We start from the raw sequence: 144,179 nt of genomic DNA on the forward strand, positions 1-144,179 counted from the left end.
TTTCCTCTTCTTCTTTGAATTCCTTCTATACTCCTTTTTTCTTTCATTTTTTTTTTCCTGTTTTGAGTGTTCTTATTTGGCCTTTTGGAAGTCCTCTGCTTGTCTTTATAAAAAGGGATGAGATGTCGAAACCAATTTAAGATGGTAGTGGAATATAGTTCAAGTTCATGACTCTTATTGAGTAGCTTTCTTGATTAATTTCTTCATTGTTGACTTGGGCAACGTGGTAAATCAAACTAATGTCCTTGTTAACATAATTCCGTTTCTAATTTGTATTCTCAACTGTTCTTGAAGAAGATGACATGGGAAACATTTCAAAGTGGAAAGAGTCTTTGATGGAAAGGACTGTCTCGAGACAAAACACAAATCTTATGCAACTTGTATATGGGAAAGCTACATCAACACCAACTACAACTCTTAATGAATTACAAGATAGCAGTGACGATGAGGAAAGTGATGGAGACGACTTCTTTAAGCCAAAAGGAGAAGGGAAAAAGGTTTTTCCTTGATACACACCCATTTACTTCTAATATCTTAGATGTTTCTCATTGCTCTTTAAAATAGATATAAATGCCTAACCCTTCATATCTGGAGTATATGCTGTGTTCACTCAATTTCATGATGGTCTGTTCATTGCAGAATCTGGGAGAAGGATTTGATGAAGGAAATGTCAATGCTGAGGACTGTTCCAAATTCACAAATCTGGAAAATCTAAAAAACTGGAAAGATGAAGAGCTTATTCAGAGTATTCATGACCGTTTTGTAACTGGTGATTGGCAAAAAGCTAAAAGTAGAAATAAGGTCCTGGGGTCCAATTCTGAAGAAGAAGATGATGACGATGCTGTCTATGGCGATTTTGAAGATTTAGAAGCCGAGTACACTAGGCATCAGACCAATGATATTGGCAATGGTGCAATTCAAAAGGAAAACGACACGGCAGCTGAGGAGCGAAGGCTTAAGAAGCTGGCTCTTCGAGCAAAGTTTGATGCGCAATATCCTTTTAACTTGATACGTTTCATACTGTTTTCTCCCAAACCCAAATCCCAATCCAAGGGTCATGATAATTTTTATTTTCCATTTTTAAATTCCTTATGTGGCATAGAAGACAAGTGTTTTTACTATCATTGATGTAGGTGAACAATCTTATTTCTGTTTTGTCGTGAATGCAGTCTTATATGTAGAAAAGCATTATGAATTTTCTCTGTGACCTTAATTATTATGCACATTTAACGGATCTGAATCACCAGATGAAGAAGTTGATAAAAAGGATGGAGCCAAGTTTCATCGTGGTCAAGCTAATGAAAGTAGTTATTTTGACAAGGTAGATCTTTTGGATTATTCGTGGGCATAGTTTGCTACACTTAAAATTTATTGAGAATTAAATCGTGCTTGTTTTGTGCAGTTGAAGGAGGAGATTGAAATTCGTAAACAGATGAATATATCTGAACTCAATGATCTTGATGAGCCCACCAGAATAGAGATAGAGGGCTTTCGGACAGGGACTTACCTGAGATTGGAGGTTCATGATGTTCCTTTTGAGATGGTTGAATATTTCGATCCATGCCATCCAATTTTGGTTGGCGGAGTTGGTCTTGGGGAGGAAAATGTCGGATACATGCAGGTAGAATGCACTAATGACTTCATTTTTTCTTGCTCCAATGCCAAAAAAATAGTATCGTTTTTCCTTCTGCTATTTCCTGGGCTGTTATGTCACTCCTTTCTACCCAGTTAGCATACCACTTAGTTACTCATGAATGCAACCATATTATGTCCTGTGAAACTGGAGCTTTTTCCAAGACCTTTTTTGCTGGTCAGCAGAGTGGCTCTATTGACTGGGGGGAATTGTTTTGTTGAATTACGCCTCGTTTGTTTTCGCAAATGAGATGAGATGAGTTGATATTAAAGTTAAAAAGTTGAATAAAATATTGTTCAAATATATTTTTTTAATATTATTTTTATTTTGAGATTTGAAAAAGTTGAATGATTTTATTATTATTATTTTTTGTATGGGAATTTGGAAAAGTTATAATGATTAGATGAGATGAGTTGAGAAGTTTCCTGAAAATAAATGAGCCCTCAGGTTAGGTTTGGATAGTGAGTTGAGATGAGATGAGTTTAGATGAAAGTTGAATAAAATGTTGTTAGAATATTATTTTTTAATATTATTATTATTATTTTGTGATTTGAAAAAGTTGAATTGTTTATTATATTTTGTGTGGAGATTTGTGAAAGTTGTAGTGATGAAATGAGATGAAATGAGTTGAGAGCCCCTCTTAATCCAAACTGAGCGAATTCGATTATAATGGAAGTGACTTGTTATTTACTTGTAGCTTCCCTATGTCATTAAGAATTCAACAAGAATCTACCTCCCTGTCAAGGCTGACATGTCACATATCAGGACTCAGCCAGGCAAATTTAGTATAAAATGATTATTATTAATATAATCAAACAATCTAAAGAAAAGAAGGGTTATTTGTTATTACACTTGTAACTCAACTAATTAGATAGTTTTTTTCTTTATAATAAATCGGGTTGGTTTATACCAGTAAGATTTGTATTGGTGCTAATTGAGTTTAATAAATATTTAACCCCTGGCACAATTTTGTAACATTAGCAAAAAAATTTCATTTATTACACACTCACTCATTCTGTATCATTGATGATTAGCTTTCTTATTTTAACCTCTTACTTGGCAAATCTTGATGTCATAAGATGTTTGCTTTCTTTTCTTCCAGGCCAGGTTGAAGCGGCACAGATGGCACAAGAAGTTACTGAAGAATAGAGATCCCATAATTGTTTCAATTGGATGGAGACGTTACCAAACTATACCTGTTTACGCCACTGAGGATCAAAATGGAAGGCATCGCATGCTTAAGTATACTCACGAACACATGCATTGCCTTGCCACATTCTGGGGTCCTCTTGCCCCTCCCAATACTGGTGTCGTTGCTGTTCAGAATGTATCCAACAATCAGGTCTTTTTTCTTTTTACTTCTAGAGGGGCCACTTTGCTCTAATCCCATTCTACTGGTTATCCTGTGTGAAACTTAAAGCTGTATTTTCTTGTGCTTTGTCAGAATGACCAGGATTTTGGTCCATTATGATTGTACCATTTGTCTTGCTTTGGTTGGATTTTGATTCCTCATTTGTTCTGTTGCTTGCTGTAGTACCTGGTTTTAGGCAGTTATCGGAAGTATTAGGTGACTAAAAAGTAATTTACTGTTAGAGCCTACAAAAATCAGTCAAAAAGCACTTTTCACACAAACAGCAGCTTAGAACTTTTCAATTTGGGTGCCATTCTGTACTTTGTGATAATTGTCAACAATCTGGCTCATAAGTGTTGCATAATTGTCAACTCAGATTTGCTGTTTCTTTCTTTTTTTTTTTTTTTTTGGCACCAGGTTTCTTTTAGATGCACCAAACTACAGTTCTGAGTTTTTCTCTCATATTAGCACATGAAACTTTTTATGGTTTTTACTTTCATATTTTCCCTAGCCCCTAAGTGGCTTCTGTTTGATCTGTCAGGCTACATTTAGGATTACTGCTACTGCAGTTGTGCTTGAGTTCAATCATGCGGCTCGAATAGTGAAGAAAATCAAGATGGTTGGTTACCCCTGCAAGATCTTCAAGAAGACAGCACTTATCAAGGATATGTTTACTTCAGATCTTGAAGTTGCTCGGTTTGAAGGTGCAGCTATTCAAACCGTCAGTGGGATTCGGGGCCAGGTTAAGAAGGTAATGTGAAACTTGTATATGTATTGTTCATTCTGACTTTGTCTCCTTAGATTACTTACTAAAAGGAAAAAGATTTTTCCCCTTAGATCTTGCCGGTTGCATCTGCTTGTTACTATGTGTTTGCCTTTTAGTTTTAGATCAGATGCTTCAAATTCAGCATTACCAAGCTTTATTTGATTTCTAGTGGGAAGTATGTTATGCCATCAATGTATGCACATTATCGTATGGATGGAACCCTCCTAGTTGACACTCTATGCATGGAAACGTGTGGAAACGAGAAATCTCTTCTCTACCCTGAAAGCCTGATTTTATGACTTTAATATGTGCAGGCTGCAAAAGAAGAGATGGGCAACGAACCAAAAAAGAAGGGAGGACAGCCTAGAGAAGGGATTGCAAGGTGTACCTTTGAGGATAAGATCAAGATGAGTGACATTGTTTTCTTGCGTGCATGGACTCAAGTCGAAGTTCCTTGCTTTTACAACCCATTGTCAACAGCCTTGCAACCTCGCGAGCAGACCTGGCAAGGAATGAAAACTGTAGCTGAATTGAGGAGAGAATACAATCTTCCCATTCCTCTTAACAAGGATTCACTCTACAAGGTAAGTTCTGACATAAGGTGGTGATTACCAAAAGCATTGTTTTGTTAGTGCTCTTTTCGCTATTATTAATCATCTTTTTGTATCAACAGCCAATTGAAAGGAAGCCAAAGAAGTTCAACCCATTGGTGATACCGAAGAACTTGCAGGCAGCTCTCCCATTTGCATCAAAGCCCAAGGACATTCCTAGTCGGAAACGACCACTTCTTGAAAAGAGAAGACCGGCTGTGGTCATGGAGCCTCATGAGCGAAAAGTTCATGCTCTTGTTCAACATCTTCAATTGATTAGAAATGAGAAGGTTTGCAATCTTACTGAATTACTGTATTTCATGACATTTTAACCTACTTATTAAAAAATATATATGTTAAATCTGCTGGAAATCCAATTTGTCTTTGATTGAAAATCCAGTTTTTAGGGGTATCAGAACTATCATTTAGCCAATAAGTACAGAGAGAAGTAAAGATTGGGGGTGGGAGGAGGGAGTTTAAACTTTAGGTTTCAAAATTAAACTGCTTTGTCGATTCTCAGCATTTTCACTGTAAGCAACTGAACTGCTTATTGATTCATGATTTAAAAGTGGTACTTTTTGTCTCTTCCAGACAAATTCTGTACGCTATTATATTGTCCTATTTTCAATACTTCTTCCTCTTTGCTGTAATGGTGAAGACTGTACAAATCCTTTAAGGCTTTGAGAACACGGGAGTTTTTCTAAGAACTGTTCTCTGTTGAAAACTTGGGGGTGTGGAGAGAGAGACAGATAGAGAGAGAGACTGTTAGGGAATGTTTCCACTTATTCACCTTAATGGTAAATGTTCTTGTGTACAAGTTTGTTGAAGAAATGATGACAACTGTTAAGAGACCTGATAGTTTTTCTTGTAACAGTGAATGATGCTGCTATTTGAAAGTTTTCCTCGCTCACCTCATAACTTTGCCTTTTTGCAGATGAAGAAGCGAAAGCTTAAGGAAGACAAGAGGAAGAAAGAACTCGAGGTAGAGAGAACCAAAGATGAGCAGTTGTCGAGAAAGCGTCAGAGAGAAGAAAGACGGGAGAGATATCGGGAGCAAGATAAACTGAAGAAGAAGAAAATTCGGAGAAATGCATAGGCCCGAAGCTCTCATTGTAGAATTGCTTTATATAACGTTTTGTTGGGGTGCAGGCAAACCAGGGTTATGTTGTCCCAAAGGACTAGATCAGCATGATGCATCTGATGTGACAATTTTTCTCAAGCCAACCTTGGCATCTGTCACACACGGAACTTGGTGCCTCACAAGTGATGCTCTTGATTAGCAATTTTGCCGGCCCAAATGCAATGATATCGAGCAGGTCGGGAGTGACTATTGCTGCGGTGGTGGTTTCGCTCCCGCACTTTGCATTCTTTAAGTATTCGTGATGTTAATAGTGTGTTTCAAGCATCTAAGTTAACATTGTAGAGTATTAATTCCTAACACTACCAATCAGTTTTGTCCGTGGCACAGGTTTCTCTGGTGAGCTATATAAGAGTTATATGCACTTTAGCTAGGACTTGTGAACAACTTTTTGAACATTATTATAAAAATTGAGCAGATTTACAAAATTACTGTTCGTAATTTCCTCCTTTTATCTTGTGCATTAGTGTTGATTTCTTGTTAGAGTCATAAACTCAAAGAGCAAATGTATTTTTGTGATTCGTGAATGGCTGAAGCATATGATATAACTTGACCCTTCAAAATAGTAATTTAAAAAAAAAAAATCTAAAACAGACATTTCAAAATGTTTTTTTTATATAATTATTTTGGGACTTATTCAGGCTCAAAGTGTCGTCTTAATAGACAGGTGTGTATGAGATATCTATGATCTGCGGAAACAAAAAAGAGTTGTAGGATGAGTTTATGCATCCCATGGGAAGAAGTTAGAACTAGTTAGAAATGCCATCTTTAAACACTGCGATACAAAAAATTAATTCGAAATTGGAGATGTCATATTTTTTACATGATTACCTTGGGAGATGAAATTTAGATATCTCGTTTGGTTACGCAGTTCAGATGAGATGAAATGAGATGTTTAGTTGAAAGTAGAATAAAATATTATTATAATATTATTTTTGTTTTGGATTTTGAAAAAGTTGAATTGTTATTATATTCTGTTTGAGAGTTTAAAAAAATTGTAATGATTATATAAGATGAGATGATATGAGATGAGATAGTCATGTATTTTTGTTACTAATAGGCTCACCTATCCACATCGTATATATGTTAATCTCACTAGAGGCTGAGAGCATCTGGTAGAGATGAAGTCCTCTATATAGGAGTAGTAGTAGTGTTCATCTGCTCGTGGTGGTGATGTTTTTGGTAAAGGATGTTGCAAAGAAGGTTGATGATAGTATTATTTATGGTTGCGATCAGAGACAAGATATGAGGGATATATGAACGCACATATGCAAACACATAGCCTCCCTGTTTTATGTCTTGAAACCATGTTCTCCTTGATAATGCATCAACACCGATGGTAGTATTGCGGCCGCAGCCAGGGCTTGTTCTTTAAGTTTATGCCATAGATAGTGTAATAGACTACATTAAGAAACAAAATTAAAGAGACAAAACATGGGAATAATTGGCAATTGTATTCCGTAGAAAATGATAGCAAAGACTCTCTTTGAGAGGAGCTCCTCCAAACAGTCAAACAGTGGAAAATGATCAAGGTTCCAGATGATTCTTCAGGTTGTTACCAAGCTAGATATACTAGTAATAAGAAAAGACTAAAGTGCCCCTTAGTACAACTATTACAAAGAAAATAACAAAAATAGTAACACTACTTCTTGGGCCAAGCCCTAAGCCCTTTTCATTGTCCACCGCTTCTTCCTTCATTTCTTAGGCCCATCACGATCCTTCATTAGGCCCACATGCACTGACCCTTAAGCCCCTTTTTCCTTAAGTTTTCTGCATTCCCTCACATTTGTTTAAATCTTCAGAAGAACCTTAGAGTTGTTGTCGTGTTCCTCTCTACCTTTCATGCTGCCGCCTGGTTCTTCCTCTCGTGTCACAACTCTCCCCCCATCAGAACACCATGCTCACAAGGTGTGGGTAGGGGTGCAAAATTGCATGTATAGCTCCCATGAGGCTTCCTCGGGGCCCTGATCTGACCAGCGAACCAGAAGGTCCATGACGGGCATGTTCTTCACTTTCCTCAGCCTGCAAGTAAGAACTTCCTCAGGTTCCAGTTTCAAGATTCCATTTTTATCGATGGGTGGAAGTGTGGGAAATGGTACTGATGTGTTGCCCTAATTTCTTTTTTATTTGTGAGACGTGGAAAATGTCATGGATCTGAGTTGATGCCGGTAGTTGAAGGTGATATGCCACTTCGTCGACTCTCTGGACCACTTGAAAAGGTCCATAAAATCATGGCGAAAGTTTCATACTCTGGTGGTGTTGAAGTGAAGATTGTTTGTAAGGTTGGAGCATTAGGTAAGCCTAGTCACCAATCTGAAATTGTTGTTCCTTTCATCCTTTGTCTGCATAGCGTTTCATTATTTCCTGAGATCTGGCTAAATTGTGTTTCAACAAAACCGAAAGTTGCGCTAGGTATTTTCTACTTCCTTCAGTCTTGCAGTGCTTGTTGTGTAGCTAGATAGTTTAGGGGGCTTGTAGCTATAAAGGGCTTGGAAGGGTGTAAGTTTGCTTGAGGCATGCTGACTTGAGTTGTAGCACCATTCTGCTAGTGCCACCCATTTAGACCATTCCTTTGGTCTATCACTGACATAGGATCTCAAATAGTTCTCTGCCCATTTAGTAATAGCTTCGATTTGATCATCTGTCTGAAGATGGTAAGCTGTGCTGAATGCCAACTTGACCCCTTGTAGGGTTAGGAGTTCCTGCCAAAATCTATTGATAAATGTTGGGTCTCTGTCAGATATGATGGAATTAGGCATACCATGGAGTTTAAAAATATGTTTGAGGAAAAGTTGGGCTATGGTCTTAGTAGTGTATGGATGGGTTATAGGAATGAAGTGAGAGTATTTGGTAAACCTATCAACAACTACCCATAAGGCATTAAAGCCACTAGAGTTAGGTAAGCCCTCAACAAAGTCCATGGTTATGTCAGTCCAGTGTTGAGGGTACTGGAAGTGGTTGGAGCAGCCCACTGGGAAGGGTGTTATCCAGCTTGACAGTCTGGCAAATGTCACAGCCCTTTAGAAAGTTTCTCACATCAGATTTCTAGCCAGCCAATAGAAATCCATTTTTATTCTATATAAGGGTTTTTCAAAACCCAAGTGGCTCCTAGGGGACTGTCATGCAGTAAATCTAGCAATTTCTGAATGAAGGTGGAATTGGCAGGAATGTAAACTCTACCCTTGTAGAATAGTATCCCAATTTTGACTACATAGGGGGATGGTAACTACCCTTGTTTGTGCTTCTCCCAAAGATCCTTGATCATGCCATCTGTAGCATATAATGCCTTGATCTCTATCAGCCAATCCCAATTTGGGATAGAAACTAAAGACACCATCATTTCAGATTTAACTCCTTGTCTAGATAAAGCATTAGCCACTAAGTTCTCTTTACCCTTCTTGTACTCGACTATGAAGTCATAGCCCATGAGTTTGGAGATCCATTTTTGCTGCATGACAGTTCCTATCCTTTGGTCTAGTAAGAATTTGAGGCTATGATGATCTGTTTTAATAACAAAAGGTTGGCCTAAGAGGTAATGGCGCCATTTTTGAACTGCAGACACAAGGGCCAGAAATTCCTTTTCATAGGTAGAAAGCCTTAAGACCCTCCCCTTCAAGGCTTGACTAAAAAATGCTAGGAGCCTTCTTGCTTGCATAAATACTGCCCCAATAGCTTTCCCAGAAGCATCACATTCAATGACAAATGACTTTTGAAAATTTGGTAGAGATAGGACTGAGGTTCAGTCATTGATGTTTTAAACTTGTCAAAGGCCTCCTAAGCTTCCTCATCCCAAGCAAAACTGTCATTTTTAAACAAACAAGTCAACTTAGCAGCTATAGCTCTATACCCTTTCACAAACATTTTGTAGTAGTCTGTGAGGCCTACAAACCTCTTAGGGCTTTGAGAGACTTTGGTGGTAGCCAACTCAACATGGCTTTAATGATCTCAGGATTAGTTTTAACTCCATGGCCAGAAATCAAGTGGCCCAAATAGGCAATTTCAGTGTAGCCAAATTGCATTTACTCAGCTTAACAAAGAGCTGGTTTCCCCTTAGGATTTCAAAAGTCAGCTGCAGGAGGTGTACATGGGTCTCCTCATCCCTACTATAGATCAAAATATCATAAAAAAAAAAAACAAAAAAAAAAAAACAAAAATTAACTTCCTTAGGTAAGGTTTAAAAATCTGGTTCATTAAACTCCGAAATGTTGAAGGGGCATTAGTGAGGCCGAAAGACATAACTTGAAATTCATAGTACCTCTTGTGTGTTCTGAATGCAGTTTTGGGAATGTTTTCAGGTTTGACTCTAATTTAATGATATCCCAACCTTAGGTCGAGTTTAGATAATACATTGACCCCATGTAGCTCATCCATTAATTCCTCTACTATGGGAATAGGGTACTTGTCCTTCACTGTGACATTGTTTAAGGCACGGTAATCAATACACAAACGCCATGTGCCATTAGCCTTCCTCACCAACAAAATAGGTGAGGACTAAGGGCTTTGACTGGGTCTAATTACACCTGATTCTAGCAACTCCTTTATGGGATCTCATTGGTGGAAGGCCAAAGGGAAGGGCAAATAGGTCAGGGTAATTATCAAGAAGTTGTTATATGGGTTTAGAGGTTATGGCTTGTGGACTGGTTGTAGGGTTATGTTCTATTAGCTAAAGTAGGACCCATTTATTTTCTAGCTTATTTGCTCTGTTGATTGCCCTATCTTCCATCAATGTACTATCTCTCAACCCCTTAAGATAACAACATTCTGGTTGTAAGTAAACTGCATGGTGAGTTTATGAAAATTCCATAAAATAGACCCTAGCCCTTGTAACCATTGCACCCCGAGCACTACATCACAACCTACCAGCACCAACAAGTACATGTCCACAGTGAACTTAGTGTCCTGGACAGTCACTTGTAAGTCTTTAATTTTTCCTTCACTTTGAACCTGGTCCCTATTAGCCACTTTCACATTAGTCAACACCTTAAGTGAAATCTTGGATAGTATTGTCGGATTCAGGAAGTTGTGAGTACCCCCTGAATCAATAAGAATAGTGACTGTTTGGTTGCCTATTTTTCCCACCACTCTCATAGTTTTAGGGTTCAAGGATCCTATAATAGCATACAAAGAAATTTTTGGATCATCTCCAAAAATAAACTTCTGTTTAGGGCAGATCCGGTCCTCTTCCTGACTAGTGTCAACCCCTAATGCCACCACTTCATCCTCTATTTCTTCAATCAAATACAGCTTTGGACTTTGGCATCTGTGACTAGGGGCCCATTTGGAGTCACAGTGATAGTAGAGACCTTTATCTCTACACTCTTTCAATTGACTTTGGCTAATTTTTTGGACTGGTACTATGGCTTTGGGTTGGTTTTTTTGGTTATCTGTTGTCTGAGAAAGTTGGGAAAATTTAAGGTATGTTGGTTCAGGGTGATGGGAAGATGGATATCTGTATGGTAGTTTTTTATGGAGGGACACATTCTCTTCTCGAATTTTTACAAGCCCATAAGCTATGATCAGATTAGGGGGATTGAACATCATCGTTGTCAACCTTATATCATCCCTAAGGCCACTAAGAAAACAGCTTAGCTTGTATGTCTCAGATAGCCCACGCAACCTATTAGACAAGACTTCAAAATTAGCTTTGTATTCCTCAACACTGCCCAACTGTCATAACTTAGTCAGTTGTTCCATTGGATCATCATAGTTACTAGGACCAAATTTGACTAACAAAGCTTGAACAAATTCATCCCACCTCGATATGCCCCCAGATTCATTTAGGTCTTGAAACAAACTAATGTTTTCCCTTCCATGTGAAATGACACCAAACAGAGTCTGTGTTGTGGAAGAGTATTATGAAATGTGAAAAACTGGTTTACCTTGTATAGCCATCCATGAGAATCATCCCCTTGGAACATAGGAAACTCCAATATGATGGATTTTGGTTGGATCTCGCCATTGTGAGGTATGACTTGTTGCCTGTTATTGTCATTATGACTAAAAGATTCGCCTGACAGGGCTTTGTTAACATTGTGCAGATCTGCTGCCATGGTGGAAAACTGTTGCATCATAGTCTCCATTTGGCGACACAAGGTCAACATCTCTATCCCTATGGTGCTAAACTGACTTTCAATGTTTTTGATATGGTTTTCTGTATTTTTTTTAAGAGACGTGAGACCTTCATGTAAATCCTTCAAACGAGTACCTTCAACCATTTTCAGGGCAGGAAAGGGGCTCTTGATACCACTTGTAATAGACTAGATTAAGAAATGGAATTAAAGAGACAAAACATAGGAATAATTGGCAATTGTATTAAGTAGAAAATGATAGCAAAGACTCTCTTCAAAGGGAGCTCCAAATAGTCAAATAGTGAAAAATGATCAAGGTTCCAAATGATTCTTTAGGTTGTTACCAGGCTAGATATACTAGTAATAAGAAAAGACTAAAGTGTCCCTCAATACATCTATTATAAAGAAAATAACAAAAACAGTATCACTATTTCTTGGGCTAGGCCCTAAGCCCTTTTCGCTGTCCACCGCTTCTTCCTTCCTTTCTTTGGCCCATCACAATCCTTCATTAGGCCCACGTGCACTGACCCGTAAGCTCCTTTTTCTTTAAGTTTTCTGCCTTCCCCCACATTTGTTTAACTCTTTAGAAGAACCCTAGAGTTGTTGTCTTGTTCCTCTCTACCCTTCACGCCGCCGCCTGGTTCTTCATCTCCCGTTTCGGCATGTCAAAATAGGCACGGTAACTCATTGTGAAAAAAAAGCCTCAATTTGGCATTTAACCTACAAAACAAGGATTATGACCCGGCGAGCGACGAAGAGGACGACAGCTTGGATGAACAAAATTGCAGACTGCTTCTGCACATGAGGGTCTCATCTAAAATATGAGGGGTTGAGATGAAAAACGATGTAAGTTAGCAAGGTTGGAAAAAATTAGGGCCGACATATGGATTAAAAATAAAAATCTGACGAGTGTACTCAGTCCGTGCTTGCAGCTTTATTCTTTTAGAGATGAATATCTTTACTTTCTTTGTTTAGGTTTTTTGCCATTCCTCATGTATATCTTATATGTTGTTTTGTTTCCAGTGCGATGCGTTCATATCTAATATATTATATGGCCCACCTTCCCCCTCTCGTCTTGAATTTTTCTTTTAAAATGTATATCCTTATTTTTGAGTAGATATTCACACATTTCCTTAACATGACATACATACATTTTAACATTTTATTTGTATGGGTTTAATATCCCTTGCTTGACACACACACACACACACACACACACACACACATCTAACCTTAAAAAAAAAAGATATATTTGATATTTCTGTTAGCCTAATTCATATTGCATACCATTTTTTATTTGTACGGTTTTAATTGAGAAGAGAGATACTTCAGAATTCTGAGAGAACAGACCACGGTTTTTATCGGCCTCGATACGTGGCAAAATCTGCTTCCAATCACCTTGCTGGGTTAGTCCAACTTTATAGAAGCGCCAGGAGAACGCCAAACCATACAATCAATAAAATCTCTTATTTGCTTAAACCCGCATTAACATTCACCTGAATTTCAAGTTTCCTCAAGATGAGAGAGGCAAGGAAGAAGGACTGCTCACTCAGCACTCTAATTTGTTCAAAGTTTAGCTCCAAACAGGTTTTACCAGTGTAACAAATACATACTCCTAAACAAAAAGGACCATTGTTCGGATGCGGGTGGGGAGGGGGAAGTAAAAGTTTAGGATACGGTTAAGAACACACTACCTCAGAACCCCAAACATCTGATACTCAGCTCCACAAATCCTTCATTCTAATATCCATTTGAAAACAGAGACCGTCATCAGGGGAGTATTTTGCGTCGGCGGCGGGGAGTCTCTCGCTTTACATACATTTTCTCCATTTCATTGAGAGGTCGGCTGGAACCATCAGGCAAGCTGACAAATTTCCAGCCGCCACCACCTCCACGCTTCCCTCGCGGTCCCAGTTTCTCTACTGTGAAATTCCACCCCTCCGATGGGCGCCGCCGGCTGTACTTGTGGCATTTTACCTCTCCTGCCATCTGTACATGAGCAAAATACATCATTTGAAAGGTTCCAAACAGCATTAATGAAATACATGTGACATGTATTGTCCAAATTGGGATCTGCAGTACATTGTAAAAGACAAAAACTGAGAAGAGGGGGAGGGGGAACCGCACAGAGACCAAACAAAGTGGGAGAGGGGAGGACTGGGAAAGCAAACAGGGTGAGCAGAAATAACTTACCTTCTTTTTGTTGAAGTTCATCCTCTGGACAAATTCTTGATAAAGCATTTCATCTTCTTTCTGGGAAATCTCATAATGGACTTCATCCAGATCTTTGGTTGTACCGTCCCAACCCTCCGGCATAACTTTGAAGTCAGGTTTGTAAGCAAGGGAAGCCACATGGAATTCCCTGTCGTGAGAATTAAAAAACCTGCAGGATGAAAGGACAGAAGTATAAGAAATCAAGTTGTGTATTAGAATTGAAAAAAAAAAAAAAAAAAACTGGAAGCAACGAGTGTATATTCACTGGAAGCAACGAGTGTATATTCACTCATATCAAGAAAATGCCTATAACTACTGAATGGAAGTAAATAGACATTTCTCAAACTTGATGTGGCTTTCTCTCAGAGAGTCCTGCTTATTTCAGCAAAAGTTACCGTTTTTCATTTCAGAGAAGTATGTATCTAAATTAGAATCAACGGATTAATGACCAACTAGAATAGCTCATGATGGGTCAAGGCAGCTAACATGGACTTCAGCGGGCTCAACTGGGGTTTTAATGTAGCTAGGTTAACAATGGGCTGGTTAGACATGATTCCACAAAATATGGCCGTAAACAAGAAAACACAAATCAACAGTATCAACAGTCCGTATTTTAAAATTAAAAATTAAAACAGTAAATAAGCACATTAGTTTGCTTATACAAGAATAAACGGTTTGATTCATATCTCACAGTGATTGCAACTAATTCTTCTCGCCAAGCTTCATGTAAACAAGCACGTAACCAATGTAAATCACAGAAGAAGCACAACTACAATCAGTGAGTATCATTTCTCATACCATTCAGATATGCATAATAACAAACATAAATGCCACTTAAGATAAACCTAGTAATGTTTAGAACTGATAACTTACTCGGGACAAGTATCAAGCAAGAGCTCCACAGAATCGTCCAAAGGATGCCCAAGCCTTTTCTCCTCTTCCTCCTCAAGCTCCTTTAACCAAAGAATGGCATGCACTCTTTGCCTCATTATCCTAAAATCCTTTGCTAGCCTCTCAACAGTGTAAACCTCAGGATTCTGCTTGTGTAAGCGATACATCTCAGCTTTCTCAGAGTCCTTCAGATATGATCCTCTTGCACCAGGCTCTCTCACTTGTTTCAACAACACACTTGTCTCTTGCATCCTCTCACCCCATCCATCCACAAACGCCTTACTTTTGCGATTCTCCGAGTCCAGTTCCCTCAACTTATCATCAATCTCTTGCAATCCAGATATCACTGAAGAATGTGAGGAGTCCCCTCTGCTAGGTGGGGCCTCACCATCAAAATGCTCCTTGGTCAGTCCAGTTGACCAAGACGACACAGAATCCCATCCCAAATCACCCGATGCCATACCATCAAATGATCCCTCCACAGTCTTGTCCCATTCATCTTTACCATCATTTTCACCAGATTTTGCAGAGAATCCCCTCAAGCTGATTGCATCTTTTCTCAACTTGGTGTTGGTTCTCTCTGTCAAAACTCTGGCTTTAGTCGTGCTTGAGCCTAGTGAAGCGGAAGAAAAACGGGATATAATACGATGCAGATTTTGCATTCTTGAAGCAATTTCCCCACGGAGTTGGAATCGTTTTCAGTCTACACTACTAAAAAGCAACCACAAAAAAAGCAGAAACCAAAATATTCCTGTACTTAGCAAAATAGAGAGGCTACAATACAACGAGGATAACAGATACACATGCACGCACATCAACAGCCATATACACACATAAAAATTAAGATTCATTATACAAATAGATACGAGCGCACCCACAATAAAGAAAATCTGTGTGTAGTATACCGTATTACCGATAACTATGATTTAGTAGCCCAAGTATCTATGTGTTAGCTGAGAAACGTAAGCGAAAGAAAATGATACAATTGAAAGAAAAACCATCAAATGCATCCCAAGATGAACCAAAAAATCGCAAACTTGAAGGCTTTTCCCTGGGGTTTCGGCCTCATCCAACACAAATCCTGCCAAAAATGGCATGAACCGCTTCGAATGCTCAGAAAAGTTTTTGAACACGTAAACACTCAAAAATCACAGTTCAAGAACAAAAACGAAACCTCCATGAATATTTAAAATAGTGGGTTTCGGCCTACAATCCCCCCCCCCCCTCCCCGGGCGGGAAATCCACTCCTTCAAATGGAGATAAAAAAAACTTTAATTCTCTACTGCTATGAAATTACCTTGCCACGAATGCTAGCTCCGATTAGCTCGCCGGGAAATTTCCTCCAGGTAAAAGTTGAGGTGGCCGACGGCGGTGATGGTGGCTAGCGATCGAAGGGTATGCTGCTATGGTTGTGACTCTGCGTATTGTTGCTGTGTAGGCGTGACGAATAGAGAAGGGAAGAGGAGGTTTGCAAAAAAAATGGAGAGGAAAGAGCATGACCGTAAAACGATGTCGTCTTTAGGTTTATTCTGGGTGGAAAAGACGAAACTGCTCAGTGCTCTGCTCTATTATGTATATTGGTAAGATTTAAGTTAACTTTTCTGTTTATTTTATATACGAAATTAATAATATGTTTACAAAAAATAAAACACATATCTTCCAACAAAATGAAGAGATGAAGATGAATTTCGAAGACCGTGCAAATACAACATGTCTTTGACTCAATGTTTCCTAATTCCCTTCACATAGATCAAGTAAATTTTTTATTTTTCACCAATGAAATGTGGTCTCTATAATTATTTATATTTAAGAATTTGAATTTTAGATTTGTCTCGATTATTTTCACAACTTCTTTCAATTCATCTCATCTAACCATTACAACTTTTTTAAATTTTCATACAAAATAAAATAAACAATTCAATTTTTTTAAATTTCAAAATAAAAATAATATTAAAAAAAATATATTATAATAATATTTTATTTAATTTTTAATTTTAATCTCAACTAATCTTTTTTCATTTGCGAAAACAAACGAGACAATATTTTTGATTGTATGCGAGGAACTATACCACCAATGTCAACTAATATTTTTAAGTGTTACATTATATATTATAGACATTTATTTGGGAATCGGTAATTAAATATTTGACATAATTTGAATGAATATTGTCACGATGACCAATTTTGAAACCACCAGACCAACCTTAAATTTATAGTTTTTTTCATGTTCTAATTCTCTAAGTTAGAGTTAAGGACAACACGGTAAATAATAATAGAGCGACGATCATTTGGATAAAAAGACTTTTAATTTTAAGATATAATTTACAAATAAAAAATATATTATCTTAAATTCAAAATAACTATTTTTCAATATGGTATATACAATTATACATGTCTTTAATGGGATACAAACTTAGCCTCAAAAGCGAAATTAAGATTACATGTGATGCTACGTACATCACTCGTATCCATCTTTTATTGTATTATATATGAAAAAATCTACACGACCTCTTATTATTCACACAACTTCTATACACTACATTTTTTTTAATTTTTATTATTTTTTTCTTTTATAAAAAAAATAATATATGAATATTAAATAGAAGAATTGAATTAATTTAAAAAGAATAAACTAAAAAAAAATTAAAAAAATTTTAAAAATTTTAAAAAATGTGGTGTGTGGAGGTTAGGAGGTTGTGTAGTATTCCTCATTATATAAAGAGTTTTAGTACTTATCATCTCTACACAACATATACAACACTTATCTTATTTATTTTATTTTTATTTTTTGTTTTGTTTTATTTTTCTTAAACTAATTGATTTCTTTTACTTATCATCTATACACAACATATTTGATAAGAGAAAAAAAAAAATTATTTGTGATATGTGGTGTGAGGATGATAAATATATTTTTTTCTTATAGAAGATGCGACGGTTTTATTGTGTTTGATTCATCCTTCGTTTTTTTTAAGTAAAATTAAACGGATGATGAACAATGTTATTTCATCATAGTAAAATGGTAGTTAAATGTAAGTGTGATACGTCAAATTTTTCATAAAGTGTATAGAATTCAAAGAAGAAGAATGTTACTCTTCATCATTAGGAAAACTAGATGTATACAAGAGAAAACACCTAGTTGGGATGCATGTCAATAGGTGTAGCCAAGTACCCATTTATTCATGTCAATAGGTGTAGCAAAGTACACTAAATGTATACAAAAGAAAACACCTAATTGGGATGCAAAATAAACAAATAAATAAAAAATAAACCCATATGGAAAAATGAATCTAACAAAGCCCTAGCCTAAGCCTAAAGATGCGCCTGGCCCAAACCACCACCGATTCACCAAGCCTATCCCACCACCAATTTCCCAACACACTCCTCAATACTTGTAAGCTAGCCTACTAAAAATATACAATTGGTTTTGTCTCCCCTCTAGTCCTCCATCGACTTGAACTACCTTGCTGATCGTCATATTTGATTGTCCAAGTAAGACGCTTTAACTTTCTCCTCTTCTTAGATCTTTATTTTGCGCCAAGTACATGATCTGCTTTTATTGCGATGAGTAGTGTTGTGAATAGTCCTTGAATCCTTCGCAAGTAGTCTCCACACACTGTTGTATCTCATTTACTTTGTCCAAAACCCAATCCGATAATGAATCAGTTATATTGTTAATTGATAGGAGAGATATCAGAGGGACAACATCTTCTACAGTCTTCGCTCCAAACTGTGGACCAGGCCTTGAAAACTCCCCCTCGCAAGGAACCAATGACAGCCTCATCCCTTCCTCCACACCAATTCCTAAAACTCGCATCTCCTCCGCAATGCTATTGATGATGTCACCACCTTAGCTAAAGTTATGTGTCTACCCACAAGATGCATAAAAAGGTACACCAATTACCTCCGACATGAGTGGTGGAACCATGGTCATTATTTGAATTTTGGGATTAGAAAAAACTCCCCCAAAACTCGGCAATACCATAGATTTCGTCACGGGTGCCACCGATTTGACGAAAAGAGCATTGATTGTGCAAGTCGTTAGCGATTTCCGAGTCACCATTGCTGAGGGGCAGTTCGTTTCATTCGTCTCCACGCCAATACCCGACGTTGAACCATCTTCAAATGTAGATGACCCGCTTCTCCTTTTGACCCTCCACACTTGCCTGGGTTTAGATATTGAAACTGGTCCAAACCCAACTTCTTTTAGCCCTTCAATTTTGCTGATAACATAACAATTGCTGCCTTCAACTCAGTAAACCGGTGTTGCATCCATTTTAATGTACAATTACTATTGGGAAGACCCAAACCATCCATTTCGAACCCCTTTTGACTTGGAATATTTCCATGTACAATCTCTAGAGGCTGCATACCCCTTTCACTGCTTCCCTTCTTGCTCCTATAGCAAACTGATTCACCGAAGCTGGACCTGTATTCAGAGCTTATGCATATGATTGCCTCACCACTGTGCCTGGACTCAGGTCTTTTTGTTTCAGACCCATATTGTTGTTCTCATGAGCAGATAAATTTTGTTTACTTTTTGCCAATGACCCATCTCCATGATTGTGAGGAAAGATCAACGAACTTCTGCAACTCGACATCAAATTTCTCCCAACCCATGCCTTTATATCCTTATAGAATGACTAGAATCCCCCTCCGACCTCCTTCACTATATTCAGTTACAAATAAGAATCCACCGTGTATGTTGGAGCATCGTTGAGCCACGAAAGCTCTATTTCCTCCACGCACGTGCTTGATGAATTCCAATTGTCTTTCCACCTGAAACATAGATTCCACTATATCCACCAACCACCCTATACCTGTACATCCCCTAACTAGAGACTTGCAAGCCCTTCTACTCTTCTCCATAATTTTTATTGAGGACCTCCATTTCTCTAGTGAAAATTCGAGAGTCTTGGATTCCACCCAAAAGCGTACAAACTGACCCATAATGACGTGAACACAGTGAAATAGAGAACTATTTCAGACAATCATCATCTTAATAGTCATTTGTGCACTCATTTCACTGGAGCAACGAACCATTGGAACAACCTTGTAGGTTTTAGATTCCTAGCGATCTACTCCCAACGACTATTAGAGAGCTTTGATTAAGTGAGACTGTAGATATACTCCAATGATGCAAGAAACACCAAATCTAAGATTTTTCTCCTCCAAATATGTGCTAACGAAGCCAAATGGAAGGCTTTCTGATAAAATCCCTCTCGCCAGAGGGAGGGCTGTCGCTGGAGTGTCCTTAAAGGTGTCGCTGGAGCTCGTCGGCCTTGTTTGTGATGGAAGCATAAGCTCACACAAGATATGCATCGACGAAACCAAATGGAAGGCTTCCTAAGAGGATCCCAATCGCCAGAGCTTGTCAGTCTTTTCTGTGGCGATGGCAGAGCCACAGGTTTGACAGCACCTAGCAGATCTCGTTTCTCTCTCTCATCATTAATTTTGTCATTTTTAATCATACTTACTAAGATATCGTTTTAAACAATTGTTTATTTGAGTGATTAATATATAAAACCACCTATATAATGCAACACGTATGCAATGTTATAACATCAAAAATAAAACATAGATTTATTATATTATCAAGCTGGTCTAATATCACTTAAATGATAAGATTTTATTTATAAGTATAGAGTATATTATTTATATCATTTAAATGATAAGATTTTAATTATAAAATTTATTTTTTAAATCAAATTATATTATATTAACAACTTAGATGTCCTCTACATACGAATTTGAAAATAATATTTTTATTAAAAGTATCATTTCTCTGCGGACAAATATTACGGATGGTGAAAATCTCGGGCCACTTTCATTTCGGGTCCAAATTGAAAGGTAAAGTTTTTCTAGTCTCACTTTATCCACCGGCTGCAGTGAAAACGCAACTTCCCCCAATACCTACTACCTACCGCCTTAGATTGCAACGACACAGAAAAAGAAAGAGAAGTGAGTGAGAGAGATAGAGAGCGACCGGGAGAGTGGGAGACAGTTCCACCAAGGCTGTCTTGAGTGAGAGCCAGCTCTGAGTTTTGGGGTTTCCCAATATTTCCCAACTTGGACTTGCCACAATCCGATCGACATTGGGCAAAAATGTGCGTTTTCTCCGATTCTTAATCCCAAACCTTAAAAACCTTCGATTTTAGCCCCGCGCTTCTTCATGGCTCCGAAATCTTCAGGCATGTTTCTTCGACCCTCTATTTCTCCGTCTGATTAGCTTCTTTTTTCACTAGCTTATGTATGTCTGATTTTCTGGTTGGTATCCGAGAAACTGCGGGAGAGGGCAGGGGTAATCTTAATACGAGTTTCAGGTTTTCTTTTTATTTAACTGATTTTATGTTTTTCTCGTTTACTGGAGCGCAATCCGACTATTTGGGTTTGTTGATATGTATTTTTTCTTTCAGTTTTTGAGGTGTTCTGAAATTGTTGGGTTTCTTGGCGTTTTCTTTTATTTTCCTTCGTTTTATTGACTACCAAACGCAGCGTGAATGTAATGTGAACCGCACATGCATTGGTCAGCTTCGTCTTTTTCCATGCTCTTTGCGTTATGCTTTCCGAACACGACCATTTAAGTCGTGTTAGTTTTCCTCGCTATGGAGTTTTTCTTAAGCTGATACTCTATTTTGTCAGTATATTTCTCATGCTTTCTGATTCGTTTCCTGGAAAATATAACTTATATATCATATTCTATGCTGATTTGTTTGAATAGAAAAGCTTACCTAGAATCGTCTTGTTAGACCTCAATATTGGGTGCTTGTTTTGATGTGTTTTGAACTTTTGATTGTGGATGTGTATTTATATTCACCGTTCAATAAGCTTAGTATTAAAAGGAACAAATGGAAACTGGCATGCATTTGTTTTCCGGTCCAAGTAAGCAAAGATGGTTTTGGAACCCATTTTGGGTTGAATTTGCTCATGCGGTAAAGCTAGTTACATGGAATATTTCCCAAGTTTGGCACACTCCGTCTGTAGCTTGATAATGTGATGATTTTTGAGATAGTTACGCTGTAAATATTTGAGTAGTTCTGTAGCTCTATCTCTTAAGTAAAATGTATGTGACCTCTCTGGAAATTCTTAACCCAACTCCTTAGCGGCCATTGTTAATTATTTGCCTTACTATATTGATTGCATTCCTGATGGTGTGAAATCTAATTTTCTTACATTGGGCCTAATGCAGGTGTTGCTGCATTTGTCTGAGTTATCTCTGGTTTTTAACCAGCTGACTCAGGTTTTTGTCATAGCAAAGGGCTAGTGGAACCATGGACTTTTTCCAGACTTTTGGTCATCTTAAGGGTAAGTTATATTCCGTGATTTGTGCTGTCTTAATAGCCTTGCCTTTTCTTGATAGGATGATGCAAAAGATGTCACTGAAGGTGTTGTCTTGACCCTACAAAAGATGAACTATTCGATGATAATTTTCCTTTTTTGATTGTCTAGAGTTACTCTGTGGTGTGACATTGGTGTTTCATTATTGCAATGCTGTTTGGACCCTGAGACTCTTAGGTATCTATTTAGATTATTCCCTTGCTTTCACCTTTTTCACGAGGACCATCCTTAAGTCTGCAATATCTGGGCAGAGTGTATGTTACTAGCATGTTAACTACTTTGAAAGAGTTATGGCTTTGCAGTTTATGCCTTTTTTCTCATTCCTTTTATTTTCATGTTATCTTTGCTGCTCACAATTGCTGTTCAACTATTTTGAATTTGGAACCTGACCTTACGTAAGTGTGAACTTTCTAAGGTCTATTTTTTAAGCAAGTAATTGTTAGATGTTGAAATTACAACAACGCCGAAGGTCTAATTCTTATCTTCTTGCAAATCTGGAATTTGTAGCACAATTCTCATATGTTGCGATCAAATGTTGTTTAGACAATCTGAAAAGCCTTTTCTTTTGGGTGGAGGGAGGGAGGGAGCAGAGGATATGCATATTAGAAACACATGGAGGGGGTACTAAAATCGCCATGCGCATGAATGATTCCATTTTAGAGAGTGATGATGGGTGTGTGAGTTACGGAGGGAGGGATTTCGGTTCACCCGACCCAAATGCACACATTTTATTCATGCTCTTTTTGCCCCTCGCCAAGAAATTATATTCTATAGGTATGGCTCTTGGACCAGTTTGAATTTGATGTCTATGAAGATCTTAATGTGGTGAGGTCACTATGGGAGTATGGTGTGGAACGCATGGCTGTGAGTATGACACACTGGATTTTTTAAAACTTTTTTTAAGGGAGAAATATTGAAGGTGAAGGGCATGAGAATCGTGGAATGAACTTGAAATATTGTGCTCAGTTGGGTCTGGAGTTGGATAGCTTTTTTTATTTTTATTTGTATATTACATGGAACCTCACCCAGGTAGGATGGGCAGTTTGACAATGAGTTGGAGGGAGTGGCTTGGGGAAAAATGTGAGGAGTAATTCCATCCATTTTTGTTATTCTCACCTTTTTTTCTTGACAATAAAAAAAAAAAAAAAATCTTATTTTGTCAAATTTATAAGTCTAAAATTGCCAATTTACAGATATTCATTGACAGAATCCTTTAATATGGACTGAAGTGTATTTTAAAAATGTGAGGGAGATCAATGGATTTTCGCCTAAATCCAAGGGGTGTATTTTATCCTTGAATCTTGAAATAATAATAACATAAAAAGCAATGAAGAAGCTTCTTGACATGTTTCAACCTATAAGTAGATGAAGGGCATGCTTGGACAAGTTGGACTGGAAATAGATGGCAATATTAGGTTTGAGCATGTGTTTGTTCATTGTCATGTATTATTTTCTTTCACAAAAGAAATTACTTGTTTCATTGCTAAAGGCTGGCTTATATATGGTTGCAGGTTCTTTGCGCAATCAGTTACTATTATTCATCATTTGGTTATACAGTTTTCAAGAATTAGTGGCCTTGCAGATGCTGCTTGCACCTACTCATACTTCTTCCATGTCAGAGCTAGCTAATCCCCCTACTACTGGACTGTTTGATCCCATAGAAATATCTCCCGCTGTCATTCCCCATTACCCAAATCCCAGTGAACCTTTGCCGCCTATGTACCCAACCTTTCCTACCAGATACAAGCCAGTTCTAACAGGAAAATGTCCCGTAAACTTCACTCTTATATCAAGTCTCATGGAAAAAACAGCATCTGATTGTTCTCAACCATTGGCGGCACTTGTAGGAAATGTAATATGTTGTCCACAGTTTAGTAGTTTACTCCACAACTTCCGGGGCTTCTACAGTATCAACTCTGATAAGTTGGTTTTGCAAGATGCTGTTGCTAATAATTGTTTTACAGACATCATTAATATCTTAGCTAGTAGAGGGGCAAGCAGTACGTTACCTACACTTTGCTCCGTTAAATCATCGAGTCTTACAGGAGGGTCTTGTCCAGTGAAGGATCTTTTTTCCTTTGAGAAAACAGTGAACACAAGCAAATTACTGGAGGCCTGCGGCACTATAGATCCTCTTAAAGAATGTTGTAGACCGGTTTGCCAACCTGCAATTATGGATGCTGCTCTTCAGATATCAGGAAGGCAATTGACACTCAATGAGAATAAGAATATAGTGGGTGAGCCTTCTCCAAATGATTCTCTTAATGATTGCAAAGGAGTGGTTTATTCCTATCTTTCAAGGAAACTTCCGTCAGATGCTGCAAATACTGTGTTTCGAATATTATCTGCCTGTAAAGCCAACAAAGGTAGTGAGTTATAGTATTTCCTATGTTTTTTATATATAAATGGCTATGGTGGTTGTCTGTAAGTGTATAGGAACGTTATTAGGTAGCAGATGTATTCGGTTGTCCAGTTCTAACATTGTAAGGCATCCTTCAGGTGAATGAATAACACCAGTCATAAATGTAACGGGAGGAAAGGTGTAGGCATTCTGTTATAAGCTTAGATAGTTTATTGTATCGGTTCACCTTCTTCCTTGCTTGTCACATGGATTCATCATTCTTGAAGATTCTTGTTTCAATTTATTTGTTTGTTTTTTATATCATTTTTTTCCAAATATATCCAGAAGGAAACAATGAATAATGGACAGCCAAAAGATGTAACTATTGAACATCTTATTCATTTTCAGTTTAGCATCTTATTCATTTTCCTCTTAAACAAACGTTGCATATTGGAATTTTATATTTCATTTTATTTTAATCACTATGTTATTATTATTGAATGTTGACTGGTCACTAATGGGAGGTACCCACACTCATGCATATGTAGCTTTTAACCACAATCAAGAACTAGCACGCATGAGATTTAAAACTTCAGGTTGTTGTTTTAGAGCAGAAGCAAATAGTATCAAGATTAATGTTACCTGGCTTTCTGAAAGAAATATGACCAGCTTTTCATTTTTTCATCTCTATTTGTGTGTGTTTGATATAATTCAAATGTAGTATTTGTTTTTGCGGTTGGTTTGCTGTCCCACTATATATATGTTTTATGAATTGTCGGTGCCATTTAACTCCTAAATGAAATTAACATTACTTGTGCAGTGTGTCCTTTAAGTTTTAAGGAGCCTTCCGAGGTTATTGTAGCATGTCGTAATGTAGCTGCTCCCAGTCCTTCCTGCTGTAGCTCATTAAATACTTACATTGCTGGAGTACAAAAGCAAATGTTAATAACAAATAGACAAGCCATAATCTGTGCAACAGTGTTCGGATCCATGTTACGGAAAGGTGGGATTATGGAAAATATTTATGAGCTTTGTGACGTTGACTTGAAAGATTTTAGTATCCAAGGTACATTTCGTGCTTTATTGTTCTTGTTTTCTGCCGTTGGTCATAGCTTTATTTTATCTGGCCCTGAACCATCTGTGTCTGTGGATCTACATGTGCACTGGAGCAGTATATGGACAACAAGGTTTACTACTGTTTCTGCTTCCTTCTTTCAATCTTCATCATTACTGTTGTTGTTCTCTCTTAGTGTTTCATATGAAAAGATTTGCTTTAGCCTTATATTTTTTTATAAGTAAAGGTACCACATTTTATTAAAAGTACTTTGTGTTTGTGGGCTAAGGCTCTTGTACTGAATGATGATAATTTTCAATATTTGCTTTAGGCTCTTTTTGTTTCTAGTGTGAATTAGGTATTTCCTTTGTATTCGTCATGTGTACTTGAACTTTGCCTATTCATAGTAATAAAATTTTCTTATTAACTATCAAAAATTAAAAGTACTAGGGTGCAACCCAAGCAAGCCTATTTTAAGGAAGGTTTGGGTAGCAAGAACTACTAAAATTGACAAAAGATGCAAATCGGGCATTGTTGTGGGGACCATAGCCCATTCCTAGAAAGGTTTAAGCATGGCTGTTTTCAACTCTGGCAGCGTTCTCTCACAGTCTTTAAAGTTATGGGCATTAAGCTCCTTTTACTTAATGTGGAGCATTTGCTTTAGCATTATGGGCATTGTGTCAAGATATATTTGAATGCCTGATGATCAGAGCACATCGCTGGGAATTGGGTTATGTAGTAAATGCTAGCTTCCAATTTTCGTGGCTTTTCATGAAATAACATTTATCTGGTTGCTTTGTCAAACTTCTTGTTGCGATGTCAAAATGGTAATAAGTATGTTGGATGATATTGACCATCTGAGGTGGGTTAGGGAAATTTCCTGGTACACTCTAAAGTTTTAGGCTAGGTTTTTGTGTTTGGTTGGATGAATAATTGGATGGTGATAAAAATAGAGTTAGTATTCCTGGATGTTCAATAATTGATGATTATGTTTTTTCACTTATAAAAAAAAAAAAAAAAAGGATTTTTACTTACTTTTTTTTATAAGTTTTTTTTTTTAAGTTTAAAAAAGGATAATTATGATTTTCATTGGAATGCAGGGTGTCTACTTCGGAGCTTGCCTGCAGATGTCTTATTTGACAATGCAACAGGCATCAGCTTTACATGTGACTTGAGTGATAACATTGCCGCTCCATGGCCTTCGTCGTCCTCAATTTCATCCGTGTCTCTTTGTGCACCTGGTAAGTTAATGAAAATATCATTTTTACCTGTTGTTTCTACTCGCAGTTCTAGAAGATTAATATAACCAATGTTAAAATTCTGAGATTAGCATATTTGGAGTTTGTTCTAGTGTGTCCATATCCTTATTGATGTTATTGAATTTTGCAGAGATGTCATTGCATACACTACCGACATCAGAGGCTTTAAAAAATTCTGGTGTGTGCATTGCTTTGTGCAATTTCCAGCTCTCTTAAATTTAGTATATCATTGGTTTTCACATGCACAAAATGTGATGAAAATAAAATGATGCATAAAAAAAACATTTTGCCTCATGTATGCAAGATGTTTGAGTTGCGACTTCTGCACTTATCAGTAAAGATTTATTACTTAAAAGAAAAGGATGTGCGATGTTGATTATTTATGAAAATGGAAGTATTGGTGGTGTCTAGCGTGGTGGAATTCAAATTTGGCACCGATTAAAAGTAACATCATTTACATTTACATTATTAGTTTTTTTCAGTTCCCACGTACCATTACAAATACAAAATGTTAATTGAAACACATGCACGCACACACCAACATGTTAAACAAGTTTTCATCAGATGAGCATTTTGGTATACCCATAGTTCACTTTTACCTTTTATGCTTGCAAAATATGAAGATGCTTGAAGATTATGAACTGTCTCATATGTAAAATGTTGATATGTCACTTCGTTTTATATTGTCTGGGATTCTGGGGAAATGTCATATTTGAGATTTTCGTACTTGAATGGTGAGATAGATGAAAAGCTTCAATCCCATTTAGAGGACCAAGATCTTTCCTACAGAACTGTTTGCCAAGATGTTGCTTTCATTTGATGAATAGAAGACCATTGCACTATAAAACCAATAATTTGATTAGTTTTTTTTTTTTTTTATCCTCCGAAACTTATTTATTGTCCAAGAGGAAATGACATGTGATTACAATGCTATAATGCAGGTTGTGGTGGTGGTGAGTTAGAATTGCTGGTACCCATTATTTCATTGTTTATTTTCAGTACATTGTTGTACTGAAGGAGATTTTGCTTGGGTTGAGCTGGCTTGAGGTTGGAAATTGGTTGTGGATTTTTTGCATGTATATTTTGAATGGCCTCCATGTATAGCAGCCTTGCTTTGTTTTATCCGCTCGTCTGGCATCTGCCCATTCCTTTTTAAGCTGTTACTCTCTACTCCATGCATTAGGTTGCCAATCCATCGAGTATACATATGCTTATGCTGCACAACAGGGTAAGCCATACGCAAATTTTTTCTGTACTTAATATAAAAATAAATATTTTTTCCTGTTTTCCAATTAAATACAAATTACACGAGCTAAGCCCGGTATACATGATGAGAAATGATTTTGCTACAAATAGATGTTATAAAAGTAAACTTACAAATTAACTTAACTTGATGTGGTACGTTAGATTGTAAAGTCACTTATATTGTAAAATAGATTCAACGAATCATGTGAAGTTAGGTAAGTTTGTAAATTTATTTTTATGAAATCTTTTTGTGGTTGTTGTACTTCCTATATACAATATATATGAACCTCGCGAATAAAAAACAAAGCAATAAAAACAGACTATTTGTAAAGATAAAGAAAAAAATATTGTCCTGCTACCTGTATCAATAAAGGGTATAGATAGTTTGGACCGATCACTGTAATTGAGGTTTTTTTTCTTCCTTCATATATTTTTTAAATATCTTTAAATATCTATATATGTATATATATAAATTTACTAATAATCACTTCTTTAAAAAAAAAAAAAAGAAAGAAGGGAAAAAGACAAACAAACATGTAACGGATGTTATGGAGTGGGAAGGAGAAAGGGTTGGCAATTGGGGGACGATCATTCCAAAGTCATGGACTCAGAAATAGGAAAAAGACAGTCTGTTGGATAGCTTTTAACGGTGTTTGCTAACGTTTTTTTCCAAGTGATGTGTTGTTTATCATTTTTTTTAAATATATTTTTTCTGTGTACTTTGTGTATTAAGAGTGTCTTTCTGTACATTTTAAAGAATGCATTGCGCTGTAGGCTGGTTTGTGATACAAAATAAAATACAAAATTCTCATATTATCTTATCTCATTATTATACATTTTTCAAATCTTTATATAAAATATAATAAATAATTTAATTTTTTCAAATCTCAAAATAATAATAATATTAAAATATAATATTTTAACAATTCTGCTATACATAGTCGTCTCATGTAGACGTTGTGCAGTTGGCTGACGTGGCATCATGCTACACTAGCTAATATTTAAAAAAAAAAGGCTAAAAGGAAAACGAATACGGAAACAAAAATGATGCAGATTGAAATCCAGAACAAAACTCCTGCTTCTCTTTGCGTGCGAGACGAGACCCAAATCCCATATGAGGGTGCACGAGAAAGCCTCATCGGTCCAACCAACTCCCCTTCTTCATCGTGTGGAACCCAGAAGATTGGGTGGGCATCTTTGTTGGGTGGGTCGGTCAACGCAAGGCGTTGGTGTGGGTCAAGCCCGAGTGTTTCGGTCAGTTTGGTGGGCTTGGTTTGGGTCAAGTTTGTGGGCCAGCAACTCGGGTCAGCGACGTGGGTCAGTTTCATGGGTTAGGTTTTCGTGGGTCATCCTGTCGCCACCAATACGTATGCTTATTTTTGCTTCAATCTGCAATTTCGCTCACTGATAAACAATCGTGATTTAGTTTTTTTTTCCTACAAAGCATCTTGTGATTTAGTTATTGTTAACAAGATTTTTGCATTGCATAGAGTTAGATAACTAAAAATTTCTTGGCTGAAAATACATTGCATAGAGTTAGAATACATTGCATAGAGTTAGATATGTAGAAATTTCTTGGCTAATTTTTTTTTGGTTAAATATTGTGGTTTAATTATTGTGGTTTAATTATTGTGGTTTAGTTGTTGTTAAATATATGTTTCTAGTTGCATAAACAGAGGATTGCATGTGGATAGTTGGTTTAGTCATTGCTATTGATGGGTTTAGTACATGTCTGGCATGTGTAAATAAAATTTGATGCTAATCAAATTTTGATATTTTTTTTATTTTCTTGGAATTATATATAATATTAGGTTTCACTCTTGGTCGATTAAATTAACTTTCCTGAAAACTTATCAAAGACTGACTTTGGATATTGAACAACTTATATAGGACATGAGAAAGGGGTAAGAACACTCATCTCCGCTAACACCATCTATCTCAAATCCCCAAAACTCATTATTTTATTTCATAATTAAAAAATTTATTGTAACTCAATGTTTAGCATCCTAATTATTTACTTAAAAAAGCATCCTAATTATTATTATTATTTTTATGTTAGGACATCCCACAAACTGGTTTACTAAACTATCCAAATTATATGCACGGTTACTTTGGACCAGTGCCTGCATGGTCACCAGCTTTCCTGCCATATCGAGATGACAACAAAAATCCAAGTAACATTTAGGTGGTTTTTCAACTTCGTTCTTGGCTTTTGGTTATTAGTTATTTATTTTTGAAGCAGTTTAAATGTTTTCATTTTTTTGTTTTAAGTAAAACGTTGGTTACTCATTTCAATATGGGATGAGACCTCCAAGGCCATTTATCGCTACAAGCTCTGCAACGAGTGCAAGAGTTTGTCAAGAAAATTCACCCAATTGTCTGGAAATTGAAGCACCATCTACTTCTATTTGAGTTGATGAAGAAATTCTATTGGATAGACCAGATGAACGGGAAACTAATGATGGCACTACCGGTACACCACAAGTAGTGCCATCGTTGGATGGTGATGATATCATTGAAGAGCCAAAGTCAGGGATAGAGTTCAATTCGTTTGAAAATTTATTGAGCTATTATAAACATTATGCTAAAAAATAAGGGTTTAGGGTGATGACACAAAGGAGTGAGAAGTCAGAGGATCAAAGTGTCAGATATATCACATTTGGTTGTGTACGGGGAGGGAAGGCCCAGAATAGGAGTTCTAATGTCGCCAACCCACTACCGATGGGAAAGACGGATTGTAAGGCACAAATTAATGCCTTAAGAGTCGAGGGAAAGATGCGGTTGACAATAGACCATAATACACATAATCACGGCCTCAACCTTAAGAAATTCCGCTTCTTTCGATGTAACAGAGAAGTGAGTGAGACCATTAAAAGAGTTCTAGACACAAACGACTTACCTAGCATCCGATTGAATAAGAGTTATGGATCTCTTGTTGTTGGCTCAGGTGGCTTTGAGAACCTCTCATTTTTAGAAAATGATTGTCGCAATTACATTAACAAAGCACGACATTTACGACTTGGTGCGGGTGGTGCTGGAGCACTTCGAGATTATTTTATGAGGATACAATATAAGAATGACGGGTTTTTTGTATTGATGGATTTAGACGATGACAGGAGGTTAAAGGATGTTTTTTGGGCAGGTCCACGTAGTCTGGTAGCCTACTAGTATTTTGGTGATGTGGTCACATTTGACACCACATACCTGACGAATAGGTATGTGATGCCCTTTGCACCATTTGTTGGTGTAAATCACCATGGGCAGTCGATTCTTTTGGGAGTTGAGATGATTTCCAAAGAGGACACGGTGACCTTTACATGGTTGTTCCAAACCTGGTTGCAGTGTAAAGACGGTATAGCTCTAAATGCTATTATTATTGATCAAGACAGATCAATGAAAAATGCAATGACTATTGTCTTTCTTGAAACTCGACATAAATTATGCCTGTGGCATATACTGAAGAAAGTCCTTGAGAAACTTGGGTCATATGCTACCTACAGAAGTGAGCTGAAAATTCAACTGATGAAATGTGTGTACGACACACAAACAATTAAGGAGTTTGAGGAATGTTGGGCCGGGTTTATTAACACATACGACTTACATGAGAATGTGTGGTTGAAGAGTTTATATGTGGAGTGTGAGCATTGGGTACCGGTATGAGTACAACCCAGCACAGTGAGAGTATGAATGCTTTTTTTGACGGTTATGTTCATTCAAAGACAAACTTGAAGGCGTTTGTCGACCAGTTTGACAATGCACTGATGAAGAAAATTGAGAATAAAAATCATGCGAAATTCCAGTCATTTAGCCAAACCATTCCCTGTGTATCTAGATCCTTAATTGAATAGAAATTCCAAGAGATGTATACTAACGCTAAATTTAGGGAATTTCAGCAGCAAGTAATAGGTGTGCTCAATTTGGATCTATCTCTACTTACATCGGATGGTGTATTGAAGAGTTATTTGGTAGAAGATGAAATTCGTATTGAGGAGTTCAATAAACTAGTTAAAAATTCAGTGGACTTTAATGACGAAGATTGCAATGCTAAGTGTTCATGTAGTTATTTCAAATGAGGGGGATATTGTGTAGGCATATTTTGGTCTTATTTAAAGCTAACGGTATAAAATCATTGCCAGACTGGTACATTCTAGACCGATGGAGGAAAGACATCAAGATGAGATACACGTTAATCCGTAGTAGTTATGACGCAGAGGATCAGAGGCCAAATGGATATAGATATTCAATTCTGTTGAATATATGTTATGAGATGATAACTTATGCGGTGAATTCTAATAAGCAATTTGAAGATGCAAAGAAGATGATACATGAGATGACTGAATGTTATCGTGACCAGACATGCAACTTATCTTTGACCCAAACAGGTTCTTACTGGACGAATTTTATTGTCTATTAAAATGGTTTACTTCTTTAATAGCTACTTATTTTCTATAATTATATGTGTCCTATTTATCAGTTCTTTGCCCATAACAGGTTCAAATGCTAGTTTTATGGCACTGGACACAATTGCAGTTGGTAGTTCACAACAAGTCAAGAGTCCACTTGTTGTCAGAGGGAAAGGAAAACCCCCATCTCTGAGGAGAGCATCTAGGATGGAGACAGAGTTGCAGAAAGTTAAAGCCAAAAAGAAGAAAGCACCCAAAGTCAGAGGGAAACTCAAAAAGGTGTATGTTTTAATATTGGGAGAATTAAAAATAAACATGTTCATGTGTAATTATTTTTATAATGTCAACTTAGAGCACTGAGTATTTTTACTTGTTACTTTATTATATGATGCCTTAGCGCGATGAAGGAGATACACCAGAAGGAGATACACCAGCATGGACACGCATAGGAATTTATTTGGGCCATCAGAAGTAGATATCACAAATTCTGATCTAGACAGTTCAGTTTTTTACAGTAGTGGAACCCAACACCGAGAAACATTGATTGGTAGCCAAGAAAGTGTAACATTTCTAAATTTTGCACAATTTAATTGTCAAATTTACATGGATTAATATTTGCATATTAATCCTAGCAGATTTTTTTGGGTTGGATGGCGCACAACCGGACCTTCTTGGGTTGTGATGGATCACAACCGGTGCAAAAAGGATGAAGACCCCCCATTTTTCCTAGGATTCCCAAGTTTTAAGGTTTTGTAATTATTTTTGTAATAAGAAAGGTTGGGTTGGGTTATAGGTTTTGTAATTATGTTTGTGGGAAGCAAGCTTGGCAAGTTTTAAGGTCTTGTAATTATTTTTGTAAGAAAAAAGGTTGGGTTGGGTTATAGGTTTTGTAATTATTTTTGTAAGAGTAAAGTTTGGTGGTTATAGTTTTTGTAATTATTTTTGTTGGAAGAAGAAATATTGGTGGTGAAGGTATTTATAAGAAGAGGTTTTTCCAATTAATTTTGGAAGAAGACAGATTTTGTATGGCTATTTTATATTCCTAGTGAAAGTATTTATAAGAAGAAATTTTTCATCACATTTATTTTGGAAGAAGGCAGATTTTGTATGGTCATTTCATTTCATATTCCTAGTGATGCAATTATGCAGGAGTATTGATGAATGTGTGGTTTGAGTAGTCGCAATTATGCATTGCCAGGAGTATAATTGGTTGGATGGCAAATTTTCAACAAACAATGAACTGCACGTGACCGTGTTGATGCAATCCATTCAGCATTACATTTTTGTTCTTCCAGCGGTACGATGAGTGCATTACAATTTAGACTTAAATATTATAATTATTCGGGTAGTCATCTTAACAGAGTACAATAAACTTGCACGTGCCCTTCACAATACGATCAAAGTAAAACAAAAGAGATCCATCAAGGCTATTTTTCCTGGTATAAGTGACGTGAATCTACATTGGTAGTCAAGCAAAAAAATAACCTGTGCAACAATTAAAGATCAAACCGCAAACTGAATCTATTTTTCTTGGAAGAAGTTGGTTCTACATACATTTTAATTATACAAATATCTCTACATAAATTGAATCTACATTTAGACTAAACTACAAATCAATTCTCTAAATAACTTATAACACTTAATTATACAAATCTAATAACTAAATAACTTATAACATTTAAAACTACAAGTTCAGACTAAGATGTTACATAAATCACTACAATTTCACTAAATAACAAAAAAGGAGAACTACAAAACCCAATAAACCTTCGACAGCGTGCGTGAATTATTTAGGACAACTTCTCTCTCAAGAAGCACCAACTCTCTCTTATCGATCTCATTCGCTCTCTTACGGAGCTCAATCTCCATCTTCTTGACATTGCTGAGTCTTTTCTCAAGCTCTTTCTCATTTCTTAAGAGTTCAATTTGTCTTTCTTGCACATCTAGCTCTATGTATGGATTACAAGTAATAGCCCAGTTGAAATACTTGCAGTTTGGTAATCCCTCATATTTTGCACACATATAAAAAATGTTAGATGAACGGCACCAATCAAAATATTAAACATGTTACATTACGAGTCATGCATTTACTCATTGTGTTAAACTTTAGACATCTAAAGAAGGGGCGTCCTGGATTTCTTTTAGTATTTGATTATCTCAATGTAGTTTTAACCCCAAAAAAGCACAATGGTTGACCCAAAGTATATTTCGCAAAGGATGAAGAAGATAGTGATGACGATGACATTCTAACATGAACCACTTCTACTAGAGTGGAAAGGCACACATATCAAAAGCATAAAATTATTCATTTGAGAGTAGCAAAATTGAGAGGGTTACACTGCTTATAAGCATCGTGGCAGACAAATCTAAATATCAAAATTTGACTGAAGCAAGAGAGAACAAACAATGAGTAAGCTGCACTAAAAATGTTAAACAAGCTTGATTAGCCTTGAATATAAAGCTGTATTGAATGCCACAGTTTTATCATTGCACGTATACCATAGGCACATCTCATTCACTAGTCATGCTTATGTTACTACATATTTCAAAAATGCAAGTGCAATAATGTAATGCTTATGTTATGGTTGTCAATGTTAAATGGATTGGGTTATGGTTGGGTTATGGTTGTCAACATTGCATAATTTATCACAAGATTGAAATGTGATAAATTATGTCACTACATATTTCAAAAATGCAAGTGCAATAATGTAATGCTTATGTTATGATTGTCAATGTTAAATGGGTTGGGTTATGGTTGTCAATGTTACAATCCAAACTCAATTCTTGAAGAGAAATAACCCTAGCATGCGTCATATACAACACAACATGAGTATGAAACTTATAACAAAATAATCAACCAACGACACCGACCAATCCTTTTTTTTTTTTTTTCACAAATACAAGTCTACTCATTATGCAATTCAGGCAAACTTGTAACAAAATAATCAACCTACGGCACTAAACAATCCATTTTTTTTTTCACAAATACAGGTTTACTTTGCAACATGAGTATGAAACTTATAATAAAATAATCAACTTACGGCACCAAACAATCCATTTGTTTTTCACAAATACAGAGAGGGAGGGAAATGGAAGGGATGTCGTCTTCGAGGGAGGGAAACGTAGAGAGGGAAGGAAATGGAAGGGAGTTCGTCTTCGAGGGAAAACATAGAGAATGAGGGATTTGAAAGGGAGGTCGTCTTCGAGGGAGAGAAAGGCAGAGAGGAAGGGAAATGGAAGAGAGTAAAAACCTTCGAGGGAGAACACAGAGAGGGGTCGTCTTTGAGGGAGAATACAGAGAGGGAGGGATTTGGAGGTCGTCTTCCAGTTTGAACACAGAGAGGAACTGAAAATCGAAGGAGGTAGACGAAATCGAAAGAGGTAGGGTAGAGCTTCTGCTCCGACGAAACGGTGCGTTTTTGTTTTTATTGATCTGGTCAAAAGCGAAATAGTGCGTTTTTGGTTTTTATTTTTGGCCACGTCAGACCCGTTTGCACGGTGGCTGCACGAGGTGACTGCAGTAAGCATTTTTCATATTTTAAACTTTCAAACAAAACACAAAATTCTCATCTCACCCTCTAAACCTGCTTAGTTTATAGGAAAATTCTATACTTTGTATTAAAATTTCTATTAAGAGAACACTTTCTTTTACCATATATGCCTGGCCAATAACTGGTTTTTAGAGAAAATGTGCGTTGAATCAAAATTTAAAAGAAAATTTAAATTTAAGACTAATTTCTTAGATAAAAAAATGTAAGATATAAAACAAATCATGAATTTAAATTTAATTAAATTCAAAAATTAATTTTAAGTTCATTCTTTATATGAGAGAATGACAAAATTCTCGCATTTTTAGATGCGGTTTAAATAATGAGATAAGATGAGATGATTTTAGATGAAAGTTAAAAGTTGAATAAAATATTGTTAGAATATTATTTTTTAATATTATTGTTATTTTGAAATTTGAAAAAGTTAAATTGTTTATTATATTTTATGTAGAAATTTGAAAAAATTGTAATGATGAGATGAGATGAAATTAAACATTTTCACTTTCTAAACGTAGCCAGTTGATACATAATTTTTAAATAATATGTACCCGAAATACGTATTTACTAAATTCTTTTTGTATCGAAATATCTAATTTAATCGAGTAAGTTGGTCTCATTCAATCAAAAGTTAGAAAACTTTTATATAGATTTTGAAAAAATATTTTAAAAGTACCATGTGGATTCAATGGCCCTTAAAACCAGGCGGATCTTAAATTATTAAAAATGCATATTAATTTATATAGATAATTGTCCAAAAAAAAAAAAGGAAAAATAAGTTTATGTTATTCAGGATTTTCTTTCTACAAAAAATTCTCAAACCCCTCGTTTCCTTTCTGTATTTAAAACGTTTTTATTCATAAAATTACAAGTAGTTAAAATGAAGTACGTACGGTTCTGCTTCTAAAACCCCTCAACTAAAACCCTAGCCCGCTTTCTCTCTGGCTCTGTGCAACCACCAGAATCGTTCGATATGGCGAATGCAGAGTTTTTCCAAACGGATTGCGAGTCGATTTTGTCACAAATTAAGCATCAAGAGAAGCAGATGAGACTCAAAAGAAGGTCAGTTTTTTTTGTTTCTTTTTAATATCCTTTTTGGCATTTAAATTTCCTTTTCCTTCTATATATGATTGTGCTTGTTAAGAATGTGTTTCTTTTATAATCTTGTTCCGGATTTTCCGCGATCAAAATTTCCTTTTTTTTATTATGTTTGTATTCGTAAAAAATGAGAAGTTATGTTTTCCTCCACAAAGGAAAAAATAAATAAATCGAAGGCACTTTCAAATGTATCGGTTCTTCTGATTGAAGTTTACTTTTCCAGCATTACTCCAAAGACTTTGAGTAATAATGTGAATTTGAACGAGTCAGGGACGTGGGTTCATTGTATCTTATGCGAATACTTGTCTACAATTGATTAGTCTGCTGCTTTCTCTTTAAATTGTGCATATGCCATTGTTTGTTGGGACATAATATTTCATGTATGAGCTTATCAAGCCAAATTTATCATATGAATTTGATGTAGATGGTTGATGGGGCTTCCTACATCCAAATCTGACAGAAAGCGTTTTGAAGAACCTGAGTTTTTGAAACAGAGGTGAGTGCGACAATTTTATATCTTATAACTCTGTTTGTTTCTTTTGATTATTGGCTGAAGCCCATTTTTTACATATTAGACTAATGGTTTTCATGTTGTCTCAACAGGACTTTACCCGAGTCTTTGCTTAGGGAAGATGATGTAAGTTTTCTGTGGTAGAAATCGCTTTTATACTTAACGGGTGTTCTTGATGGATAAATAAACTATGCATGTAAAGCACCATGGCATGGTGCGTTTAGAAATCGCCTTTATACATTGTTGGATCTTCATTTTGAGGCAGTTGTTAAATAAATACTATGAACGGCCATATCTTATTATTGAGTCAGTTCAATAATGTGGTTGGTCATTATGATATCTTGCTTGTAAGGTTTTGGAGGCTTAATAACATGATTCTCCATTGTTGGGTCCCTGCTATCTGTCGAATTTTGCGTTTTACGTTTTGGGATACACAATATTCCCTCCTGTAAGCTGATGATTTCTTTACTATCTTATTTTCAGATATTCTACGAGACCATAAGAATGCGTATAGAAGAGGCCTTCGGAGCATGTAATGCTGAAGGATGGCACAGTGTTAACGAAGATCATATGGTATTGTCTGGCACTCGCAGTATAACAAGAAAAATTATGTCACACCTTGATGATTTGACCAATAAGGGGCTATATCTTGTTGCCACGGTTCTTACAAGAGGCTCTCGCGAGTTTGAGAAAACTCGTTGGAAGATGAAGAAGGTAATTAAAGATCTTCTTCCAAAAGTTTTGGGAAGCAGAAATCACAGCCATCAAATTAGCATATGCAGACAGCTATCTCAACTTCTCAGTGACCCAAAAAATTTCCAAGAGAAAGGTGTGACATTTTTTATGTCTAGATCCCAATCCCATCATGCTGCTGTGAAAAAGGTCCTATCTGGACTAAAAAACTTGCCTTGCGAGATCCTGATTGCGATGTACAGGAAGCTTAAAGGTTCCCAAGCAGGCATGCCTCAATTATTGCCTCGCAGACATGGATGGGGTCGAGATTATTTAATTAAACAAGTGAGGAAATATAGCGAAAGGATGCTTTCAGAACTTGGTGAAGGGGACGAGTTACAAGAGCCACTAGCCAAAGCAATGTCAGTACCTGGCTTGCTGCTAAAGCTAACACCAGGTTTTCAAAATTCCTCTGTGATAGAGTTTTACCCATTCTCTTCAGAAGTAGAAAGCCTGCAGAATGAGATAGCAAAGGCTATTTTGTTACTGAAAACAAAGGTTAGGTTACCGGTGCTGAAAAACTTGCAACTTTTATTAGACCCGAATGCCAAAATATCAAATCGGTCTTTACGGACAGCAATTAGGAAAATGTTGACTGAATATCTCTTTGAGTGCAGTGAAATGGATGCCATTCCAAAGTCTATATTGGAAACTCTTGCTATTATCAATAGTACTTGTAAAAAAAAAATCAATAGTAATTCTCAAAGTACACTACTTGGATGCTTTAGTAAGGATAAAGTTGAAGAAGAAGTAGAATGTATATTGAGTGTGAGTGCTCTGACAAAGCAGATTGTGTTGGATTTGCTGCCTGACCATGACTTTGATCAAGAATTTACCGATGCATATATGGAGGAATTAGAAGAAAGTGATGATGGTAATGATGACGATGATGGCTGGCTCCTGGAAGATAGAAGGTGTCGGAGTAGTAGGTCTCGCTATACTGATTCAGTTGATGAAGTAGAAAGTTCTGCAGAGTCAATACCATTCAATGTAAAGCCACCTACATCTACGACCAACGGAAGCATCTCTTCCTCCCCAATTACCCCCAGAAAGACTTAAATGGTGGTTCTGTTGAGGGACTTAAACCTAATGATTTTAGTGGAATAGATTCTATCAATCCTAATAGAATCATTCCTTCCTCTTTATCCTGGAAATCAAGATTTCATAGCAGGATGGTTGACGTGGATATTAACCATAACAAAGTTGAAAGTACTGGCAGATCTTTCATGCCTACAGATAACAATTATATCCCCTCACCTGTTTCAGCAAACCAAAGGTGCGAGGGATGTGAACCTGAATGCAATTCTGGAATAGCTCCAGCAAACACTCCACCTTTCATTTCTTCGAACTTTTCATGTGGGGAACAAACAGCTAATAATGACAAGCAAAGTAAATGTAAGAACCAATACCTTGCCATCCAAGAAGTTTGTGACGAAACTAGTATGGTTGCCTACAACCTCATTGGTCATTTGCTGGAGAAGCTAGCACAAACAGAAGGCTTAGATTTGGACTGGAGAGACCATTTGTATTTACGAGGTGATAATTCTATGGAAGAAGATTCTCTAGGTATCAGAAGTATCGTTTTCCCTTCTTTTCAATTGAGCTCTGTGATTAACACGAACAATCCTCAAGGGGGGATGAATGTCCATCATGACATTTTTTTTTTCTATTATTATTTATATAACATATTGCAATTACATGTAAGAGATTATTTCTCTGTATGTCATCTGCTTTTTTTTTAAAGGATAAAATTGTGACCCAACCTGCCGTGATTGTTGATCCAAGAATTGAAATACAAACATCTAAAAAAAGTTGATGGCATGCATGATATAGGTTGTGGATCTTGCAGGCCTGTTAGATTTCAATTCAAGTTTAGAACTTACTGTGGCAGAGTATTTCATGGACAAGGGATCTGAACAAACATTAGAAAAGCCAAAAAGATTAAAAATTAAAATGGATGTGTAAGAAAAAATAAGGATTTCACCATAGGTGTTATGTGTATATCAGAAGTACATTCTTGTACATGCTTAAAAGTTGAAGGTGTTCAATGGATGGATTTAAACCAATAATATCATGCTATATCATAAGAAAGGCTGAAATGGTCTTTTGATCTTGCGTGGTTCCAAGTTGCCAGCTAATGTTTGTTATCTCTTTCCTTTTCATATTCTAATATGCTTAAAAGGAAAATATTTGATTATGTTTCCCATTTACATTTGCAGTGGGAAAGGAAGAGCAGAATTTATCTGAGGCGTGTGATGGAGGTTCAGTTGTTGTCCGAATAGTTGAAGAGCAAATACCTTCCTTTCCTAAGAGGTATTGTTACTTATACATTAAGATCTGCTTAAGGCAGGATTGGTGTGACCTAGATGAATAAGTGCAATTGTGCGCCCAACAGAAGTAAAACGTACATTTTTTATAATATATAAATAGTTCTAATGGAAAGATTCTTATATATAATTTAAGAAGTTAAACTTTTATTACCCAATTTTACTTATAAATAATATATAATTTAAGAATTTCATATAACAAATTAGTATTTTGGACAGTATATTTTTCAAAAGATTGAAAGAACTCTATTTGGGCTCCTGAAAAGCATAAGAAAAGCATGCCTCATGCATGCATCGGTGAATGCACTTTCACTTAAGGTATCAAAACCACTTTACTCTTGGAACTCTTATGTTCTGCTCTTTAAGAGTGCCTAGTTGTGCTTTTAACAACACCGGGTAGGATGTTTATTCTTTCACTCTCGAGTTAGTCTTAATGCGGTTAATCATTAATATCAAATTTTAACTGTCTTGTTGCAAGTCTGATAATTAGGCTTGATTCAAGTCAAGCATTCCGTTAATGGAGTGAAACTGTTTATTCTACATTTCTAGCTGAGCTAACTTAAAACATTGAAAGGATTTGTTAGATTACTTTGTGGAGTCTTTAAAGAAAGTTATGCAAAATAAAAATACAATTGGAATCATTCTCATCAGTAGGAGTAACCTTTTTGTTCTGCGAGTGCAGTGGAATAGAGAAAGTGAAGAAATTGTTGGGCTTATGATAGCATTCTTTGAGGCTTTGGCGGTTTCAGAGGTCCTGACGGTTGTTTGGAATGCCTTTGCATTCTTTTTCCAGCTTGCCCATACCTTCTGAGTTCTGACATAGAGGTGAGTGTGCTGTTTGTGATCCTCCTTCGAAGTATTGACATCAATAGAGTTCAGTTGTGGCAGTGTGACAGATGACTGTTGCCCTTAATACAGGTCACGTTCTACATCTCATGGGTTTTGAGCTTTATCTCACTTGAATGGAAATCCAAATGAAGAAACCCAGATTTGAATATTGCGGACATTTGAGATGGCAGTGTTCCTACGGTTGCCCAGAACTGGTGTAGGAGTCTGTCTGATAATTGGGTAACCGCAATAGCGCAGTCTTTTAAAATCATCATCATTTTAAAAGCCTGATGACATATGACCCGATTCTCCAAATAGAAAACCTGAGTTCCAAACCCCGTAACCGTTGTATAATTTAAAAAAAAAGAAAATCATCATCATTTCATCATTTCCTAGTATAGCATTATTTGTTAGATGATGATTAAAAAAATTTATTGAGTATCATGTTTAAAGAAGTAATTAAAGAAGAAATTGATGGTTAAGTCTTCGTGTTTAGATCGAATTAATTTACGTTTTTCATTCCGTGTTTGCATGTGGGATTTTCGTGTTGTTGGTTTCATAAATTCATATCAAGAACTGTTTTGCATTAGCTGTAACTCGTTTGGTAAATCAAATCAATTATATATATATATATATATATATATATATATTAAAGCTGTGATAAAAGATAAGAAAATTTTATATACCATACTACTATCTCACTAAATAAGATGTCACATTTATTACTATTGAATGATTATTTATTGTATGCTTTTTTATTATCTAATGATGATGAATGCGTCAGATACTACTTAGTATGATCAAAATAGGAAGAGAATGTGGTGTATAGCATTAGTCTAAAAGATACAGTGAGACGAAATATTTTTGGAGAAAAGACGAGAATTGAGCTGGTTTACAACCCTGGCAATATTTTTACTATAACTTTGAGTATTAGAAACTAGGTAATTATATAAAAGAAAAAAATGATCAATCATGGTCACACTTGTCGTACATACAATTTTTAAAAGACTAAAAAGTATCCAATCAACATTTCGTCAGTGAAATATATTAACAAATTACAAATGCTTAAAATTAATAGAACTAAATTTTATTAAAAAAAGATCAACTTCATTAAAGTTATAAAACTAAAAATAGGCAAAAATAATAATAATAATAAAAAAAAGATAACAAAAACAGGATTTTGTTTTTAAAAAAATAATAATAATATTAAGCTTTTTTTCTACACAGCTTATTATACTCCTATTTTTTCATTTTATTTTTATTTTTTTAAATTTTTTTTCTAACATTATTATTTTTTTCTTTTAAATTTCATAAGTTTGGTTATTGTGTATAAAAAACTGAATGTTTATATATGACACGTGTCTGTATGCTATTACACAATTGCCACATAAATAACTTCATTTAATGAATTAACAGAATTGGGACCGAGAAAAAAATGATCAAATTCTAGGGACCATTGCAGTAATTTTTCTAGTATTTTTAGATCCCCGTTAGTTTAAGCTCAAGAGTACGGCTGTTGCCTGAAGATAGGATTGCGGAACTAACGAAGCTCAAGTTCGAATCGCAAAATTGGTTCGGATCACATGGTTTGTGGGCTAGAGAGATGGGTATGTTGAAGAGCCTGACATGTTAAAAGACTGCAAATTCAAACTGGAGCCACCTCCGAATTGAAGCGCGAGCTAAAAATAACTTATGGCCAACATTTCATTATTTCACTAAAAGATTCATATAGCTGAGATCTTAAGCCTCAGTAGTTTGGACAGCCCATTTATCCCGATGACCCACAACAGCAAGGACTTACAAATGACTTCACACAGTAGAGCGCTTCATCTCAAGCAACCACATTGCAATTGCATCACTTGCCCGCGTCATTTTCCCAAACATTGTCCCAACCACCACTTGGAGCTGCCTTTCCTCCTTCAATGTAGTTCTGGTTTGCGTGGGGATTGTGAGGTCCAGGAAGTGGAAGTCCATTGGGGCCCGGTGGCTGAACCATCTTGTGCTTGGTTCTAATGCCCAGAATCCTCAACACAAATCTAGCTAGCTCTCCGTACAATAAACCAGAGCGATCAAAGAGCTGCAACAAAAGCCCATGTTAATGCTTTGATGGTGCTAATCATACTCGGCTGTCAAAGTAAATGTGGCTGGTTTGGTTACATAAAATCAAACTCTCATCTCATATAATCATTACAACTTTTCTAAACTCCCACACAAAATATAATATATAATTCAATTTTTTCAAATCTCAAAACAAAAATAGTAATAAAAATTTATATTATAACAATATTTTATTCAACTTTTAACAAAACATCTCGTCTCATCTCATCTGAACTGCGTAACCAAACAACGCCTTAGACAACTTACATTCCGAGGATATGATACATGATGAAACTTTCTAGTACTTTTTAGTTTGAAAAGCACTCTCACAAATATCAGTCAAAGAGGCTACAGTAGCTTAAATGGATTATATCTTCTGGATCAGTCTTTTGAATCATAAATGCAATTGAAGAAATGTCTCCTCCTGAAGTCATATCAAGTGGTGCTTACTAAAGGCTTATATTCTGCTAAGTAGAGCTATTACGCAAAAACTTAGGGCAACCCAGAAGCTGACCTAAAAGTCAGCCTTTTCAACTCAAATATTAATGATGACCATAAATTGATACAAACGTCAGGGGTCAGTGCGCAGAAGCTATCACATATTTGCCCAGTGGTAACTAATATGAAGAAGATTAGAGGTGGTTTTACTTTATTTCCATAAAAAAATGCCATAAAGAAAAACAAAAAAATGGATGCCGATTCTACCAGAATTCACAGTATATGGCCAAATGAAAGGAAACGGGATGCAGAAAACACCTGAAGCATTGCAGTCATAAACATATGAAAGGCCTGTGTATTCTGGTCTATGAGAATCGAGATTCTACCAAAAAAGTTTACCACACCCTGCATCTGCAACAAAAGAAAGTCCAATAATAAGTAACAGCATAACCGAAATATTTTTTTTTTGATAAGTAAAAAGGCATAACCGAAATATTCTCACCCAAAAATGAAAAATGAAGGGAAAAGAGAGTATATTACAACAATCATGGGCTAGTATAACTCCTTCTCACAATGTTCAGCATAAAAATGATCTTCATATAAGGTTGATTAATCATTGAAAGCAACGACATAAACAAATAAGAAATCAATTAACAAAGAAGCTAGACACATCTGAAGCAATCCATTAACATCATGGTCAGAACTAAATGCCCTTTTCTAGTAATAAGTAAAATGGCAGATAGAAAAATGTGAACATATGGAGGCAATTTTATATTTGTCTGACACATTGAGTTACCAACTTGAAAGGGTACTAGTCATCTGGAGAGGTTTTAAGAAACCTTTTATCTGGTATAGTCATCTGCCCTTTTTCCTTTCCTTTTTTTTTTTATTTTTTTTGGTAGGATTGACAATGGTAAGATTTGAATTTTAAGATTAATCATAACTCCATCTCAATACCTAGGCCATTGGCCAAACCCAAGGGCAAGTCTGTCAGACTTCATATATAAGGAAAAAAACTACCTATAGGTACTATGTGCACGATGTGCTTGTCATCCTACCTATAGAGAGAATTAAACTAGACAAGTATATGTCTTACCACCCGAAGAGCTGAAATCCAAAACCCTGGAGGAGATGGAGGAGCACCATATGGGTTATTTGGATCTTCAACTCCATTAGGACCACCCATACCCATTCCATAACCACCCATACCCATTCCATAACCACCCACAGAGCCTCCAAAACCACTATTATACATCCCACCTCCATACATGCCGGAAGATCCATAAAGCCCTCCATAACCTCCCCTATTCATGTTGTTACCGTACATACCCCCACCATACATTCCCCCTACACCACCATATGAACCTGAACCATACATTCCAGAACCATAGCCAGAGTTGTAGCCCACATTAGAGCCATAACCTGTAGATTTGGGGGCAGTTTTCAAAAGATCTAGAAACAACCATAAAAAAGGGGAGGGAAAAAGAAAAGGAAAAATATTTCCATTAGAGATCAGTAAGAACCTCCATAGTTGCTAGTTCCATGACTCTGCTCCCAAGGCCTCGTGGGAACAGGCCTGCTAAGGGCGTTTCTGTTAATAGCAGCATTCTGACCAGAAGTAGAAACTATTTCTCCTGGTTTTGCAGTTCCTGAAGCCTCAACTACATCACTTGTGCTGCCCGCTGATGGGGGTTTAAAAGGTGCAGGGCCAGTTGAGCCACCTGCTCGCTCCCAGGGTTTTGGTGGAGGGCTATTAGCTGCAAAATGTAATAACATGACTTTATTTTCAAAGTGTTGCTATTTTTGAAAGAAAGGGTTGACTGATGATCTCATCTTAACCAAGCAAAGCATTCAAAACAAAAAAAATGACCACAACATATTTCCAAATACCATCTGATTGTGTGAACGTTACTAGCATTCAACAATAACCTAAACGTCAGAGCATTGATATAAGTGGGAAAACACTTCCAGGGCAGTAAAGCATCATGTTTTCCAAGCATCTTCAACAGATATTCAAATAGACAGTCAACTCAGGTTTAGTAATATACCATTCAAACATTTATCACAGAATATATAGTTTATATTACTGCCTAATAGAAAGTTGAGGAAAACCGCTACCTTATTAACAGTACCTCTCATGCAACTATTAGAAACTAGGATGCCTGAAGTGAAACTATACCCAAACCTCTTACAAGACAACTTATATCGTTTCACTCCAGTATAAGCCCAAACCAGAATTCACAGATGCATGAATCGAAAGAGCAGCCAACCTAGAAGTCCAACAAAATTCTTATATTTATGCATCTGCATGCGTGGCGTCATGCTACAAACCACTTTCATTCCACTATATAAAATGTGACACTTTTATCACCTTGGATCCTCTATTGTCTTCTAAGAAAAACTCAATGATTGATGGACAATGCCACATCATCAAAGTAGGATGAAATTCGGATGAAAGTTTTTACTTGTCAAACAAAAAACATAAAAGAAGTCGGATGAAAGTGTGGTATATACTATATAGAGTTTTTGAAGTGTCTATTTTCCTGCAAGGAAGCTTTCATTCCGCGTGGGAAAGATTTTCTAAGAGAAAAATTTACCTTGGAAACAGGCGGGGCAATAAAACTACTCGCAGCACGTAGTCAGATGTACGCACATCGATATCAAATCGAATCAAACAAACTGAATCAAACCTTTTTTTTTTTTTTTTTTTAAGGAAAAAAAAAAAACTGAATCAAATCTATTGGCTCTGGAAAGAAAAAAACAAACGAATCAGAAGATGTATTCTTTAGAGAATATGGAAAGCCAAAACCCGATTGTTCAAAACTCTGATTACTTTCGTTTTCCATAATTCTCTCGGCGACCAGACACAGCCTGACTTCAAACCAAAAGTTTTGGAGAAAAATAAATAAAATTCAGCTAATTGAAAGTTAAATCCAATATCAGAGTAACTCATCGGAACCGTCAAAGTAATCAATCACTAATCCAAAAAAAAAAAAAAAAAAAACGTTACGAATACAAAAACCAATAAATTGAATATGAGAGAGAAGAATTAGGGAACTTTACGAACCGGACGGCGGGCGATTGGAGTCCATGGGGATTACAGAGAAGCAGCATAAAGAGATAACGGACGTAGGTTTTTGCTCTCTCTTTCCTTCTATTCACCCAAAGCTCTTTCTTCTCGTCGGTACACGACAATACATGTAGGTTGTTGTTTTGGACGAAGCTGTATCTGGATCGTCCATCTTTTGGACCCCATTCATTTCATATAAAGATTGCGCTCCCCAAGACATTATCATCTCGTTTGTTGTCACAATTCTTTTCGGTTATATCGTTTTATCTTTTTTAATTATTATAATTTTTTTTTAAATTTTTATATAAAATAAAATAAATAATTTAATTTTTTTAAATTATAAAATAAAAATAATATTAAAAAATATATTCTAATAATATTTTATTCAACTTTTAACTATAATCTCAACTCATCTCATATTATCTGTAAAAACGAATGAGGCTTTTGATTTGTTTGGAAAAGTTTTCGTTTCAAAATTTTCATTTCATCTCATTCTCAAACATCACTTAAATACAAATATTTTCAAACTAATCATTATAATTTTTTCAAACTAATTATTACAATTTTTTCAAACTTTCAAACAAAAGATAAAAAACAATTCAACTTTTTCAAAATTTTAAACAAAAATAATATTAAAAAACTATATTATAACAATATTTAAACTTTATAATATTTTTTATTCAACTTTTTCTCTCATTTTCCAAAATCTCATAAAATATTAATTCAAATTATCTATTATTATTTACAAACTATCTTACTACTATTTATAAAATTCCCATTTTATTCCATTTTCCAAACTAAACTTGTCCGACTCCTATACATAAATATTAAAGAGCAATGTTTGGGAAACTACCAGATGCACAATTCTTTTTATTTTTATTTTTATCTTTATTTTTGTAAAAGGAGTTATTTTACAAGTAAGCTCTAATTGCTCCTATTTAATTAATATGTAATTTTTTTATTCTTTTATTTAAATATACATATTTTTAGTATTAAGATATAAAGATAAAAATGATAAATCATATATTAGCTAGACGAATGTATGTAGTGTAAAAGCATTTTCAATAACTTATGTATTATATCAAAAATGTAAATTATTTGAAGAATTGTTTAAAATAGGAGTTTCATCCGATTGTGTAAAATGAAATCTAAAATACAATTTGTCACAGTAACTTGCTACATGTAGTGGATACCGTTTATCCTGTAAATATTTTTTTATATATATTTATATTTCATTACTCTCTCATTTTGTTTTACTTTCATTTTCAACTTGTAAGCAATTTTTTTTTTATTGTTCATCATTTAAAATACCTCTATTTCATTTTCTTCTAAAAAGATATTTTGAAAATATTTTTTATCCAATTTTTTCATATTTTGTTTTTTTTAATTTTTATTTGGCTTACATATTTTTATTTTGTGTGTATAGGACTAAATTATATTACATAGTATATAAAAATATATTGCAAATATATATGGATTTTACAAATTTATTGGTTGAAAGAAAATATTTAAAAAGAATAAAAAAGATTATTTAAATGATATGAAGAAAAATAAATAAGCTGATGTATAATATATTGTAAAAATTAATATGTAAAATAAAAACAAATGAAATTTGATGATATATTTTAAAAGATAAGATAAATGAACTATTGTGAATGCTTACTTCCATTTAAAATTTCTCTTATAAAAAAGTGAATCATGCCAAAAAAAAAAAAAAAAATAGTGAGTTTTTCACATTTTTTTTTGTAACGGGATTCAATTTTTTACAAAATGTCATCAGGCTGCTAGTATATATTATTATTCATAAATAAATTACACCACTTTATCTCAAAATAAATAAATACATAAATTGCCCCACTTGTTCTTATTTTTATTTTCTTTATCTTTTTTCTCTCTCACTCTGAAGTTTGTCCAAGGTTGAAAGATTAATCCAGATAGAATTCTTGTTGGAGAAACTGATCCTATAATATTCTTTTGTCATCGATGAATTTTTTTTAAAACAAGTAAATCTTTAATGAATATTATAGAACTCAATTATTGTGTCTATACCTAGTATATTTGAAATTAAATCATTTTATTTTACTTGAAATGTATAATATCTATTTAATATAAAATATGGGATGTTTAGGCCCCTATATTTTTAAAAGCGTAATATTAAAAAATATCAAAAAATATTTTTAATTAGTGAAGGGGAAGGATCTCTCTTTTGGATCCTTGTCCGTCATTCGCTTGGCCGAAGGCATGTTTTGAAATTAATTTTATCTCATCTAATCTTATTTCTTTTCAAACAATATTTAAATATAAACACTTTCAAATTAATCACTATAATTTTTCCAAACTTTTGAATAAAAAATAAAAAATAATTCAACTTTTTCAAATACCAAAATAAAAATTATATTATAATAATATTTTAATTTTATAATATTTTTTATTTAATTTTTTCTCTTTCATTTGCCAAAACTCCATAAAATATGAACTCAAATTATCTCACTACTACTCACAAAATTCACATCTCATATTATTCCTAAGCATCACTTATTGTATTAATCCAAAACAGAAAAGGAAGGTTATGACTCATGAAAGGGCGAGAAAGAAAGAAAATGAAATTTCGAGAAATTAGAGCCTTTTCGTGCGATTCTTAGGGGAAAATACTTGACCCAAAGTAAATATTTTATATGTAATTAATTGACCTACAGTGCTACACATTCGTTTCACTTGAACAATCATATCTTCAGAACATCAAAAGAAAAATCACCAAAAGAAAGAGATGGACATAAATGACGTTAAAATCCCTTGTCATTGTGTTAACATAATCTCGTACTAATGGTCATGTCCTCTCACACATCTAAAGACTACATCCACCCACAACATAATTTCATTCATATGAGATCAAAATACCTGCTGAACTGCTAACAAGTCAAATGTTTTTTCTTCCTCATGTCCTAAAACACAAAATCAACAGCTCCAAGCCATCTAATTCTCATGTAAAACATATACAGACTGGGATTAGATCTCTGCAGAGCAGTATACCTGGACACTTCTAAAGCTACAGCCTTTATTGCAAATTCTACCATATACAGACCTATATATAAGAAGATACATGGGCAACCCCCAATATGCAAGAGCTCTATCGGTACATTTCAGAGTTGGAGTTTCTTTGAAATATGGCAACAAATTTAACCCACAGTGATGTCCCATCTCATAATTGGAATTTGGCAGTGCAAGAGATGTAAGGAAAAAGCACTAACTTTATGAGACATCGGGCTCATATCTACAGAACCCCTCCTACCTTCTCAGAACTCCATGCATGTGAACTAGAACCACCCGTTGGAGCGTGGAGAGATTGATCAAAATACTACAAAATCCAGACTAGTCAAATACCACTCACTGAGTTGACTATTATCCTCATGCTATGATCCTCCATTCAAGAAACAGTTGCTACCACAAGAGCTGCTTATAGTACAAGGCACATCACGAACTAGGAACTTCACATTGTGTGTGCCGATATCATCCAAAATCTCAAGACATTCTTGAAGATCTGAATCGCTCTCTAGCATCACCCATTCCTCTTCATCATCTAAATACTTTAGCTGGAATATCCCGTTTTGTAACTTGAACCTCTTTGCAACTTCTTCATACAGTTGGAAAAACCCAGCTGAAGGCTCAAACTTGAACCGGATTGTATCTTCTCTATAAGTAGCTTTCACAGTAATTTTGGATCCACCATCAACACAGCTTGTTTTGACTTTAGAATGCTTCTGCTCCTCAAAGCTCTGAGAGCTTGATGAACTACCATGCATCATTGAAAGAGAACCGTCTGATGAGTCTGTCAAACTTGAAGAAGTAGGCTGGTTATGTTCAACAATCCCAGCATCCCCACCAACTCCAGTATGCATTTCGTTGGCAGCAGCCAAGGAGATGGAGCTTTGAGGCGCAAAGTGGGAGTCGGAATCTACTAATTTCAAGCTACCCCTTTTCAGACCCCATTTTTCACCTCTATCCACAAGATAAGAGCCCAAGGTGGCATTTTCTGAAGAAGTCGGAGGAGCAGTTTCAAGGCTAGCCAGCCGGCATGATACAGCATCTATTGCAGCTATGTTTGAATCTTCACTACAATCAAGCCAAGAGACACTGGGTTTATCAAGTTCACCTTCACAAGCATTTATAGCGAGCTCACTTGAGGGCCCTACTTGGTTTCCCATAGAACAGTCATCCACTTCGGGCTTGATTAGAGAACTCACGCCAGGTGTTGAAGGTACTGAAACTGCATTTTCGGTAGCAGGCATGGCATTTTTTACACACATATCTGTGTCCTGGAAGAGGATACCTTTCTGCGAATCAGATTCCTGGGTTGTGGAGCCTGATGCAACAAATTCCCCAGTGGTTGGGTCAAATTTCAATCCTCCCTCCACCCCCTGAACAGAATCAAGCACAGTCTGTATTTTCCTTAATGAACGGTTCACCTTATTTATCTTACGGGAGGGCCATCTTGAAATTCCATGTTGTCTGCATATTCTTTTGAGAGTAGTGGGGCAAACTACACACACAAAGAACAAAGAACCAATGTAAATCTGAAATTAACATTACTAACCAAATCCTAATAAGAGTTGTCCACGTGAACTTTTCAATTCTAAACAAGAGAGACTACTGTTATTGCATTGTTATAACAACATAATGAGCACTAAATAAACTTCTCCAATGCTGGGACTAACTAGATGTTAGCGGGCGTCAGGAAGTGATACGAGAAAGCCCAAAAGGTCACAACTTTATGCGCCCCCCCCCCCCCCCCCCCAACATCATCTACCCTAATTTTCAATAATTTACAAGAAATATACACACATGGACAATTAAGTTTTTTTTTCTTTTTTTTTTTTGAAAAAGAAAACCATATCTATTTTATTGCCTGTCTTTCTGAAATAAATCCTTTCTTTAATTTGATGATTACTAAAGCTTAATAACTCAGGGTAACTGGATCAGTCTTTAGGAAATGTCCACACTGTTAATAGCAACCTATTAGTTAGGTTTGCCGCAGCCTTTCCAAAATAGGGGTAGCGTGTACAGCTAGGGGATTGAGAGAAAATCTCGGTTGTAATTAGAGGAAAATGCTTTTATATCTTGCTGTATAGTTTCTATATATATGAAAGGTCTCAAGACATGAAGGTCATTCAGACAAATTGACACACACATGGATAACAAATCTCACCGCCTATGCTTTTTGCGGCATCCTTAAGACTCCCAGAGAAGTATTGCTGAAGAACATTTAAGCTCACATTTTTCTCTGCTGTATTTCGCTTTTTCTCCTGCCTTCTTGATCCACTTCTCGCCTGCAAGATGTATAAGAAACAGTTAAAAAACCGATCCCACAAGCTTTTCAAAATCATGCACAAAGAAAACCCAGAATACTTGCTAGAAGTAAGAATAGACGCTTTGAAGTAGGAATCAAATTCTCTCTACAACAAACATGCTTTAAATGCTTTAAAGTAAGAATAGACGCTTTAAATGCTTGATGGATATGCATCATTGTATATGAAAAAGGCAAAACAGAAACCAACAAAAAAATTAACTATATCTACCCAGCATAGGCTCTTGAAAAAAGCTGAGGCACCTTATCAAATACACTTTGAGCTCAGGCCAGGTTTTTGCACCATAGTAACAGATGGTGTATTTGATATATAACCCCTGAAGCATGTTACAGAGATACTTTAACAGATGCTTTCTATATCTAGATATTATAGTAGATAAATAGATAACGAATACAGTAAATAGACTCTTCGTGTACAGTAAATAGACTTAACGTGTAAATAACAGTTAACGTGTATAGTAAGACCAGCAGCAATTAAGCGTTGGAATCAGTACTCGGTTGTAACCCTTTTCTATATAAATGACGGAAAACAATGGAAAGAAGTATTCAGACCAATCTTGACATGGTATCAGAGCTTTTACTCTGATTATCGTTTCTCTGTGGTCTTTATCCTTGAGAGTTTCTGAGTTGCGACAGTAGGAATTATTTTCCTTCTTTGTTTTCGCACGTTGGTAAGTTTCTAAGTTTGTGGTGAGTGTTTTCTCACACGTCTGGTGAGTTTCGACTTGAGGTGTCGTCACCTTGGTGGCTTTGAGGCTGTCAGCAGGTTCTGTGTGGTGGTTTGCCGTGATCCTATTCTGGGCAGTACAGTTTGGTGCTTGTCGGCAGTTTCTGGGTAGTTTCTGGTGGCTGAAGACGTGCGGGTGTCTCCTTTGGTGAGTATCGGCAGCTTCTGTGGAGGTCTTTGGGGTGGTCCGAAAGTTTTTGGGCAGCTGTGAGGCAGTCAACCATTTCTGTGGCAGACGATAATCTCTGTGGTGGTGGGTTCCTTCCGTGTGGTGGCTGTGTGGAGGTTGGTTAGGTCTCGGTGATCTCTGTTTTCAGAAATACTCTGGGCAGCTCTGTGTTTCTTTTGTGTTTTGTGGGTTTTTCACGTGGGCTTCAATTCCTTTGTGTTTTTTTTTTTTTGTTTTACGGGTTGGGCTTCTCCTTATTACGTAGACTTTCTATGTACAGGTGATCTGGTTTACGTGTTTGGGCCTCTTATCATTTGGATTTGGACCTAATTTAAGTTAGGCTTGCCGCTTATTTGATTGACTACTTGAGCATATTTCTCTAAGTGTTTTTCATCATGTCTATTGAAAATACTATCGTTCGCTTTACTGGAAAGAATTTTCCTACATGGGAATTTCAGTTTAAGATGTTTTTGAAAGGAAAATAATTATCAAATCATATTGATAATTCTGCTAAAGTTCCCACTGATGAAAAAGAATTTGCTCAATGGGAGGTCAAGGATGCCAAGGTAATCTCTTGGCTATTGGGGACGATTGAGTCTCACCTTGTGACCAATCTCCGCTGTTTTACTACGGCTCAGGCTATGTGGGATTATCTTCACCGTATTTACCACCAAGATCATAGTGCTCGGAAGTTCCAATTAGAATTGGAAATTAGTACTTATAGTCAAGGCAATTTACCTATCGCACAATTTTATTCTAGTTTTATTAACCTTTGGTGTGAGTATTCTGCCATTGTTCATGCTAAGGTTCCCACTATGGCACTCGCGGCTCGTCAAGCTGTTCATGCTGAGAGTCAACGCGATAAGTTTTTAATGAAGCTTCGACCTGAATTTGAGCCCGTTCGAGCTGGTTTATTGAATCGTAATCCGGTTCCTTCTTTGGATATTTATTTGAGAGATTTGTTGCGTGAAGAACAACGGTTATCCACTCAAATAGGTATGACTTCTGAGAAGGTCTTTTTCTGACACTGTGAATGTAGCCTATGCAGCACAAGGGAGAGGGAGGAACAAGTTGCAATGTTTCAGTTGCAAGGAATTTGGTCATATTGCTCGCAACTGTCCTAAGAAAGTTTGCAACTATTGCAAGAAAGAGGGTCATCTCATCAAAGATTGTCGAGTATGGCCTCAGAATAGCCAATCCCAAGCTTTTCAGGCTGATGTACAGTCTTGTTCTTCATCTTCTGCGCCGCCTATTGTAAGCTCTAATTCATCTGTTCTCACACCAGCAATGGTCCAACAGATGATTGTATTTGCTTTTACGGCTTTAGGCCTGCAAGGTATGGGTACTAACTTAACTTATTGGATTGTTGATTCGGGCGCTTCTAATCATATGACTTGTAATATGACGGGTCTCCATGGTGTTCGTAAGTATAGAGGCGCGCAAAATATTCAGATCGCTTATGGCAGTACTCTTCCTATTATTGCTGTTGGTAATTTGGGCTCTTCATTTCGCGATGTTTTTCTCTCCTGGATTGTCTACCAATTTGATTTCTGTTGGACAATTGGTAGATAATAATTGTGATGTTCACTTTTCTCGTGGTGGTTGTCTTGTGCAGGATCAGGTGTCAGGAACGGTGATCGCGAAGGGGCCTAAAATAGGACGTTTATTTCCCTTACAGTTTTCTATTCCTAATGTTGTTTCCCTTGCTTGTACGGCTGCTGCCAATACTAATGAAGTCTGGCATAAGAAATTAGGTCATCCTAATTCTGTTGTCTCGACTCATCTTATGAAACATGGTTTTTTGGGCAATAAAGATTCATTTTCTTCTTCTCCTGTATCTTTTGATTGTGCTACTTGTCGTCTTGGTAAAAGTAAAATTTTACCTTTTCCTGCGCATGATAGTCGTGCTTCTAACTATTTTGAGATCGTGCATACTGACGTTTGGGGTGTGAGTCCTGTTATTTCTCATGGTCAGTATCGTTATTTTGTGACGTTTATCAATGAGTATAGTCGATTCACCTGGATATATTTTCTCCGTTCTAAAGCTGACGTATTTTCTGTCTTTCAAAAATTTATTGCGCTTGTTGAGACACAGTTCAGTACTTGTATCAAAACTTTACGCTCCGACTCAGGGGGAGAGTACATGTCTCATTCTTTTCAAACTTTTCTTCAGCAAAAGGGGATCATTTCCCAGCGTTCTTGTCCTTATACTCCTCAACAAAATGGAGTCGCTAAGCGTAAAAATCGTCATCTCTTAGATGTCGTCCATACTTTACTGATTGATTCTTCTGTACCTTTTAAGTTCTGGGTAGAAGCTTTATCTACTGCTGTCTATTTGATCAATCGTTTGCCTATTACTACTCTAGATTATGATTCTCCATATTTCCGATTATTTGGCATATCTCCTGAGTATCAATCCTTTCATACATTTGGGTGTGTTTGTTTTGTTCATCTGCCACCTGTTGAGCGTCACAAGCTTGCTGCACAGTCTGTCACATGTGCCTTTATGGGATATAGTCCTACTCAGAAAGGATTTGTTTGTTATGATGCTCATGCAAATAAATCCCGAATCTCACGGAATGTGATTTTCTTTGAAAATCAATATTTCTTTCATTCTCAGGTTATTTTTTATCCTCCTATTACTCTTCTTCCTGCTTTTGATGATATATCTTCTACTATTAAGCGATTTCAACCAGGTATGGTGTATCATCGACGTCTTCCCCCTTCTTTAACGCCCCTTCCCGACACTGATCCGTCATCTGATTCTACGGTTCTTATACCTCGGCAGTCCACCAGGGTTACACATCCACCAGATAGGTATGGTTTTCCTCACATCTCGCTTACTGCCACTCTCGATACTATTTCTGTTCCTCACTCTTATACCCAGACATCCACCCAAGCGTGTTGGCAGCAGGCCATGCAAGAGGAAATCTAAGCTCTTCAAGACAATCACACTTGGGACCTTATAATTTGTCCCTCTGATGTCAAACCTATTGGTTGTAAATGGGTGTACTCAATCAAGTTTCGAGCTAATGGCTCATTGGACAGATATAAGGCTCGTCTTGTGGTTCTTGGGAACCGACAGAAGTATGGTATTGATTATGAAGAAACATTTACACCTGTTGCCAAAATGACTACTGTGCGAACTATCTTGGCACTTGCCGCTTCGCAAGGGTGGTCTCTCCGGCAGATGGATGTGAAGAATACTTTCTACATGGGGATTTGAAGGAAGAAATCTATATGTCCCCACCTCCCTGCATGTTTGCTACACCTTCCTCAAAGGTTTGTAGGCTACGTCGATCCTTGTATGGACTGAAATAGGCTCCGCGTACATGGTTTGACAAATTTCGCTCTAACCTGCTTGCTTTTCATTTTACTCAGAGTCAGTTTGATTCCTCTCTTTTTCTTCGCAAGACTTATGCAGGAATCGTATTACTTCTTGTATATGTCGATGACATTGTGATCACTGGCTCCGATATTGAGTTAATTAAGTAATTACAACAGCATCTCAAGGCCTCTTTTCACATGAAAGATCTTGGTCCCCTGCAGTATTTTCTTGGCCTTGAGGTACAGTTTACTCCAACTGGTACGTTTTTACACCAGCACAAATATACGCAGGACGTTATTTCATTGGGTGGTCTCCAATCGGGTAACTCTGTTGTTACTCCCTTGGAGGTAAATCTTAAGTTGCGTTAGGAAGAAGGGGAGCTTCTATCAGATCCATTCTTGTATCGGCAGCTTGTTAGGAGTTTGAACTATTTGCTGATTACTCGTCCTGACATTTCTTTTGCTGTACAGCAAGTTAGTCAATTTATGTAGGCTCCCCGACATCTTCATTTAGCCGCTGTCTGTCGCATTATCCGATATTTGAAGGGCACCTCTACACAGGTTGTTCTTTCCTAAAGAATCTTCCTTATAGTTGGTAGGATATGTGATGCTGATTGGGCCGGATGTGCAGATACTCGTTGCTCTGTTACTGGCTGGTGCATGTTCTCAGGCAATGCACTCATTTCTTAGAAGAGTAAGAAGCAAGACAGAGTTTCCAAGTCCTCTACTGAGTCTGAGTATCGTGCTATATCTTCCGCATGCTCTGAGATCACATGGCTTTGTGGGTTATTGGGTGAACTTGGTTTTCCTCAACTAGATCCCACTCTTCTTCACATTGATAATACCAGTGCTATTCAGATCGTCGCTAATCCTGTCTTCCATGAGCGTACGAAACATATCGAAGTCGATTGTCATTCTATACGTGAATCATTTGACAAGCATGTGATTACACTCCCTCACATTTCCACTGAACGTCAAACTGCAGACATATTCACTAAAGCTCTTTCTCGGCACCGGCATCAGTTCTTGGTTGACAAATTGATGCTTCTTGATCCACCAGCATCAATTTGAGGGGGGATGTTACAGAGATACTTTTACAGATGCTTTCTATATCTAGATAGTATAGAAGATAAATAGATAATGTATACAGTAATAGACTCTTCGTGTACAGTAAATAGACTTAACGTGTAAATAACAGTTAACGTGTATAGTAAGACCAGCAGCAATTAAGCGTTGGAATCAGTACTTGGTTGTAACCCTTTTCTATATAAATGAAAGAAAACAATGAAAAGAGGTATTCAGACCAATCTTGACAAAGCACCCTCATAATTAATAGTATTCAACCTATATCTGCAATATGTGAGGTCTAATATATTACTCATGTATGCAAAAAAAAACTCATCCCCAGTTCTAACGGTCACATAAATCAGACACCTAACCCGCTTTATAGCACAGTTTCAAAATTTTATGTGCAAAATTAATTATAATGAAACAAAAAAGAGTTTTGTTCCCCCTTTTTTTAATGTCTAGCAATATCGACAGATGCCAGAAGCAAGTCAAGAGGAGGAAAAACACGATGCAGGAATCAAAGGAAGTCAAACCCATAAGACCAGATCATTGAAAATTAGCATAGAAAGCCGAGTTTTAACAAGCTGCTAATATTTTCCCATGAACAGAACTACAAGACAGTGATAGGTGGCCCAAAAGATGGAGGGGTTTGTTAAACTACTTTTACCTTCAAGTGCATAGTTGCTCAAAAGAAAAAACAGAAACTAATTTTTTCCCTTAATTTTCATGTGTTATAGAATGTCAAGTGTCCCATGTTTCCATCTATATCAGATATAACAAAATCAAAGCCCCAGACCACTCAATTCTTACTTCAATATTTCTTGTTTGTGGTCAAGCAATACTTTCTCCTCAATATTTCCACATTAGTTTAAAAGCCACATTAGTTTAAAAGATGAAAGGAACACAAGGCAAGACAAGGAGACAGCTCTCCATATAAAAGCGTCCAAACAAGAACCAATAGAGACAGGAAACACTCAGCGGCATGGTCGAATGCAGTTAATTACTATCTCACAGGTCCCTGATATAAATGTGGAAGATTATGTGCCATGAGTGGTCTTTAAGAATAATTTGATTAGAGTTAGGATGAAAAATACATTATCCAGTTTTACTACATCCCCTACTGCATTCTAGAGTAATCAAGATACTTTTGTTTTCATCATATTCCACATAACATGACAATTTACACCCAATGCAAAGTAAATCAGCCATTCATGTACTCAACAGTTTAATCCCCTACCTGGTTCTCTCCTGTTTTAAGTTTCTTTCCCTAAAGTATCTATTGAGGTTTCCAAATCAACCTTTTACATGAAGAGAGCACCTAAATCATTGAAGCATCCAGCCCAGGATCAAACAAATATAGAACCATCCAGTGCTGCGCTTTTCAAAAGTTATGCAAAACAAAGCTGAACCTACTAATTGCAGCGGTGTTACAGCTATATTACATATAATGTAGATCCTAGTGAGTGTAGAATATGTTTGGCTTTCAATTGACCATCTAGAATGACTGCAGCAAGCACGTAACAAATATACCTCCACTTTTTATCATTCATCAACCAAGTAAACCAGGGGAAACCACATTCCCGAGGCAATTTCAACCAGAAAGATATAATCTAACATCATTGCAATGATGTAGGAACCATACTACCTTAGACAAATTAATGCTTGTAAGTTATGCACCAAACTATCGATTAACCAAACCATGCTCCTTCCATTTTTCAGAGTAAACAGAGAAGAAGAAGAAAAAGAAGAAGGATATCTTACGAACAGTACTTGTTCATGAGGACTATCTGCCTCAATTCCATCATTTCTTGCATCAGATACTTTCTGACGTATCTTCTCAGGTAATTTCTCGGTTGAATTCACATCACTATCTGATGACGTTGCTTGAGAGTTTCTTTTAGACATAGTCATCGGTGTAAACTTCTGGACTGCTCCCATCTGGAATGCAACATTAGAGCTTTCTCCGCCAGCTAATTCCGTATCAGAAACTGTCCTCAAACTCTTACATATTCTCTGCATAGTACCTGAGAGGTTGTTTAACAAGAGTTGCTGCTCCAAACTACCCTTCATACTGACAGGGAGAAAGAACTCCAGTATATAATCAGCATCACCAGTGTAGGTGCTTCTTAGCCTGATCGAGACTGCTGCATTCAACCCAAACTTACGTGCGTGATGGACAAGTGGATACTCACTTATGTCATAAGTCTTCACATCAGGAAAGAAGAAGGGATGATTGGATTGAAGTGCTTTCCCAGCTATACCTTGCCCTTCATCAAGATGATGTTCCAAACATGCATGTACAAAACCTTCCATCATTTGATCATTAACATAGCAAGCTGTCTCCTCAATGCAAAGTATATATTTCTCATCAGAATTTGTTTTACCCTCTCTTACCCGCACTCCTGTAATTTCTTTACCAGCTCTCTCAGTGTAACAGCATGGAATCCATGTTTGAGCTAGTGGCAATCTATGTGCATGACATACAGCACGTAAGACATCAATTATCTCTGCTAAGGCAGCTCTTTGGTTCACCAACAGACACTGCAAATAGCATATTAATTTGATAAGGATGCAGAATTGATCAAGGGAAAGGGGGAGGGGGCCAGTGGCATTAACAGTACCTGAGGATGAAGTCGAGGAGGTGCAGCAGTTGATAAATTCACAGCCTGCAAGGGACCATGGTAAGAATAGATCTTATAATAATATTGGTAAACTTTTTCAATCTAATGCAAATTCATACAAAAGATACTTCTTAAAGAAGAAAAAATTCATTCAAAAGATACAAGATCATGCAGTTTGTAGTACATTATTGGAACTGCATCCACTCAGGCAAAACAAAAAAACTGCACCCTCAAGTAACATTGAGCTGCATCATCCCAACCACTCCTAACATTGATCCACCAGCTCATCCTATTTGAACCTCTAACTACAGCACGAATCCACAATAACCGTGAATAGGCCCAATCCTCTTCAATTGAGAACACATCACCCTTAGTCTCCCAAATAAAAGTGTTCAGATGTATCCCCATCCACAAGAAAACCTCTATTTAACTTTTCTAGTCCATTTGCAGAGGATATTAAGAAAAGAAAAATAATAGGGGATAAACTTACATAACATGCACAAAATAAGAGTAATCTTCCCTCCTTTAGATAAATAATATATCTTCTACCCTACAAGTCTCTTTTCCACCTTTTTGATAATGAGCTTCTGAACACTTCAGGCCTTAAAGAATAATCCCAAAGGCAGACCTGAAGTATGTCATGGGGAAGCACGCAACTTACAACCAAAACTGTTACAATGAGGTCAACTCCATTGCCCATACACAACACCTACCGGTACAACTCATGGATATTTTCCAAAGCCATAAATCAAAACCCTTTCTAAAGCAGTGATTACTTAATATTTATCCAGAAAATACTACATGGTTTTTCCTTTCTGCTGCCGTTTTAATTTATATCATAGCAGAAAAGAATTTAAATTAAGAACAAGCGTATCTTGATTCTCACAAATTAAAAGTGGTTAGGTGCTTGCTTACCCTTATATGTATTCAACTCAAGCATACTTGGAAAGGGAAATTTTTAGAAAAAAATAAATAAATAAAAGAATCCCAACAAATGGAAAAGGGAGGCCAACCCTGAGCGCATTGCAAACAATTTCCATCTCTTTGTCAAAATTGGGCTTCTCTTTGGTAGTGACAAGTTCCAACACAGCACAGCAGGACATCGAATGAGATTCAAAAACTGGCAAGGCAATAGATCCACGGACTTCATGATTAGCTGCATGATCGACTCTCAGGTACTCAATCTTATTGTAGTACCTGACGTTCGAAGTCCATTCTGGAACCTTGGAGATAAACACACGACCAGGAAGCCCAAGGAAAGAATCAGATCCCCTTTCTGCTGAAAACGTAAACAACCTTGAAACTTCACGATACCCTGCAAGCATTTGATCAAGCAAATAGGGTTGCTCACTGGTACTTAAGACGTAATGATCACCGAGCCTCATGGGAACCCAAACTTGTGCCAAAATGCCCCCACCGGATGACTCTTTGAACAGAGACAACGCCCTGAGCATCTTCTCATCAACTGACCAACTAAATGGCCTAGGAATAATATAATTTTCTATATTCAATGCATTATTTTGTTGAAAAGAACCGGTATTTTGTGCAGCTGCTGCGTCATTTGTGTCGTTGGAATCCATTGAGAAGCCGTACCGGGTGTTCATCTGTTGAAACATCGTTTTATCTCCAGAATTGAAAGAATTCTCCATAGGATTGAAATTTCCATGACTTTCGTTCACCGGAAATGCACCGGTGTTCTGTTCTGTGAAATTCAAAGCATCCACCGATGCACCATGAGGCATTGACGCAGACGATGACAATCCATAAGAGGTGAAAATCTGATCGGCTGCACCAGGGCTGATGCACCACCCAGCGTATGTATCAAAATTCATGAGTTCCGTGAAGTTTTCCTCCGAATTAAGGTTCCTTGTTCCGTCAAATGAAAGCAAATTCTCCATCTGAACTTTTGAAGATGCCAAAAATCCAGTCCCTTTTTCTTTAGAAAAAAGGGGGTAATCCATCTTCAGCTCAAAACGAAATTTGAAACTGAAGTTAGGATCCTAGAGACCTATAAATTGACAGTGGCTAGAAAAGTCTTCATTTCCCCGTTATCTTTCCTCGCCGCTACGCCAAAGACCCTCAAAGCTCCTCATGGATTTGTCTTTCGCGGTGAAACACTAGAAACCATTAACCATCCAGACAAGTGCTCAATTTTCCTGTCAAACAAAATCTGCACTGCCCACGATAAAAAACACCCTTCTCGGCAAATAACTACAAAACTTACTGCAACATTAAATTAGCGAAGTTGAGCATATTTAATTTTCTATAAAAGCAACATAAATATACTATATAAAAAACTTTGACTCTGACCTTAATAAGATTCTGATAGAATTCACCTCTACCGCCAACCGCCACAAACTGGTACAGTAAAAGGTCACAGTTCTCAATCAGCAGTAATCCACAAACCCATTTCAGATTCATCCCTAGTGCATAGATGTAAGTCTGTGAATGAGCAGAAAATGACGAAATTAACCAAAAGTTGTTGAAAATCAGACTGGAACCCAGGTAGAGATGAATGGAACATGAAATTCAAGACCAAATTCAGATTTCCCAGATAAAAAACAAAAATAAAAAATCCGACGAAAGCGCCGACCTAAGCATCTCAAACTTGACGATTTCGTGTCTTGGAGTTTTCAAAGCTCGCTCAGCTTTCAGCAAAAGTCCAAGAACCACACAGAAAGAGGGTGAGTGCGTTCCATCCGTGCGTGTGTGAGAGTTGTAAGGGCTACTATAAAGGGAAACCCTAAGGAGTGGGGATAACGGCTTTTGTACGGTTGTCGCAGAGAACCAACCGGTTTACTAAAAAGGAATGTTTTGCGTCTGTCTGTCTGTTTCTGGGAGCTAATAACTATGGGGACTTGACCTGTTAAATTAAAAGAGTGCTGTCTCTGTGTGGGATCCGGAGTTTGTACCAATAACTTTGCGCAGAGATTCGGACAAAGAAAACGAAAGGGGTCTTGAATGTTAAGCTTACACTGTTCTTGGCCTTTCTGTCCCGGTAAAGCAACTCTCCCGCACCAAAAAAAAAAAAAAAAAAAACCCGAAATTTGTGTGTGATTCCCGATATCGTCCTTCGAACCCGAGATTTGATAAGGAAAGACAGATGGGAATTGTCTATGTTGTCTGTCTCTTCTATATTCTTACGTTTCTTCCTTTTCCAATACCTTCTGGTCCAAGAACGAGGAGGGAAAGAAGAACAAATTCATGGAGAAGAGCAATCTTTCCTTTTTTTCCTTTAGGTTTTGTGAAAAAATAGACAAGGGAATAGTAGCAATGGCTTTGATCAAATGCAATTATGATTTTTTAAAAGAACCCCAACAAAAGCATATAATCTGATATTTTTAGCCCAATTGAAACTCAGGGTCAACAAATTTAAGTCATGGTATTATTGACCCTTGTACAAAACAAGGAAAATATATCAAGAACGTGAGTGGCCGAGAAAGGATGGATCGAAAGTTATGCTTTGTCCATTGTTGTGATGTTTTGTGTTTTGATAGAGGAAGAAATAAAGGCAAATGAAGAAACATATTGCCTCATAGGGAATCCTGAAAAATGGGTCCTCAAGTCTCACCCACAAGCGTTAAAAGTAAGTATTTGTTTGGTAACATCTTTCGTTTGGATCATCAACCATCCTAATTCATTTCAACTCATCATTATAATTTTTTCAAATTTCGACACAAAATATAATAAACAATTCAATTTTTTTAAATCTCAAAATAATAATAATATTAAAAAATAATATTTTAACAATTTTTTATAAACTCAACTCAACTCAGTTCAACATCCAAATGTATTATTTATTTCATTCATAAAGGTCATTTAAATATAAACACTTTTTATTTTTAATTTTTTTTATCTAATTATTATAATTTTTTCAAACTTCTAAATAAAACATAAAAACCAATACAACTTTAAAACATAAATAATATTAAAAAATAATATTGTAATAATACTTTAATTTTATAATATTTTTATTCATTTTTCTCTCTTATTTCCCAAAATTCAAAAAAAATGTCTTAACTCAAACCATTAACTACTATTCATAAACTATTTTACTACTTTTTACAAGTTCTAATATCATCTCATTACCGAAACATCTCCTAAATACAGTAAAGTTTGGGCAGAAGATTCCAACAACAATTTCATTATAAAAATAAAATAAACAAACAATAGGTTAAATAAGTTAGACATAAGCCATAGTAACTAAAGAAATGACTATAAAAAAGGAATTTTATAATTAAGTTATTATGTTCTCAAGTTGATGTGTAAATTGCATCATTCACATCATTTAAATAGTAATATTTGATTTGTAAAATTTTAATTTTAATATTTATGTTCCAAATCAAATCATGTCATATAAGTACTTTATAAGTATGTCCTACATATCAGCTTAAGAATATAAATTTTCTTTGTAATCAAATGGTTTAATTTTTATTTTTTGTGGCGTAATCAATTGGTTGATTGGTTTGATGGAGTCGGATTATATTTTTTCCCTTTTGAATTGGGTTGTTATTATTATGGGGCCAATGGTGTTTTATTTGGAGGAAAATGGATGAAAAATCAGAAAAAAAAAACTTATTTTTACCATCATTCGAAGTTTGGAGGACCATCCCCATTGTCCATGATCAGAGGGGATCCTAATCTATTTTTATTTTTATTTTTTTTAATTTACATAGGGAATTATTGTAATTGCTAGATGAAAACGATATAGGATTATTTTTCATATACCTTTTGTGAAAAATGATTTTTTTTTCCTTTTGCATATGCTAATATTTTTTTAGAAGGTTTAAGGAAGTTAAATATTTTTGTTTTAAGAAAAAGTCTTAAGATCAGTCCCTGTTTGGCTGCATCCCAACACACACCTTATGTGTTGTTTTCGCGTTTCCTTCTCTCACAGACTCAGTTCACAACAGACCCATTTGAAATGGATTTGAAATGTGTTTCCTCTCCCCATGTTGCCCAGCTCTCCTCCTTCCCATCGCCATCGCCATCTTCTTCTTCTTCTTCTTCTTTTATTTTATTTTTTATTTTATTTTATTTTTTATAATAATAATTTACTTCTTCATTTACTCTCTATGTTTCAACCCACTAGAAAAAGGGAGAATTTGATCTTCTGTAAATACTTGCGTTGCCTAGCCCTCCTCCCTCCCCGTCGCCATCTTCTTTTATCTTTTATTTCATTTCCTTCCTCATTTGCTCTCTCTATTTCAACTCACTTGAAGAAGGAAGAACTTGATCTTCTGCAACTAGCTCTAGTCAAGCTATATTCTTCTTGATGTTTTTGGATATTTATTAGAGCTTGAAGTTGGAGATTAGTTGAGAATCATATTATCCTCTTTTTGTTGATATTTTTTTGCGACTTCTTGTATTTCTTAGTTTCGACTTTGCAAATTGTAGGAGTTTTTGTGAGCGTTTGATTGACAGTCAATGATTATTCATGATTTTTAGGTATGGCTCTAATTACAAGTATCAAAAGTCCTAATTAAGTCTGTTTGGTTTCCAAGAAAATACAGTATAAAAAAATAATTTGAGTTTCTGAAGCATAAATGATTTACCGTTTAAAACCTGAGAAACTGATAAATTCCTGATTAAACAAAATGCAGCTCTACGATTTATTTTAGCTGAGTTAGTAATTCAAGGTTTGCAGGTGATTTGTGGCCAATCATTTCTCGAAGTCACATTGGGCATGGAGGATGAAATTCTATAACAGCGAAGCATGTTCTCGTTCAGCAACCTCGACAAACATCGGGACCAAAATTTCTGATCAACCTCTATTGGGAATATGCTGTAGCTAAGACTAACTCGAAGTATAGTAGCGGAACTAAACGAAAGAAATTGATGACAATCACACAGAAAGAACACCAAGAATTAAGTGGTTCGACTCAAAATGAGCCTATATCCACTGGTGGGGTCGGTATCGAAGATTTCACTATCAACAGAGATGGAGTACAGATGAATACAACAAAACTTCACAAGAAAGTTATCTCTCAAACTCACTCTAGACTTCTCTCTCAAGAAAACACTTAAAACAAGACAAAAATGAATTCTGAAGTCTCTTGCAAAGAAGTGGGCGCCGTTTGATATTTATAGGAAAAGTGAGAATTCACTTTTGTGAACATTGGCTCGAGCGAACGTCGAGCAAGTGTCGAGCGAGCGTAGATATTCTGCACTTCGCTCAAGCCACAGTTGTGCGAGAGTCGAGCGAAGCTCTCTGCCTGAACTCGCTCGAGCTGGGTGTCGAGCGAGGGTCGAGCGAAGCTCTTTGACTTGGATATTGCTCGAGCTGAATGTCGAGCGATACTTGAGCGAAGCCCTCTGTCTGAATTCGCTTGAGCTGAGTGTCGAGCGAATGTCGAGCGAAGCTCTCTGTCTTGGATATTGCTCGAGCTGAATGTCGAGCGATACTTGAGCGAAGCTCTCTGTCTGAATTCGCTCGAGCTGAGTGTCGAGCGAATGTCGAGCGAAGCTCTCTGTCTGACTTCGCTCGAGCTGAGTGAACCTCCGCTCAAGCGAACCTACGACATATGCACTGTTCAATCTGAATTCAAGCCACCTCTTAACAACCTCCATCTTTCCGTCCAAACCGTAACCCCCGTCATCGTCTTGTGCTTCTTATGCTTCTGCTTCCTCTTCCTTTTCCTCTTCTTCTTTTGCCTCGTTATCGACTTCTACACAGTGGTCACTAGCACTGCAAGGGGGCTTGCAGCAGATCTCAATGATACACTGGAGGACTTGGTCGACGCTTCTCTTGTGGTAGTAGAAAGCTGAGATGGCCATTAGTGAGGTCCCAATTAATGGCGCCATGGCTAGGTGAGAGACGATATATAAGATGAAGACGAGAAATTTTGTTCCAGTTTGACGGGAGGATGTGTGTGGAGAAAATTCGAATGACATGCAAAACGTGCTTTTTGCTTCTGAAAAATAACAATAATAAAAATAAAATTACAGGTCAATAACTCTTGTTTTAAAAAGGGTTGAAATGTGAGAGGATAGGCAATAGGTAAGGAAACTAGGCCAAGGCTACAGTAGTAGAAGAGGGGAGTAGACAGGTGGCAGGAAGAGGAGAGGACAGAAGGTAGGGCCTAGGGGGGCCTTGAAGTCGGCGACTGAATCTTGGGAAGCTGACGCGAGCGTGGAGTATTGATTCCTAAAACCGTAAAACGTAATAGTCGTCCTAAATTTCATAAAAGTACATACACCCTATTTCACGCGGCCACGCCACCACCCAAGCGCACAGCTGTCACTGTAATAAGTTCTTCCTTTTTTACTGGAGTTGAGTTTTTAGACCACCTGGAATCCATTTTCAAACTCCACCTTTCAATTATTTTAATTCTTTTGTCCTTTCTTATTCAATGTTATTTAAAAACTTTTATTTTGCATATTATTTATGTTACATTAAATGATAAATTTTAAATAAAATTATTCTTATTCACGACATGATGGCCGTGAAGTGTGTGGATGGACCACAACTTCTGAGTACGCTTATGTGAATAATAAAATAAAATGAGATAATTTTAGATGAATTGAATAAAATATTATTTTTTAATATTATTATTATTTTAAAATTAGAAAAAATTAAATTATTTATTATATTTTATATGAGAATTTGAAAAAAATTATAATGAAGAGAGATATAAGATAGATGGAGGGTATTTCTGAATAAGACCTTAAACAATTGCTCCGAAATCACACTTGAAAGATATCAATGCAGAGATGATAACAATTGATACAAACTACAATGCTATTTGTAAGAAGAAAAATATTTCCTGCTTGAGAATGGACCAAAAAATTCGGCCCAGTTGCATCTGGGCTCAAAGCCCAAAAATTAGGTCAGCAATGGTTTTGATGTGTTTTGGGCAGCACCAACAATCTTTTTATTCTTCTCAGTCACAACTAAACTACATAGGGTAATAAGCAAACCATCTGTCAAGCATGGCAGCACACTCCTTCTGCTTGTACTCTGCAGCAATGTGACCCCCTCCCTGGCCAGAAAGTGAATCAAAATACAGAAACCATCGTTAGTTTTTTTTTTTTTTTTTTTTTCTTATAACCATTATCATTGAACAGAAGTCATGAGTTTGAGGGGTTTTCTTGCCTTCACGGTCACAAATGTCAGGACAAAGTCATTTTCTGTATACTCCTCCGTGTATCTAAGCGAAACATGTACTGTGTAAGTAACAAAATTCCAAAGTTTGAGAGAACTTGAAAAGGAAATCAAAATCCCAAACCTACCCTGCAACTTGAGCATCGAGGTACCATGGTCGCCAAGCATCCATTAGAGTCATGTTAAATGATCTTATCCATTGCCGTGTGCCAGTGTGGGGAATAGACATGTCATGATCACCACTGTTTGGAATCCAACAACGACATTAGAGGTGTTAAAATTAACTTTGAAACTTTAAAGACTCTGTTTCATGAGCTCTCTTTACTAGCTAGCTCCAAAGATTGGGAGAACATTTTTACCTGTATATCAGAGCTCTTAGTTCAGCTTGAGTAAAATTCTTGTGATAACTAACGACACTTGAGAACTCCTGTGTGTAAGATAAGCTGCTGTTGCACATCTTCCATGTCTCCTTCGTTCCCTAATTAGCATTACAGAGCTATTGTTTGGTCCAATTTTTTTTGGGTAAAAGGGGTAGTATCACTCGTAATTTTCACTTACCTTTCGAATATTAAGAGCTTCTTGGACGCTCTTATCATTTGCCCAGATGCCACACAGCACGTGTCGATAATTCTGAGAAAATAGTAATCCAAATGTTGCTCACACATATATAATATACATACATACATACATACATATATATATATATATATAGAGAGAGAGAGAGAGAGAGAGAGAGAGAGAGAGAGAGAGTTACCCGGCACCAAAATGCAGGGCCTTTAGGATGTGAGAGGAGAAGATCTTGGGACTGCTCTCTTAGGGATCGCCGATCTGAATTCACTGAACTTGGTTCTGGGGATGTCATGGAGCATGAAGGTTCAAGAACATGTTGAAGATTTATCTCAAGGATCAACTGCATGGCCATTACTAACAGGTCAATGATGATCATAATGAGGAGAATAAATGCAATTGTACCAAAAAGAGAGAAGAATAAGAAGAAGAAGGGAGTCAACTCAAGGCAATTATGGCAGTTTGCTAACCTCTTCAATGGTTTGAAGAACCGACTCACATTGTGCATTGCTTGAATCCACATTCACAAAGTCTCCATTGCAGCTTATATAGGCGGTCTAGAATGGCATATATAGATAGAGTAAGGACACAATAATAAAATATTAATGATTCAAAGGCAGTAAAATAAGGAAGCATAACAAGCTGGATAAAACAATGACAAAGCTGATTCTACAACTCACGGTTTTCTTTTGGAAGTAGATGCTAAAATCTACCCACAAACTAAGTTTCTTTCATCACATTTTGGAAACACAAGCTTTCCTTTGAAATTGAAATGATCACTAAAAATGAGATAATCCATTGATAGCTAAAAACTTTCCTTGTTATAAACGGTTTGAGAAGGAAGTACACTGGTTTTTACCAATTGAATGCAGCTTATGAGGCAAAAGCAGTTCCAATTTGAGTCATCCAAATAAAACTTTACAAGTGGAGACTGTATCCGCATTTGGATTCAGAATATATGCAATGTCACTTCCTTCATCTGCCAAAGCTAAACTCCTATCTATGAGACCCGGATGTTGATATGTTTGGTGGATTCCCATAAAAACTTCTAGAGAGAGAGAGAGAGAGAGAGAGAGAGAGAGAGAGCAGTCATCATCTCACCTCATAGAGTTCCTTTGGAATAAGAGCTAGGTGGTAAGCATAAGAATATCTTGAATTATCATCAATTTGAGTATCCGTCTTTGGGTTCCCAAGCACATAACCCTGATTCAATTAAAAGAACATCATGTCCTACAACAATTTTTGTTCTGAAGGAACTGAAAAATAGTTGCTGCATAGCTTGGCAATCCCAATTAACAGAGAGGAAAGCATGCATGTTCAAACTAACTGAAGTAATTAAGGTTCTAGGTAACATACTTTCAGATTCATGCGTGGATATTCTTGAATTTGATTGCCTGAGATCCAAAATCAATATCCAAAACAGAGCTTAATGAGTTTATGTTCCAAATCTAAAAAGGAATTGCTCTGATCTCAAAGAAACTTTATATACTGATTATTTTTGTTTTCATCAGAGTAATTTACCCCCTATTATTTCTTGAACGACCAACGGCACAGTTATCCCTGAATACGAATCACCACCTATGTACAGTTGATTCGACTTGAATTGTGGGTGCTCCATTAGCCACTGCATTACAATTTGAAATTTAAGTGCTGTTTTTCAATCGAGAGTTAGCCCATAAAAATGCAAAATAAATAAATAGGCTTTATGCACCTTCCTTAGAAACTCATAGGTGAGTGCTGCTGTTGCTGTGTCACTACTGTAGTAGCCTTCTGAGGTGGTGGAGTAAGAGAATCCGGTGCCAACGGGTGCATCCACGTATATTATGTTCAGGCCCTGCAAAAGTTGTTTCCACCCTTTGAGTATTTGGTTTTTGTTTTTTCAAGCTTTGGGATGAGAATTTCAAGGTAACATAGAAATATCAGAATAGAGTATGATCTGCTAGCTGCATTTAATTTAATACCTTGGTCCATGTGTATGGGTTCAAATGTAGTGACGGTAAGCTCCCATTGTATTCGGAATAAGTGAAACCCAAAGGTCCTGTACCAAATTTGAAAGATCTCCATGCTTTTAACTTAGGGTACTTGTAAGTTAGTACTTGGAACTTATACAATAATATCACGCCACCCAAGCCATATATTTATTCTCTCTAAAATTAAACTAATTAAGAAAATGTATAAATATTTCCTAATCCAACGGTAGGTTTTGAGTATGAGAAATAAAGTGAGTAATATTTATTTATTGAACATTTAATACTGTTTGAACATCTATAAATATTATAAGATCCATTTCACATATCTATCTCTCTCCATTCTGTTAACTAAAATTTGATTAGATAATCTATAGTAGTCATCCAAATAATCTCTCGGATGCTACTATACCATCCAAGTTTGCTCACTTGTTATGCTTTTAGTGTAAATTGTATTTTTTTTCTTTTTATTTCAAACATTTTTTAAACATGTTTAAATATTTAAAAAAAAAATCAATATATTAATAATTATTTTTTTAACTATTAAGTAAAAAAATATTAAAAATTAAATAAAATATATGATCGGTCAAATCTTGGGGCCAAACTGAGGTTCATTTTTCATAGGACAAGTCGTGCTATAATTGAATAACACGTACGGGCTGTTCAAAAGAATAAAGTTATGGCAAAAAGAGGAAGGGAGAAGTACAGTTGAAGGAAAAGAGGAGAAGTACCACTCTCGTAAAAGAATGCCAAGAGAGTAGAACAGCCGGGGCCACCGGTGAGCCAGAGCACGACAGGGTCCTGTGCAGGGCTTCTCTGAGACTCTACGAAATAATAAAACAGCTGCACATCTTCGGTGTTACCTACGCCAATATATCTGCAATCAAGTAACTCAATCACCCCAAAATTGGGAAAAAAAGAGAGAAGAAATTAAAAGGAATGGGGTGTGGCAGATAAGAGGAGAAACTCACCCAGTTTCAAGCGTAAATGGTAGATCACCAGCAAACCCAGGTAGGGTCTTGACAACTGTGCGTGAGAGAGAAACGCCTGAGAAAATCAGTAGCAAAGTCATGTGCAGACACGCCCCATACAACAACGCTGCTCTGGAGTTAAACATCGTCAAAAATGGGAAGTACTCGTACTAGAATGAGAATATTTTCTCTCCCTCACTTTGCCAGAAAACGAAATACTCTCCGTCGATATTAATATGCACGCCCTACCGAACGTTCATGAAAAAATGCATGGGAAATAGGACTTGTAGAATCAGACTTGTCTCCGTTATTTGAATGTATTTCCTATCAAACTAATTTTGCTTTCCATGTAGTGTTACGACCATTCTCTAAAGTGGAAAAGTGGCTCAAGTTCCCTTGAAATTCGGCTGTGGTTAAATTCGTTCGCATTCCAGTACTTGTCATTCAAATTAGCATCCTCCGGCGGCTTTTGATTATAAAATGTGATGAAATGATAATTAAAAATTAAATAAAATATTATTAGAATATAATTTTTAATCTAATTTTTATTTTAAAATTTTAAAAAATTGAATTGTTTATTATATTTTGTGTAGAAATTTGAGAAAATTATAATAATTAAATGAGATAAAATGAGTTGATTTGTCATTGATTCATCCACAAAAACAGTTGTATTGTATTCTTCTTATTTTTTTTATTTGCTGGGCGAGAGTTAGGAAATGTTTGGGGAATAAAATGAGATGAGAATTTTGTGAATAATAGTGAGATAATTTGAGTTAAATATTAATTGAGTTTTGGGAAAGAAAAAAAATTGAATAAAATAAAATAAGAGGAATGAGATCACATCGCCTTATATTCGGTGACATTTCACTACCAGCCATTGAAACTTGCCTCGAGTTGATAGGTTTTGATGAACTACCGTACGAAAATATAGGAATCATACTCGAGGATTGCCGCAAACAATACTCGACGAATTAAGTATTCATGATCTATTTAAAAAACAAAAAAAAGTTTCATGATCCACTATGGTTATCTCTAGTACTTTAATAAAGGTTTCTTATAATGATTTTACTACACATTATCTTACACTATATATTATACATATTTTAATTTAAATTTAAATTTTATTTTATTTTTTATTAAATTAATTAAATTCTTTTATCCACCATCTCTATGTCACATATTTATTGAAAAAAACACAGCTGTTTATTGACCCAAAAATTGTTGTAACTGTTTTTTTGCTCCTAGAAGTCAACATGAGTAAAAGATGTCGAAGATTTATTCAAAGGAATGATGTACCGGCCGGTGAATTCCTCTAAACCTAGTAATTGGTGTCAAATGCAATGATAAGTGGAATTAATCTGATTCATCAATATTGTAAGATATAATAAACGTCTAATCATTGAATTCCAGAACAATCAATGGTTCAAATTTAAAAAACGTGTGTAATAAACATGCAGACGTCTACCTAATAAACGGCCTCTAATAATTAGTGCACAAAAATCCATATCCGTTTGGTTTGGGGTTTGCGAATGTCTGCCCTTTGCCACTTTTAGGGCTAACTGATTTTTTTTTTTTTAAACAACGGGACACATTGATTTATCTCTGGTTTGTATTTAAAATTTATTTCAATTTATTTCATTTTATCTTATTATTATAATTTTTTTAAATTTTCACATAAAATATAATAAACAATTTAATTTTTTCAAATTTCAAAACAACTTTTTCATATTTCTACACAAAATATAATAAATAATTCAATTTTTATTCTACTATTCACAAATCATCTCAACTCATTTCTAAATTCAAACCACTCCTTATTGGTTGATGTGTAATTTTTTTTTTACCTCACCGGATGGAGACCGATGAAAAATGTATATATAATATTATTTTATATAAGTTAATTATATAATTTTTATCTAAAAATTATTATTGACTATTTATATAATAAAATTATTTAATATTTATTAACTATATAAAAAATGTTAGATTATTTAATTTTAATTTAAAAATTTTAATTAATTTTTCTATCCAAAAAAACAAATTCAAAGACCGACTATTCGGACCAACGGATGGCTAACTATTCGGACCAAACAAAATTTTGGTCAAGAAATGATGCTTCAACAGGAGTCGCAAGATGTGGGAAAGGGTACCATTAGTTGACTATTTGATAGGTGACATCAATTTTAATTTTTTTTTTATGTTTTTGTCTTTTTGCGCCAGCAGCCAATATATTAGACTCGGGTGGGTCCATGTACGCGAACCAATTTAATTTTAAAAAAATTTTGAATCAATCACTATTTATTACTTCACATCCTATATTTTATAAAAAATATTTCATATTCTATAAAAATACTCTATATACTATAAAAAAATATCCTCATATCTTGTAAAAAAGTTATAGACGTGAAGTGCGAAAGTGAATAATAATTAATGCATAATAAATCTTATTTAATTTTATCATTTTGCTATCAATAATATACCTGTACAATTATTTTTATAATATTTTATAAAATTATAATTTAAATTAAGAGTATTTTTATAAAATAATATTCTTTATTTTGTAAAAATACCACTTATTTAAAATATATTTTTAAATGGGTATAGAATTTTGTAAAAATAATTATATTTATATCACTTTCCCTTTTACCCTTAGCAGTAACAGTATAATAAATAACAACTATATTTCTTATTCAAAAAAAAAAAAATTATTGTTCCACCAAATAAAAATTTATGTCCACTTATATATATTTTTTATTATCTACATCACTTTTAAAATCAATATTATTATAGCCGATTAATTCTAGATTACTAATTCTAAAGCACAATTTCATATTTTTGATATTTTGCAAATACCTTAATATACGTTTTATTGCTTGCCAATATTCCTTGCCTAGATTAGATTGAAACTTATTTACCAAACCTATTGCAAGACAAATATCGAGTCTTGTACTTATTTACCAAACCTATTGTAAGACAAATATGGTATGGAGGCTGTGAAATGAGGAAAATTTAAAAAGAAAGAGAACAATTACTCATGACCTAGCCACCTTGAGTTGAAGGGATGGTGCTCTACCACACTCTTGTTCTATGTGGCAGCCCAACTTAGGGCCCAAATTAACCTCCCATCGCATTCATAAAATTGGGCCATTTTTGAACTTGTGTCTTCCTCTCAAGATCCAGACACCCCCTGTAATGTCCGTCCTTATGATGAGACTTTTTATAAAATGTTTTTATAAAGGACGACGAGAATTACCGTTCGATTTAAAACTTTTTTACTTTCTTCCCAGGGTGCAAGCCTCTACGTTTATAAAATAAAAAGTGTTTTTACAATAAAAGAGGTTTACAACAAAAAACATTAATCTTACAATAAAAGGGTCCCTTGTACGATTAAAACTCATGCCTAGATTTCCGTGCTCTTCCCCATGGCCGTGTCTGTCCTGATGCGTATTTCTCATTCTGTCCCTATGAGGGGGGGGAGGGACATGCATAAAAACTAAAATGAGTCGAAAACTCGTAAGTATTACTTCATACAGTTAAAATATAACAATATAGGTTTTCATTCATGCATTCATCATTCATACATACTATATGTGCATGCTTACGTACATACGTGCGTTCTTTTGAAAACGTCACTGGACGGGATTTTTCCTTTGAAAATGGACTTTCTTTTCGTAAAACGTTTCCTCCGTCAGTGCCTTCATTTCTGCAAGAATGCGGTGCATTCTTGTATAAGTGCGTTCATTCGAAAACATTACTGGACTGGATTTTCTTTCAGTAAAACGTTTTCCCCGTCAGTGCTTTCATTTCTTAAAAGTTCGTGCGTTACGTGCGTACATGCATACATACATTCTTTCTTATCACTAATAAAGGCCTCTCTTACAATTTAAAACTCATGCCTAGACTTCCGTGCTCTTTCCCATGGGCCATGTTCGTCTCGACGCGTACTTCATTTCCTTTTTGTGGGGGGAGGGACATGCATAAAAACTAAAATGAGTCGAAAACTCTTAAGCATTACTTCATACAGTTAAAATATAACAACATAGGTTTTCATTCATGCATTCATCATTCATACATACTATACGTGCATGCTTACATACATACGTGCGTTCTTTTGAAAACGTCACTGGACGGGGTTTTCCTTTGAAAATGGACTTTCTTTTCGTAAAACGTTTCCCCCATCAGTGCCTTCATTTCTGCAAGAATGCGGTGCATTCTTGTATAAATGCGTTCATTCGAAAACATCACCAAACGGAGTTTTCTTTCAGTAAAATGTTTCCCCTGTCAGTGCCTTCATTTCTTAAAAGTTCGTGCATTCGTGTGTTACGTGCATATGTGCATACATACATTCTTTCTTATCACTTTCATAGGCCAGTATACACTGTTGCGCCCGGCATGTTGGGGTTAGCGTCTTCCTTTAGACCTGGACTCCGCCTGTGACCACGGGTTGGGAATCCCTTTTCAGTCAGGGGGCAGCACTGGGTGCACTACCAATACTACTTACCCAGCATTGCAATCTGCCAATTCATTGGTACCATTTTCATTCATTCATGTGGTCGTTACGTGTCTTCATACATTTCATGCTTTCATTCATTCATGTCTTTCATGCTTTTCGTTTATTCATTCATGTCAGCTCTAGAGAGTTGGAGTTTTCATTCAGTTCTTTCTTTCCTTTAACAGTCCTTTCATGAGAAAACATTATTTTTCGTGAGAAAACATTTCTTTTCGTGAGAAAACATCGTTAATAGTTCGTTCGTGGAAAACTTCATTTTAAAACGTACATGAGCTTAGACGTCGGCTTTCGGCATCCATAAGCGTCATCTTGAACGTCGTCTCTCACGGCATCCACAAGCATCACCTCATGGCGCGCGTGAGAGCCTCGGCTCGTAGGAGCCGTAAAAGCATCCATCTTCATGCCTTTCGTGCAGTTCGTGGATTTTCTCAGAAAAGACATACAATAAATACAGCGTATAGTCATCCATTCACATGTGTACAATTAATACTTTCGTTGCATAAAAATGGGCTGCCAAGGAGGGGTCGTACATATTTATACCTTTGAACAATTAGCATTTTCTTTCGTAAAACGTCTTTCGTGACTTTTCGTAAGGCATTGTGAGGAAAAGCGTTTCGTTTTCATTTCTTTACATTTTAGAAAGACTCTAGAAGGGTATGAACGTAACACTTACCTGGACTCCATTCTACTTTCATACCATGCAGTCCATTCATGCACATGTTAGCTGGCAACCTACATGCATACATAACCTTAACATCATTCTCTATCTAGTATATAAGCAACTTAACAAGAAATAGAACTACACTTTACTTAGAACACTCTCATTCTATCATGTGCACTTACGTGCCATTCACTATGCTAACCCTTCAGAATCTACTTACGGTCATTATCTCTTCCAAACTCAATGTTCTACTTCGAGTGCTCATTCACTAAGATGAACCCATGATTCACCTTAGGATTAAGACACTAAGACCTTTGTCTTATTCTCTTTATTGAACTCATCTTAATGCATGACTCAGACCAATTAAGTCACGCATCTCATTCCTAGACAATACACCCATCACTACCTCCATGCATCTTAGCCCGTACTAAATCCTCATTTCCATCCATACAAGCTACACGGCTCTAAGCCAACTCTGAGGCTTGAGCACTGTGTAACTGTGCTCAGGACAGATTACCCATTACATATGGTGAATCCGTCTGGCACATGTGTCTAACTAGATTACACATATACCTTATCCCTTTTATCACCTAAGATTAACATATAACATGCTGATTACTTGCTCGAAGGGACAATGGTCATACTCCGATACCAATATTCTCTTAACCCGGCTAGTATGATTCTTCATGCTATCTGTCCCTTTTGACAGTTCATCCCAACACTTAACATGACTAGGCTCCATTCACCATTAAGCCTTATGTCACGTCATATAGCTCGAGACTACACTCGAGCTATACCATGACCTTGTCATGTCACCTGACATCTCGCTACGTCATTCTTACATCAACCCTTAACTCAACACGAGTACGGTTCCTCACGTACTCCTATCACATCGTGACATCTCGTCACGTTCCTGCTACGTCATTTCTACAATAACTCTTCACCCATCATAAGCCTGACTGTCAAGAACCACGTCACTTCATGACGTTGCCCAGTCATGCTTCCGCTGCATACTCTTATACTTGTTCTGCTACTTCACGCATACTCCTAGCCATAAGTCCATCACGGTGACACTTGTCACCTCAGACTACAGGCTGTACCATAACTACTTCGGGACATTATTCCACAATTCTCAACACTATTCACCACGTTCTACGCCCATCAACTGCACAACCATCATTTTCTCTGCGACACGCTACAAGGAGTGTCGCTGCCTTCATCACTTCATACATATTACGACCCATCACCATCATGGCATACTTGCCATATGGTGCATCTTTCCACCACATAGAGTACACTCCACGTGTACTCTCTTCATACACGCCACATCACCATTATGGCATTTCCGCCATATGGCGCATCACTCCACCACATAGAGTACACTCCAAGTGTACTCTCTTCACACACGTTATGCCACACAGAGTACACTCTACGTGTACTCCCTTTTCACATACTACAACCTATCATCAATATGGCATACCTGCCATACGATGCATCACTCCATCACATGAAGTACATTGATACACACTATGACCCATCACCATTATGGCATACTCGCCATATGGTGCATCTCTCCATCACATAAAGTATACTTCTCGTGTACTCTATTCACACACGTTACGCCATATCATCATGATGGCATACCCGCCATATGGTGCGTCACTCCACCACATGGAGTACACTTCACGTGTACTCCATTCACATACCATGCCATACAGAGTACACTCTACGTGTATTTTTCCCATTCCACAATACGCCAGGAGAGTATAACGTGTACTGTTCCCACACTACGCCAGACACAAAGTACACTTAGCGTGTACTGTTCCCACTCTACATGCCACGACACCAATACAACACATACTCCGTAGCCACACTACACCGCACAGTCCACAACACTGCACAACATAATTCCCAACTACGCTCCACACTTCACAGCGCACTACACAGATAAGCCCAACACTTCACTACATAAAATACCTAACACTTCACAACACAACACAACACATCACAAAACGCCCATCACTTCACAGAAACTCCACTAATACTAACAGCACAGTCCACAACCTAATCAACTAATCAATATCTAACATAAATAACGAGAGATAGAGGGTTATACCATTGATAGGATAACCCGTGCGTTGCTCGCTGATCGTCACAGCCGATGACGTCGAAAAGGTCGTACGTGGTGGCTAACCCACGTATGTTGACTGTTTGGGAGTTTAGATAGCTAAGTGTGGTCTTGGAAGGGCTCGTGAAGGCCTTGTGATGGTGGCAAGGAGCGTAACACGGCAGATCTAGCCGTATACAGTGGCGGTCAGTCACGCGTAGTGACTGTCCATCACGTGAAGTGGTTACCCACCACATAAAGTGGTGGTTTGGGACTTAGGGCTGGCTAAGGGAGGTGCGGTGGATCTCATGGTGGTGTCGAGGTGGCGCCACGATGGCTTAGCGCGGCGGATCTGGCAGCATGATGGAGGAGAAGCTGTGGGAGAGTGAGAGAGAGTGTGCATGCATGGGTGCCAGATCGGGGCCATGGGTGGTTGCGTTGGCTTGGTGGTGGCCTGAGGAGGTTGGAGGTGGTGGTTACACGCCGTGGGTGGCAGCTCACAGCGGTGGGGGACATGCAACCCGTGCATTAGAGAGAGGGAGAAGCCCTGCGTGGATGAGAGGCTATGGGCCTTGAGTCATGTGGAGGAGGAAGGGAATGAGCTATGGTGGCCAGGGGAGGCACTTGGTGGCCGTGGGTGCTGCGCACGGTGGCACTAGAGGTCGCGCACGGTGAAGCCGTGCGTGGGTCTCTTGTGCGTGCGTGCTACAGGGAAGGTGGCTGCATGGGAGGGGCTGAGTTCGCTGGAGGGTGATGACCGGTGGTAGAGGAAGCTACTATGGAGGTGGTGGCGCCATTGGTCGGTGCACGGCAGTGTAGTGGCCATCAAGCCCGTTCGGGCTTTGCACTTCCGAAGGGGAGAAAGGGAGAGCGTGAGGTAGAGAGATCGGGCTGGGGAGGCTTGCCGACGTGAGGCGGAGCTGGTGGTGCCGGCGGTGAAGTCTGGCGACGCAGGGCAGCGTCGGGCTGAGCAGTGGAGGCTTCGGCGTGAAGGAGCTGCGTACAACGTACGCCGAATGAGAGAGGGAGGAGAGAGAGAGGGCTGGGGAAAAGTGAGGGAAAAAGATAGGGGTCTGGGTTTTTAATCCAGTCCCTTCGTCTTGGAGTCTACAACGCGATCTAACGACGAAGGATTAAAAATACTGATTTGAAAATGCGTAACGTTAACTTAATTAAAAGCACTTAGAGGAATTAAGGTAGAATATTATTTAAACTAACTTTAGTTTATAAAATAATATTCTTTATCATTAATAAATGATGAAGTCTTGTTTAATATATTTAAAAGGATAAAACCATTTAATTAATTAAAACTTTCAACATAATTTAAATCCCATAATATTTTAAATAACTGAAATCATTTTAATAATAATATTAAAATGATTTCTAACAATTATAATATTTTTGGAGCTCTTCAAGAATATTATAATTGTCGTATTTAAAATCAAACTTAGTTTAATAACACTGGAAATACTCCTTATAAATATTTTCAGTACATTTAAAACACTGGGCGTGCCTTAGAAGTCAAATAATATCTTTTGAAATACGCCATCGTGGATCGGCACGCATGATGAGGCTCGCAGTCGCTAGATGGAAGGGGCAAACTATTCATATAATCTCTGCCCTCGGGATTTGCTTACGTCATAAAGAGGGAACGTACGTTAGAAAGAGAGAAGCGTACATAAGAAAGAAGGAGCAAGGTATTACACCACCCTCCCCCCCCCCCCCCAACCAAAAAAAAAGAGATCGAAGACAAATTAAAGTCAACAATAATTTAGATAAGAGAGAAGATGTAAAGATTAGGTCCTACGTACGTACCCTTCCACTTATTTTGTGATCAGGAATAGATCTTTCAAACCAACAGTACTTTGAAAATTCATTCATTATAATTATATATATATATATATATATATATATATATATAACCCAGGCTCCATCCAAACCAATAGGAGTCGTCGAGGGCAGAGCGACAGCTTTGGTGGCCGCCTCCACAGCGATTATGTCTTTAAGATCTTTCTCAGCCACAAACATAAGGTCATCCAGCGAAAGAGTTGGTGGATCCACAGAGGTGGCCACAACACTCGGTTCCTCCCGAGAAATGGCCAACATGGTACTTCCACCTTCCTAGGAGGTGGGTTTTCTCGGCAACTCCTGAGAAGAACTCAATTTAACATTGTCGACGGCCGGAGGTGATGCCCCACTCCGTTGTTTAGGGGGAGGTACCAATTTTATACCTTCGCTCGGCGCTGAGGGAAGTATAGAACCACTTTTGGATGAAATAGACTCATCCAAACAAGGCGAGATACAAGCATTTTTTACCATTCTTTGCTTTTTCCCGCCTACGCCAAGACGTTTCTTCTTTCTCAAATCGCCCGTCGGCGGTTGGCACCCAAAAACTCACGCCCTAAGACGTGGACCCAAATGGGGACCATCAAGAACTTTTCAATATTAATGGGGGTTAAAAGCACATCCGAGAGGCACAATTTGGGATGAGCTTAAGCCCAGGACTCCACAACTCTAACACGAGCCTCCTCACAAGGAGAGGGAATCACTTTATAGTCATCCCCATCAGGGACAGGGGACCAGCATGCCCTTATAGAAAATTCCTTATTAAGAGCTTCATTAGTGGGGAAATCCTAACCAGAGCTAGTTACAAGGAAAAATCTGTTAGTCCAATCCTTCACATGCGGATATTTACGCTCTAAATCAACCAAGGCCCGATGAGCTTTGAAACTACAAAGATTTTCATCCAAACGCCTAAAACCATGAAGGGAGAAAAATTCATGGGCTGTTAGGTCTGCGTATTCATCTCCCATAGGCTCCAGAACCCGTCGCCACAAAACACAGCAGGCCATCAAAATTCTCCAAGCATTAGGCACGAACTGAGCTGAGCAAGCCCTAGGACATCTAACACGTCGCGAACTCGGCGCACGAAGGGCAATCGAAGCCCCATGGTAAACATAGCAAAATAAAGGGCAACAGAGACAACCATACCTTTGGCATCGATAGCTTTCTGATTGGAAGTAGGAACTTTCAAATCAACAGAATCAGGAATGTTGAAGTTATTTTGGGCATTCTCTAGTTTGTGCGAAGTGATAGTTGAAGACCAGCGAGAACCCACAAAAATGGAAGTTAAGGGAGCAACAATAATTCAAGGAAGGGAGTCGCGGGGTGGAGAAGAGTCTGGAGCAGGAACCACTGCCTTACCCTTGGAAGAAGAGGAAGCCATGGAAGATTGAAGAAAGTTTCGAGAAAAGAAGAAGGCAAGAACTCAGAGAAGAAAAAGGCAAGAACTCGGAGAAGGAGAAGGCAATAAATGAGAACAAGGCAGAAGACCAAAAGAAGAGGGAAAAATGAGCATTAAATAGGAGTTGAAATGAAGTGACAGTTGACGTGCCCAAGGAGGGAAACAGAATGGCACACTGACACAAAAAAAGGGAAACGACACCTAGAATCAAGTCCCATCACGCCATGCATAATGAGACTTCATGGGGTAACTGGAGGGGACATCCTAACCGGTTAGCCCCTAGGTGGGCCTGGGCCCTTACTTGTGACCAAAGCATGTATCATTACTGAGAAGCCCAGCTCAACACCAAGAGAACCCAGTCCATAACCAATACCAACTGGATAACTATCCAGTCGGTGGCAAGGGATAGAAAGGGCTATCATTCAAATCTACTAAGTGATGAATCCTCATATCTAAATTTGAATTCAAATAAAGGATAATCATTATCCGATAAGAGAACAAAGATAACTCATTGAGCTCTATATAAAGGAAAAATCCAGGTAAATAAGGGGATCGAATTGTTTATTATTATTATTAGCTAAAAAGTCATTGACTTAGGTATTGGAGGCGTTCTCTCGAACCTCCAAGCTCTCTGCTCTCTGGTTGCAGGTGATTGTAAGGTGGTGGCGGTAAAACACGTTCACAACATACACAACATATTTTCACTATACATTTCACAACAATGTTGTAAGATGAGAATATTTTTGCAAAAGTAATGTTATTTTTATAAAGTATTTTACAAAATTATTCCTCATTTAACACATTATTGTGAAATGTATTTTGAAAAATATTATGTATAAATTATTTTCCGTTGATTTATTAGTTGGTCTGGAGGTGTAGTTTTTTTTTACTGAACCGGGTGGAGACCAATGGAACGTGTATATATATAATATTATTTTATATAATAATTATATAAGTTAATTATGTAATTTTCATTTAAAGTTCATTGTAAAAAAATATTATGAGTATATAAACATTTCTCTTTAACATTATTATTAATATTTATTTATGTATTTTTTGGGGGTGGGGCTCCCTTATCTATTAGTGTATTGATGGTGCCTCGTGAGGAAATAGTTTGCACATGCACGTCACGTGGATAAACCAGGAAAACAAATATAAGTGGGTGGACCCATTAAATTAATAGAAATAATAGAAACACAAACAAAAATGATAGTTACAGTCGTGGATTCGTGAGTATATGAGTATTGTACAATCATTTTGAAAAAATAAAAATAAATACAAGATCCAGATGAAAAAAGATTAATTTTCTAATAATAGATTCTATTATTTTTCAAAACGATTACACAATACATTTTATAACTTTATGTAGCATTACTCGAATAATATTGCTACATACAGGCAAAAATAGTGCATGTATGTGCACCCCACTTGACGTGACAACACACCATGTCAACGTTTATTTTATTTAAAAAACAAAAAAACAAAAGAGGTCAGAAGGAGGAAGAAAAAGGAAAACACTCCCAGAGTTTTCATTTCTCTCTTGGCTTCATTTCTCTCTTGGTATCGCCTCTCTTGGTTTCGTTTCTATCCCACTCTTATCGTATTTGAGTCTCAGATCGGTGTAGCTCCATCATTGTTGATCAATTGTAGCGACCCACGCCATCCTTAGCTGCTACCCACATCGTCGAACTTGGTAAGAAACTTTTTCTTTTGTTTATCTTTTCTCTAACTTTGGGACTGTGTGAGTGTGTAACACCCGGCCAAATATTAGCCCACACCCATAAAGAAGCTCTGACGCAAAGGAAAAACCACTCGTGTATACTCTTTTTTTATTTATTTATATTTAAATTATTATTTATTATTACTATTATTTTATCTTCTTGGTTCATATTTTTTTTTATTCTTAATTTTTTTTCTCCCTCTCTTCTCTCTTCCGCCAATGGTTTCTCCCTCCCAGTTACCCATGTCCTAATCTCTCTCAACTGCTCTCCCTGATCCCATCCTTTTATCTCTCTCCCTCTTGTGCACAGGCTAGCATAGTTGTCTCTGCCTTCACGCCCTCTCTCTTTATCTATCTAACTTCTCTGCACCAAGTCGCAAGGCACCTAGAAACGCCACCATCCAACCACCACGAGACAGCCTCCACAGCCCAGCACCTTCATGTCCTCATATAGGAACCAATCGTTGCACGCACTTCAACAGTCGGCAACAAGCAGCAAATTTGCATCGTTGGCCTCAACGTCCAGGAAGCAATAGACAAGCCACCTCAACATGCACTCAAGCCTTCATCAGCCCTTCCCACCGCCTCAACCTTGCATCGAGAACCCCACGGCAACGAAGCTCCGTCGCGCCCAACCAACCATCACCAACATTCGTGGGAAGCAGAAATCGAAACTGCTCTAGTTTAAGCCCATAGAACAGAGCAAACCCACAACCTAGAGTCTTCGTGAGCCACCATCACAGGACCTTCACCCCTCTCGACTAGGTCTTCATGCTCTCTTATTCTCTCTGAACTTCACCACTTGCCACGGAGGAGACTACCGTGATTGTTTCTCGCCAACCCAGCCCCTGCACCTTCACGCGTTCCTTGCTCTCCCTCAGTGAGTGTTCTTTTCCTGTTATAACGTGATCTCTCTCTCTCTCTCTCTCTCTCTCTCTCTCTCTCTCACACACACACACACACACACGCACGTCTTTCTCTCATACTTTCTCTTTCTTTGTGCCCTGCCGCCACACCCAGCTGCGCCACTGTCGACATCCACCCATTGTCGCTCCAATCCATTGTCGCAAGTTTTCCCTCACGGTGAGCTTGGGTTCCATCGCATGGTAGGGTTATGTTTTATTCCCAGAAATCTACCCATGCATTTTATCACGTTTCCTAAAATATCCCTGTTATTTGGCAAGTTCTATTTTGGGGTCATTGTCTATCTATTATACTTATTTTGTGAAGGCTGTGTTTTAGTATAAGATCGTATAAAGAAAATGATTTAAATTATATTACGTTAATCCCTTGTCGTATAGCATTTGGAAAGCATGTTGAAGAAATTGTTTTAAGTATAATTATATTACTTTTAATAGTAAATAAAAAGATTTTTTAATTTTATTAAATGAGTTTCCCACTTGTTATATTATTTGAATTTGATATAAGTATATTATTAAGTTGCAAATTAGAAGTATTTAATCTGTTTTTTTTAACACTAAGCCGATTATATGATTCAAGTCCTTGATGGTTTCTAAATTAGATATTATTCAGAATATTTTATGAATTACTGTTGCTTAAGAAATTTATAAATTTCCTACTACATTATATGTTGGCAATATTAAATTATCGTGTTAATAATAGTTTATAGAGATATGAGTTTTAAATATGATTAAGTTAATTTTCGAAATGAATCTAAGTTGTTTTGCCATATTTGATAAAATTATTTTATAATAAGTTAAGACTATTTTTTTTAATGATAATATAGTTATTAGGTTTCTGATAACTAGATAGTTATCAAAACTATTTCTGTAGTATGAATTTAAGTAAACGGAGAGTTTTAGCAAGTCCTTTTAGAAGTTTAGTAACGCTTAGTGTTTTGTATAGGTGACGATTGACATTCATTCAGCATGATTGAGGAAAGATTCAGAATAGTACTTAAGAAGTCCAGGTAAGCAGGGTTCATATACTAGTTTTGCATAAAAAAAAATGAAATGAAGTTGACTTTGAAATAAGCATGTTTGTTTTTGAAAAGAAATCTGAAAACAACCTTAGATGTTTATTCTGCATATGCATAAATTCTATATAAGAGAGAGTATTTTCTATCATGACTGATGTAGACATGAGCTAATTTTGTACACTTTGTTTCGGAACTACGCAAAAGAGCGAATATGAAAATCTAAAAATTTTTGTTATGAATAAATGAAAATATTTTGATTCTGTTTATTTTGAACATGTGAAATGATCTGAAGCTATTCAGTATTTTGTTTTGATATGATGTGTCATCTGAAAACCTTGGCATGAAGTTCTGATTCTATATCTGAATGTGATCTGATTCTGATGATGTTCCGTTCTTTTTTTGTTAAGGTCCAGCCACGGGTATAATGTGGTTTATAACCCTACCACGGGGGAGAAACATGGTATACGGCCCAGCTACGGGTATAATGGTGATTTATAACACTACCACGAGGGTGAAACATGGTATACGGCCCAACCACGGGTATAATGGTGGTTTATAACTCTACTACGGGGGTTAAACATGGTATTTGTCTCAATGTGATGCTATGAGATGATATGAGTATATTGTTTCAGTTTGGATATGCCAAAGGATTTTCTTTTTGGGAACAAGTTTGTTTTGTTTTTCTGAAAATTTCACTCTGATGTTTTGTAACAAGTTTTGTTTATGCATTCTGAGAGAAAATATGTCGTTTCTGCATTCTGAAAGTAAATGTCTTTTTCTGCATACCGAACTTTATAAATGCTCATGTTTACATGCTAGCATAAATTCTCTGCTTACTGAGTTGTTGATAACTCATCCCTTATCTCCACAATATTTTTCAGATGATTTTGGATATTTCAGCTGGGGATCAAGATTTTAAAGCTTTGGGTGAGACGATTTAAGAGTGGTGGATTAAGTATAGAAAGTTTTCGATAAGTATTGACGATTTTTATTAAGAAATGTTATTGTGTTATGATGACTTGGCCTTTTGAAAAATTGGTTATATTAAGTAAATTAGTTTGAATCAAAATTTCTTTATGATATTGAGAATTTGGAGTCTATACTTATATTGATGAAATGTGAGCGTTAGTGACAAGAAGTAACTCTCCGACCCTTGCGGGACCGGGGCGTTAGAGAGTGTGAGTTGTGAAATTTGTCAAACGATTGGGTGGGGAACCATGGGGTAGAGATGTAAGAAATTGGATGCTAAGCATGGAGCTTGAAGCCTACTTCTCCTTTTTTTGTTGTTGAATGCATTCGAGCCCCTGAGAAAAAGCCGATTCATTGCAGGATTTTTATTGATTATATACATATTACAATAAGAGAGAACAAATTCAGCTTCGAAAGGTTTGAAGTGAAAAGAGTGAGAAAATATAAAAGGAGAGAGCTTTTGAGCAAAAAAAAAAAAAAAAAAAAAAAAAGAAGAAGAAGAAGATAAAGACGAATCAGTGTATACATACTGCTTGTACCCAAATTTTATGTCCTCTTAAAAAAATTTATAGCTACATTTCTAGTAATGAATTTGAGGTTTTTTGAAATCTTTTTTTATTGAAAATGATATTAATGAGCTGATCTTGGATATCCTCTCTGTAATATGTTGAAGATAACAATGGAGACGTGGAATTGCGAAAATCGGTTTATATGAGTTAATGAGCTGATCTTCAAGAAAGCTCGAAGGAAATTCATTTGTGATACATTTGGATAGATGGATTGGGAAGGGTTTCATTTGATTTGAGCATTTAAAATCAAAATCTCTCTTTTGGTACGTAAACTAAATAGTGGGTTGGATTTCCAAGCAGGATTTTAATCACTCAAAATCATGGATTTCAAATTCTATTTATGAAAAGGAATTTCAAATCATTCTAAAAAATAAGTTGCATTGAATTTCAAATCCAGTCATTTCTAAAATCCATTCAAACAAAGAATTTTAAAATCAAATAGATTTGGATATACAATTATTTGCCCTGTAGTTTGGTGTTTCTGTTCTTGTATTTGGTTTTTGGGTAGTTTGGAACAGGATGCTGGAGAGAATTATGGTTATAAAATTATTTGTGCCTTTGCAATTAGGTTACCTTGTGTTTTGTTATATGGATGCAGGCGGATGATGCTCACCGCTACAAGTTCAAGACATGTGGAAAAAATTAAGGAGGTCACACCAGATTTGAGAGAAGTTGAATAACTATCTATTTGTGCACTTTGAGTGTCATTCTTGATGCTATGTACTGGTCCTTGTGTTAATTTAGGATACTGTTACTTTCATGTATTTTTGCACTTTGGGTGTCATTCTTGATGCTATGTACAAGGAACTTATGTTAATTTGGGACACTGTTACTTTGATGTAATTGTACACTTTGGGTGTCATTCTTGATGCTATGTACAAGGAACAATGTGTGGATTGTCGTGTAATCTAAGTTAGATATAATTTGAATGCCCCTTGATTTATTTCCAAGTCTTGTGTTTCTGCCTCTTTGTTGGGAAATAAAAGAGCAGGTTGGTGGATGGTGAGGCACATGAATGTTCTTTTCTTGAAGTCACTGGTGCAAGTGTTCATCAGTGGGAGTCTGGGACAAGTGGATCCAGATATGGTAAAACTTGTCAAAGTTGGTAGTAAAAAATGAGGATCCAGATATATAAATACATAATATATTTTAATTTATTCTCTTATTGTACTCTTTACAGGTATAACCTCAATTTGAGGTGTCGGCTTACATGAGTTTTTTCTTTTTTGGGTGGCTTGGCAATCTGAAGTTTATTCTCTTTGAGAAATGGTTCTAGAGTAGTAACAAATAGAAAATCATAAAATAAAGTCTGCATTAGAAACTCAAGCATTCCTGCCAAACATTCGACATTCCAAATTTAACACCAAGTCTATATCAATATACATAAAGTCCCTAACAATGAAGTCTCCAATAATTGGCCCCCATTACAAAACTAGTGTGCGTGAACGCAGCATGTCTACTTCTTGCCTTCTTCGCAGCTCCACTTAATCGTTGTGGAGTTTCAACTCCATTTTCCCAATTCCTTCCTCTCATTTGAAGCTCTTCTTCGTTCCTTAACAATTCAATCTCTCTTTGTCTTCACTATATCCGTCCATTTGAATCAGTAGCTTGACACGATGCAAAAGCTAGATTAGTATTATCCAACACATTTATTAAAACAACAAATACTTTCTTCTGCACATAACTTTCCCGTACAAATTAAGTATCTATGTTCAAGTGCTAGTAGCATGCAGTTCAAGCTAGCTACAGGCCTGCTTGATAATGAAGATTTGAAATGAAGAGGTGAAGCTGCTGAAACTCCTATAGCTTTATTTGTTCTCTTTCTCACAGAAGAAACGAAAGAAAATAGAAACAATAACTAAAAACAGACGTCTCGGCACCCAAAAATAGATCGAAGATGCGCAGTACGTACTGCAATAATATATATATTGCCTTCTGTTTTGCAGCTAGTACTGGAACTTGTCCTTAACCATTTGGGGAGTGCAGGACACATCCTCAACAATGGATTTAACCTCAGTTACTAAATGAGGAGAAAAGATCAAAAGAACCCTTAAAGCTATCTTCTTATTTTATTATATACCATTGTTGAAGATGTGTCCTGCACAACACAAAGCCACCACCTCATAAATCCAGACTTATAAATTGCATTACTTATACCCTTCTTTTGATTCTAAGAAACACAATTTTGAGGTTTGTTTTCTAATCTTACCGATTATTACTATTAACTTGATGAGAATTTAATCTTTAAGCTTTTCTTATGAGTGACAGTAATATCCAAGAGAGCTTAAGACAACATAGATATTAAACATAACCATTTCGACAATTTTGAGGTTTTTTTTAATCTTATCAATTACTATAAATTTTAAGAGAAATTATTTTGAAAATTCTATGCACAAGATAAGGACATGATTTCAGTTTCAACAAATTTCCAAATGATTTTCCGTGGGTTGAGAATGGAAAGTTGTCTACCATAAGGCGTCGCACAGTTGTCCACCAGAAAAAAGGTAGAGAATGGAAATTTACCTAGAATGGCATCGCATAGCAACAATCTGGATTGTGAATCATTTCTTCCTCGGCATCGCACAACTCTCTCGCGTTAGGGTTAGGGTTGTGAGAGAGATCGAGCAGGGGGAGAGACACCAAGAAAGAAAATGTAAAAGGGGAACAAACGATGGAGTCACATCTATTAGAGAACAAAAGAATATAGATCGAGCACGAGGGAGAAAAGAAGAAAGGTTAGAGGTTTAGGGAGAGATGAGATGAGATGAGATGGGATGAGAATTTTATGACTAGTAATAAGATAATTTGTGAATAATAGTGAAATAGTTTGAGTTAAATATTTTTTAGATTTTGGGAAAAGAGAGAGAAAAAATTGAATAAAAAATATAATAAAATTAAAATATTGTAATAATATAGATTTATAATATTAATTTTATCTGAGAATTTGAAAATGTTAAAATTATTTTTCATTTTTTATTTGAGAGTTTGAAAAAATTATAATAATTAGTTTAAAAATTTTATATTTGAATTATGTTTGTGAATAAGATAAGATGATATAAAATAAGATCATATGAAAATTTTATATCTTATTTAAGACCCCAAACCTGTCCGAAATCGTGCATCATTCTCGCAGAGAGAGATGTCCCAAAGTAGCAATAATATGATTTACACATGGATATTGTTGGAAACAATAACAGATAATGCCTTTATATATAATATATATAAAACCGGAATACTCCATCGGTACTTCAACATATAATCTGGCTCACATAATTACCTAAAACACACACTATGACTACAGCAGATTTCAACTATCATAACTGCCCCCTCTCTCTCTCTCTCTCAAATGATCATACAAGCATTTCATTGATATTCGTACAACAACAAGACATAATTTTGTATACACACACACTTACAAGATATTGCAGATGATAATAGTGAGCAATGAGACTGCAAAGATAGCCCATGTGGCGAACTTGAGGGGCAGTGGCTGGGGAATGGATACGGCAAGGTAGAATGCAGCGGCGGCGACGAAGAGTGCAAGTAACTCCAGTGCTCGGGCTGCGGTGGGAAACTTTGGGCTAATGAATTTGGCGACAACGAAGGCAGAGAAAATGAGTAACATAGCGAAACAAAGCAGATATAGGGATGGAGGAAATTTCGAGTGATTTTGCTGGGATTGGAGTGCTATTGCAATGGCTGATGTGAAGCAAAACGACATGATTATGTTCTGCCACTCTAGGTTGTGTGTTGCTGTAGGTGGATCTAATGGTTTAGGCAAGAGTTCGGACATTGACGCTAGGCATCGTTTGGATCATCAACCTATCTCAAATCATCTCAACTCATCATTACAACTTTTTCAAATCTCAATACAAAATATAATGAACAATTCAATTTTTTCAAATTCTAAAATAATAATAATAATAATAATAATAAATAATATTCTAATAATATTTTATCAACTCAACTCACTTCAACATCCAAACGCACTTAAGGGGCCGGGCCGGGAGGATTCATTATTATATAAAAAAAAAATTTATGTACAGTCACTTTTATATATTTAAGAGAGTCTTCAACGTTTGAGAAACATGAGTATTTGTAACCAATTATTTACAACGAAAAAGATTACTTGCGATGAAAACAGACTTATTTTAACAGAAAATAATCATTTCGGTAGAAATAACTGGTCACAAATAAACAGTTTTTTTGTAGATATATACGCTCCTTTTATCATATTTTGTTACAGATGTAATAGTACTGATGATCATACCATCTTTTACACGAGCAATCTTTTGTTAATTTGCACGTAGTCCTGTAGTACTGGAGCATGCATGTGATCTAAAAATTCATCAGCCAGCTTGCACCTTCACAAGACTAGATCATCGATGATCATGAAAATGATAGCCAAACTAGTTTGAGTATAATTAGTAATAATTCTGCAAACTTTTTAACTTTTCTCTCATTGAAGAGATTTGAGAAAGCAAAAAAGACTTCTTTGGAACGCCGGACAATGTTCATCATGTTGATATCTGTGTTAGAATATGACAAACTCTTGCAAAGAACATCCTTGGCATAATTATTTATAAGAAAATGACATATAATATTTTTTACAACATTTTAAACAACTATATTTTAAACGAGAAATATTTTTATAAAATATCTTATAAAAGTATTATAATTTTACAAAAATATTCTTATTTTATAATATTATTATACAATATATTATGTGTATATCATTACTCCTCCTCGTCTATGACATTATAAGTCACAATCTCTTATTTTTCTCTTTTCTTTTTTTCTTTTTTGGTTTATAAATAAGTATTTTCCTCTTCCTACTCTAGATTTTTGCATGGAATCTTCCATAACAAGTGCCATCTGATTGTAAATATATTCACTTTTGTTGAAGATTTCCGATATATATAATAATCTAGAATGACTCTAAAAGACCTACTGTTTTTGTCTCTTTGCAACCTGAAGGACTGCGCCAGCAACCAATGTATTAGGCTCGGGTGGGTCCATGTGGCATGTACGATGTATCCGAAGCTTTTTAATTTAAAAAACTTCTTAATTGCAATTTATCTGCTCACATCTTATATCTTATAAAAAATATTTCATATATTATAAAAAATATCTTATATATAATAAAAAATATTTCTATACCTTATAAAGAATTTATAGATATGAGATGTGAGAGTGAATAATAGTTGATACATAATAAATCTCATTTAATTTTATCATTTTGCTATCAATAATATACCTGTACAATTATTTTTATAATGCTTTATAAAATTATAATTTAAATTAAGAGTCTTTTTATAAAATAATATTATTTATTTTATAAAAATATCACTCATTTAAAATATATTTTTAAATAAGTATACCATTTTGTAAAAATAATTATATTTGTATCACTTTCCCTTTTACCCTTAGCAGTAACAGTATAATAAACAGTAACAAAGCTGTGAGGGGTCCATTTTCAAGTCCGTATAAGTTGCCCGTATAATAAATAGTAAAAAAACACATTTTTATTTGATTTAAAATTATCTCATCTCATCTCGCTATTTAAATGAAACTTAATCTCTACTTGATATAAGACGTCATTTTATAGCTAGGGATCACTAGAATGCAAAATTAAATAACTCCGTTTATAATTTTATGTGAAAAATAGAAAAGGAAATTTTTGTTTTTTCTTTTGATTTTGTGAAAAATAGATAAAGGAATAGTTGCATGCAAATGGCTGTAAATCTGAGCGTTTCTCCCTCGGAATATTTTACTCGATCGGACTTTCGTGGATAATCAAATTATAACGCGCGTTACTAGCTATACGAAATTGAACGGTAAAAAAAAAGGAGTCATTCTACTGTTTATGAAATTATATCAAGAACATGTGTGGAAAGGATCAAAAGTCTATTATTATTATTATTAAAAAGAGAAATTGTAATGAACCTGATTGTGGTTTGCTCATTGTATCAAGGGAAAGGAGATGAAAATGGTGATAGATGATCGCTGTGGTGGAAAGAACAATGTTCATGCAAGATGTTTGCTGAAATGGAAGAGAGAAAATCACAAGCTTGTATTGCTACCGAAATACTTCGAAGGTTCCAAACCTCCTAAATAAAAATGACAATTGTTCATAATATTTTCCAGATGCTAGACAAGGATCCCATTTCTTCTGCATATATTAGAATATGAGGATCTAATTCTGCAACAAACAATTAAGGCCAAGGGCCAATTCTAACTAACATTAACTAAGAGTTGATGTATAGACTAACAGTTTTACTCTTAAAGAGATTAGATTTTGATCATCCGAATTTGTTTAGGATGATTTTAGAAAAGTACGTATATAGTTGCTGATTATTATTTTGCTTACGAAAATTATCAAAATATTCGATGAGTGTTTTTTTTTTTATTTTAAATCTCGTATAGTTTCAAGATTGGTTGTTTAAATTTTATAAAATGATATTTTGTAATGTCAATGAAGCAAATTCTGTTTCTACAACATAGCTCCGCTGAATCTACGACATGTTATCCCAAATTAATACTAATTTCTCACCTATTATTTTACGTAATTTGAATTGATCTGTAAATAATAATATTTTTTAGGTTTATTAAAATGTATTTAAACATAAATAGATTAAAATGTGCTTTTAAATATATAAAATATATTCAGATGAATTTAATATTTTTATAAAAAATTAATAATATAATAAATCTCATTAATGATTTGATTTGAAATAGATTTAATTTATCTCAACAACTAAACACGAATGAGCTTCAAAATTGTTGGAAATTAGTCAACGAAATCCCAATACCGAGAAGCTTCGTGATGCTTGACACTAAGGGCCGGCGGAGGAAAGAAAACTGCTTTCTTTCAATTTTTTTTAAGGAATTCTTTCTGATCTGGAAGATAATCGGAAGCCTTTTTACTTTCTCTTATGAGCAGTTCCGATAAAATGGTCTTTTTTTTTTTTTTTTCCCACGCTAACACTCGCAGTACTGTATTTGTTTTTTCACTTTCGAACATATATGATATACCACAAGAAGTTCATTGTGAGTAAAAACTTCTGGAAATCGTGCATCATTGTGGGGGGGGGTGGGTAATATGATTTACACATGGATATTGTTGGAAACAATAACAGATAATGCCTTTATATATAATATATATAAAACCGGAATACTCCATCGGTACTTCAACATATAATCTGGCTCACATTAATTACCTAAAACACACACTATGACTACAGCAGATTTCAACTATCATAACTGCCCTCTCTCTCTCTCTCTCTCTCTCTCTCAAATGATCATACAAGCATTTCATTGATATTCGTACAACAACAAGACATAATACATGTATATACACACACACTTACAAGATATTGCAGATGATAATAGTGAGCAATGAGACTGCACAGATAGCCCAAGTGGCGAACTTGAGGGCAGTGGTAGGGGAATGGCTATGGCAAAGAAGAATGCAGCGGCGGCGACGAAGACTGCAAGTGACTCCAGTGCTCGGGCTGCGGTGGGAAACTTTGAGCTAATAAATTTGGCAACAAAGAGGGCAGAGAAAATGAGTAACAAAGCGAAACAAAGCAGATAAAAAGATGGAGGAAATTTGGAGTGAGTTTGCTGGGATTGGAGTGCTATTGCAATGGCTGATGTGAAGCAAAACGACATGATTATGTCCTGCCACTGTAGGTTGTGTGTTGCTGCTGGTGGATCTAACGGTTTAGACAAGAGTTCGGACATCGATGTTAAATAAGCAGAAAAGACTTCTTTGGAACCGCAGGCAATGTTCATGTTGATATCTTGGTTTCCTTTGTTAGAAATCACAAACTCATTATTATTTATAATGAAACGAGCTAGGAAACAAAGACGTAGATGACTTGTAAGGAAGCAGACATGCTAGAAGATTGAGGAATCGGATCATTTCATCCATAGAAACAGAGCAAAATGGTGCTGACGGGTCGAAGTCCGATCTTGAAACTTCCCAGATCCGATATCCTGAGCGCAAACAAAAATCTCGTCGGATATTGCATCGGGTCATTCAATACCGACAAAAAAAAAAGGGGCAAAAAGGAACTTGAAAGTCCACTTTGTTAGATGCCAGCAAACAAAGCGGATAATTGTCTCTCCCTCCCCCGTCAATGACACGCTTACAAGTCACGACCTCTTATTTTCCTCTTTTCTTTTTTCCTTTTTTGGTTTATAAATAAGCATTTTCCTCTTCCCACTCTGCAGCCAATGCACTATACCATCTGATTTTGTAAATATATTCAGTTTTGTTGAAGATTTCCGATATATATAATCTAGGATGTCTCTAGATTTAATTTAACAAGGTGTATACAGAAATTGAAAGCAATTAAAATAAAGTAAAAATTATAATGGAGAAGAGGAGTAGAACTTTGTGGTTATATCCTTATTATTTTTAATTTTGATTGAATACAAACTATAAGTCCTTATTCATAAGAAAATTACATTAAAATGGGTGAGATAAATATTTTCATTATTATGAAAATTAAAATTGTCGATTTAAATTTTTTTTATAATATTTTGACAAATTAAATCACACGATTTGATAATAATAAAAAATAAATTGTTAATTCGATATTATGAATTGATTTGATAATACTTTAAGATACAAAATATTGTTTTAATGTTGCAGAATTGCAGTTAATGGACGACATATGCATGTTTCTATGCCAAACGGAACGGCGTGTCTTATTTTTTTGGGTTTCATAGTATTTTATTTCATAACAAATAAAAGTATAATATTTCGAAAAGTAATGATATACACAATATATTATATAACATATTATACAATAATGTTATAAAACGAGAATATTTTTATAAAATTATATTATTTTTATAAGATGTTTTATAAAAATATCTTTTATTTAAAATATAGCTATATAAAATATTGTAAAAAATATTATCTATAAATCATTTTCCTATTTCGAATACGTGTTGGTTTGGAAACCCTTTCGGAATCCGATTAGTTTATTTATTTTTTGATGGACCGATTAGTTTGATTAAACCATCGTCGGATCGGTTGATTTTCGGTCTGCACCCTTTATAGGTCAAGCAATACTATGATAGTCAACATCCGATAGGTTGCTGTACACAGAGTTGTTGGATATCCGATCCGCATTCGGATTATTATTTTTTTTCATTAACGTGTGTATGTAGCAGAACCAGGAAACTAGATAGAAATTAAGCAATAAATTAATCCCGTGCACGCGGTAGTGGGAAAAGTCTCCGGATAGGGCTAAAAAGTCAAACAGTCACACACGAATAGCTGGAAATTACCTTCGTGCCTACAATATATATAAGTTGCTCATCTTATTCCCAAGCAGAAGCGGAGGCAGATCAGCCAGCTAGCTGCCTATATTTTCTCTTTGAGATCTGAGCAAACTCTTCAAGCCATCTTCTTAGTTCTTAGGTTTCTTCTTGCCGTACGTGGGTTTCAGGTATGCTTGTTTGTTCAGATATTTTGGCGTACGTTTCCGGTTCTGTATTTCAATCTTCGAGCTAGGCAACCGGCATGAATTTCTTTTTATTTTTTATTTTTTCAATAATGATATATTCATTATGCTTATAATGTTAACGTTAATTTCATCTTAAGTTGTAAAATATATTTATACACAAGTGGTCATATCTATAAGATTATCTCAAGCTAGAGAACTTTTGAGTACAAAATTCAAGTTATAATTTCTTTTCTTTTTGGTAGTATTATATTAAGAATTACATAGCCGTATATACTGAGCACTGGCATTGAGATTGGTATTGGTTAGCCAAATACTAGTGTTGTTAAAATTTAGCTAATTGAACTTCAAATCTTCCTGCATGGGATTAGGTAACTCAGCAACTTTGAGCTTATTAGGAACGTTTGGAAATATATTTCATCCCATCTCATTTCATATCATCTCATTTTCTTATCAAATATCATTTAAACACAAATATTTTTAAGCTGATTATTAGTATATTACACATTTTCTAAATTTTCAAATAAAAAACAAAAAATAATTTAATTTTTTCAAATAAAAAAAATTATATTATAACAATTTTATGACTTTATAATATTTTTTTATTCAGATTGAGGTGGACAATGCTACAGCCCCAACGATATGAAGAAAGTTTCTAAATGTACTTCAAATTGAGGTGGATGTTGTTATTTATTATTATTTATAATCAATTATCAAAAAAGAAAAAAGAAAAAGCAATTACTCTCATTTGTCAATGTTTTGAATGGATCAATTTGAAATTAAATTCTTATTAATCTAATGTATAATAAGAATTATGACAATTTTTTTTGCTGGAAAAAAAAAAAGGCATGAATACATAATATAATGTTTCAGTTCTGTATTTTATAATCTGCTTTATGTTTATTAATACAATTCAGTTCTTGCTGACTGCTATCTTGTGCTTAAAAGCAGAAGATCGAGCAATCGGATGATTTCATCCATAGAAACAGAGCAAAAAGGCTAGCGCTGACGGGTTGAAAGTCCGATCTTCCAACTTCCTAGATCCAATTTCCTGAACGCAAGCAAAAATGTCTTCGGATATTGCATCGGGTCATTCAATACCGCCGAAGGAAAAAAAAAAAAAGGCAAAAAGGAACTGGAAAGTCTCAGTTTGTTAGATGCAAGCATACAAATCGGATAAGTGTCTCTCCCTCCCTGTCCATGACACGCTTACAAGTCACAACCTCTTATTTTACTGTTTTAGTTTATAAATAAGCATTTTCCTCTTCCCACTCTAGATTTTTGCATGGGATCTCTCATAACAAGTGCCATCTGATTGTCAATATCTTCACATTTGTTGAAGATTTCCGATATTATATATATATATATATAATCAAGGATGTCTCTGGATTTAATTTTTTATTTTTGGTTTCATAATATTTTATTTCATAACAAATAAAAGTATAATATTTTGAATACGTGTTGGTTTGGAAAAACTCTTTTGGAGTTCGGTAACTTCGGTTGGTTAGTTTAATTAGGAAAAACTCTTTTATTAATAGAATATTTCAATTTACACTGAGCGGCACATCCAGCGATTGGGCAGCCGAGTAGAATGATTCATCTATTCTATTAATAAAAGCTATCGGGATATGTGACTAGCTTAAATTGTAATTTGTGTTCGGTTAGAAAATTACCTTATTGTCCTTGAAGTTTGTGTTTAATGAGCAAAGAAAAACTAATTTTTTGCTCCTTAGGTTTGTGTTTGATGAGCAAAATTATCTCTTTATTCTCGAGGTTCTAATGTATTAATTTGATGGGTAAAATTATCTTTTTATCCTTAAGGTCTGTGTTTGATGAGTTACCTTTTCGTCCATGAGTTTCTAAAATGAGCTGTGCTATTTTGCCATCTGAGTAGCACTTCTTGGTGTTACCGCTAGTTGTAAAAGTAATTTTTTTTTTATTTTTCTATTCATATTTTTTAATGTATTTAAATATTTTTACAAATTAAAAAAATACATCAATACACTTAAAATCACTTCTATCATCATTTGGTAAAAACAAAATCTCTGAGCGGTCAAACCGAGTTATACGTTTGGGGCGGTAGAGTGGTGTTTTTCTTCTAAAATATTTTTTGTTTGGCAAGTAAAAGTATCAAGATTTTCATTTAGATGATTAGTACCTTCTTCTTTTTTTTTTCTTCTTTTTTTTTTTTTTTTAAACCTTTGTCTTTTTGTCTATTTTGTATTAATTAAATTGTATTGTCTCTTATATAAAATTACATTTTTACCTCTGAGATTTCTCTTAAAAAAATTTTAGGTAAATTTGGTCATCCTCTTGTGGTGTGACAAGCTTAGGACTAGGTTCATGTGCGATTGTTTTTAGAAATAACACCATATGGTATGAGTTATTTAAAAATAATATCATCTAATAATTTTTTGTCCATTATCTAAAAAAAGTGGTCCAATCGTAAGGTTAGCGTACTAAATAATGTCAAATTAATGTTTCATTCTTGTTCCTTTCTATTCTACAATTTCACTAGTTTAGTTCAAAATATTAAACTTTCAAGATCATCTTCACATATACAAATAATGTAGACCTATGCATGAGACCTGTGGTAAAAGAAAACTATACATGAATTGAGAAGATCAATTTTATAAACAAAATAAATTTCATCTTCATAAAACAAATTAACTATTTTCTTCACAGATACAATAGTAGAATGTATAAGTTTTGTATACTTCATTTGAAAACATATAGAAGTCACCATTAAAAAGTGTAATTTTTTTATTTGAATCTCAAATTTATCAACTTTTTTTAAAAGAAGTATGCCTGGCTTAAAAATATTAATTATATATATATATATATATATATAATAATATCCACTCTTTCTTCTCTTTATACTTACTTTTGGTTTTGTTTTGATGGAGATCTAGTCTCGTTTGTTTTCATAACTTCTTTCAATTCATCTCATTTAATTTAGAATTATTCATCCGGATCAAATTTTTTTTAGCCTGGTTCGGAACCCAGAAAACAAGATTTCGGTTCCGTGTTTCAACCCAGCACAAATCCAGGCCGAAACCTGAGTACACCTAGTATCCGATTTTTTTCTTCTTCTTCTTTTTTAGTTTGAATGTTTTGATGTTTTCAAAAATTAAATTCTTCCAAAATTTGTTTCATGTCAACCTTTCGTGCCTTAAGTTGGATATTATATATATATATATATATATATATATATATATATATATATATGACATGAGGAGAAAGTAAGTTTTGGTTTTATTAATTCATTTACACGAATGATTATCGTGTGTTGATAAGCTAGAAAACATGCCAACTTTTTGTGGAAATAATTGACGGCACCAACCGATCGAGTAGTGCCACTGTACCAGTAGATCGGGCCAGAATCAAAACATTTGTTTTGTTATTTCTTTTGCTTTGTTGAGTTGGAAAACTTGGAGCTAGACGTGTGAGGCAAGTAGATGGCTTTGTAAAGACCTTTTTGAAACATCAAAACATTCAAATAATTGAAGAAAAGAAAAAAAAATGGGTTCAACTGGAATCCGAAATCTAGGTTTTAAAAAATTTGGATTCATCCGGGTTATGGCCAAGGTTTGACCCAGATTAACCCATTCTGGATATGAAACTCGGGTTTCGGTCCAGGTATACTCGGTTCCCAAGCCTGAACCCGGATGAACAATCATAATCTAATTATTATAACTTTTTTAAATTTTAATACAAAATAAAATAAACAATTCAATTTTTTTAAATCACAAAATAAAAATTATATTAAAAATATATATTTTAACTTATAACTATAATTTTAATTTATCTTATCTCATCTTATCTTATTTTATCTGTAAAAATAAATGAGACCCTCGTATTTGAAGTTTCATGTGCCTTTGCATTTTTTGGGTGGCAGGTTTGGGGCTTTAGATGAAACACAAAATTTTCATCTGATCTTATTTTATTCCATCTCATCTTATTTTTAAATATAATTCAAATAAAAAATTTTTAAACTAATCATTACAATTTTTTCAACTAATCATTACAACTTTTTTAAACTTTCAAATAAAAAATAATTTTAACTTTTTCAAATTTCTAAATAAAAATGATATTATAAAACTATATTATTATAATATTTTTACTTTATTATATTTTTTTTTAAATTTTTTTTCTCATTTTCTAAAATTTAAAAAATATTTAATTAAAATTATTTTATTATTATTTATAAATTATCTTATTATTATTTTTAAAATTATCATCCCATCTCTAACAAGCTAAGTCAAAGATTTTTTTTAATTTCTCGGCTTCCAGAAATAAAAGGTGATGTCACGAGGTCGAGTTATGTGGAAGAGGAAGAGGGATACGTGTCCTCCTCCACGCTTAGGACGAGTTGAGGGTTTTTTTTTTTTTTTCTCTCCTTCCATAGGACAAGTTGAGGTTGCCGACAATATTAGTTGGTCATGTTTTTTTAATTGTTAAAAGTTAAAACAATCGTATCTAGGAAAGGAAAAACCAGTGTGTTTTCTTTTAATTCTATAAAAATAAAAATATAACTTTATTAATTAGTTTCAACTATTATTAATATAGTTATAATAATATTAATATAGTTATATCTTCTCATCTTTCATGTAACGAAAAGGGAGAGACGAAAATAAAGGATAAATATTTGAATTAACCTTTCAAATATATAAATTTCTCAACAACCAAAAAACATCTCATAAAAATAAAATGAATAGTATATTATGTGATGATATTTGAAAATATTACGCTTTGTAACGTCCCAAACTGCCATATGGTAAAATATACAATTACGAATTGTGAATAATAGTGGGATAAATTATGAATAATAATAAAATTTATAAATTAAAATTTATAAATAATAATAAATAATAATAAAATAAATTAAAATAAATTGTAATTACGACACTAAATTAATATAAATAAGATGGCCGTATTCCGAAGCAGAAAAGAAGCATCTAGTGCTAGCTATATATAATAATAATATACATTTCTCTTTCTATTGGTTTATATGCACAGAGACTCGATCGAGCAAACTCTGCAAGCTGTCTTCTTAGTTCTTGAGCTTTTCTTCTTGCCGTTAGTTTCAGCCTTCAGGTATTTGATCTATTTGATTCTTTGTTGAAATATTAATTTGGCGTTTCCGGTTCTGTATGTATTTCAATCTTCGAGCGAGCAATCTAGCTAGGCAACCTGCATATCTACACAATTACCTCAGAGAGAACTTTCGAGTACAAAATTTATAGTATAAATTAGTATGCTTTGTTATCATCATTTCCACTAATTACCATACAATATATATTACATATTTGATAAGAGAAAAAAAAATAAAATAAAATAAAAAGTGTGGTGTGTGGTATGTGGGGATAATGAATATGATTTTTCTAAATTAGTAAGTTGTAAGGTTTGTTTTATGGGTATTGTTGTTAATTGTCATAATTACACGAGTAAATTCAACAAATCCCCATTAATAAGCTGGGAAGACAAGCTTGCAATGAGATAAAGATGGCTGGATGTTCGTATATGTTGCATGTGTTGGGATTTTTCCAAACAAGCCCTAATGTTTGTTTCTTAGCTACGTACAGTATTGATGCTTGCCCTTTATTTTAATGAAACTCTGAAAACTTTGAGAAGCCTAATTTTTTGCATACATTCAAACTTAATTTTTATTTTTTAAGAATTAACGGGTCAAAACTCAAAATTAGGAATTGTCCTGAGGAGCAAAAAATAACTTTGAGGGACCTTTCATGCAAAACACCAACTGTTCCTACAGAAGTTTTAGAAATTTCTCAGGGGCATGATCATCCTCCAAGCCAGCCAGAATGCTGGTCTGCCCCTATATTTATAAATTTCTTCTAAAAATTGCTATACCAATTATACACAGTTATAGTAGCATATGGGTACCATACTGCAAAATGCATGATGCAGATCTTTTTCCATTACTTGTGTATTTGTTAATAGGAAGTCAGTAAACAAAATGGAAACTTTAGGGGTCTTACAAATGCACGATGAGAGACCTGAGGAAACTTATGCAGCACCCTCATCTTCTAAAAGAAGAAAGTCGGTATCTAAGGTCTGGAACGACTTCGAAAAGGTTGTAATAGACGGGAAGGACAAGGCCGTGTGTAAACATTGTAATAGGGGGTTCGTAGGGTCCAGCAAAAGTGGGACCACACACCTGAAGAATCACTTGTCAAGATGTCCAGCTACGAAAGAGGGAGAAACACATACAAAAATGATGAGTACTCATCTTGAAACAGCCGACGTTGATGGGGACATTGTGTTTGATGATGAAAGGAGTCGCTTGGATGTGGCAAGAATGATAATTAAGCATGGATATCCATTGGATATGGTTGAACACGAGTTTTTTCAAACTTTTGTGAAGAATTTACAGCCTAAGTTCAAATTTTATTCTCAAGACACCTTAAAGGCTGACATTCTTCATGTCTACAAAAAAGAGAAGGAGAAACTCTACAAGTATCTTGGTACGCTTTCTTGTCATTTCAATTTAATAATTCAGTTTTGGACATGTCATAGTAAGAAGAATGTGTATTGTTGTTTCGCCCTACAATTTCTTGAAGATGGTCTGATATTGAAGAAGAAGATTCTTGCCTTGAAAAAGGTAGATCAATACAATAATGATATTGCAACAGCAAGAACTTTGTTTGGAATAGTGACAAGTTTACTTCGGGAGTGGAACATTGACAAGAAATTATGCTCTATTACTTTAGAAAGTTCTTACTCAAATGATGTAATGGTGCGAGACTTGGAAAGCTGGATTAACCATCGAGCTCGCCGGTGACTTTTATGCGAACATTTCTTCCACATCAATTGCATTACAAACATTATAAACCATCTTTTACAGGATGGGTTGAATGAGATTAGTGGGATACTTCATAAGATAAGGAACATTATAAGATATATTAATGGAGCATCAGTACTTTGGAAACAACATTATCAGTCTACCATAAAGCAACACAATTTAGAAGACAAATATAGTACAATATGTGAAGATGTTTCTACACGATGGAATTCTAGATTTCTCATGCTTGAGAGTGCCTTGGAGTTGAGAAAAGTGTTTTCTCTCCTGGAAGTTTATGATCGTGGCTTCGTAGCTGTGAATCCATCTGTGGAGGAATGGGATATGGCGATCGTCGTATACAAATGTTTGAAAGTTCTATATGATGCTGTTTGTTGTTTTTCTGGAAGCAAATGTCTTACTGCAAATGTGTACTTCCCTAAGGTTTGTAGCATTCACCTTAGACTGCTTGAATTGCAAAAAAGTGAACACACAAATATTCGCTCGATGGCAATTCGAATGAAAGAGAAATTTGACAAGCATTTTCGTGAGTGTAGAACGGTTTTGGCAATTGCAGTAATTCTTGACCCTCAAAAAAAATTTGACTTCGTTCAATTTGCATTCAAGCGCTTAAATGGTTGTGATGAGGCTGAGAGAATTTTGACATATATTCGTAATACGCTTAATGATGTTTTTGAGGATTATGTAAAGGAACTTAGCATGCATGCATTATCCTCTTCTTCTGTCAGCAATCGTAATAGTAATAACTTCTCATCACATTTTGATAATATTAGTTGGAGGGGCGCCCACGTGGGGCTGACCCCTCCTGCTGGTAACGCATGGCTTTAAGCCATGCGTTACTTGTAACGTATGTAACGCATGGCTTAAAGCCATGCGTTACACAAGAATATTGAAGGCTGGCCTTTAAGGCCAGCCGTGCATAGGAGGACTATATATAGTCCTCCTCAATTGTGTTTTGACAACACCTATCTAAAAAATTAGAAAAAAAGACTCTCTCTCTTTTTGTTCTCTCTTGATAAAATACTTAGACTGTGGATTTGTAAGTGTTACTCTAGTTCCATACTACGTAGTACACTTTCGCCACTAAGAGGAAACGCTTGGAGTTTATCAATCTGGAAAAACTCGTGGAGCAATTCTTGAAGCTGAGCTTGAGGTACTTTTTCCGCTGTGCATTCTAACATTGGTATCAGAGCTATTTTATGAATTGCTTCCAGTTTTTTTTTTCTCGCATATGCTTGAGATTTGTATGGTGTTTTTTTTATCCTCTCTTTTTTTTTTTTTCTGTTAAAAAAAAAAAAAAAAAAAAAAAAAAAAAAAAAAAACGCAGCAGGTGGTGCTGCGAGCACCAACGCAGTGGTGCTGCGCGCACCACCGCCAGGCGCTGCTCGCACCACAGTGGTGCAGCGCGCACCATTGCGGTGCTGCGCGCACCAGCGCGATGCTGCGAGCACCAGCGCGGTGCTGCGCGCACCTGCGCGGTGCTGCGAGCACCAGCGCGGTGCAGCGCGCACCAGCGCGGTGCTGCGAGCACCAGCGCGGTGCAGCGCGCACCAGCGCGGTGCTGCGAGCACCAGCGCGGTGCAGCGCGCACCAGCGCGGTGCAGCGCGCACCAGCGAGGTGCTGCGCGCACCCCCGCGGTGCTGCGCGCACCAGAGAGGTGCTGCCCGCACCACGGAGGCGCAGCGCGCACCGGCGAGGTGGTCGGCAGCACCCTGCTGCTTGGACCGATCACTTCCGCCGCCTGCGGTGCTGCGTGGGAGGCTCCAGGGTGCTGCTTCGAACGGCTACTGTTCACGTGAACAGTAGCCGAAGGGGGAAGAAGATGACCATTAGGTCATCTGATTTCCATGGGCTTGGGCCTCATGGCCCGGCCCACTCTCTTTTTTTTTTTTTCTTTTTCCTTCTTTTTAAATATGGGCTGGGCTTGGCCCAACATTTTTACTGGGCATTTTTTTTTAAAACCCACCTTTGTTCAAGCCCATTTTTTTTAAAAAACAGAAAATAAAATGAGGGGATGAAATTTGCTCTAAGATATATTGTTATATTAAATGTGATTTTTTATTTAATTGTTTTTAGATTAAATGTGATCACATGTGAATATATAGTTATATTCATGCTATTTTTTTTCCATTATGTTATATTACATGTGATCTTTTATTTAATTTGTTATATTAAATGTGATAACATGTATATGTGAATTGAACATGTGGATATGTGATTATTTTTATCATCTATGAATGTTAGGCTTGAATGTTTATACATTAGTCTTTATTGATAAAAAATAGAAAAATTCCCACTAAGTAGTCTTAGTTAGAAATGTCAGTGTAGATGATAGACTGAAAAAAAAATTGCAGTGACCCCAGTAAGAACTGTAAATGCACTGTATAGCCAAAAGACCACAGTGACCCCAGTAAGAACTGTAAATGCACTGATGGAACAAGAAAAATGGACTGTAATGGTCTTATATGAACCATCTTTGTAGACTGGCCCAACAGGTTACTGTGGTTGAAGTAGCTGTCCTTGTAGACTGGCCCAAAAGGTTACTGCGATTTTAGTAGGTCATGTCTTTACATGTGACTAGGACTAGATGACTACTTAAGACAGTGGGAGTATGGTTGAGAATTATGATTAATTCTCCCATATTTTTTTTGAATTTGCGCGGGAATTAAGTTAAAAATTTAATAATTGGATATTGTGGCGCAAGAGATGATTCTGAAGCCTAGCGATTTTTCGATCTTGCGACATGTCTAAATTATTTTTTTTTCTAACTTGGATGGACGCGGCAGATTTCTTAGGTGTGTGTGTAATATCCTTTCTTTGCGTATTGTAGTGAAATGGCATCCAAGAGTATAGTTGCCGATTTAAACAAAGGGGAGAAATTGGATGGGGAGAACTACGACATTTGGCATCGCAAGATCCAATATGTTTTAGATGAGCAAGAGGTCTTGGAGGCCTTATCTCACTCCCTTACTGAGCCCGGGGAAGGGACCTCGGAACAACACAAAATAGATCAACTAGCCTATACTCAATGGGCTAAGAAAAGTCGGTGCGCGCGCATAATAATGTTAAGCAGCATGCACAATGATCTAATGTGTGAGTTCGAGGTCTATGACACTGCCCAAAGCATGTGGGAGGCTTTGAAGTTGAAGTTTGGTGGAACTTCAGCCACTAGGTTGCGTGGGTTAACCATGAGGTTTGACTCCTATAAGATGCGCTCTGACCACACGATGAAGCAGCATCTTAGGGCTATGTCAACTATGATCCGCGAACTTAAGTCGGCAGGAAACAACCTGACTGATGAACAGCAAGTCCAGGCAGTGATAAGATCACTGCCGAATTCTTGGGAGAATATGAGCCAGAACTTGACGCATAACGAGAATATCAAAGACTTTGATGATGTCTCGCGTCACTTGGAATTGGAGGCTGAGCGCCTAGAGGCTGCCAAGCCCAATCACACGGCCTATGTGGCTGATTCTGGTTCGCGTAAGGCATCAAGGCCTAAGCGCAAGAAGTCTAAGAATGGAGTAGCTGCTGGACAAATTAAGAAGGTGTCAGGAACTTCTCAGCGCAGCAAGAGGGGCAAGCGCGGGAAGAACAAGTCGAAATTAGAGTGCTTCAACTGTGGAAAGAATGGCCACTTCGCTCGTGACTGCACTGAGCCGAAGAAGGTACACTCTGACTTTTCTCGCATTGTTTTTGTAACTAGCCATGTGATGGTTGCTCACTCCTATCCTGTGTGGACTGTTGATTCAGGAGCGACCGAACACATAGCGCGAGATAGAGTTGGATTTGTTGAGTATCGCCGGATTCCAGCTAGGAGTCGTGATATCAAGGTGGGGAATGGAGCTAGCGTTGAGGTACTGGGACTTGGTACCTACAAGCTAGACTTGCGGGGTGGCCGCACTCTTTTCCTTCACAATGTGCTATACGCTCCCGAGATCCGACGAAACTTACTTTCTGTAGTCACTCTATTAAGACTTGGTTTTCGTATTGTATTTAAAAACAATTATGTTTCCTTTTATTTGGGCCATGTGTTTTATGGCAATGCTTTTCTACAAGACGGTTTTATGATATTGAATTTAGATTATTCAAATATAAATGAGTCAATTGCTTTTCTTTCTACATCTGATAATTTGGATTCATATAAATGGCATGCTAGGCTTGGCCATATAGGGCAAGATAGAATGACTAGGTTAGCTAGAGAAGGCCTTATAGGCAATCTCGCTAAGGTCATCTTACCCACATGTGAACATTGTCTAATGGGAAAAGCTAAGAGAAAACCGTTTGGAAAAGCCACAAGGGCATCTTTTCCACTGCAATTAGTCCACTCAGACATCTGTGGTCCAATGAGTGTGAGGGCAAGACACGGAGGTGTCTACTTCATCACATTTATAGATGATTTTTCACGTTACGGTCATGTCTACTTAATCTCCCATAAGTCTGAAGCATTGGAATGCTTTAGGCGATATCTAAGAATGGTTGAGAATCAGTTAGACAAGAGTTTAAAAGCTCTAAGAACTGACCGAGGACGAGAATATCTTTCTGAGCAATTCAAAAGGCTCTGTGATGAAAAAGGAATCAAAAGACAGTTGACGATGCTGAATACGCCCCAGCAAAATGGCGTGGCGGAAAGGAGAAATCGAACACTGCTTGAGATGGTTAGGTCAATGATGGCGCAAGCAAACCTACCAATTTCTTTTTGGGGGATGCACTTTTGACTGCTGCCTACATTCTTAACCGAGTGCCCTCCAAATCAGTAACTTCCACCCCATATGAACTATGGACCGGCGAGAAACCCAATTTGAGTAACTTGCGGCCATGGGTTCAACGGGTTTTGTTCACAATCTTTCTCATAAGTATGGGAAGTTAGGCCCTAGAGGGAAGAAGTGTATCTTTATAAGGTACTCAGAACACTCTAAAGGGTATGTATTAATAGGTGAACAATCTGATGGAAGTGTGACTGAGATTGAGTCACGAGATGTGGATTTCATTGAAGATGAGTTTCCAAGTAGAGGTGAGGTTGATAGGAGTTTAGAACTTCATGAGATTGTAGAACAAGAAGAAAGTGCTCCAAGGAATTTAGTTGAGAATGAGGAAGAAATTCTTCAAGCTCCTACAAATTATTTGAATCCGAGTGGGAGCACATCACTTGTCAATCAATCACAACAACCTCAGCCGCGTAGAAGCACACGCGAAAGTATTCCCCGTCGTCGTTTTGAGATTGAAGGGAAGCTTTTATGGTAGCTCCGCATGATGATGACGAGCCTAGGACAATTTATGAGGCTCTCTCATCTTCTACAAAAGATGAGTGGATGAAAGCTCTTAATGATGAGATTGAGTCTATGAAGATTAACCAGGTCTGGGATCTGGTTGATCTACCAATAGGACGTAAGACTATTGGGAACAAATGGGTTCTTAAGGTCAAACGCAAGTCGGATGGATCAATAGATAAGTACAAAGCTCGCTTAGTGGCGAAAGGATATACCCAACAGGAAGGTATAGACTATGAGGAGACTTTTTCACCAGTGGTGAGGTTTGCCTCAATTCGCCTGATTCTAGCTATAGTAGCAAACATGGATTTGGAACTCTACCAGATGGACGTTAAGACAGCATTTCTCAATGGAGAACTAGATGATGAGATCTATATGGATCAACCAACTGGTTTTGTGGTCAAAGGTCAAGAGCGCAAAGTGTGCAAGCTCAAACGATCTATATATGGCCTAAAGCAATCATCTAGACAATGGTACCTCAGATTCCATCGAGCCATTCTCTCGAATGGGTTTACGATGATCACAGAGGATCATTGTGTTTATGTCAAAAGGTCTAAGAAGAGTTTCATTATGTTGTCATTATATGTTGACGACATACTACTAGCTGGAAATAATAAAGGGTTGATAGTCGCCACAAAAGAGTGGTTATCCTTCAATTTTGAGATGAAGGATATGGGTGAAGCAGAATACATTTTGGGAGTTAAGATCTACAGAGATCGCTCAAAGAGACTTTTGTGTTTGTCTCAACAGACTTACATAAAGAAAGTCCTCGAGCGCTTCCTAATGAATGGATGTAAACCCATTGACACCCCTGTTGCAAGGAGCGATAACTTGTCTAAAGTGATGTGTCCTAAGACTCAAAAAGAAAAGGAAAAGATGGCTCGTGTCCCTTATGCTAATGCTGTGGGTAGTCTGATGTACGCAATGATGTGTACTCGACCTGACATATGCTATGCAGTTGGCTTAGTGAGTCGATTCCAATCAAATCCCGGACTAGCTCACTGGAAAGCGGTCAAAAGGATTATGCGATATCTCAAGGGAACTGCGGACTATGTGCTGTGCTATCAGGGTTCAGATTTGCAGCTAAGAGGTTACAGTGATGCCGATTGGGGCAGCGACCTTGATGAGCGCAAATCAACCACTGGGTATGTCTTTCTGCTCAACCAAGGCGCCATTACGTGGAGCAGCAAGAAACAACCCTGTATAGCTTTATCCACCATGGAGGCAGAATACATAGCTTGTTCTGCAGCAGTTCAAGAAGCTGTTTGGTTACGGAGGTTCCTCAAGCATTTAGACATTGGCACGGATACTTCAGATCCGGTGACAATATTCTGCGACAGCATGGCAGCTCTCGCATATGCTAAGGACTCAAAGTATCATGGAAGAACCAAACACATAGATATCAGATATCACTACATCAGAGACATGATAGCGCAAAAGGAAGTGGTTCTGAAACATCTTTCTACGAGTCGCATGATTGCTGATCCCTTAACGAAGCCTATAGCAAGAGATGTCTTCGAGGCTCATGTTAGGAATCTAGGACTGCGTAGACTATAAATGTAATTTGTGTTCCAAATGACATAAAGATGTAACATTTCCTTTGGGATATTAATACAATATGATTCAGTTCTTGTCTTTATCGTATTGTTTTTAATACGCATACACAAGATATGTCAACAGGCTTAGATCGGCTCACTCACACGAGCGATCGACTCTAGCGCTTAAGTAGCGAGTAGAGATGAGACATTGTGTCCCTAGGTACTTGTCCAAAGGGATAAGTTGGTTGACACAAAGTTATGTCGCCTTAGTGGGAGCTAAGATGAGGTCCATTGATAGGACTATGCATGGGTTACCCCACCATCCATGTAACCTGTAGTAAGCCAGATGCGAGTTCCTCTTTGACACCTTGGAGACGTGCAAATTGAGGAATTCGGGTTAGACGCTTAAGGAGCGGCTAGACTAAGATCTGTACGGTGTTGATATAGACATATGCTCTTTGAGAAAGAGAAATCCACCGTAGCATGTGTTTCATACTATATGTGCTTATACGACCATATGAGTAAGTGAGCAAAATATTTCCCTCTTTCTCACTGTGTGAGTCTCATTTCTTAAAAAAAATGTCCTTTACTTTTGACTATGTCACGAGATGGAGGTTGTGATGTTTGCTACTTTGACATGCTGTCTATGGCCATGATTGATACGGTCTAAAGAGGCATTGTTGGGAAAGCAGTTCGACCAAAATTGAGTGATATGAGTGTAAAGGGAAGACTATTCGATATCGTATCTTCGATAGTGTTTGCTGACGTCATACAAATGACGCTACATCTTGGTAGCGGCTAAAGGTTGTGAACACATTGAAATATATGGAGGTAGTCAAGCATTGTTCTGAGTTTTTTTTAAAACTCAAGAGGGTTTCGAAAATGCTTGATCTTGATGCGATCGAATAAGTCTAGGACATGACCAGACACTTTAGGGATGTTACTATGCTGGTCTTCTCTGGGAGAGATTTGGTGTATGTACTCCCTCCTTTCTACAATTGTGCTTGGTGGTCGCACGGCCTATTTATTTGTATGAACAAGATTGAGAACATTAGAGAGATGCTGACCTGGGGTCATGCCCACTGTGTGCGAGTGGGAGATATTAGTTGGAGGGGCGCCCACGTGGGGCTGACCCCTCCTGCTGGTAACGCATGGCTTTAAGCCATGCGTTACTTGTAACGTAAGTAACGCATGGCTTAAAGCCATGCGTTACACAAGAATATTGAAGGCTGGCCTTTAAGGCCAGCCGTGCATAGGAGGACTATATATAGTCCTCCTCAATTGTGTTTTGACAACACCTATCTAAAAAATTAGAAAAAAAGACTCTCTCTCTTTTTGTTCTCTCTTGATAAAATACTTAGGCTGTGGATTTGTAAGTGTTACTCTAGTTCCATACTACGTAGTACACTTTCGCCACTAAGAGGAAACGCTTGGAGTTTATCAATCTGGAAAAACTCGTGGAGCAATTCTTGAAGCTGAGCTTGAGGTACTTTTTCCGCTGTGCATTCTAACAGATAATGATAATTGCGATATGCTGGATATGTGGTACGAGTCTAAGCATCGTAACTTTATTGCCTCCTCAAGGGCAGAACTCGATCGATATTTAGAAGGGGAGATCATTGATAATGCATATAAAGATTTTGACATATTGGGTTGGTGGCGTGCCAATAGTTTAGATTTTCCAACTATTGGGAAGATGGCTCTTGACATTTTGGGAATTTCAATGTCAACTTGTGTAATTTCAGATTCTAGTTTCGATACTGAAGCTATGACGATGATCAATCCAGTTTTTTATGGCCTCGATCTTGAGATCATAGAAGCTTTGGTATGTGGAGAGTACTGGTTAGACAGACCTACAAAAAAGTAAGTCATGTAATGTTAATTAATTATTCGATAATTTTAATAAGATCCTCTTACACCCCCTCGGGCATACTACATCTGCATGACATTTATTCTATCAATTTTTAGGACACTTAATAAGGAAGACGAACACTCTTCTTGTTACTCTCTCAATGGAGGACATACTGATCATGATCATACTTCAATGGCTTTGGCTATGCCTTCTTTAAGCAACTCGGAGTTTGATCAAGAGGTATATCACCTGCATGTCCTTAATTAATTTGCTTTATTATATATGTTTATCAATTTGTTTAATTGTGAAAGGAGGTTGTGTCGTCGACAATATTTATCATTATAGTTAATTATTGCCATGCATGTATGCAGAAATCGGATTCTCCCTCTGCTGCCAACACAAGACTCGTGCTTGGAAGTCCCAGTTCAATTCTATCCCCTGAGATCATTTGCTCTCCAGTTACCTCTTGTTCCCCAACATTCCCATTAACAGTCCCCGAACAGCCTCTCTCTCCCCCACCTTATCTTACTGCCATAATGGCCTTAAGTCCCATTAACAGCCCCCCAAAACTTACTTCCGGTACTGCTTTATGGGATCAAGATGAAAGTTGAATCAAATATTGTTAGAATAGAATTTTTTAATATTATTTTTATTTTGAGATTTGAAAAGTTGAATTATTTATTATATTTTGTGTCAAAGTTTCAAAAAGTTATAATGATTAAATGAGATGAGATGATTTGTGTAACCAAATGAGATCTTAATATTACAAAGTTGAGTATATGCATGGTTACTTAAGAATTTGTGTGGTTGGATAAATAGGGAAATCTTATCCCAAGTAATCAACCTAAAATTAATACAAGACCCAGCAACACATGTCTCTACAACGTTGGGGTTTCTTATTAATGTAGTTAGCTCTCTCTCTCTCTCTCTCTCTCTCTCTCTCTCTCTCTCTCTCTCTCTCTCTCTCTCTCTCTCCTATATATATATATATATATATATATATATATATAACTATCACTTTCACCGCGACAGATTTCTAAGTAATGACTATCATAAACAAAAACCGAATATTTTCTCCAATTTCATATTTATGGACAAGCATAAGCTATGACCATCGACTTAGTACTTCTCTATATGGATAAAATGCACGAGTTAGGTCTTAATTAAATAGCTTCATATGTTCTTCTTTAATACCCTCCCTCACTATGGTTAATTTCTATGTATGTCAATATTTTTCTTATTCTTATCTCATTTTCGCTCTATATATATATATATATATATATATATATATATATATACACACACACTAGTAAGGGCTCAATGCACAAGGCACGTATGTGTTAGGGACCCCGATCTTATCTCTAAACATTAAAGATCACGAGCTTGCCTTGGTGATGATGGTGACCGAGTAGAACGTGCCAACTTGCTTGGTACTCAATTTCCGTGGCAATGGAGGGACAAAGTGTATGGAATTGCAATGCAATGGGCACGGCTAGGGCTTGTTCTTGGGTGTGGCGCCAAAGTGATGGGGCTAGGATTGGATGAGTGAGGTGAGGTTAGGGTTTGGAAGATAGGCAACTAGGGTTGCCGTGGACTGGGATGGGAAATTAGGGTTCGGGTGCAAGGCAACTAGGGTTGCCGAGATTGAGTGTTTGGATAGGGTTGGATGGTTTGGAGAGAATTAAAGAAAGATTCCTAAGTGGTAGGAATCTATTTAGGAAAGTGGAGGATTCGGTTTTGGCTAAGGTGGACGGATTAGGGTTGACTTGAGGTATTTTAGGAGTGGAGAGATTTAAAGAAATTGAAGATGATTATCAATTCCTTAAATCTAGGGATTTGATTTGGAGGGAAACAAGGAATCCTAAATTATAGGAATTTCGTTATGGAGCTTGAGGAATTCGGCTAGGGTTTCATGGAGGATGGAGGCAAGGCTAATTATGGTAAGTGGACTAGGGCAAACACAATGGTAGCCGAATTGTGTATGTGAGAAAGATCAAATGAATGAATGAGAATGAATGGTGTTTGATGGGCGAGAACACTCAAGAATATTATATGAACAATGTAAGAATAATGCACATAAAATAATAAGATCAATGGAGAAATAATGTAAGACAAGAAATAGAATGAATAATACTCATAAGATTGATAACTCGAACCACACTTATTCACGAATTGTAAAGTGTGATTCTCTCCATAGGAATTCACGAATTGCACCCCAAAGAATCTAAGTGCTAAGCACCGAATAAGATGATCTCAAGAACAAAGCCGTCCAAAAAGAATTTGTCAAAAGATGCAAAAAAAAAGCCTAAGGGTCCTATTTATAAGGATTGCAAAGTGAAAACTCCCAAAAGGTCCATTGAAAAATAATTAAATAAAAATAAAATAAAAACAATAACATAGGTTGGAAGGCCAAAGTGGCCTATGGCATGCATTGGCCCATGAATGGGCTTGGTTGGTTCATGGCCCATGGTTGGGCTGGTCTGGTCCAAGGCTGGGTAGGGTGCACGGCATGGTTTGCAGGTGGGCATGGCAGGGTGCCATGCATGGGTCTGCTGGTGGGCATGGTGTGGTGCCATCCCAGGCCTGTTGTTGGTCTGGGCAGAAATCCATGCGTGCGTACTGCATGGCTCAGGAGGTGGCCTGGGCGTTGACTCCGCATGGCCTAGGCAGGTGGCCTGGGCGTTGGTGCTGCAAGGCATAGGCTGGAGCCATGTGTTGGATGGCATGCCTGGTGGGCATCCCACTGGCCTTGTCTGTAGGGCACGGGCTGGCGCTGTGCGCTAGATGGCATGCTGCTAACCTCGCTAGCTGCTGCTGCTGGGAAGCACGCAGGGGCGAGCGCTCGCCCATGGGCATGCACAGGGGAGTGCGCATGGGCAGGCGCATGGGCGTCTGCTTGTTGTGCCGAGCACTGGGCTGAGCGAGGTCACTAGCCTCGCCAGGCATGTGCATGTTGGGCAGCGCACTGGGCTTCGCGCGTCTAGTAGCCTCACGGGGCCCCTCATGCGTGTTAAGGCATGGGCCATGGCACGCATGCAGGCTGGCTGTGGGGCTGCCTTGGCATGTCAAGGGCAGTGACATGGCTTGGCCCGTGGCCACTTTCCTAAGGGTCTTGACAGTACGTCTCAGCTTGCATGTAGGGCCCGATTGGAGGAATAAAGAAACCCTACTAGAAAATGAAATCTCTTCACAAAAATAGTCAATAGTAGCAGTTCATCCAAAAAAGTGTCAAAATTAAGTAAAATTTTTGAAATAGAAGAATACATTATCATCCCCTAACAACGTGTATGAAAACTTGGAGAAGATTCATGAAAATTAAATTGGAAATGTTGAATTAACGAGAAAAACCAAGATGAAAGCTATTCAAGGATAGATTTTGAACAACACCTAATTAAAAACATCATTCTTTACATAAATAACATACAAAATCACCATTCAATTGGCTGACTCTTATTGGTGAGAGTTGCACATCCAAAATCACAGTTTATAAACACCAATATTCTTTACATAAATATTATCAGATTTGATATCTGGGTGAGCAATTCTCTTTCATGTATAAACTACAATGCCTTTGCAACTGGTGTAAATCAATACTTTATGAGTATGGAGATCTTAAATATGAAAACTGTATGGAGCACCAAGTTCAAAAAAATAATGGTACAAGAAAATTCATTTAAGATCTTCTAAATCAATTGAAGAGTATGGAGCACCAAGTTCAAAAAAATTAAAATAAAAAATTGTGTACTTCATCTTTGCTTTTGATGTTGTATAATGTATTTAAATGAAGAACAAATCTAACACCAAATTACAAACATGATAACCCTCAAAATCCAGGATTCTTCATATAAGTTCAATGATAAAGCTTATTTCCATGCTAACTACCATGGGTGCCTCCCAATATGTTACTTAACATTAGAATATTAAAATCTGTCTATCATTGATTGAAATGCACTACACACAAGAAATAAGTAGCTTATAGGTAACATTAGCATCCAAATTAGATGGATATTTTAAAGAAAAGTATAAAAAGAGTTGACTTAGGAGCATTCAATCATTTCCACTGCTATATCTTGGGGGAAAAAGAGTTCCGTATTTAAGTTAGCCCACTATTTCAAACCACATTGATGAGAGGAGATAAGTCGATAATGATGTTCTTTTTATGTAAGCTTCAACACACCTGATAATTCTTTCCCAATTGCAACTTCATGTATCGTTTCATCTGGCACTGTCTCCTTCTTGTCCTCATTAGCAGGGTCCTCATCTTTACTGACATCTTTAACTTCAGTCCATCCACCAGCTTCATCTTTTATTTCTTCATCAGAAACTCTTGGCTCTTCATCTTGTTGCATAAAAACATCTTCATTTTTAGGCTAATAAAAACTAGAAGTATGACCAGCTAATAAAAATGGCTCCAAGCTGACCACATGATATTGAAAGACGAGAATTGTATAGCAGTTAATTTATCAAGGCAACTCAAATCTCAATTTATCCAATATATAAACTAACCTAAAAGAGAAAAATACCTTGATCAAGCTGGAGAACCCAGACAAACTCCTCTATCTTTGTAAAGACAACCTTGTTTTCTTGTGACTCTCCAGTAGGAGGGTTTTGATCTTCAGCAGTTTCACTGCTGGTGTTAGTGGTGGCAAGAAATCCAATTGCTTGAGGACCAGAAGCCACCACCTCCTCTTGTTTTTAAGCACTATTTATAGAGAAAATACTCAGACTTGGAAAGTAGGTTCATACAGTTTTCTTAGAGATGGGATTACAGAATCTATATACATGTTTGAAAGCAAGATAATTGCTCCTAAACTTAAGCTACCGTATATCACTATTGAGCTGTACAAATCAACAAATAAGGAATGAATTAAATGATTATAATAGCTACAGTTTTGGTATAACAGTTACAATCCTAAGGATGATTTTGTGCAGGATTTGTAGCTATCTCTATATGCCCCCTCAATGAGCTCTCGAACAAATAGCAAATCAATTTCGATGTGTTTCATCCTTGTATGTTGAACTGGATTCAAACTAAACTTATTTGCTCCAATGTTGTCACAAAACAGTTGAGGCTGTTGTTGAAGTGTAAGACCAACTTCGTGAATGAGGGAGTGTAGCCAAATTGTTTCTGATGTAGCAGTGGCAAGGGATCAAAATTTTGCTTCAGTTGATGATCTTGAGAATACTCTTTGCTTTCGTGCTGACCATGAAATAGGATTTGAACCAAGGAATGTGATGAAAGCAGTTGTGGAAACTCGAGTATCTGTGTTTGATGCCCAGTCCGCATCATTATATGTCTGCAGTTTGAATTTTGCATTTTTCTGTAACAGAATATCATAAAACATTGTTTGTTTAAGGTACCTTAGAAGTCTTTTAGCTGCTGCCCAATGATTTGATTCCGGATTTTGCATGGACTGAGCTAATCTATTGACAGAAAAAGCAATGTCTGGGCGTGTGAGTCCCAAATATTGAAGGGCTCCAATTACTTTTTTGTACTTAACTCCATCGATAGCTTCAGAAGCTTGTGCAATTGTTAGCTTTGTTGTAGTAGACATTGGAGTTTGGACTTCCTTTGCATTATCCATTGAGGGTTTGTTAACAGCTTTCGAACGTATTCGTGTTGAGATAAGAAGAGTCCTTCTGCTATGTGAAGGGCCTCTATACCCAAAAAGAAGTTCAAGTTGCCCATATCTTTGACTGAAAAAGCAGTGCCGAGCTTATCAATAACCTCATTTGTAAACTTGAGGTTATTATCTATGACAAATATATCATCAACGTAAACAAGGCAATAACACAAAATTTCATTAGACTTGAAAATGAACAAGGAATTGTCAGTTGCTGAGTGGATGAAACCAAAACTGAGTAGTGCATCCCTTAGAGCCTTGTACTACTGCCGTGGTGCTTGCTTTAGCCCATATATACTCTTTTTTAACTTGCATACATGATGAGGTTTAGATAAGTCCTCAAACCCTGAGGGTTGGTGCATGGAAACAGTTTCTTCAAGAGAACCATGCAGAAAAGCATTGTTAATGTCTAGTTGTCGCATTGACCATCCATGCATGACAACAATGGTTAGAATAAGCCTAATTGTGGCTAGTTTCACAACTGGACTGAATGTTTGAGAGTAGTCAATCTTAGGTCTTTGATGAAAGCCTTTGGCAACAAGTCTGGCTTTGTATCGAGTTATTGTGACATTAGGATTCCTCTTAATCCGAAACACAAACTTAAAGCCAACCAGATTTTGATCTTGAGCAGGAGGAACCAATTCCCAAGTCCCATGGTCAAGAAGTGTTGTGACCTCATCTGACGTTGCCTTTTGCCAGTTTGGATCCTTTAGAGCTTGGCTAACACATGTAGGCTCTTGGGATTCAGGTAATGTATGCTTAGATGTGTGGTGAATTTGTTTAGGCCGAAAAATATTATTCATTGACCTTGTGATGATGGTGCGTGTGGGCTGTGGCAATGAAAGAGGTGGATTTTCTAGAGTTACTAGATTTGAAATTGGAATGGCTGGCTCTTGGACTTTAGTTGAAGGTGAAGAAGTAAGAGAAATGTCTTCTTGAGGCCGTGAGACATGTATGCTATCCTTGGAGACAAGCTGCAAAATTGGTCCCAAGATGAAATCATTTTTTGAACTGGATGATATAGTGGGTGGATTAGCTGCCTCTTGTTTGAAAGGATAGACATTTTCATCAAAGATGACATGCCTAGAAGTATAAAGGCGCTGAGTTGGGAGATGAAGGCACAAGTAGGCACTTTGACTAGTTGAGTAGCCAACAAAGATGCAGGGGACCGATTTGTCTTGAAGCTTGTTTGTGTTACACGATCCTTGAAGAATTATCTCCCCTGTTCTCCAATCCTTCACAAGAAAAAATTTGAGATAAAATTCTAGTGAAATATTATTTTGCTTGGTGAAGTGATGAACAGAAATCAGGTTCTTATTTATAGCAGGTACACAAAGTGTATCTTGAACATGAAAGTTTCTTTTTGTGAAAGATAAAGTGAGGGAGCCAAAGTGAGTAATTGGCAAACCTGATCCATCTCCAATAATAACCTCATAAGTACCATCATATTCAAAGTGAAGTTGGAGATTGGAAACTTGGGAGGTGATGTTATGGGAGGTTGCTGAGTCAAGAAGCCAATGCTTGTCTGAGCTAGAAATAGCAGTAGTGCACTTCACATGTGGTTCTGGGCGCTGCAGCTTGGGCAGTGTTTTGCAATATGCCTTTGGTGATCATAGAATTGACATTTTGGTGGATATTTATACTGCTTGAAATGCCTAGTTTTGGACCTGGAGTCATTCTTTGATGATTGCGAGTTCTGTGGTTTGGAAGCACAAGAGTCTCGACGTTGAGTAGTGTTTGCTGTTAGCACCAAGGATTGTGCAATTGAATCAAGTCTTCTAAGATAGACCTCATGACCAATTAAAAGATCATGTGACTCTTCAAAGGAAAGAGAGGATTCATGGGCTCGAATGGCGGCAACAATGTCACGATATTCAGAGCCTAATCCATGCAAAACATACAATGTGATGTCATCCTGAGAGAGAGGAGCATCAATAAGGGCAAGTTCATCAGCAATTGTTTTGACAGAGTGGAGATACTTTGTGATTGTGCGAGTGCCATGCTATGAGAGGGTGAGATCCTCTTTGAGCTACATCACACGAGTCCTCGATCGACTGGCATAGAGCTTGGTGAGTTTAGTCCAAGCTTGATGAGATGTCTTTGATGTTGCTATGAGCGGTATCACAGCTGGAGAGACAGAGGTCATAATAGCACTTAAAATAAGTTTATCCTGACGGAACCAAAGCTGATAAGTTACAGTGGCAGCTGCATCAGTTGTCGTTGGTTGGGGTGGACACATGAGTTCCGACGACATAACCATAGAGGTTATAACTGAGGAGGAGTGATTCAAACTGCGTGTGCTAGGAAGGAACTTTGGTTGGTGTGAGCCTTGCAATGATTTGTTGAGAAGCATTCATGGCTATGGGGTGTTTTCAAAAGAAAGGTTGGCCATGGTGAAAGCGGGAGGAAAGGGAAAAATCAGGAAAAATACTCGGTAGAGGTTTGGTGGCTTTTAGACTGATACCATATAGAGAAAATACATAGACCTGGAAAGTAGGTTCACACATTTTTCTTATAGATGGGGTTATAGAATATATACAAGTTTGAAAGCAAGATAATTGCTCCTAAACTTAAGCTACCGTATATCACTATTGAGCTGTACAAATCAACAAATTAGGAATGAATTAAATGATCATAATAGCTACAATTTTGGTATAACAGTTACAATCCTAAGGATGATTTTGTGCAGGATTTGTAGCTGTCTCTATATTATTTTCCTTGCTCTTTCTAAAGATTTATAAACATCCTCATCGTCATATGCAAAAATTGGATTTTCATCTTCCTCTACTTTAGGGGTGGGCAGCACCTCAGTCAGTGGACCATCTGCAACTCAGGACTGCATTGTAACAATCTGGTTCTAACTCATTAGTAGATAATAACAACAACAATGGGGACAACGACGACAACAACAATAACAACTTAGTAGAAAGATAGCCTACAAGAGCCAAAAATCGAGTATTAAGATACAACAAAACACCAAAGAAATGGTTAACCATGACTGTAACACTCCCTTCCCGTAGGCTAGGAGTGTCACGTACTTTTCATAAAAATAAAATCCGGCAAGAGATCTCAAATTTTATAAATGAAATCAGCAATTTATTTCGTAGAAAATGTCTAATAAAAAATCTTCCAAAAACATTAAATGAAATAATCTGAACGAAACTCGTGTCATAAAAACATGTTTTATTTTAGAAAGTCTGAACAAAAATTTTATGCTCCTTCTACTCCTGGCCTGCCTGCTCATATTCATCATCATCACCTAGGTGATTTAAAACATGAAAATAAACAAAAATGAGTCGAAGACTCAGTAAGGAATTCATCACAACGTAAACATACTAAATATAAGGTTTTCATAAAAACTTTTATGCTGAGAGTTTAAAATCATGACTATTCATACTGATGCTTGTGCTATGCATGACTGTTTAACTGAATTAACTGACTGATCTGACTGATTAATCTGACTGATCTGATTTATCCAACACACTTAACCCTGTGTGCGAGGTTGTGCACCGGCCCCATATCCCGCGGCCGCAAGGGAGCCGCTGATAGTATTCTGACATACTATGGTGGACTACGATTGAGTTCGTGGCTTGCACATCCATCCTGAAACTGAACTGCATTGGTACCATGCATCTGAATGACCATCTTATTAACTGATCTTATCTTATATTTCACTTGAAATTAAGATGGCTTACGTGTCTTATACACATGAGATGCATGACATATTACATACATAATCATAATTTCTAAATTTAAACATGATGCGGAATGACAAAATAGTATGCTATGCTGGATGACATGTTTGCTGCATATGACATGAGTGGTGCATAAATAAAATGAACTGGCTTGAATACTAATTATCTATAAAATGAACTGTGATGATCCTAAACTTGTGATCAAATTACTTACCTCACTGTGTGTCTTCTTGAATAACACTTCGTAACTTGAGACCTATATGAAATAATAACTATCACTAAATTGGTTTAGAAACACATAAGTACTAATATCTTACTTAATTAAATCTACAATCTAAAAGATAGTGTTAAACAATTCAATAAATCCTAGTATCTAAATTACTAAAAATACTAATTTATAATTTAGATGAATACTCAACTATTTCAAAATAATTCATAAAACTTAAATTCTTAGACTAAGTTTCAGTTCTTAACATAATTATTAAATCTTATAAGAAACCTAATAAACTTTATTAAATATTCTTAACATCATAATTTTATTAAATTCTTAACATAATAATTTATTAAATTCTACTAAATAGACAAAGAAATATTAACAAAATACTCGCAAAACATTCTTATAAAATAGTCTTTGACTAATATATTTATTTAATAAAATTAAACTCAACTTGAAATATTAAACTCAACTTTAATTAAAAAATGAGATAATAATATTCATAATTAACATATACTTAAACGTCGTAAGGTTATAAATATAATTATACTTAAAACACTGCTTCAAGATACTAGACTTAAAGGGCATACTTGTAATTTATCCACAACTGCACTTAATAGACTGAAACCTAAAGCAAATACATATGTATTCTGTAGAAAACAGAGGGCACGGGAGAGAGAGGCGCGCGAAGCAAGGGCTCACCGAGAGAGAGGCTGACGTGCGGCGGTTCTGGGTTGCTGGCAGGGGTCATGTCGGCGCGACTGGGGCTCGTCTGTGGTGGTGCGACGCCGAAGGAAGAGAGAGAGCGTGAGTCGGAGGTGCTCTGTCACGCTGAAACGCAGTCGAGAGAGAGGGGAGGTTGGCGGCGTTCGTGGGCTTACCGGGAAAATGTGGGTTCGACGGAAGAAGATGGCCGGCAACCTTTGTGTCGTCGGAGAGGTGGTTTGGCGCCTCTTGAGGTGGCTACCGTGGTGGAGGACGACGACTCTATTTCACTTTCATGGCTGCAATGACGTTGTGCTTTGGTTGGTGCCGTTTACATGGGTTGCGGAACGTCTATGCTTTCCGTGTGCTGGTTGTTGCATGTAGGAAGGATCGGGGCTTTTGGTGCACTGCCATGTGTGTGTTGTGCGGTGTCCTCGTGGTTGAGCTACGGTTTGGTTGTGTGTTTGTTGCGACTGGTGCTCATGATGGTTGCGGCTGGTGGTTTCATGGCTTCTGCATGGGATGTGGACTGACTAGGTGCTGTGGCGTGCTTTGGTCGTGCATGGTATGGACGGCTCCATGCGACGGTGGCTTTCACCTTGGCCTACCGAGGTTGACGGCACTCTAGCTTAGGTTCAAGACATTTACGTCTATCATGTGAGTTCTATATATAGACCAAGAGAAACCCTAGTGAATAAGAGGAAGAGACGTACGTGCATTGGAGTTTTACTAAGAAAACCGATAGGTAGGAGTTTTATCATTAAAAGAAAATAATAATGGTAATAGTGTTTGGACTCGTGAGCTTGCTAAAAAATAATAATAATAATAGAATATTTATAATTATAAGAAAAATACATAAAACTTATCCTATAACCTAATCTTAGGATCGGGTTGTTACAATGACACATGTACATGTACTTGAAGAACTCAATTCCCATGATTGACTAAAAAAATGTGCAGAGATGCACTAAGAATTAAGCACACTACAGTTCATACTAATTAAGTGAAGCCCACAAACAGACAGGTTGATATAGCCAAGACTTTGACTTCGATAAAATCCTTACAAGACATCAAGACAACAAAAAGAGCAACAAGCAGCCAATTAGTCACCAAGATTTCAAATAAATGGGATAACCAACTCACCATATGCCGAAAGGCTTCATTATCAACATCCATGTAATCCGTATCCAAAAGTAGTGTGTTCACCATACCATATTCGCCACTCTCATGATGTTGGGACTCGTACCCATATCGCCATTGACCATCAACATATAAGCACGTTCATGCCTCAAGGAATAAGGTACAACATGCTTCTTCTTTAGCATTCTAGGCATAATATACTCATGATAGAATTTTTACTCAAATTACAAAAATTTATGAGTCTTGCCATTATTTCAACAGATTCAAGCACTTCAGGACCACAGATCAGAAGTGATAGTCACCACTTGAGATATTAATTTCATAGTAATAAAAGGAACTACTCTAAAAACATTGCAGCCACAAAATAATCTCCAGGCTACTTTATAACCATGCTTGGTAGACTAATCTTTTTATTTTACACCTTTATAAATAGTCTCAGTTATGAAGAAATAGCTTATATATCAAAGGAACAAAAAAATCTGAAGAAAGAAACTGAAACATATTGAGAAAGCGTGATCCAAAATCTGTGAAGATGGTGATGCAAGATTAACAATAATTTTTTAAGTACATCCTCTTGTAGGCTTTGTATTCTCTATGTGCTTCAACTCCTTACATAGATCTCAGTGTTCTTAGCTCAAGCGAATCTTGATCTGCATACCTCTTGTACATGTTCCATAAAAGTAAACCATCAGACCAACACTTAGGTTGAATTATACAAATTATAGCTAATGAGAAGCTTGTTTCAAATCAACACCAGGGGAAGAGATCAAAGGAAAACCATATTACAAAAAATTGAACTCTGCATACCTCTAAAACACACAGTTGAGTGACATTATCGCGAAGGCCAAAACTCTTGAACTCTATGTTTTGTTGATGCAAAAGGGTAAATCTGTTCGGAGTATGATTTTGGTAAAATTACGATATTCAATATAATGAAAACGATAATGAACGAGAATAATTTAACTTATTGCAAAGATGATGTCCTCTATAGCTATAAAACTGAGGTTGGAAGATGGTGAGATGCATGCTCAAAATAAAAAATGAAAGTGCCTCCATGCTTCTTTTTGGATGTTTGAAGTTTGAATTTACCGTAATAAAAGAAAAAAGGAAAGAGGTGAAGAAAAAGTTAATTCCAATAAGATAAATAACAGATGAGTTGCATGATAAAACTAATTACTTGAAGCACCATAAAAGTATAGAAGACAAAAGGATTTTGCAATTTACAAAAGGGTCAAGACCTTACAATTTGTCTTTCCGGTTTGCAATTTCCTAAAGATGGAGAAGCTATATAATAGAGTAAGGCTCACCTATTTTCCCTTCAAAAAATGAGAAGCATTCATAGTATTGCAAACAACCAACTCAAATAGAAAAATCTTGATGAGAAGGGATTAAGGAACACTATATAACAATAATTGCCTTTCTTATGATATCAAACCAATAGCTTTAGATTCGTTAAGAAATTAGAATCCAACTCTTGCAGCTGGATGAGATTAATATCATCCACCATTCATAAAAGGGATTTTAGCGAATTACCTTTAAATTCTAGGAAAGCCTACGTATAATTTTTTTTTTTATAAGTAAAAGATAAATTTTATTGATACGAATGAAATAGGCATAGCCTATATATGTACACAAGAGGTATACAAAAGAGTACCTAAATACATTCTAGAAACACTAAATGAAATATAAGAAGTCATGAATATTGTTTCCATTGAGCACAATGGCTGAAAACTAGAGCAATAACATGTGTACAAAAAAATTATGAAGCTCCGTCATTGTGGGCTCCCTATCTTTAAAGCACCACGCATTCCTTTCTGACCAAGTATACTACATAATGCACAATGGAATCATCTTCCATACTACCGCCATCTAGGGACAGCCTTGAATTTCCTTCCAACAAGCAAGTAAATCAATCACCCTCAATGACATTACCCAAGCAACATCAACTCTTCTAAAGATCTCATTCCACAACACTATTGTCATCTCATAATGCAATAGTAAGTGATCCATTGATTCTCCATTTTTTTGCACAAATAGAACCAATCCATTACAATGAGTCCCCTCTTCCTTAAATTGTCCGTGGTCAGAATATTTCCAAGAGCAACGGTCCATACAAAGAAAGCTATTTTGGAAGGCATGCGAGACCTCCAAATACTTTTCCACATGAAGGGTACATTACCTTGTGATGCCAATATTTTGTAATACAACTTGACTATAAATTTCTTGATGCCACTAAATCTCCATTGTATCCTATCCCCCCGTGCCGTTATACTTCCCAATCATGATTATCCCTATTAAATAGGAATGCTTTGAGAACCATGAGAAAATACAAGCAGGTCCACCACAAAAGCATCCATGTTAACTACAATACTATAGAGAGCTGGGAAGACCCTTTCAAGAGCACGCTCTCTACACCAAACATCAAGCCAAACCTAATTTTCGAAACACTGCATTAGAGCACTCTCCAACCACAAAACGGATATGATTTTCGAAACACTGCCAACCCCTAATAATAAACTTCCACGAGGCCACTCCATACCCCCCCCCCACTACATTGGAGCACCAACCCTCCAAGCACTTCCGTGTCTAAAGTCAATCACTTCCTTCCACAACGAATCCCCTTCCAAGTGGTACCTCCATAGCTATTTTTCCAATAGAGTTTTATTGAAGGTCCTCAAATTGCGCACTCTCAATCTGCCGATCGAGATTGATGAGCAATTCCCAATCGCAAGGTCTGAGACGACCCAGAAAGCACTTGATCATGGTCAATTTTTTAAGCCTACTTGGGTATTGAGCATTTACCTGTAAGAACTGAATCACTTGCATTCGTTTGATTTGTGCTCGAGCCGGATGATGAAAAATTATCATGTCCGGTTCCCTCGGGTAAATTTTAAATAGAGTTCGCTGGAGAATTAACTCCGGGAAGGTAGAATAGAAATTAGTATGATACAATATAATAATATGATAAGGCCGCCAAAATGAACAAACAACACGTTCAATAAAAAAATATTGATTCTTTTTTTTTCTTATGATACAACAATCAAAATCTGGATTCGCAAATTTTTCGAATTTTATTCTGATTAACAAGATAGAATTTTGTTTCTTCCCTCATTCCACCCCACAAGAAAGCCTGAAATAAAAACTAGCTAAAAAACCTCCTTCAACAACAACCTTCACCATCTGACCCAGTGCCTCCATAACAATAACGAAAAAAAAAAAAGATAACGGATCCCCTTACCGCAATCCATGAGAACTGTTAAAAAATCCAGCAAGGGTGCCATTAACTAACATTGAAAAGTGAGTGGTAGTAACACAATGTCGAATCCATGAAATCCACCTATCATCAAAGCTATACCTCCCAAGCAAATAAAAGCTGGCTGTGTTGTCGACAATATTAATGGAGAATCGGTACTTTGGAAACAGTATTATCAATATATTCTAGAATAATACAATTTACAAGACAAGCATAGTATAATATGTGAAGATGTTTCTACACGATGGAATTTCGATTTCCTCATGCTTAAGAGTGCCTTGGAGTTGAGAAAAGTGTTTTTTCTTCTAGAAGTTTATGATCATGATTTCATGGCTGTGAATCCATCTGTGGAGGAATGAGATAAGGCAATTTTCAAATATTTGAAAGTTTTATATGATACTATTTGCAATTTTTCAAGAAACAAATGTCTTATTGCAAATGTGTATTTCCCTGGGATTTGTAACATTCACCTTAAACTGCTTGAATTGCAAAAAAGTGAACACACATATATTTGCTTGATGACAATTTGAATGAAAGAGAAATTTGACAAGTATTTTCGTGAGTGTAGAACGATTTTGGCAATTGTAGTAACTCTTAACCCTTGAATAAAATTTGAACTCGCGAAATTTGTATTCAAGCACTTAAATGATTGTGTTGCAGCTGAGAGAATTTTATCATATAAATGTAATACGCTTATTGATGTTTTTAACGACTATGCAAAAGAACTTAGCATGCCGGTATTATCTTATTCTTTTATCAACAATCATAATAGTAATAGCTTGTTATCACATTTTGATCATGATAATTACGATATGTTGGATATGTGGTACCATTCTAAATATCGTAAATTTTCTGCCTTCCAAAGGATAGAACTCAAACGATATTTAAGAGGGGAGACATTGATAATGTAGATAGGGATTTTGACATATTGGATTGATGGCGTGCCGACAGTTCATATTTTTCAATTGTTGGGAAGATGACTTTTGACATTTTGGGAATTTCAATGTCAATTTGTGCAATTTCAGATTCTGGTTTCAATATTAAAGCTATTACGATGATCAATCCAGTTTTTTATGGCCTCAATCCTAAGATCATAAAGATTTTGGTATGTGATGAGTACTGGTTAGGTAAACCAACAAAAAAGTAAGTCATGTAATGTTAATTAATTTTTCGAGAATTTTAATAAAATCCTCTTAACACCCTCCCCGTGTACTACATCTGCTTGACATTTATTCTATTAATTTTCAGAGCACCTAACAACAAAGACGAACACTCTTCTAATTATTCTTTCAATGAAGGACCTACTGATCATGAACATACTTCAATGGCTTTGATTGCGCCTTTTCTAAAGTTTGTTCAAGAGGTATATCACCATGTCCTTAATTAATTTGTTTTAATCACAAAGGTTGTGTCATCGATAATATTAATGGAGAATCAGTACTTTGGAAACAGTTTCATTTGTCTACCCTAGAGCAATACAATTTACAAGACAATTATAGTACAATATGTAAAAATGTTTCCACACGATGGGATTTCCATTTCCTTATGATTAAGAGTGCCTTAGAGTTGAGAAAAATATTCTCTTTTTGAAGTTTATGATCATGATTTCGTGGCCTTGAATCCATTTGTAGAGAAATGGGATAAGATGATCATTGTATACAAATGTTTGAAAGTTTTATATGGTGTTATTTGAAGTTTTCTGAAAGCAAATATCTTACTGTAAATGTTTACTTCCTTGAGATTCGTAACATTCATCTTAGACTTTTGGGATTGTAAAAAAGTAAACACACATATATTTACTTGATGATAGTTCAAATGAATGAGAAATTTGACAAGTATTTTTGCAAGTGTAGAATTATTTTGGCAATTGCAGTAATTCTTGACTCTCAAAAAAATTTTGAGTTCATGTAATTTGCTTTCGAGTGCTTAAATGATTGCGATAAGACTCGGAGAATTTTGGCATACATTTGTAATATGCTTAATGATGTTTTTGAAGACTATAAAAAGGAACTTAGTATATCGGCATTATCCTCGTCTTCTGTCAACAATCATAATAGTAATAGTTTCCCATCACATTTTGATCACGATAATTAGGATATGCTGGCTATGTGGTATGAGTCTAAATATCATACATTTTTTGCTGTCAAATGGCAAAACTCGATTGATATTTGGGAGAGGAGATCATTGGTAATGCAGATAGAGATTTTGACATATTAGGTTGGTAGTGTGCCAATAGTTCAAATTTTACAACCGTTAGGAAGATCGTTTTTGACATTTTGAGAATTTCAATGTCAACTTGTGCAATTTTAAATTATGGTTTCAATACTGAAACTATGACGATGATCAATTCAGTTTTTGATGGCCTCGATTTTGAGATCATAGAGGCTTTGGTTTATGGAGAATACTGATTAGAAAGATCTAGAAAGAAGTAAGTCATACTTGAGAGTGTCTTGGAGTTGAGAAAAGTGTTTTCTCTCCTGAAGGTTTATGATCGTGACTTCGTGGCCGTGAATCTATATGTGGATGAATGGGTTAAGGCAATCATTGTATACAAATGTTTGAAAGTTATATGTGATGCTATTTGTAATTTTTCGGGAAGCAAATGTCTTACTGAAAATGTGTACTTCCCTGAGGTTTGCAACATTCAGTTTAGATTGCTTGAATTGTGAAAAAGTGTGCACACATTTAATTCGTGCGCTTAAATGGTTGCGATGAGGTTTGGAGAATTTTGGCATATATTCATAACATACTTAATGATATTATTCTCTTTTTCTGTCAACAATCATAATAGTAATAACTTATCATCAAATTTTGATTATAATAATTGAGATATGCTGAGTATGTGATACGAGTCTAAATATCGTAACTTTTTTGCTTGCCAACAGGCTAGACTCGATCGATATTTAGAATAGATCATTGGTAACGCAAATAAGGATTTTGACATATTGGGTTGATAGTGTACCAATAATTCAGATTTTTCAACTGTTGGGAATATGACTTTTGACAATTTAGAAATTTCAATGTCAACTTGTGTAATTTCAGATTCTGGTTTCACTACTAAAACTATGATGATGATCAATCCAATTTTTTATGGCCGCGATCTTGAGATCAAAGTGGCTTTAGTATGTGGAGAATACTGGTTAGACAAACCTACAAAGAATTAAGTCATGTAATGTTAATTAATTTTTTTAAAATTTTAATAAGATCCTTCTAACACCCCCCGGATACTGCATCCATTGGGCATTTATTCTATCAATTTTTAGGGCACCTAACAAGGAAGACGAACCCTCTTCTAATTACTCTCTCAATGGAGGACCTACTGATCATAAACATACTTTAATGACTTTCGTTGCGTCTTCTTTAAATTTTGATCAAGAGGTATATCACCATGTTCGTAATTAATTTTATTTATTATATATCTTTATTAATTTGTTTAATTATGAAAGCAGGTTGTGTCATCAACAATATTAATGGAGCATTAGTACTTTGAAAACATTATTATCAGTCAACCCTAAAGCAATATAATTTACAAGACAAGTATTATAGAATATGTAAAGATGTAGAATATATTTTGCTTCCCTTATGCTTGAGAGTGCCTTGGAATTGAGAAAATTGTTTTCTCTCCTGAAAATTTATGATCGTGATTTCGTGGCAGTGAATCTATCTGTGGAGGAATGAGATATAGCAATCGTCGTATACAAATGTTTGAAAATTTCATATGATACTATTTGCAGTTTTTTAGAAACCAAATGTCTTACTGTAAATGGGTATTTCCCTGAGGTTTGTAACATTCACTTTAGACTACTTGAATTGTAGAAAAGTGAACACACATATATTTGCTTGATGACAGTTCAAATGAAAGAGAAATTTTCATGAGTGTAGAACGGTTTTGACATTTGCAGTAATTCTTCACTCTCGAAAAAAATTTGAGTTTGTGCAATTTGCATTCGAGAGTTTAAATGGTTGCGATGAGATTGAGAAAATTTTGGCATATATCCGTAATATTTTTAATGATATTTTTAATGACTATACAAAGAAACTTAGCATGTCGAATTATCATCTTCTTCTGTCAACAATTATAATAGTAATAGATTCTCATCACATTTTGATAATAATAATTGCGATATGTTGGGCATGTGGTAGGAGTCTAAATATCGTAACTTTTTTAACTACCAAAGTGTGGAACTCGATTGATATTTAGGAGAGGAAATAATTGCCAAATCTATGACGATGATCAATCCATTTTTTATGGCCTCGATCCTGAGCTCATAAAGGCTTTGGTATGTGATGGGTACTGGTTCAGCAGACATACAACGAAATAAGTCATGTAATGTTAATTAATTATTCAAAAAATTTAATAAGATTCTCTTAACACCCCCCAGGGTACTGCATTTGCTTGAAATTCATTCTATCAATTTTCAGGACACCTAACAGGAAAAATGAACACTCTTTTAGTTACTCTCTCAATTGAGGACCTACTGATCATGATCTTACTTCAATGTCTTTGGCTACGCATTCTTTAAAATTTGATCAAGAGGTATATCAACTTTTCCTTAATTACTTTGTTTTATTATATATCATTATTAATTTGTTTAATTATCAACGCAGGATGTGTCATCGACAATATTAATGGAGCATTAGTATTTTGGAAACAGTATTATCAGTCTACCCTAGAGCAATACAATTTACAAGACAAGTATAATGGAATATGTGAATATGTTTCTATATTTGGGATTCCGATTTCCAAATGCTTGAGAGTGCATTAGAATTGAAAAAAAAATGTTTTCTCTCCTGCATGTTTATGATCGTGACTTTGTGGCCGTGAATCCATATATGGAGGAATGAGATAAGGAAATCGTCGTATACAAATGTTTGAAAGTTCTACATGATGCTATTTGTAGTTTTTCTGGAAGCAAATTTATTATTTCACGTGTGTACTTCCCTAAGGTTTGTAACATTCACCTTAGACTGTTTGAATTGCAAAAAAGTGAACATACATATATTTGCTTGATGTCAGTTTGAATGGATGAGAAATTTGACAAGTATTTTTGCCAACGTAAAACGGTTTTGACAATTGCAATAATTGTTGACTTTTGAAAAAAATTTGAATTCGTACAATTTGTATTTGAGCACTTAAATGGTTGCGATAATGCTGAGAGAATTTTGGCATATAATCGTATTATGCTTAATTATATGTTTGACAACTATGCAAATGAACTTAGCATGCCGACATTATCCCCTTCTTTTGTCAACAATCATAATAATTGTGACGCCCTAACTCCCACGTATAAAAAAAACACAAGAATCGTGACGTCGGGATGATGACAACACCGTCACGCATCCCAACGAAATGTGCTCACGTGTGTGCAACATGTAAATGTGCACAATAAAAGTCGCAGCGGATATTATAATAGTCAACTAAGTACCAGAATTTTAAATACAAATATTCAAAACAAATTATCCTTAAAAAGTTATACAGTCATCCCAAATATATTACAAAGACAATACATAAATAATTGATAAAAACGAATCTCGATAAACAGGAGCAATCCCAGATCACTCTGCCAACGGAGCCAAGTTAAGGCTCGTCATCCTCATCTGTATCAAAATCTGCGATACCATAAAATGGTACCACAGGTAAGTATAAACCAAATAACTATTGGGATAAAAACATATTGATGCAACTAACATGCATGCATATGATGAAATATGCATCAAATCCAAAATATCATTTTCCTTGAAAATAGATATTTTCCAACACACGCCAAAATCTCATTTTGGCCTAAAAATAATAATCCGTCATTTTTTCAGAAAATGACCCAAATCAATAAACCATCATTTTCTCAGAAAATGAATCACATAAAATTCTTTTATTCAACACACGTTATTTTTCCAGAAAACAGCTCATTAATCCATTAACCAATGCACCATGATCTCCCCTAGGGATCATCCGCACGTCTTGGCTTCGTAGCAATGCTCAGTTCCGCGCCCAGCGCGTCCGTGGCCAAGCACCCACTACGCAACGAGCGATGCCCAGTTCCATGCCCAGCGCGTTCTTGGCCAAGCATCCTCTAGCCCCCGCCAGCAGAGGGGCCACAGAGTCGACACGAGACAATCTCGTCCACCCAGGGAACGTCACTCAGTATATTTCGCTCCCAAGTGACTAGAGGAGCTCCACCGAGATAATGCCCCATCTCGGGTTGGGGTCATGATACACACGCACCCAAAATATTTTAACACATGAAGACCAGTTCTCATGAAACACATGAACATGAATGCATGTACACGAAAACTCAGTTTCCTTTACAAACATGATCATGCGTGCAATATGCCATGTACATAAACAACACCATACCAACAACCAACATTTCACAATGCAAACCAAACACACAACAACTCCATCCACAATTCATCCGACCTCCAAACTCCTCGGACTCAGTCCGGCATGTCCAACCAGATCACAATAATATGAGTTAGTGCAAAAATATATTTAAATCACGATAGTTCTTTGGAAAAATACTTACAACGCTATAATATGATTTTCGAAGGATCCCGGAGGTGCAAGAAGTGGTGGCTCAGCAACAAAACAGTGTAAAATACACTGTGGCCGTGGGTCTTAAAAACCCACTTTTCAACGGAGACAATCCAAGACCCGAAATCGATAGGGTAGAGCTTAGAGAGGGCGGTGAAGCTAGTGGTGGTGGTATTTTGCCGTGAGTGGCGGCGCAAAGGGTGGTTGAAGACAAAAAATACCCAAATCGAAAATGGGGTTGGATGTGCTTCATCGGTGACGGATCGGAGCTGGGGTTGGGTCCATTGGGTTGCTATGAGGTCGAGAATGAAGTGGCGAAGAGTTGGTGGCTGGAGGTGGCGCGACGGTGGCGCTGGAGCTCAAGATGCGCCGCAGCTTTGAGGAGTTCGTGGTGGCTAACGGCGGCGCGAGGGAGGCTGAAACTGGAGGGGGTGGTCGCCGGAGGGAGGGGAAGCTGGAGGGCTGAGCGGTGCCGGCCACGGCGGCGAGGCGGTGGTGCGCGAGCACAAAAAGCCTTGTGGCTTGAAGCTACGCAAGGGGGAGTTTCGTGGCACTGAAGGGGCTGAAAACACGGGGGTGGGGTCGTCGGTGGGTGGGGAAGGAGGTGGGAGGGGCGGTGATGGGAAAGGGCGGCGCACGGCGGCGTTGTGGGTGGAGGAGAAAAACGGACGGGAAAAGGAAGAAGGTTGTCGCGCGCGGGAAGAGAAGCAGGTGAGAAATAAGGAGAAAAAGAAAGAAGGGAAAGAAAAAGAGGAGAAAAAGAAAAAGTGAGGGAAAGAAATAAGGTCTAATCCTCACATCTTGGGTCACAAAATGATCTAACGAAAATTATTTCAAAACAACAAGTCAATTAAAATAATTTAAACATAACGATACAATGAAAATAAAATAATTTAATCTAATAATAAATTAATTTAAAATAAAGAACAATTTAAATGCATCACAGTAATAAATATTAAGAAAACATAACCAATTAATTTTTACAATTTAAAGATCATAAAATAAATCATTTAAAATATCCGATAATTTTAAAACAAGAGAATAAATTTTTGAATTAATAAAAATAATCATTCAATAAAAATACACTAAAATACGGGGTATTACAATAATAATTGCTTCACATCACATTTTGATCATAATAATTGCGATATATTTTGTATGTTGAGTATGTGGTATGAGTCTAAATATCGTAACTTTTTTGTTTACCAAATGGCAGAACTCGATCGATACTTAGGAGAGGAGGTCATTGGTAATACAAATAGAGATTTTGACATGTTGCTTTGGTAACGTGCCAATAGTTCAGATTTTGCAATCGTTGGGAAGATGGTTTTCGACATTTTGAGAATTCAATGTTAACTTGTGCAATTTTAGATTCTAGTTTCAATACTGAAGCTATGACGATGATCAATCTAGTTTTTTATGGCCTCAATCCTTAGATCATAGAGGCTTTGATTTGTTGAAAGTACTGATTAGGCAGACCTAGAAAGAAGTAAGTCATGCTTGAGAGTGCCTTAGAGTTGAAAAAAGTGTTTTCTCTTCTGGAAGTTTATGATCGTGACTTCTTGGCCGTGAATTGATCTGTGTAGGAATGGGTTAAGGCGATCGTTATATACAAATGTTTGAAATTTATATGTGATGTTATTTGTAGTTTTTCATGAAGCAAGTGTCTCACTGAAAATGTGCTCTTTCCTGAGATTTGTAACATTCAGCTTAGACTGCTTGAATTGTAAAAAAGTGTATACACATATATTTGCTTGGTGGAAGTTTGAATAAAAGAGAATTTTGTCAAGTATTTTTGCGAGTGTAGAACAATTTTGGCAATTGCAATAATTCTTGACCCTCGAAAAAAATTTGAGTTCGTGCAATTTAAATTCGTGCGCTTAAATGGTTGCGATGAGGCTGAAAGAATTTTGGCATATATTCGTAATATACTTAATGATGTTTTTTACGACTATGCAAAAGAACTTAGCATGCTGGCATCATCCTCTTTTTCTTTCAACAATCATAATAGTAATAACTTCTAATAACATTTTGATTATGATAATTGAGATATGCTAAGTATGAGATACGAGTCTAAATATCGTAACTTTTTTGCTTGCCAACAGGCTAAACTCGATCCATATTTAGGAGTGGAGATCATTGGTAATGTAGATAGGGATTTTGACATATTGGATTGGTGGCATGTCAATAGTTCAGATTTTTTAACTGTTGGGAACATGACTTTTGACAATTCAGGAATTTCAATGTCAACTTGTGCAATTTTAGATTCTAGTTTCACTACTAAAACTATGACGATAATCAATCCTTTTTTTATGGCTTTGATCCTGAGATCATAGAGGCTTTGGTATGTGGAGAGTATTGGTTAGGTAGACCTACAAAGAAATAAGTCATGTAATGTTAATTAATTTTTCAAAAATTTTAATAGGATCTTCTTAACACCCCCTGGGATTGCATCTGCTTAGCATTTATTCTATCAATTTTCAGGGCACCTAACAAGGAAGTCGAACACTCTTCTTGTTACTCTCTCAATGGAGGACCTATTAATCATGAACATACTTCAACGACTTTGGTTGCGTCTTCTTTAAAGTTTGATTAAGATGTATATCACCATTTCTTTAATTAATTTTCTTTATTATATATCTTTATTAATTAGTTTAATTATAAAAGCAGATTGTGTCGTCGACAATATAAATGGAACGTTAGTACTTTGGAAATAGTATCACCACTCTACCCTAGAGCAATATAATTTACAAGACAAGTATAATAGAATATGTGAAGATGTTTTTACACGATGAGATTCCAGTTTCCTCATGCTTGAAATTGAGAAAAATGTTTTCTCTCATTTTTGTTTATGATTGTGACTTCGTGGCAGTGAATCCATCTATGGAGGAATGAGATATGGTGATCGTCGTGTACAAATGTTTGAAAGTTCCATATGATGCTATTTGCATTTTTTCAGGAAGCAAATGTCTTACTACAAATGTGTATTTCTCTAAAGTTTGTAACATTCACCTTAGACTGCTTGAATTACAAAAAAGTGAACACACATATATTTGCTTGATGGCAGTTCAAATGAAAGAGAAATTTGATAAGTATTTTCGTGAGCGTAGAACGGTTTTGGCAATTGCAGTAATTCTTAATCCTCGAAAAAAATTTGAATTCGTGCAATTTGCATTCGAGAGTTTAAATGGTTGTGATGAGATTGGGAAAATTTTAGCATATATTTGTAATATGCTTAATGATGTTTTTAACGACTATATAAAGGAACTTAGCATGTTGACATTATCATCTTCTTCTGTCAACAATTATAATAGTAATAGATTCTCATCACATTTTGATAATGATAATTGCGATATGTTAGGTATGTGGTATGAGTCTAAATATCGTAACTTTTTTTACTGCCAAAGTGTAGAACTTGATCGATATTTAGGATATGAGATCATTGGTAATGCAGTTAGGGATTTTGACATATTAGGTTAATGGCGTGCCAATAGTTCAGATTTTTCAATTGTTGGGAAGATGATTTTTGACATTTTGGAAATTTTAATATCAACTTGTGCAATTTCAGATTCTGGTTCCAATACTGAAGTTATGATAATGATCAATACATTTTTTTATGGCCTCGATCCTGAGATCATAGAGGCTTTGTTATGTAGAGAGTAATAGTTAGACAGATCTATAAAAAAGTAAGTCATGTAATGTTAATTAATTTTTTAAAAATTTTAATAAGATCCTCTTAATATCCCCAAGGTAATGCATCTGTATGGTATTTATTCTATCAATTTTCAGGGCACCTAACAAGAAAGATGAACACTCTTCTAGTTACTCTCTGAATGGAGGACCTACTAATCATGATCATACTTCAATGGCTTTGGCTGTGCCTTCTTTAAAGTTTGATCAAGAGGTTTATCACAATATCCTTAATTAATTTGCTTTATTATATATCTTTGTTAATTTGTTTAATTATGAAAGTAGGTTGTGTCGTTGACAATATCGATCATTATACTTAATTATTGCTATGCATGTATGCAGAAACTAGATTCTCCCTCTGCTGCCAAGACAAGACTCGTGCTTGCAAGTCCTAGCTCAATTCTATCACCTGAGATCATTTTCTCTTCAGTAACCCCTCGTTTCCTAACATTCTCATTAACAGTCCCCCAATAGCCTCTCCCTCCCTCCATTCATTATATCCCCATAATGGCCTTAAGTCCCACCCTACCCCTGCCTCCAGAAACTGAATCCCTCAACTCTAGTGCTCCCCTTTGCCCTCTAATTTTCAGGCAGCTTGGGTACGAGTTTTGTTAATAACAAACCTAGTATGTTAATGCCCGATTTTACTTAATTGTTTGAGCATACAACTTAGGTTTTCGAATAAGTTTGATTCAGTACTCTTCCATGAAGTGTGTGTATATACATATGTTGTTGTCTCCTGAAAATGGATGGTTTAGATATTCCAAAACTTTAATTGGATCGAGTAAGTAGCAGGTTACTAATCGAGCAAGTAAGCAAGCACATATCCAATTGGGATTGGAGAATTGCAACTTTATTTATTTGGTTGAGTTATAACCAACTTAGGCCATGTTTAGTTATATAGATGAGATGAAAATTGAATAAAATATTATTAGACTATAATTTTTTAATATAATTTTTATTTTGAGATTTGAAAAGTTGAGTTATTTATTATATTTTATGTGAGAGTTTGGAATAGTTATAATAATCAGGTTAGATGATATGTTTTGTGTAACCAAACGAGATCTTAATGTTACCTGGCTCAAGAACATGCATGGTTACTTGAGAATTTGTAAATCTTATCCAAGTGATCAAACCTAAAATTAATACAAGACCCAACAACATATATATGTCTACAACGTTGGGTTACCTCATTTTCGTTATATATATTTATATATATATATATATATATTTTGCATATGTCCTCTATACTTAAATTGCACCTTTTATTATTTTGAAGGTTAAATATTAAAATAGTCTTTACAATTTTGCTTGGCTTTTGACGGAGCAGTCTCTATACTTAATTTTAAACTTTTTACTCCTAATGTTTTCAATTTTAATTAAATTAGACATTCCGTCACTATATCATTATTAATCTATTAAAATACAACAATATCACTAATGCCTAGATGCAACACACCATTTAAAAAAGAAAAGTATTACGGCAACAAAAATATTTCATAAAAATAATCGTAAACTGACGTAATTTTATATGATACGTTAGATTTATTTTATAATAGAAGTAACTTTACAATCTGACATATTATATTAAATAATGTCAATTTGTATATTTACTTTTGTGAAATTATTTTGTGGGCAAAATATTTATTTTTTAAAAATAAAAAAAAAATTGATTACAAATAAATGATTTTTTTATATAACAAATGAATTAAAAAACATTAAAATTGTAAGTTGACCTAGACTTGTCGAATTCAGTTCTTGACGAAGATGTGACAGTTAGTAATTTTGTACTAACAGAAAGAATTGATTAATTTGATCAAAGTAAAAAAAATAGAGAAATTCATCTTTCCAAGAGCCAAATCAAGCAATTATCTTAATATTTAATCAATTATTTAATGAAATTCTTATTATTTATAAACAGAAAGAGCATGTGTCTGTTAAGGATTGTGTTTGTTAAGGATTGATTGAGCCATTGGGGCATGTGGTGGTGCTCAAACGCTACGGCGACTTTCATTTTTACCAAAATGAAAGAATATCACGTGACAATCTAAAATCCTTAAAGTTGCTTTGGATGTTTAAGTTATATGATTAGATTTGTAAATAATAATATTAACGATGCATCCGATAACTTTTTTACGTAGTCATGACGTTGTGATTTTTTAAAAATATTTAAGGATATAAAATAATAAAAAAGGCTAAATGGCCTTATTGGAATATTTCTCAAGCTGCACTTTCTGTGGGTGTAGCACGATTTATGTATTTACATATAATTAGATTGAGATATGTGTTTAATAAAAAATTTCTATATATCATATTATCATTCTATTTTTATCTCACTAATTAAGATGTGACATATTTATTATTATTACATATTATTTATTACATATTTTTTTATTATTTAATGATGTTGAATGTATTACATACTAATTAATATGATTAAAATAGGATGAGAATATGATGTATAGTATTACTCATGTTTAATTGTATAAAATATATTGATATGAATTAAATTTTTTTATAAAAAATAAAAAAGTAATAAATTGTATTAATAATTAATTTAAGATTTATTGAGATAATATTGACATCCGCCAAATTAGCTTGCTTTCACGCACTCGCAATTCATGTGCTGAGCCTGCCGGTAATGCCATCACCTATTCCGTAAAATACAAAAACAAAAACAAAAAATTATTTTCATGTAAGCAAGGAGATCTATCATCTGCGACAACCAAAATATTTTTCATATACAGCTCTCCTCCTCTCCGATCAGATCGTACCCCTCCCTCCACCCTCCTCAAATTTACGGTTTTAAGAAAACTTGCCAAATTTTCATGCTCTGTTTTGTTTTTCCGGAAATTTTGAAAAAATTTCCGACCGTTGATTATTTGGAATGCTGTGTAATTTCACGAGTTTCTTGATCCCAAAACAAATGCGATCTCAAGGTTGTTTGGTAGGGTTTTGCTGAGGATTTTTGACAATTCTCGTATCCGCGCTGCTTGATTAGGGTTTCCTCCGATGTTATGTGGTGGGGAGGGGAATTGTTGGTTATTTGTATGCGAATTTCGGAGTTGGGGGCTTTGGGCCTGAATGACTTCGGCTCAGGTGATGCGGAAGCAAGAGCATTTGGAAGCTGGAAAGCGCCGTGTACGTTTTTTTTTTTTTTTTTTTTTCCTTCCCGAATGAGTGGTATACATTTCCTAATGGAATTGTATTTCTTGTTCTTTAAATATGATAAATTTTTATATTGCTATTGTATTTATATGCATGCATGCGTTAGCTGGTGATGCTGTGTACATTTCTGTACCATTCACTACTTTGCACAACTAGAACTTTTTTCGTGTAAATTCGTCAAGATATTTTGTTACGGGTAGGTTAAAAATTTGACGATTAAGCTGTCCGTTTTGCTTCCTTTTACTTAGTTGATCACAAACATGTTCTGTAATATATAACCAGTTGAGATCAAGATGTCTTCACCGACACATTATTTCGCCAGTGCACTGCGCTTAGAAGCAAAACTGAGTATTTTAGTTGACTCAAATAACTGTGATCACTGATGTCTCTCTGTCTCTCCTTACTGCAGCTTTTTATATGCTTTATAATTTTGTTTCGAATCTGCAACTTTTCCTGCTACTTAATTTCCTCTTATACCTAGTTTCAATCCCAAATACTTATCGAAAAAAGTTTCAATCCCAAATATCTTAGCTGAACTATATTTTTGGTTTGTCAAAGTTCGCACATTGTCTTCATTTATCTTGCAGCTGGAGGAGTTCCGCAGGAAAAAAGTAGCAGAGCAAGCGAAGAAAACTGCTTCTGATGTTAGGCCTCATGAGAAACGGCCTTTGGAAACTGGTCCCATTCGAATTACGGATTCAGAGGGAGCTGGCACATCTGACGTACCTGGCCAAGCTTTTATGGGACTATCTCCTGCTGTAACTGACAATGACGACAAAAAAAATGTTTTTCCCATTAAAAATGAACAAGAGTTTTTGAATGACACACTTGCTAGTCATCAGTTATCTGCGAAAGATTATGATACAAATTCTGTGGATAGTGTACATACACACTCAGATAATACAAAATATAAGAGATATGGTGCTTCTGGATTTGCTGAATTAATGAATGCCAATCATGGTCACGAAAAAGAAGGGCGGAAAAACGATTTCGGAATATATACTGGAGTACGTGATGGACTTCCTTATGAGACTGCAACAGATCAGTCTATTCTTCCACAGCCACAAGCAAGTCAAGGTTTGGACAGTACAATTGGTAAATCTAGTCTTTATGGGACAGATAAAACCCAATCAACAAAAAGTGGCAGTTCTTTGTTGCAATCTAGTGCAAGAGTCTCACCTCTGGAAGCTGGTGGTACTCTACCTCAAGCTTACTCCAGCAATGCTAGCATGCTGATCAGTGCTCATACATCCTCCTCGTTTTATGATGGTAATTTGCACATTTGAATTCTTTTACTAGTGTTTTTGTCTATTAGGACATGCTTGTACCATTTATAGTATGTATGCATATATAGTTTTTTGGGGGAAGGAACTGACCTGTTTTGGGTTTTTTTTGTTTATGGTAGACTCTATTCAACCTACTACTAATGTAAGAGGTCAATACATGAATGGTGTTGCACATATCAGTGATGCTATGATTTTGAACTTTGGGGAAAGAAAACTTAGTGGCTCTGCCAGTGATTTGCCTGGTGCCTACAATGCAGCTCCGCAAGCATTTGAAACCACAGGTTTTAGTTCTGATATCAGAAGTTCTTCCAATCATGTACCACTGTTTTCAGTTACAACTGAAATGAATCCTAGGAGATCTCGCCCATCTTTCCTTGATTCTCTGAATGTGCCTAGAGCCTCTTCAGGGACTCTGTTTCAACATACTGAACCTGAGGAGTCATTTATGTCCAACAGTTCAAATACAAACAGCATGGATGTTTTAGGACCGTCTTTTTTTCAGAAGCCATCAGTGGAGAGTGGAAGTATGGAGACTTCTTTAAAGCTGAAAACTCCTAATGGTCCTAGTTCAATCAATCAATCTGTGAATTCTTCCTTTAATTCCAGCAATGGGGGATTTTTGAGACCAATTATTAGTGAGAATAGCATGGATATGAAAGAAGATTTTTATTCAGCTAAACACAATGAAGATTTTGCTGCTTTGGAACAGGTACCCAATTTTATGTTGCTGCATTTTGATAACCTTGTGCTCCTATTGGTGTTGTCGGCTGATTCAGCCATTGGAAGTTCTAGTATTTAAATTTCTGAAGTTAATTAGGTTACTTCGACTGATAAATTCCTTAATCAGTCAAATATGTATTTATTGGGGGCCTCAACTATATATGAAGCATGGGCAGTGATCCACAGATTACCCTTTATATTTCAAAATTCCTCTTCAAATGGATAATTGCTTCAAAGTATTTGAGGTTAACATAAACACTAAGGGATAATAACACCCTAGGGGTGCTACCCACCCTAGATGGGTGGGTAGCCATGGCCATTTCACAAACTTTTCTCGTCCCCATTGCCAGCCTAGCTTCCTATCCCCATTGGACGGGCAAGAGGATTGCATAGCACAGTCGTCAGGTGACCTTGCTCAACCAAATCAAATCATGATCAAATGGCTAAGACAAAAAGTTGCAAGTGAGACTCTGCCTTTTGATTTTCCTTTTGAGGATCTTAGCCCAAAGCATGGTCATGGGGCCGTGGGTCTCTCAACCTCAACCTTGAGAGACCTGTCTCAAAATAAAGAAGAAGAGAAGACGGAAGAAAAAAGAAGAAGAGAATAAGACTGAAGAAGATTAGGGGGAGGAAAAAGGAGAAGAGGAGAAGTCACCATTGTGGGCATATAGCTGAAGGGTAGGTTTCTCTATTTATAGGGATGTAAGCTAGGGGGTATTACCTGGTAGGTGGGTATCCCACCCGCTTCCTCATAATTTATAATGAAATCATTTGCCTGGCCTTGCAATTTGGGCGCGGGGCGGGTTGGAGAGACCTGTTGTCGGTATAGATAGTGTTAGAATTACTAGATATATGTCATCATTGTTTTAGCTGTGTAATTTAAAGTTTTGATAAATTAGACCCTTCCTAATGAATTATGTTTCTAGGGTCCGAAACTAATTTTTTGGAAGTAACTAATTTTGATTACCAGTAGGGTAAATGCTGTGTATTAAAAAGTAGTGCTCCTTGTAAGATTGGATGATTTTAAAGTATCCTTTTTTTTTTTTAATTTTTTTACATATTAGTTTTTGATTAATTAAATTCGATTCAAATTTCAAACTAATACACCTCCCATGTATGTTGGTTGCCCCTATTTATTTATTTAAAACAAATACATTTATTACCCAAAAAAGGGAAGGAAATCTGGGAGAGCCTTGCAAATTTCATTCATGAGCCGAATTGTATTAAAAGCTGGCTACCCTTGAACAGAGGATATGAGATATCCAGCTCAATGTTCTTTGGACCAGATGGAATCTCCTCCCCACTAAAGCAAGAGATGGAAGGGTGAGATTACTTGTACGATCCTATAGGTTTGCAAGTTGTAGGTGGGTGGGTAGGTGGGTGGGTAGGTGTGTGGGTGTGTGTGTGTGCGAGAGAGAGAGAGAGAGAGAGAGAGGAGCTGCATCTTCGTTTTGACACTACTTTAATAGCATTTACTTGTTCAAAAAATGGGCAATGATTTTTTACCATCAAACTGTCATAATTATATGGCAGAAGGTTTGGAAGAATCTACTTAGGCTGTGTTTTGATGTTGAGCTGAGTTGAGTTTTTTATGAATAGTAGTGAGTTGAGTAGTGGAGGGAATTATGTGGGGCCCATCTAAACTGAGTTTAA

At 36.2% G+C, this 144,179-nt stretch overlaps 9 protein-coding genes and 1 long non-coding RNA gene across 23 annotated transcripts in view; 6 read left to right on the top strand and 4 right to left on the bottom strand.

The window, feature by feature from the left end:
* Window positions 1-5,906, top strand: part of LOC121255190 (ribosome biogenesis protein BMS1 homolog) — a 10,870-nt gene extending 4,964 nt beyond the window's left edge. For 2 of the 4 annotated variants that reach the window (XM_041155469.1, XM_041155475.1), the window contains exons 10-18: window positions 295-497; window positions 640-992; window positions 1,225-1,321; window positions 1,403-1,621; window positions 2,736-2,975; window positions 3,526-3,735; window positions 4,065-4,334; window positions 4,424-4,630; window positions 5,275-5,906. In XM_041155469.1, coding sequence (XP_041011403.1) covers window positions 295-497; window positions 640-992; window positions 1,225-1,321; window positions 1,403-1,621; window positions 2,736-2,975; window positions 3,526-3,735; window positions 4,065-4,334; window positions 4,424-4,630; window positions 5,275-5,436 — 1,961 coding nt within the window. In that variant the 3' untranslated portion in view covers window positions 5,437-5,906. The remainder of the gene's footprint in view (window positions 1-294; window positions 498-639; window positions 993-1,224; window positions 1,322-1,402; window positions 1,622-2,735; window positions 2,976-3,525; window positions 3,736-4,064; window positions 4,335-4,423; window positions 4,631-5,274) is intronic. The other 2 variants (XM_041155480.1, XM_041155487.1) reach the window with 1 other exon arrangement.
* Window positions 5,907-12,994: 7,088 nt separating this feature from the next.
* LOC121268373 (protein GAMETE CELL DEFECTIVE 1, mitochondrial-like) lies at window positions 12,995-16,143 on the bottom strand. Of its 4 annotated transcripts, none has more exons than XM_041172632.1 (4): window positions 15,949-16,143; window positions 14,634-15,359; window positions 13,740-13,929; window positions 12,995-13,535 (listed from the first exon to the last, which is right to left on the bottom strand). In XM_041172632.1, exons 2-4 carry the CDS (start codon window positions 15,311-15,313, stop codon window positions 13,317-13,319), a joined length of 1,089 nt encoding a protein of 362 aa, XP_041028566.1. In that variant the 5' UTR covers window positions 15,314-15,359; window positions 15,949-16,143; the 3' UTR covers window positions 12,995-13,316. The 4 variants fall into 4 exon arrangements, with proteins under 4 accessions (XP_041028566.1, XP_041028556.1, XP_041028573.1 ...); XM_041172622.1 differs by having other exon boundaries at window positions 14,634-15,362; XM_041172639.1 differs by having other exon boundaries at window positions 14,634-15,354; window positions 15,949-16,123.
* A 4,366-nt stretch (window positions 16,144-20,509) lies between these two features.
* LOC121266637 (uncharacterized GPI-anchored protein At1g61900-like) lies at window positions 20,510-27,762 on the top strand. Of its 4 annotated transcripts, none has more exons than XM_041170508.1 (8): window positions 20,510-20,839; window positions 21,838-21,953; window positions 23,498-24,352; window positions 25,148-25,330; window positions 25,500-25,514; window positions 26,482-26,622; window positions 26,771-26,818; window positions 27,582-27,762. In XM_041170508.1, the coding sequence occupies exons 2-8, from the start codon at window positions 21,920-21,922 to the stop codon at window positions 27,653-27,655; spliced, it is 1,350 nt and encodes a 449-aa protein (XP_041026442.1). In that variant the 5' UTR covers window positions 20,510-20,839; window positions 21,838-21,919; the 3' UTR covers window positions 27,656-27,762. The 4 variants fall into 4 exon arrangements, with proteins under 4 accessions (XP_041026442.1, XP_041026441.1, XP_041026439.1 ...); XM_041170505.1 differs by having other exon boundaries at window positions 20,512-20,839; window positions 25,148-25,393; XM_041170506.1 differs by lacking the exon at window positions 20,510-20,839 and adding an exon at window positions 22,761-22,850 and having other exon boundaries at window positions 21,835-21,953; window positions 25,148-25,393.
* Window positions 27,763-36,684: 8,922 nt separating this feature from the next.
* On the top strand, window positions 36,685-41,498 carry LOC121266699. Its single transcript, XM_041170511.1, is given in 7 exon segments — window positions 36,685-36,895; window positions 37,356-37,427; window positions 37,535-37,568; window positions 37,926-39,233; window positions 39,236-39,740; window positions 40,394-40,487; window positions 41,184-41,498. Coding segments are annotated over 7 exon segments (2,139 nt in total). The 5' UTR covers window positions 36,685-36,806; the 3' UTR covers window positions 41,221-41,498.
* Window positions 41,499-43,009: 1,511 nt separating this feature from the next.
* Window positions 43,010-47,099, bottom strand: LOC121266683 (peroxisomal membrane protein 13-like). Its single transcript, XM_041170510.1, has 5 exons — window positions 46,932-47,099; window positions 45,388-45,621; window positions 44,961-45,286; window positions 44,183-44,275; window positions 43,010-43,406 (listed from the first exon to the last, which is right to left on the bottom strand). The coding sequence occupies exons 1-5, from the start codon at window positions 46,954-46,956 to the stop codon at window positions 43,185-43,187; spliced, it is 900 nt and encodes a 299-aa protein (XP_041026444.1). The 5' UTR covers window positions 46,957-47,099; the 3' UTR covers window positions 43,010-43,184.
* Window positions 47,100-49,791: 2,692 nt separating this feature from the next.
* LOC121266592 (protein NLP9) lies at window positions 49,792-63,441 on the bottom strand. 5 transcript variants are annotated; one of them, XM_041170484.1, is made up of 7 exons: window positions 63,183-63,441; window positions 62,545-62,650; window positions 61,222-62,364; window positions 60,209-60,253; window positions 59,349-60,128; window positions 52,138-52,258; window positions 49,792-51,471 (listed from the first exon to the last, which is right to left on the bottom strand). In XM_041170484.1, the coding sequence occupies exons 3-7, from the start codon at window positions 62,167-62,169 to the stop codon at window positions 50,345-50,347; spliced, it is 3,021 nt and encodes a 1,006-aa protein (XP_041026418.1). In that variant the 5' UTR covers window positions 62,170-62,364; window positions 62,545-62,650; window positions 63,183-63,441; the 3' UTR covers window positions 49,792-50,344. The 5 variants fall into 5 exon arrangements, with proteins under 5 accessions (XP_041026418.1, XP_041026426.1, XP_041026433.1 ...); XM_041170492.1 differs by having other exon boundaries at window positions 61,222-62,431; XM_041170499.1 differs by having other exon boundaries at window positions 59,358-60,128; window positions 62,802-63,441.
* A 4,490-nt stretch (window positions 63,442-67,931) lies between these two features.
* On the bottom strand, window positions 67,932-72,033 carry LOC121266622 (serine carboxypeptidase-like 13). The gene is made up of 14 exons (XM_041170504.1): window positions 71,818-72,033; window positions 71,578-71,723; window positions 70,841-70,917; window positions 70,591-70,713; window positions 70,401-70,503; window positions 70,236-70,273; window positions 69,981-70,082; window positions 69,350-69,436; window positions 69,067-69,222; window positions 68,871-68,942; window positions 68,672-68,790; window positions 68,441-68,554; window positions 68,304-68,358; window positions 67,932-68,190 (listed from the first exon to the last, which is right to left on the bottom strand). Exons 1-14 carry the CDS (start codon window positions 71,961-71,963, stop codon window positions 68,107-68,109), a joined length of 1,422 nt encoding a protein of 473 aa, XP_041026438.1. The 5' UTR covers window positions 71,964-72,033; the 3' UTR covers window positions 67,932-68,106.
* Window positions 72,034-83,774: 11,741 nt separating this feature from the next.
* On the top strand, window positions 83,775-88,546 carry LOC121234820. The gene is made up of 2 exons (XR_005934456.1): window positions 83,775-84,032; window positions 88,135-88,546. It is a non-coding gene; the product is annotated as an uncharacterized LOC121234820 (long non-coding RNA).
* Window positions 88,547-102,977: 14,431 nt separating this feature from the next.
* On the top strand, window positions 102,978-113,732 carry LOC121235029 (zinc finger BED domain-containing protein RICESLEEPER 2-like). The gene is made up of 5 exons (XM_041131232.1): window positions 102,978-104,601; window positions 112,162-112,510; window positions 112,616-112,739; window positions 112,871-113,104; window positions 113,595-113,732. Exons 1-5 carry the CDS (start codon window positions 104,064-104,066, stop codon window positions 113,601-113,603), a joined length of 1,254 nt encoding a protein of 417 aa, XP_040987166.1. The 5' UTR covers window positions 102,978-104,063; the 3' UTR covers window positions 113,604-113,732.
* A 26,235-nt stretch (window positions 113,733-139,967) lies between these two features.
* Window positions 139,968-144,179, top strand: part of LOC121265597 (protein BLISTER-like) — a 12,450-nt gene continuing 8,238 nt past the window's right edge. Inside the window, exons 1-3 of the mRNA XM_041169281.1 lie at window positions 139,968-140,493; window positions 141,108-141,789; window positions 141,926-142,515. Of these exons, the coding sequence (XP_041025215.1) occupies window positions 140,437-140,493; window positions 141,108-141,789; window positions 141,926-142,515 (1,329 nt within the window). The 5' untranslated portion in view covers window positions 139,968-140,436. The remainder of the gene's footprint in view (window positions 140,494-141,107; window positions 141,790-141,925; window positions 142,516-144,179) is intronic.

The sequence above is a fragment of the Juglans microcarpa x Juglans regia genome, chromosome 1D (genome assembly GCF_004785595.1).
Source record: "Juglans microcarpa x Juglans regia isolate MS1-56 chromosome 1D, Jm3101_v1.0, whole genome shotgun sequence".
Classification (NCBI taxonomy): domain Eukaryota; kingdom Viridiplantae; phylum Streptophyta; class Magnoliopsida; order Fagales; family Juglandaceae; genus Juglans; species Juglans microcarpa x Juglans regia.

What these genes read in the sequence shown, in the direction of transcription:
- LOC121266622 (XM_041170504.1), bottom strand. Translation starts at nt 71,963, where the DNA reads ATGTTTAACTCCAGAGCAGCGTTGTTGTATGGGGCGTGTCTGCACATG. An exon ending in ACCCATACACATGGACCAAG is followed by an intron (nt 70,714 to 70,840) that starts GTATTAAATTAA and finishes CAACTTTTGCAG; the next exon opens with GGCCTGAACATAATATACGT. An exon ending in CCTATGAGTTTCTAAGGAAG is followed by an intron (nt 70,504 to 70,590) that starts GTGCATAAAGCC and finishes ATTGTAATGCAG; the next exon opens with TGGCTAATGGAGCACCCACA.
- LOC121266592 (XM_041170484.1), bottom strand. Translation starts at nt 62,169, where the DNA reads ATGGATTACCCCCTTTTTTCTAAAGAAAAAGGGACTGGATTTTTGGCA. An exon ending in CTCATGAACAAGTACTGTTC is followed by an intron (nt 52,259 to 59,348) that starts GTAAGATATCCT and finishes TACATCTTGCAG; the next exon opens with GCGAGAAGTGGATCAAGAAG. An exon ending in TGCCGCAAAAAGCATAGGCG is followed by an intron (nt 51,472 to 52,137) that starts GTGAGATTTGTT and finishes TTGTGTGTGTAG; the next exon opens with TTTGCCCCACTACTCTCAAA.
- LOC121266683 (XM_041170510.1), bottom strand. Translation starts at nt 46,956, where the DNA reads ATGGACTCCAATCGCCCGCCGTCCG. An exon ending in CTCCAATCGCCCGCCGTCCG is followed by an intron (nt 45,622 to 46,931) that starts GTTCGTAAAGTT and finishes TACATTTTGCAG; the next exon opens with CTAATAGCCCTCCACCAAAA. An exon ending in GGATTTCAGCTCTTCGGGTG is followed by an intron (nt 44,276 to 44,960) that starts GTAAGACATATA and finishes CTTTTGTTGCAG; the next exon opens with ATGCAGGGTGTGGTAAACTT.
- LOC121235029 (XM_041131232.1), top strand. Translation starts at nt 104,064, where the DNA reads ATGCTTGAGAGTGCCTTGGAGTTGAGAAAAGTGTTTTCTCTCCTGGAA. An exon ending in TAACTTCTCATCACATTTTG is followed by an intron (nt 104,602 to 112,161) that starts ATAATATTAGTT and finishes GCATTCTAACAG; the next exon opens with ATAATGATAATTGCGATATG. An exon ending in ACTCGGAGTTTGATCAAGAG is followed by an intron (nt 112,740 to 112,870) that starts GTATATCACCTG and finishes GCATGTATGCAG; the next exon opens with AAATCGGATTCTCCCTCTGC.
- LOC121266637 (XM_041170505.1), top strand. Translation starts at nt 21,920, where the DNA reads ATGGACTTTTTCCAGACTTTTGGTCATCTTAAGG. An exon ending in GACTTTTGGTCATCTTAAGG is followed by an intron (nt 21,954 to 23,497) that starts GTAAGTTATATT and finishes ATATGGTTGCAG; the next exon opens with GTTCTTTGCGCAATCAGTTA. An exon ending in AGAGGCTTTAAAAAATTCTG is followed by an intron (nt 26,819 to 27,581) that starts GTGTGTGCATTG and finishes GCTATAATGCAG; the next exon opens with GTTGTGGTGGTGGTGAGTTA.
- LOC121268373 (XM_041172632.1), bottom strand. Translation starts at nt 15,313, where the DNA reads ATGCAAAATCTGCATCGTATTATATCCCGTTTTTCTTCCGCTTCACTA. An exon ending in TTGCTTGATACTTGTCCCGA is followed by an intron (nt 13,930 to 14,633) that starts GTAAGTTATCAG and finishes TTCATCCTGCAG; the next exon opens with GTTTTTTAATTCTCACGACA. An exon ending in TGAACTTCAACAAAAAGAAG is followed by an intron (nt 13,536 to 13,739) that starts GTAAGTTATTTC and finishes GCTCATGTACAG; the next exon opens with ATGGCAGGAGAGGTAAAATG.